The sequence below is a fragment of the Crocodylus siamensis genome, chromosome 2 (genome assembly GCF_052110815.1).
Source record: "Crocodylus siamensis isolate JL-2025a chromosome 2, ASM5211081v1, whole genome shotgun sequence".
NCBI lineage: Eukaryota > Metazoa > Chordata > Crocodylia > Crocodylidae > Crocodylus > Crocodylus siamensis.
This window is the reverse complement of record NC_143396.1, coordinates 172,177,659-172,297,548: the sequence shown is the minus strand read 5'-3', so window position 1 is coordinate 172,297,548 and position 119,890 is coordinate 172,177,659. Positions and strand designations below refer to the sequence as shown.

General features: G+C 43.9%; 5 protein-coding genes and 1 long non-coding RNA gene across 13 annotated transcripts; 3 read left to right on the top strand and 3 right to left on the bottom strand.

The window, feature by feature from the left end:
* Positions 1–3,895: 3,895 nt before the first annotated feature.
* LOC149871325 (uncharacterized) lies at positions 3,896–11,117 on the top strand. Its single transcript, XR_016440208.1, has 2 exons — positions 3,896–7,023; positions 10,889–11,117. It is a non-coding gene; the product is annotated as an uncharacterized LOC149871325 (long non-coding RNA).
* Positions 11,118–13,621: 2,504 nt separating this feature from the next.
* PSMD13 (proteasome 26S subunit, non-ATPase 13) lies at positions 13,622–27,103 on the bottom strand. Its single transcript, XM_090032323.1, has 13 exons — positions 26,931–27,103; positions 25,253–25,331; positions 23,979–24,013; positions 23,843–23,898; positions 23,408–23,451; positions 23,038–23,124; positions 21,876–22,047; positions 21,241–21,320; positions 21,028–21,153; positions 17,764–17,826; positions 16,517–16,597; positions 15,947–16,063; positions 13,622–14,416 (listed from the first exon to the last, which is right to left on the bottom strand). Exons 1-13 carry the CDS (start codon positions 27,023–27,025, stop codon positions 14,321–14,323), a joined length of 1,131 nt encoding a protein of 376 aa, XP_089888449.1. The 5' UTR covers positions 27,026–27,103; the 3' UTR covers positions 13,622–14,320.
* An 81-nt stretch (positions 27,104–27,184) lies between these two features.
* On the top strand, positions 27,185–36,093 carry SIRT3 (sirtuin 3). 5 transcript variants are annotated; one of them, XM_090032320.1, is made up of 9 exons: positions 28,466–29,017; positions 30,009–30,180; positions 31,470–31,667; positions 32,370–32,602; positions 32,743–32,843; positions 33,116–33,277; positions 33,870–34,079; positions 35,040–35,108; positions 35,898–36,093. In XM_090032320.1, exons 1-8 carry the CDS (start codon positions 28,942–28,944, stop codon positions 35,058–35,060), a joined length of 1,173 nt encoding a protein of 390 aa, XP_089888446.1. In that variant the 5' UTR covers positions 28,466–28,941; the 3' UTR covers positions 35,061–35,108; positions 35,898–36,093. The 5 variants fall into 5 exon arrangements, 4 of the variants coding, with proteins under 4 accessions (XP_089888447.1, XP_089888448.1, XP_089888445.1 ...); XM_090032321.1 differs by lacking the exon at positions 28,466–29,017 and adding an exon at positions 27,185–27,797 and having other exon boundaries at positions 35,040–36,093; XR_016440207.1 differs by having other exon boundaries at positions 27,890–29,017; positions 33,908–34,079; positions 35,040–36,093.
* Positions 36,094–36,248: 155 nt separating this feature from the next.
* On the bottom strand, positions 36,249–63,708 carry RIC8A (RIC8 guanine nucleotide exchange factor A). Of its 3 annotated transcripts, none has more exons than XM_090032316.1 (11): positions 63,399–63,708; positions 60,758–60,941; positions 52,644–52,691; positions 46,962–47,575; positions 46,158–46,259; positions 45,511–45,661; positions 44,503–44,598; positions 44,049–44,193; positions 43,196–43,340; positions 41,705–41,824; positions 36,249–40,088 (listed from the first exon to the last, which is right to left on the bottom strand). In XM_090032316.1, the coding sequence occupies exons 2-11, from the start codon at positions 60,839–60,841 to the stop codon at positions 39,968–39,970; spliced, it is 1,626 nt and encodes a 541-aa protein (XP_089888442.1). In that variant the 5' UTR covers positions 60,842–60,941; positions 63,399–63,708; the 3' UTR covers positions 36,249–39,967. The 3 variants fall into 3 exon arrangements, with proteins under 3 accessions (XP_089888442.1, XP_089888444.1, XP_089888443.1); XM_090032318.1 differs by having other exon boundaries at positions 46,158–46,252; positions 46,961–47,575; positions 63,399–63,707; XM_090032317.1 differs by having other exon boundaries at positions 63,548–63,690.
* Positions 63,709–66,733: 3,025 nt separating this feature from the next.
* Positions 66,734–73,530, top strand: BET1L (Bet1 golgi vesicular membrane trafficking protein like). Of its 2 annotated transcripts, XM_090032314.1 has the most exons (5): positions 66,734–66,793; positions 67,102–67,244; positions 67,760–67,851; positions 68,693–68,749; positions 71,217–73,530. In XM_090032314.1, the coding sequence occupies exons 3-5, from the start codon at positions 67,777–67,779 to the stop codon at positions 71,382–71,384; spliced, it is 300 nt and encodes a 99-aa protein (XP_089888440.1). In that variant the 5' UTR covers positions 66,734–66,793; positions 67,102–67,244; positions 67,760–67,776; the 3' UTR covers positions 71,385–73,530. The 2 variants fall into 2 exon arrangements, with proteins under 2 accessions (XP_089888440.1, XP_089888439.1); XM_090032313.1 differs by lacking the exon at positions 67,102–67,244.
* Positions 73,531–80,291: 6,761 nt separating this feature from the next.
* On the bottom strand, positions 80,292–92,671 carry CIMAP1A (ciliary microtubule associated protein 1A). The gene is made up of 6 exons (XM_090034607.1): positions 92,563–92,671; positions 89,147–89,344; positions 88,397–88,498; positions 85,430–85,551; positions 83,332–83,463; positions 80,292–80,381 (listed from the first exon to the last, which is right to left on the bottom strand). Exons 1-6 carry the CDS (start codon positions 92,669–92,671, stop codon positions 80,292–80,294), a joined length of 753 nt encoding a protein of 250 aa, XP_089890733.1.
* Between the last annotated feature and the right edge of the window lie 27,219 nt (positions 92,672–119,890).

The window sequence follows — 119,890 nt, the reverse complement described above, 5'->3', positions numbered from 1 at the left end:
AGATGTAACAGCTTAAACACGTTAGTAACAGAGACAGTAGTTAGCCATGCTAGTCTAGAATTAGGCGGATGGTAAGACAAGGTGGCACCTAATAGACTAACTCATTCAGAAAGGCATGAGCTTTCAGTGGCTACAGGCTACTTTGTCAGATGCTATAAATGGACTTGCAGAAAGCAGAGGTACTAAATAGAAAGAAATGAAGTCAGTTCTAACCTCCTACAATAACACACCATCCCATGACAAGGAAGTTGATGTCACCCACAGCCCTGAGCTTACCTTGGGCAGATCATTAATGACATTTACCCCCTCCTGTAAAATGATGACCACCTCTTGTGCTGTTGTGGGTAGCTAGATAAGCATTGACATAAATGTTTGTTCTTATGCTTTTGGGATATGGCAATAAAAAGTTAGATAGTAGATGGGTCTGTTGCTTCTTTCTGGCTGGGTGGTGATAATTAAAGGAACTGTAAGTGTACCTTAATTTTGCATTAAAAGGTTAATCATTAAGGGAATTGTAGCTGTCACTTAATTCTGTGTTTAAGCATGCAAAATAGGTCCCAAATGTAGGCAGGCTGTAGTCTTGTCTTTAAGAGCCAAATGGTCCCAATTTGTGGTAACATATGCAGATGCTGTAGGCAATTAAAATATTTATTATGTATCCTCAGCATTATTAGAGTTATTTTTCTTCCCTTGTCACAAGCAAAGCTGTGGTAACTTGACAATACAACTGGTCCTTTTTTATGTTGTTTACAGTAAAAACAAACTGGCCAAACTAACCAGCCAGATAGGATGGACCCAAAGAACCACACTTCTGGCTCACAGTAGAAGTCCATGAACCAACTCAGAAATCCAGAGCCACCTAAATCAAATAAATTCAGAATAATTCCCTCTGCTGGGGATTTACCATAGCCTGCTAATGTTGTCTTGCATTGAGTTTGCTGCTGCATGGCCTTCAGTTGCCAGCTTCTAAGAGGTGCACTGCCACCAATCAACCAAGATAAGGCAAGTCCAAGAATAACAGATCCCATCATGACCCTCAGTAAAACCTATTCTTAGTCAAGAATAAAAACAATTAGATTTTAACAAAAACACTACAGTTGATTTTGCACTTGATTACCAAATCTGGGGCTGCTGACTTCCAGGCAGATGTGGCCCAGAGGTGCAGCAAGGCAGTTTTGCGTCCTGGGGAGGAGCAACACTCAGGGCAGTACTAGCTGCTGTGGTGCTCTTGGTGGCAGTGGCTATTTTTGCACTCCTCCTCCCCCCCAGCATCTCCACAAAAGCAGTGCCTAGGGCTATTATCCAGGTCATACATGCACCCTTAATTAAGCTACTGGTGTAGCCCATTTTCTTTGCTGAATAGCTCCCATGAAGTCACAAACATGCCACCCACTTTTGCCATCTACAACTACATACAAGTTTAGTTTAGTACTGTTTGTGAACATGGGACAGAACAAAACTTTGGATGGCGCAGCCTGGGACACTCTTCAGGTATGGAAGTACCAATGCTTGAAACCCTTTCGAAAGAGGAACCTTTCAAGAGGGGACCAGTGGTTTGTATATTGTAATTATTACGTATGAAGAAGCAGAAATGAATCAAATGTTGCAAAACATGCTCCTATGTTAATATTCCTTCACTGAGGGTTCAAGTTGTAACAGTTGTGCTACATTTGAATTGTTCTCAGCTCCTTCACACATAACAATTAGAATATACCAGGTATTGTATTTCATAGACATTAGGGCTGGAAGGGACCTCGGGAGATCATCGAGTCCAGCCCCCCGCCCAAAGGGCAGGAAGTCAGCTGGGGTCATAGGATCCCAGCAAGATAAGCATCCAATTTACTCTTGAAGGCGTTCAATGTAGGTGCTTGAACCACCTCCGCTGGCAGACTGTTCCAGACCTTGGGGGCTCGGACAGGAAAGAAATTCTTCCTTATGTCCAGCCTGAAACGGTCTTGCAGGAGTTTGTGACCGTTCGACCTCGTCATCCCTTGGGGCGCTCTGGTGAACAAACGTTCCCCCAGATCCTGGTGGTCACCCCGATAAACTTCTAGGTGGCCATCAGATCACCCCTGAGCCTACGCCTTTCCAGGCTAAAGAGTCCCATGGCTCTCAGCCTGTCATCGTAAGATCTGTTTTCCTGACCTCTGATCATGCACATGGCTCGTCTCTGGACTCTCTCAAGCTTCTCCACATCCTTTTTGAATTGTGGAGCCCAAAACTGGACGCAGTACTCCAGCTGCAGCCTCACCAAGGCTGAGTACAAGGGGAGAATGACGTCCCAGGATTTGCTCGAGAAGCATCTATGGATGCACGCCAGCATTTTGGTCGCTTTACTAGCCGCAGCATTGCATTGCAGGCTCATGTTCATCTATGATTTATATTTGTGATACATTCCCTTTTTAAAAGGGCTCCAAGAGTTCCTGTATGGGACTCCTGGGCTCTCAGCAAATTAGACCTATTTGCAGATACAAACAAACTCTCCATTCTCCCACTTCACCTACAGAGGGAACCAAACAACTTCTGTTTCAACAAAACAATAGCCTAAAAGCTTACATCAAACTATTTACGTATTTGATCAAAAAGTCCTGTTTTGAGTGAAAAAATATTAAACAAAACAATTTCATTAAGAATCCAACAAAACATTTTGATCTTTCAAATAAATATTGTAAGTGAATGCTTTCATCTCATTTCAAATTGAAAGTTGCCTGGGCTTTGGTTTTCAAACAATTTTTTTTTTTTTTTTAAGAACAGCCCTATGAAATTAAATGGCAGCTGTTTAATATTGGATTGAGCATTTTTCATTAAAAAATTGAAAAGCTTGTCAAATTCAAATTGTTTTCACAAAAAAATCACCAGAACTGCACTTTGATAAAAAATACTAGATCCTAATAAAGACTGCAGGCAAGTTGGAGCAGGCTGAAGTTGGCTTTGGCTTCTCTACTGCTGCCTGGTTAAACAGGCTGAGCAAAGATCAGAAATTGAAGCTCAGGTCCTGTCTGAAATCCCACTGGTGAGGGGTTTCCAAGGGAGGTCACTGGACCCTAGGCAGGTGACAGAGGCCTAGCAGCACAGCTCTGTGCCCAAGGCAGCCTCTTAGTGCCCAGGGTTGTGCCAGCTCTTTCCATGTGAACTGTGCCACCACCGCAGCAATGGCTGCTTTTGCATTGCTTGCCCTTCCCCCTGCAACAAAGACGGCTCCTGGGGCTGCTGCCTCAGTTGTCCCCCGCTCAGTTATGTTACTGGCAGTTGGCAATGGCCTGCTTACACATTTTTCAAGAGTGCGACATGCAAGATTCCCAAAATATAAATGCAGGAAATGAGCATATAGAATCGCTCCCAGCAACCATTGCTATAAGCAGGGGTTATCCTGCTCCAGCTTACTGTGAGCATTCAGGAAAACCGAGGGAAACCTCCAGGCTAGTGGTTCTCAACCTTTTTAGAGTCGAGGCACCCCTCATAAAATGCCAGCCCTTAGTTTTCCCTCTCTTTTTACTACAAAAAAAAATAATAAAAAAATAGAGCAATTCTTCTGTTACAAAGAGCTCATAAAGCTCACAAATCAGAATATTTTTGACACTATGGATTCCTTTTTGAAACCTCTGGGTTTATCTTGTGCAACACCCTGGCCGAGAATCACTGCTTTAGGCTACTGACCCAAATGAACCCGCATCACTGATGGCCAACAGTAGGTGCCATCCACTATTGTCTTGGACAAAAGGAATAAGTAAATGACCTCAATTTGGTTCCTAGTGGACAGATGTCCACCATTACCTAGCACAGCTTGCCCTCATTGTCCCCCAGCCCCCACTTGGCAGTCTCTGGAGGATTCAGCAGGGCCAAAAACAGGATGATCCCCTCAGCCCAGCACACGGTCCAGACAGCTCACCTCAAGGCACATTAGCAGAGCAGTTTGGAGAGACACTTAGACTGCCATGGTCTCAGCCCTCTGCCATTTCTGCAAGGATCAGCCTTCTCCCAAACTGCCAGGCTCGTACTTGCAACATGGCAAAGCTCCCTATTTAAAAATGAGACAGCAAAAGGGACAGGAAATCCAGAGTAAGCTAGCAGGAGCATGCAGGGCAGCCCTGGACTTTGGATTTCTGACTAGTCATTGCTTATTCAACTCCAGTTCTGAAAGAGCCTGCCTCCGTACAAAGAGAGAGCGTGACTGGCAAGGTCAGGGCAGGGGGGAGGGACATTCAGCCCTGGAATGAGAGGAAGGGTGGAGCTGCAGCTCCCTTGGCACCAGCACAGAAAGCTGCAACAAGGAGTGCTGGCCTGCAGCAGGGCATGAAGAAAAGGAAGGGGGTTCCAGTTTCCAAAGCCCTGGCCATACTTGGAGCTGGTCGTTGCAACTGGGGTTTGGCAGAAATCTAAGCCTTCTTCACTGGCCACATGAATGGAAACTAAACCGGAGCCCAGCAGCTGTTGCTTGCTACTGTTAGAAATAGAATATTGTTAGAAATGCACAGCTTGCATCTTGCACCTGATAAGCAAGAAATACTGCCAAGGACTTTTTCTTTCCCAGCCTTGCTACAGCCTTCCTTATGCTAATTGCAGTTTCTCCCCCTTACCTGCCTTAAGTCTTTCTCATGCGGATTGCAGGAGCCAAAATTCAATTATCTGTGTCCTTGAAAGGGGCGGGGGGAAGTAAACTTTTGGTGACCTGTTGTAGTTTCTGACCATGCTTAATTAGCTGATGCATATTTACTTCTCCGCCCTGCATACTTAAGTAGTTAATTATACTATACATGCGATGTATGTAGTAATGTAACTTACATGTATGCTTGTATGAAACGGAAGTAAGCTGTAAGAGTTCCTGTTTCTGCACACGTGCCCAGGAGAGAGAAGATAAATTTCGCTTGCGAATACCAATACGGGGTCAGAGTAATCTGAGTACCTGACTCTGCTCTGACCTTTGTTTGCAAACAAATGCCACCTTTGTGCCGTTTAATGTATGTGTGTCTGTGATTTTTGCGGGCCTCCAGAGAAACGAACCGCTTTATGCATCACTACAGTGCACACTGTAGCATAGTACCATCTCAGAGATCATTGTGTCACTCTGTGAAGCTCCAACATGACTATCTTCCGGTTGTGCCATAAAAGGAAGAGAGGATTAGCCACTCCCTGACTGGCAGCTTCAACTGCTCCTGCTCTATGGTGCCTAGTAGCACCAGCAAGGGGAGAAGAATGGATTCATTAAGCTCTAAAGAGGTGCTGCAGGGGGACACCGATTCCCCTGGATCCACTCTCCCATCCCAAATGCACAGACTCAAACAAGTGCTTGATCAGCTTGTACCCACTGAAATGCTCACAGCAGTAATGTTTCAGACGCATCCCCGTGTGATGTGATTGTTCCACAGGGGTTTGTCTGCACGCCCTGCTGCCTGTAGGGACAAGTGACACAATTGCTACAGATTAATCCACCCCAGATTTTACTCCATAGTAAGGGCCTAACAGCCTATCAACTCTCCCACTGACTGCCCAAAGTTGGTGCGCCTAACCACTAGGGGTGCCTGTAAATACAGCCTGTTGGAGCCAACTCTATTAATCAAGTCTGCTGAAACATGCTAATTGGCATACTCCAGCAGCCTTTGCCTCATGTATTCAGCGCTCCCGTGCTTCAAAATGTCAGTGGGGGTGCTTTAACTAAAGCTCGTCAAGCGAGCTTTAGTTGAAGTGCCCTTGCTGCCATTTTGAAGCATGGGATGCTGAATACACAAGATGCTGCAGGTGCTTTAATTAGAGCAGCTCTCGAATCCACTCTAATTAAAGCACTCCCCCACCCCCATCCCCAGGACACATGTAAAGATGTCCTAGGAGATGGGGGAGCCAGTCTGCATTGAGGAAAGGACTACTCTGCGATTTGAAATAGGTATGCAAATCCAGTGTAATTTACACTCGAGTAGCTTTACCTTGGAGCAGAGTAATTTACACCAAAAAAGGCTGTGCCTCACGTCGTCCACACCAACCATTTCACCCATGGGCCTGTTTGATCAAGTCACATTTCTATGAGTTCTTCCCATCAGAAGCCTATACTAATATCTGGCTCTTCTCCAGCATCTTTCGTATGAGAATTTCAAGATACAGAATGGATTTTGGATAAGCTCTGCAACATCATTTCAAAACAGGCATTTTTATCCCCCTTTCACAAAGAGGGAAACTGTCTCAGAAAGTTTAAGTGATCCAGTCACATAAAGCACCCATGGAAGGAAGTAATAGAAATCAAATGCCTTGAGTTCTATTCTCCCCATTTTAATCATTCAACTATATTCCCTTCCCTCTGAAACCCCAGTTAGTTATCTAACACTCATATAAAAGGTTCACCCTATTTCTGTAGAGATAAAATAGCTCTCTGCTCTTTATGTGGTTACCTTTAAAAGGTCTGCTCTGCTGTACTTGAATCAGTTCCTTCTCATGGCCTTTACCCTGCCTTACAGCTGAAAGGGGACAGCAGATTTGCACTTTATAGACTAAGTGAACCAGAGATGCATGAACTTTTACAAGCAGCAGTTTACTTGAGCCTAACAGTGTTGCACAACTGACTGACACAGGAAAATCCAGAAGGAAGCAACTCTAGATGCTTTCAACCACAAGCCCCTGTGCACTGAGTTTAGGAAACCATAAGTAGCCCTTTGCTCTGATCACGGGTTGTAACCAAGCGATTTCCCCAGCCAATCAGAGCCAAGTAGTGCTAAATTAATTCAGCAGGCATAAGGCACTGAACTTGTTCATTGCTCTGACATCTGACACCAGAGCAAAAAACTTTCAGACCTTCAACCGCCATTGTAGGAGGAGCTTTTGACACAAACAGCTGCAACCTCACAGCTCTGAGTCTGGAACTAGAGCCACTCCCTGCAGAGGGTGCAGAGCCTGGGTTTGGAAGGGAGCAGAGGAGGAGGACTGACCATGTTGGGGTTTCAGCGTGCCTTCAGGTTGCTCCGTGCAACAACGAGGAATCAGATTGTTCCCAGAGGGACCTATAAGTCTCACCCACCAGAGGAAATACTCACTCCAGCTGTAAGTAACCTTTTGTTTTCGGGAAGAGTGGTGACCTGTGCTTGTCAATCAGGCAGTTTATAGTTTTAAGCTTAGACACCAGTTAGAAGTGTAGCTGGGGACATTCCTGGGTCATATTCCTGTCAAAAGGGGAGGCACACTCTGTGGGTGGCAGCAAAAAAATAGCGGTATTGATGGAAACAAAAAATGAAATATTGTAGGACAAAGTTTAAAAGCTGACACGTAAGAAACAGAAATTCAAGGAAGTGTTTCCTGGGCTGGGAAGCCCCGACTCCTTCTGTTTTTCAGTTACCTGAAATCAAATGCACTCCTCATTTGGGAGTGAAACTATAAAGAAAAAACAAAATATGTAAGTTGAATTTAAAGAAAGAAACAAGTTGCTTAAATACTGCAAATGTTTTCCTCAATAGTTCCAGCTTTCAGTGATTCCACCAACATCAAGAGGGGTGCACTGCTATTTGACAGAGGTTGGCCGATTTGACTCCAGAAAATTTTTTTTCATGTGTTTTTCTTTTTTCTGTTCAAAGTAAAACAACAGAAAAGGCCCTCTTTTTTTCCTGGCCCTGGCCCATTACCATTGAAGTTTGGAGGTGAACCTTAAAGCTGGGCTGGATCTAAAATAAGCCAAACCAAATCCGATTCCAAATCCACATCACACTGGGGAGAAAGAAACCTGGATCTGAACTGCGTGACTTGGGTTTCTCTCATATCTGTGAATTACAGATTAAGAACAGAGTGCCTGATTTTGAGAGTAAACACTCCTTCCCATAGAGGTAGCTGCCCACTCTGTGAATCGCTTTGCACAGTCAAGGTCACGGAGACCCCAAATAAAACCCCTGATGCTACAGTGAATTCTGTATGTGACACTGAAGCCTGCAGGGGCTCTGCATAGGTGCCTCCTTGAAGCTTGCTGCAGGATTACGATGCAAATATGCAAATGCATGACCAGAAACAAAATCTACTTTTCATACTGCTGAAGAGATTCTTGGCATTTACCGCGTTAAGACTAACCTGTAACACTAGTGAAGGCAGTCTCCATTGTCACTGCTATCTGTTACGTGTACCAGGAAACAGGATCAGTCATCTACAGCTCAATTTACTCTGCCTGCAGCACCATGCTCAGAGGAACAAAGTCACTTCTATCGCAATGTGCCAATCACAATAAAGATTTTATTTTTGTTTTTAAATGAGTATAGAGTGAAGACAGGGTCTCATCTGGAGTATGGCAGAGTAAGGGGGTCATACTGCAATTCTACAGCAAGTTCTAGCCCTGAGCCCAAGGTAGAGTGAATTAGGGCCTTTCGTAACTGGCTATATTGCTGTTACCTTTACTTAAAAGGCTTGTCAATTTAGTTTGAGTTATGAACAGATCCTTTCCAAACAGACTTTGATTCTAGTTAAGCCTCTGAAGTGTGACCTTCCTTATTGGCACAAGTATTTGCTACAAGAAAGGAATCTTTGGGCTGCTGTACTCCTGCTTTCCCAAGTATGCAGGATAAATTCAAGACAAAGAATGTCAAGCCTGGCAAGCCAAACTTAATTTATACTCAGTTCTTCATTCTTGACTCAGGAGTCTCAGTTGAAGTCAACAGAAGCTTTGCCAGAGCAAGGCCTAAGCAAAATATTTAAAAAAAGGTCTCAGACATCAGTCTGAGTTTTTGTACACCATTAATGCTTCTTGTTCTTGTGGCAGCACAGTTCTCATCAGACTGCAACTGTACCGAGAATAAATGCAAGCTGTAAATCATTTGTTACTACATAGAAATGTGTTCCAGACATTTCCAGTGCTTTCAGCACTGCAAGGTCACTTGAAAGTCAGCCTGACTGCACTGTGCCTTTCAGGAATGAGTTATTGCCAGGTCCTGAGATTTCTGGCTGAATCTTAAAAGCAGGTTGGATGGCAGGAGCAGGGATACCACTTTCACAACTCCGGAAGACTGGGAATATGTCTTCTGGCAAATAACATTTCCAAGGCACTAGAAACAATCTCCGCCCATGCAAGGTTGGTTTCTCAGCCTTGACTTTCTTTGCAGTCCACGAACAAACCAAGCTGGAAGCTAAAACAGCTCTCAGCTCCACTCTAGTTGGGAAAGATCCTATTGTTCAAAACAGCTGTTTAGGAACCACATTGTCCCAAAATAGATACCAACTAAAGTGAGATGATTTGCACAGTGCAAATATTGAGCAGCAACCTGCTGCACTCTTAAAAGTCTTGCAGCACCTTAGCTAAGAAGCACTGTTTTAGTTCTTCCTCCTTCCAGGGCAGAATGTTGCCTACACCTTGTTCTAGTATTGCATGCCCTGAATGTTGGCACTTTAATTTTGAGAAAGTATAACTCAATCTTTCTTCCAAATCAATCACTTACAGAGAGTCTGTCAGCACAAGATGTGCACCACACCACACTGACTAATCGACAAGCTTGAGGTTTCATTTAATTAATTTTTAAAAATAGAACATTAATACAACACACACCTATAGACAGACAGGCACAATTCTCTTGCAGTGTGGAAGGCCCTATTTGCAGAACTCTGCACGCACTTTTTATCGCCAGGGCCACATCTCCTAGAAAGGTTTGCCAGTGGCCATTGTAAAGTTACGTTATGGCTGGAGTGCCTCAAAACCAGGCCTTATTTTATGATGGTTAAGTAAGAAAAAACTTATTAAAAGCTTTTTGAAAAGGGAAGCTTGGTTAACACTCTTGTGTGTCAAAACTCCACAAAACGTTGGTAGGACTGAACCGTGACTAGATCATCTAGTCCGACCCCCTGCCACAGCAGGAAAGAGTACTTGGTTCAAACGACCCCAGCAAGGTGTTCATCTAACCTCCTCTTAAAGACCCCCAGGGTAGGAGCCTGCACCACTTTTCTTGGAAGTTCCAGACCCTAGCTGCCCTGACCGTGAAGTAGCGCCTCCTGATATCTAGCCTAAACCTACCCTCTGCCAGCTTGTGACCGTTATTCCTGGTCACTCCTGGTAGTGCTCAGGGGAACAGGGACTTCCCCAGTGCCTGCTGGTCCCGAATAGTTTGTAACAGGCCACTAGATCCCCCTCAGCCTTCTCTTGTGGAGGCTGAACAGGTTCAGGTCCTGTAGCCTCTCCTTGTAGGGCCTGCCCTGCTGCCCCCTGATCATACGAGTGGCCCTCCTCTGGACCCTCTCCATGCTGTCCACATCCCTCTTGAAGTGTGGCGCCCAGAACTGGACTCAGTACTTCAGTTGCAGCCTGACCAGTGCCGCATAGAGGGTGAGGATCACCTCCTTGGACCTGCTCGAGATGCATCTGTGAATGCGTGACAAGGTGCAGTCGGCCTTCCTGACTGCATCCCTACACTGCTGGCCCATGTTCATCTTGGAGTCAATGACGACTCCAAGATCCTTTTCCGCCTCTGACAAGAATGGAGTTCCGCAGCCTGTAGGTATGGTGCTGGTTGTTCCTCCCCCAGTGCATCACTTCACACTTGCTGGTGTTGAGTCCCACCCTGTTCTCATCTGCCCACCCCTGTAACCTGTCTAGGTCCGATTGCAGCCTATTCCTCCCTTCTAGCATGCCCACATCCCCCCACATCTTAGTGTCATCAGCAAATTTGAACAGGGTGCTTTTTACCCCCTCATCCAAGTCACTGATGAAGATGTTGAACAGTGCGGGCCCGAGGACTGAGCCCTGTGGAACCCCACTGCCCACATCCCTCCAGGTCGAAAATGACCCATCCACTACCAAGTGGGCCAACAGGAACCATTTACTTAAGCTAATTACAGGTTACACCCTAAATTCTGGTGGGAAAGTGTCACATCACTGTCCAGCTCCATTCCACAGGGAAGGCCACTGAAAACCCTGCTGACCCTCTGGTTTCTCCCCCTTTGCCAGGATCAAGCCATTGGATTGATTGTGATGTTCTCAGTCTTCCTGATTCCATCAGGCTGGGTTCTAGCACACATTCAGGACTACAGAGCCCACCAGAATGAGTGAAGGACAGGGAGAAGGAACCTTTTCCCAACCCAGAGCCAAAGGATGGGAATGAAGACAATTGAACAGATCCTTTCACAGGAAGCTGCTCCTTAAGTGTTTTATAATTAAAGCATTATGAAAAAAACCACACCATAGCCTGGACTTTTTTTTCCTGTAGAACTGGGGATTTGTTTGGGAAAGGAGTGACTTGTATAAAGCCCAGAAGAAAAGGCCTTGGTCCTGACTGGGAACCACTGATTACCACTACAGGGAGGACAGCAGCAGTATCGTCTTATTGAAGACAGTGATTAGGGTGCGTGTTTCATGTTCTTTAAGCAAGATGTTTCTGTCATCCCCACTATTTTACACATCTTGTACATTTGGAGCCTTCTAGAATGGTCTGAAAAGAGCTCATAAAATTAAGACCAATAGGACACGATTTATATTAGGCAGAACCTCACTAATTTGCTCCAGTGAAATGCCTCCTGTAGGAGGTAGGGAATCCTGATCAGGATACACAAAATTTCACACATTTCAAATTTGTACTAAGAGAGCTTTCATAAGGTCCCCTTAAGTTAAAATTTTCAGGCCAGCGAAGAGCATCAAACTGTGAACTACGGCCATTAAAACCTAAACGGCCAAGTAAAACAACCTGGCTTGATTGTGTTCTAGTTGCTCTTTAAATTTGCAATGACTCTGAAAGCAACCAAATAGAGGCTCTACCTCTTTTTCTTTTTTTTTCTTTTTTTTAAAAGAAGTCCTCTCTCCCTGCCTCAACTCTGAAATCTTTTTCTTTTCTGTCGCTTTTAACTCTATCCTGTATGAATAAAGAGCAGAGAGATGCAAATCTACCTTACCTTCCGCATGAATTAAGTCAAAGGTGGCCAAACTACAGCACAAGTGACAGAAGTGGCAAGGACAGCTTCAGTGTATGAAAACAGATCAGAGAAGGGACAGACACCACAGGTGCAGAAAACAGAGCTGCAGATTGGATTGGGCAAGGGGATCAGACTGGGCAAAAGGGTTAACCCCCCTGCTGAGTTAAGTCACCACAAGTAGCAGTAAGCAATCAGGGTTTCTTGGGCGTGAGAGCACTGTATACACCATGTTAACCTGGAAAAGGAAGCAAAGCATGAATTGGATAAATTCTCAAATTGCACGATAGCAGGAGAAAATGAATCTTACCACTTATAAACACCACAGGAACTTTTCACTTTCCAAAACAACAAAGAATTGAGACACTCCCACAAAAAAATTAAACACATTGGAGAATCAGGCAGAAAGAGGAAACATGCTAAAATGAAAAAAAAAAACTTTGTGAAGAAATTCACTGAAGTAATAATGGTGGCTGGAAAAAAACTAGTCACTGAATGATCAGTGATCATTTACTGTTTCACATGGGCAGTTCGAGTAGTCTAAAACAGCTATCAAGCCAGTCTTCTGTACATCTGATCTTCATTGCAACAAATGGTCAATTTTTTTTTTTTTGTAAAGTATATTTCTCTTATATTGCTAGCATTAGGCTTTCTCAGACCAATTAGCCTAGTGCATTGAACTAAGGGGGAAACACAAAACAAACACTTCAGCTCTAGTGAACCCTACAGGACTCCCTTTCTCATGAGAGTGTGGAGAGCAAAGACTTAGCCACCTTGAGGAATCTGACTGCAATGGCAGGAGCAGTCTTGGCAAATACAACATCCATGTACTCTTAAGGCAAGACGGCCAGTGTAAGTACTAGGGAGCAGCAGCGTCAAGATTTCAGAATGAGTCTGTGCCAAGACTAGGAACAACAGATGGCAAGAGACCACAGGGCATGGCGCATACTCAGTTCACAACGGCTGATAAAACTTTATCTGATCGTTTACTGTATTTTTAAGTAGATGTCACCTACCTGATGGGTTATAGTAGGGCCCCCGCATTCATAGAGTATCACCTATACAACAGTCACTGAAGAACTACTACAGTCAATCTATATATAAAACACCATCACCTTGCATCATCACAGAAGAAAGCAAGAAGCAGCCCTATCTTTGCTATTGAGCCTGCTTCCCTGCCGTTGGATCATTGCTCATTCTTCCAGTATTGAAGAGCACCTCCCTTTTTTGGGGAGGGGCTGGGTAAGTGCAAAACAGTTGTATTTTTTCACAAGAAGTGTTCAGGGCCCAGGTATAAAGGTCACCCTACTGCTGCACAAAAGGAATCCACCAGTCACTAGATGCACAAGCCTCCAGCGCTATGATGGGGATAACACAGCAAAATGATTTAATCAAACTGAACTGAAATGTTTTTAAACAGTAGTTGTTTAAAAGACAGGCTAAAAGCTGGATTAAGTGAGCTGTTCCATTATTCAGTGTTTGAATTCATCACCCTTCCTTCTGCAAGTTGGGTAGTAATTTACTGTGTGTAAAGGTTAAGACTGCTTCAGAGTGCAGCTCCCTGGCTTGGTAAGAGCTTGCCAACAAAGAGCCTTAAACACTGGTCTTGGCACTCTCACTGTTGTTTCTGTTTATTTTTAAGGCACACTGATCTATAGGCTACAGCTGTTCTGTGCAAGGCCATAGGTTTGCTTTAAGAAGTATTTTGCCCTCTTCCCACTTTACACAAGACAGATGGCTCACCCCATGAGTTAGCATAAAAAAGTGCAAGTGGAGCTACAGGAAGGGCAAGGTAGAGTTTATTCCAGCAATATTGCTGCACCACACTTCAGAATAAAGTGTTTGTAACAAGAACAACCCCCAAAAAGATATAAAAAACAAATCCACCAAGTTAACAATTTTATTCCTGGAAAACCCTTCAATGGAATGAGCAGCTCCCTCTGCTACCAACTGAGGGGGCATTACCAACTGAAGGGACAATAGGGAGATGGTGTCAGTAATGCTGTTGGAAGGATGGGCTTCCAGGGAAGTCATGCTCTACTGAAGCTAATCACCATGTCTGCAATGCCTGACAGTGGTATGTAGCACCTCCCTATAAAAATATTTATGTAGAGAAGTTTTCACCACCCCACTAGAGGGCTATGACAGCTACCCATTTAGCTTGTGCAGGAGGCAGTTAATGGCTACAAAAACCTGACAACAAAACCATTATGTAGCCCTTTTCCCCATTTGGTGACAGCAGGATGGGAGCTCCCATGGTCAGTTCTAAGTGTGTTAACATATAGGGAATTCCTGACTCCAAGCAAAGGGTTACGCAGCAAAGGCCACTTGCTCCTCTGTACAAGCATCAAAAAGTAGTTCTTTCCCTCCTCCCCAACCCTCCCCCCAACTTTTAATATAATTCAGTACAGAGTCAGTGGTCTGGGTGCTGCCACTTCAGCAGCAGAAGGTACTCCCTCAGGCAGTGCAAGGTCCTCTACGTTAAGATATCATGGGCTTGGTGCTCAACAAGCATCTCCATACTCCTCACATCTGTGCACCAGAACTCCAGACGGTCCTTCATCCCCTTGATCTGAAAAGCAAATCCAGAACAGGCTCAGGAATTCAGCAACCAGAAGTTTTCTACTATTTCCACTGTGTGTGTGTGTTGGGGGGGAGGGGGGTGCAAAAATGAAACAATTCCTAAATTGTGGCACTGTACCATTAAGACAGCAACATGCAGTTCAGCTTAAGTCAAAACAAGGTGAGCTTTATCCATGAGTCAGGGGTTTTACACCTTAAACATTTTTTGAAAAGCTCAAGAGTTCCCTTTAACTACAATCATTAGGGTGAAAAAGGATTCAGGGAAACAAAGAATGGCAGAGGGTGGTCTTCTAGTCTTGTGCTTCTCAGCCTTTTTAGGCTCAAGGCACCCCTCAGAAAAGGCTAGCGCTCCTAGCTTTCACTTTACTGTTGACTATGGAAAAAAATAAAATAATATGCCTTCTGTTGCAAAGAACTCAGACAGACCACAACAGGTCAAAATGCTTTTAACACTATAGATTCCTATTTGAAAACTCTGGTTTATCTTGTGCACAGTACAAATATTGAGCAGCAACCTGCTGCACTCTTAAAAGTCTTGCAGCACCTTAGCTAAGAAGCACTGTTTTAGTTCTTCCTCCTTCCAGGGCAGAATGTTGCCTACACCTTGTTCTAGTATTGTGTGCCCTGAATGTTGGCACTTTAATTTTGAGAAAGTATAACTCAATCTTTCTTCCAAATCAATCACTTACAGAGAGTCTGTCAGCACAAGATGTGCACCACACCACACTGACTAATCGACAAGCTTGAGGTTTCATTTAATTAATTTTTAAAAATAGAACATTAATACAACACACACCTATAGACAGACAGGCACAATTCTCTTGCGGTGTGGAAGGCCCTATTTGCAGAACTCTGCACGCACTTTTTATCGCCAGGGCCACATCTCCTAGAAAGGTTTGCCAGTGGCCATTGTAAAGTTACGTTATGGCTGGAGTGCCTCAAAACCAGGCCTTATTTTATGATGGTTAAGTAAGAAAAAACTTATTAAAAGCTTTTTGAAAAGGGAAACTTGGTTAACACTCTTGTGTGTCAAAACTCCACAAGACGTTGGTAGGACCAACGGGCATTTATACACATATATTTGTCTGCTGCAATGCATCATATCTCTGCTATATCAAAGCAGACTTGATTAAATCAAGTCTGCTGCGTATGTGGGCTGACGTACCCAGCACTGCATTACAAACATTTGTATACATGGCAAAATGCGCATCAGTGCTGAGACAGTGGCGGCAGTGCACATTTCAACTAAAACACACTGAAGATATTTTAGTTCAAAAGCGTGCTGCCGCCATTTTCTCAGTGCTGACATACATTTCACCTTCTATACAAATGCATGCACCGCAGCACTAGGTGCTTTTAAAAGCACCTGGTGTTGCAGTGTAGGCAGGTGTACAAATGCCCAATATGTACAAATTAGTCTTACTGATGTAGTAGCTAACACAAAAAAAAAAAAAAAATCTACTAATCTGAGGTAGAGAGAAGGAAAGTTACTAGTGATTTAGTATTCCGCAGTCCTCACCTGTTGTAAATCCAGCACTCGTGGCTGGACCCATGTCATGTGTACCCTCTTATCAACTTCATCAATACTGCCCTTAACTAATCCGACTGAGAGTGCCTTCATCACCAACAGTTCCACCTGGAGGTAGAAGAGAGAAAGGAAGTGAAGCACTCAAGAATGCACAACTTTTGAACTGAACCATGACTGTCATTAGGCTACAGATTAACTGAGTGGACCTATTGTGCTAGCTTAATCTCAGGTCACTCCTACCCACCATAGAGAATCACTTACCAAGTCAGTATTTTATACAGAGCAACCAGATTTAGAAAGATCTGCTCCACAGTAATGAAAACTATACATATTTTTACTATGGAATGCAAGGTGCCCCTGGAGCCACAAAGAAGAGTCAGCATTTATTCTTCCTCTACAACCCTGAGATACTGCATAGATGATGATCAGCTAACATACTGTATGGCAATTATGTAATCTTTTCAACATTTTGTTATACCAGTGTTTGTACAATGCTACCAGAATTGTAGATTCAGTTATGCTTTATCATTGGCTTCATTAAAAGACATTAACAAAACTCACCTCATTCACAGTGACTTTGGCACTTTTAGCTATCTCTTCAAAAGTGAGCTGTCTATGATTGGCTGGCCGTGTGAAAGTCATCTAAAGATAAAATAAATAAAATGCATACAGTTCTTAAGAGTCCCTCCCAAAGTGCATGAGTCTTCCTGGCATTATGCTTCAGAGATGCTGCCTCCACCCCTTTTCACTTTCTGACTTTCATGGGTAGTAGCATTTGAGAATTATTCTGCTTTTAGATGACTGGTTTATGAAAAACGCCCATTCACAGTACGAAACAACAGAATAGTAATCAGTTTCCCACGCCTAGCTTTCAAGCCTTCCAGCTTCCCAAGCACGAGAATTCTCCATGCATAACAGATTTTTACAACTACTACAACTGGGTAAGGGCCACATGACCAGATCACAAAGTTTGACAATGTTTTAAATGAACTCTGGGCACAGCTACATGTGTGCTTTAATGCACAGTAGACTATTTTACTGAGCATTAAAGCGTTACGGTTTTGTACATGACATCGTGCTAACTGGCAGTAAGAGCTGACTGTGCATTAAACGTCACTAAAAAAAAAAGTGTACAAATGTGCTACTGCGCATTAGCACAACCTAATGCACACTGATTTAATACCTCACATTGGATGTACCAAATTTAATGTGCATTAGAAAAGGTGCATAAATACAAGTGTAGATGTGCCCTCTTTCTATCAAAACTTAATCTTTTAAAGAAAAATTTAGACTGTGGGTTTCATAGGACTGCATATGGGCAGTAATGAAACTGGATCTTGTGCATAGGGAAAAGAATTCAGAGATGAACACCACAGGACTTTCTTGCACAGGGCAGGATTTTCATTCCTTATTCATTTGAGACTAAAATCAAGATGCTCTCAGGCTATTTAACACCATATTAGGACTTGCTTTAAGGGCCTGTACTTCAGATGAGTCCTGAAAGGACAACTATTTGAGGCCCTTGTCATCTCCTACTAGTATCCATTTGCATTTTTTTTCTGCCCACTAGCAGTACCTATCCTTTGACACCACCATGAGGTAAAACCCTGCATTGCCACAATTACCAGCAATATATCTCCAACCTATGACCTACCATATAAAATAGCAGGGTAATGAAAGCACTGTACACACTATTCCCTCTCACAACCAGTGTATTTGACACCAGACTGAAGTTGAGTAGTGCCTTCCACACTGCTTTATTTGGTACGCACTGGGTAGACCTTTCAGGATCTTGGCTATCAACTCACCTCCATGAGGCACAATAGCTGGATCTTCTGCAGGAGAAGTGTTTCATTTGCAGCCAAGTCTGGCTGTAAGATAACAAACAGTGTTAAGTGGATCTCTATAAAGGAAGTTCACTATTCCTCAATTTCCCTACCTTATTTATAAAAATAACTACTTTCTGTGCACAAGTAGGGAATCCCAGAGAAGACCAATACCCCACCCCCCCCAAAACTGGAAAGGATTGTGAACATATTGGAGGTTGTGAGTGTAATTCAGAAGGATCTCATCCAACTGGAAAGCTGGGCTACAGCCAACAGGATGGTGTTCAACACAGACAAATGCAAGGTGCTACACCTCAGAAGGAATAATCAAAAACACAAATACAAAATGAGAGACACTTGGCTGGATGGCAGCTCTATGGAAAAGGATTTGGGAGTCTTGGTACATTCAATGGGTCTGCACCATGATGTTGCCACACAAAAGGCCACTGTGGTTTTGAGCTACAGAAACTATTAGGTGCAAGACTCGGGAAGTGATAGTGCCTCTCTACTTGGCAATGGTTAGGCCTCATCTGGAGTCTTGTGTGCAGTTCTGTGCTCTACATTGTAAAAAGGCTGTAGAGAACTTAAGAGAGGGTCCAGAGGTGGGCAACAAAGGTGATCAAGGGCTTGGAGGGCAAGTCGTATGAGGACATGCTGAAGCTTCTAAGCATGCTGAGCATGGGGAAAGGGCACCTTAGGGGACATGATAGCAGACTTCAAATACTTGAAAGACAGCCATAAAGAGGGAAAGCACATTTTCTCTCTTGCTTCAGAAAGAAAAACATGGACCAATGGCTTGAAGTTGCACCAAAGTAAGTTTAGATTGGATATCCAGAAAAAACTTCTTTACGGTAGGAATAGTGAGGCAGTGGAATAGACTACCTAAGGAAGCTGCGGACTTTCCATCACTGGAGGTGTTCAGGAAGAGGCTGGACAACCACTAGTCAGGGATGATCTCAGTGTAGCTATGCCTATTTTCCACCATGGGTATCTCCCATGCTTCTGGGCTTTGCTTGGTGCTTCTGTCCCTCTTCCTCTCCCCATCCCTCACCTTTTTTTTTTGTTATATGTGTCAGGGTATATTTAAGTCTCCTCAGAGGTGCTGGGTGTTGGCTACAGCTAAGGCTGGGGAATTCAGCTGGGGTGTACTGACTGTCCCATTAGGAAAAGAGCCGGAGGTTCCTGGCTAGAGGGTCTTTGCCCCTTAGAGCTCAGGGTCAGACTGATCACTGTATCTGGTGTCAGGAAGGAATTTTAGTCCATGCCGCCAGACTGGTACAAACCGTGGGGTGTTTTTCCTTCCTCTTTAGTAGAGAGCATGGCCTGCTACCCAGGACCTCTTAAGTGTATACTGACAACATGTTATAGAAACAGGACACTGGCTACCATGGCTCCCCTGTTTTACCTGTGGCAGATTAGGGTGTTAGGTCTACGCGGTGTCAAGTTTGACAGGAGTCTTATGTAGAGTTTAGATTATGGTTGTATGAGATGGTTTGGATGGGATGATCCTGCCTCAGGCGGGGGGTTGGACTATATCAGGGGTCTGCAACCCCCAACACATGTGCTAACACATGGCATGCACACACACTAAGTTATTTGGCTCGGCACAGCACGGCTGACTCCGCCTCTGAGCAGAATGCTGTCACCAGCCACAAAGCCCGGGTTACTTGCAGCAGCCAGTAAAGACTGCAAGTCCTGCTGCAAGCAGCCTGGGTTCCATGGCAGGCAACAACAGCTTCCCCAGAACCAGGGCTGGCTGGGGTAGCCAGCCACAAGGCTGTATGAGGCTGTACTGGGGTCTGGAGCCCTGGCCCGGCTCGTTGCCAGCAGCTGCTGCACACGCATCTCGGGGCAGACAGTGAGGAAGGTGCCAGGAGTGCGCTGCCACAAGGATCACTGCCCCTGGCCCCTTCCCCACTGTTTGCCATGAGGCATGTGTTCAGCTGCTGCCAGCTACAAGCCAGGCCAGGACTCTGGACTCTAGTGCAGCCTCTTGTAGCTCCCTGCTGCAAGTAGCCTGGGCTCCATGGCAGTTAACAGGGGTCTGCCCAGAGTCTAGCCCTGCTTGCAGCAGACAGCTGCATCATGGTCCAGAGCCACAGCCCAGCTTGTTATTGGCAGCAGCTACACACGTCTCAGGAAGCATGGCAGGGAAGGGGCCAGGGTTGCACTGCCACAACAAGGACTAGGCGGGACCCTTGCAGGTCCCCCCCAGCATCTGCACCTGGAACGCCAACATGTTCCAAGTCAAAGTTGCAGGGTTTTTGGCAGTCAGCCCCAAAATGTTGCCAACCCCTGGATTAGATGACTTCTGGGGTCCCTTCCAGCTGATACTGCTTTGCTCCTGCGGCAAAAGGTCCTGTGCTTAAACTTGACACAGTCTGAACATTCCATATGTTACTAACAACAGAAAAGGGTACATTCCTCTGCACAATATGCAAAAGCATGGCCCTTAACCAAGGACTCACTGATTAACATTAGTGATCATTACTTTGTAAGTTATTCAGGAAGACAAGGAGGCACTATGTTCTACAGTGTCAGGGCCAAAGCATGAAGCAGTAGCCAGGTAAGTTAAATTGGCACAGTAAATCCCTAGTGGGCCTCATGAAGTTCTGCTGTTCTTTCCTTGGTTACAGGATGTTCCTCCTCACTTTTCCATTTTAGTTAACTAATCAATCCAACTATAAGGGGGAAATACACAATTTAAGAAAACATTACTATACTGTGACGGATTCCACATCCATGTGACTCAGGAAAATATGGTCCTGCAAGGCCTTTAACTGTTGTTTCCACCCCACCCCACCCCTTTTTTTTCCAGATGCAAAAAAAGAACTTTGCTATTACAAACCCTTATAACAGCCCCCTACTTCTAATAGTCTCAGTAACAGAAGTCAATCTTTTCATTATCATGCAGCAAATTGGACTTGCCGTATTATAGTGAACACTCTTTTAATGAATTTTGCTCCTGGTCCCATGAGGGTTCATTATAATGAGGGTATACTACATTTTATTCTCAAACAGATAGTGGTAGGCATGGACAGACAACCACTTAGTTCCCATTAAAAAGGGGGAATGTTTCAAAAGGGTAGCAGCTGGCACGTTCTAATTGTTATGGATGAACAAGCTGAGAAGGATTTAAAAATGCAGCAAACCCACTCCAACTTTAAAACTCTTTCATCCAGAATATTCACTCTCACCCTATATATCAAAGCACTATGGAACTGCAATGCTTCCCAACTTACTTACCTGCTGGCCCCATGCTGTCTTGAGAGCCTGAAATTTCTCTACGTTGCCACTGTTGAAGGCATAAAGTGTGTCAATCAGCCACTGCCTGTCAGTGTTCCTTAAAGATTCCAGAACAGGGTGCATAAGCTTAAAAAAGCAGACAAGAGAATGTTGATAGGATACAACCAATTCTTTCCATTCAAACAGCTCAGACAATCCAAAAAAGCAACTTACCAACTCGCCAAAGTTATAAACTCCTTCTCCCAGGAGCCCTGCCAGTCCCAAGGTAAAGGCTCTCTCCTGTTGCTCTGATACTACAAGGAAAATCTGGATGAAGCAAAACTGAATTCTGCACGTCATAGTGGGAAACAGCTGTATGTTATCATCACTCTTAGCTTACTGGTTATTACCACCACCTTAAGACTCTAACAAGACCCACTCAATGCAATTTTTAACCCAAGTGAAAGGAGATTCAAACAAATATCTGTACTTTCAGTATTTGAACTTTTCGGGGGGCGGCACTCATTACCTCACTCATTTATTAGCAACATATCTTCCCAAGCTAAAAATGATAGCATTCCTCTGAATTTATCTATACAAGAGACAGCAAACGTAAGTTTCTCCAACTTTTATATCTTCAACTGCTGCAGATGGACCCTACCTCTCAATACATCTTGGGTGCAGTAGCTAAGAGATTAATTCGTGGGCAGAATTTCATTCAGGGTCAATTAACCCCTCTGTATTATGGGCAAGTTCTGAGGAAGCCTAGATCTTTTCTGTCACTGCCTACAATTGGATCGAACTCATGGAGTGAACCAGAACTGAAGGAACATAGAAACCACTATTCCATGCATATGGCAAGCAGTTACCTGGAAGATCCTTAACATCGATACAGCCCAGAAACCGCAGTGCATCCTTATAATAAGAGGCATGGTTCCCAATTGTCTGGTAGTATTTGCTGGAGAGGTCATAGAAACGGCTGTGAACAGAAGTCACTCCAGGAAGATTGTTCAGCATCTCTTCAACTTCCTCTATGGTCTCCTAAAGAAGAGCAGAAAACCAGTTCATAACACATTATTTATCACACATTGTGTTCATGCAGTGGTGCCTCCCCACTCACTAACTCCTGATCAATAAAGCTATTAATCAATTATTTTTTTTTTTGGTGCAGAAATCCCATCCAAAGCAAAGCAGACGAGGCTGCAACCCAGAGCATCAGTAACAGCAATAGAAACAAACAGAATAATGCTCTACCACGGACTCTGACATTCACCAGTGTTTGTGAAGGCACTGTCACACTTCAAACTTTGTATTTCCACAAGATGCCAACTACACACAGCTGAACTACACCAAAAGGGTTTGATTGATGCCTCTGCTGGTTATGTTAGACAAATTAGATTTCCCCCCCCCCTTTTTTTTTTCACCCATCCCACTGAGTACCAGACAAATCAGATTGCTCTTTTTTTACCCATCCCACCGAGCACCAAGTAAGACCACTAGGCAATAAATCACATTTAACCCAACAAACCAAATAAAGAGATTCAATGTTTCTTAGCTTTTCACCAAACAATATTAATCCAACAGAATATATAAAGCCATCTTTAAGCTTCACTCTGAAACAACGAGCTCCATGACCGGAGAGACAGCCCAGCCATTTTACAAGCCCTTTGCAATGGCAAGCATAATGACTGGCTGTAAGTAAGGATGGAATCAACCACCTTCATAAGTTAAAGCATAGGCTGTCACCGTCTCAGCTATAAAAGCAATGGTGGCAGCAACAGACTGTGGGAACTATGATGATGCAGCCACAGCAACAGTAAGATCTAGTCATTCCTGTGGCAAATAGAACTAAAGTATTTTGCAGTTAATGGAATGGGATTACCAAAATGACCTGCTCTTATAACTATGGGAGCTTAAAAAGGAACCTAAATAGTCTCTTCTCGCTAAATTCAAGACTAGACAAACAAAAAGGAAGTGCCTAAACAGAAAGTGCTAACAGAGGTACTTCAAGCAATACATATGTAATCTCACCTTTGTAACCTGTAGATCCCCAATATTTAACTTCAGAGCCCCTATGGCTGTTTTACACAGAATCACAGCCTCATCACTGCTTTTCACCTGCAAACGCAACATACAAGTCAAAGAGCCGTAAGTGTTCAAGCCAAGCACGAAACGTATCAATTCTTAAAACCTAGCTGCTGCTACTGTATTTAGGCTTTGTTGCTCGCTCTATTCTCATATCTAAATCCATCATAGTTTGTTCACAGAAAACTGAGAATGCATCTTTTCCAATATGAGCAGATGTTAAGATTTCTGAATCCACAAATTTAATACGCAACACACATGTAAAGTGTGCATTTGCTGCAATATAAAAAGTAGAAAAATTTGAATTGACACACACCTTTTCTCGAGTCTTTTCCAGGAAGGTAAGGGCTGCATTGGGATCTGAAGTGGAGCAAGGAGGAAATCATACTAAGGATCTGAACAGCAGAATATCAGAATCTACTATTACATAAAGTTTACTTCAACAGTCCCACAGAACCAAGAGACAGATTCTCAGTGGCCAAAGTCACCACACTGCCAAAGGAGTTAACAAATTAGGGAATTTTAAAGCCAAGTTCCAGGCTGCTGTATGTTAAGCCCTCTCTTCCACATCACCTTGACCACAGTGGTAAATTTTGCCACTTGTTGAAAAAGCATAAACTCAAAGAACTCTGTCTTTCAGTATTATGCAAAACCAGAAGCTTCAGTTTCACAGTGAAGACTTAGCTGTAACCATAAACTACTTCAATTCCTAGTCCTTTAGGTCATTATGAGAAACAGTAAGGTTACTCACCTGTCATCTGCCTCACTACATGAAGAATGATCTCTACTAGGGACAAAGGGTTCACCCTGGAATAAACACCACATTGTCAGAAAAGGTAAAAATGAATATATTACCAATGAATTTATGGACAAGTAGTCAGTCTTACCTGTGCTCAAACTCACTGATGAAGTTCTCATAAAGCTAGAGGTATGGGAAAAAAATCAGAGTGCCAGTTAGTGACAATAGGCTATTTTATTCTAATTAACCCAGTAACTTGCCCCTCACTGAATATGAACTAGTATTTCTAAGAAATAGAATGCAAATTCCCAGGTAGACAGATCTGTCCATACTGACTCCAAACTAGATAAGCCAAATATTGCTCGATTTATACAAAGCAGCCACCAGGATCACCTTTCAAAAGCAGTGGAGAGTGATTCACCCATGAAAAGATTCATGACTGACCAGCTGCCATGAGACTAGCCTTCATCAGCAGGCATTTTAAGTAGGCCTGTTTACAACCTGTAGCCTGGTGCAGGGGCTGCTCAGGTGCATTTCTCTAAATGTTCACACAGTCAGTAGAAGCAATGCTCTTTAAAGCGTCTCTAGACAGCCTATGCTAAAGATTGAGTCAGTCCAAATGCTCAGGATTTCTTTGCTGTTTGCTTTTTGATTAACCTAATTAAATAAATGTAAAGTAAAATGGGGAAAAAAAGTACAAGCGTATCCAAATGTCTAGATTCAAGTATTACTTGTGTGTTGCATTCATAAAGTTGGCTACATACCTAGCTCAGAAAGAGAAAATTATAAAACTTTGATGTTAACAGCTTAGGAATTTTGAAGTGATCACCTTGGTTACACAAAAAAAATAAAGTTTTTCAAAACCACAGATGAACCAAATTAAAACCATGCTTCTTTCAAGACTATGTCAATTTTTCATATTAGAGTGTCGTAACATGGTAACTGCTTTTACATTTTTAAAAATCTGCTAAAGCTTTACATCTATTAAAATCTGACCACCACTGACTATTTAAGTGATTTCACAATCAGGGTGAGATCCTTTTAAGGGTGCCAAAGAACACTGGCTATGCAAACATCTACCTAGGGTTCATAAGATAAATCCAGAGTTTTCAAATAGGAATCCAGTGTCAAAAACATTTCGACTTGTGGTCGCTTTGGGCTCTTTGCAACAGCAGAATTGTTCTTTTTTTCTTTACTGAAAAAATGAGTGAAAACTAAGAGCTGGCATTTTCCAAGAGATGCCTGGCACCTAACAAGGTTGAGAACCACTGGTTTAATCTGGTACATTTAATATTTGTTGACATTTACACAATAATTATTCATGCCATTCCAAACAGAGGAGTGTACTTAGAAAGTACTGAAACACCTTCTCTATCATCACATCTGCAGCGACAACCATGTGACAAAAACCAGCCAACTCACCTTAATGAGTCCATCTCCTTGGGCAAAGCAGGGGTCCTGCACAAAGTCCAACACCTGCAGAGTCAGCTGATGCCAGAGTCTGAAAACAAAACAAAACAAAGAGTCATCCTCAGCAAATGAGAACAGTAAGAAAACATCTCGGACCTGACATCCACTGAAATGCCCTGCTTAATTATACAGCTCATTTCAATGAATCTATAAATGATGACCGGGTCATTTCTAACTTTAATCATAGAATCGTAAGAGAAGCAGGTCTGGAAAGTTCACTCCAGAGGTCCAACCCCCTTGCCTGAGGCATGGTCATCCCTACCCAAACCATAGCATAGAGACTACATAAGACTACCCTCAACCCTGACACAACACAGACCTAACACCCTAACTTGCCCAAACAGGTAAAGCAGGCGAACCATGGCCACCAACCTCCTGTTTCTATAAAAGGTTGCTAATATATGCCCAAGAAATCCCAGATGGAAGGCTACACCCCCGCTTACCAAAGAACACAAAAGCTCCCAGTCTCTAGCAGTATGAGCAGGGGGTACAATTTCTTCCTGACCCCGAATACAGGGGTCAGTCTGACTGTGAGCACAGGAGAAAGACCCTCCAGCCAGGAACCTCTGGCTTTATGTCCCAGCAGAAGCACTGGCGCGCGCTCCAGTCCAAATCCCCAGCTTTGGCTGCAGCCAACACCCAACGCTTTTGGGGAAGGCTTAAAAACACCCTGACACGTGTTGCTGAACTCAGACCAGCAGGTGAAAGAACAGTATCGCAGCCAGCTTGCAGGCTACTAGTTTTGTGTCCCACCCAGCCTCTTTTATGCTTGTTTGCTTTTGCTGGTAATCCCATAGCTGCTACACCAGCCTCTAGGCTGTCTCTAGGCTCCAAACAAAGGAAGACAGCCATCTCTAGCCTGGCTCAGAGAAGCCTCTGTTGCCTGTGACAGATGACATTATAGTTTTGTAGATGCTGGTGGCTAAAAGGGACCTTACAGATCATTGGGTCCAGCCCCCTGCACTTGGGCAGGAAAGATGGCTGGGGTCACATGACCCCAGCAAGATGGGTGTCAAGGTGCTTTTTGAAGATCGTCAGGGTGGGTGACTATACCACCCCCAGAGGCAGCCTGTGCCAAGCTCTCGACACTTGGTGTGTAAAGAACCTTTTCCTTATGTCAAATCGAGGGAAGCAAATCAGGTGAAGGCTCATGCAGGGGCCCAGGGAGCAGGTGCCACTGAGACTTGATCCCATGTTGCTCAATTCAGAGTCCAGAGCTCTAGGCCGGGTCTGTGGGCCTGGCTTGCAGCCCAGAGTTTCACCCTGAGCAGCTGGAAAGCCTGCACAGCTCAGCCGGGCACACCTGCTCTCCAGTCCAGGGAGACCAGGACCAGCATCAGAGACAGCCAAGGGCTGGGTATCACAGACCGAAGTTTGATTTTTTAAAAAGCCCACCCCCACACACGCGTTTGGCTGTATCCACATGCATGTGTGTGCACGTGTCCACGTGTCCACCTCCCGTCCCCGTCCCCCCGCGCTGCACGACTGAACGCTCCGCTCCAACGCCCCCCCTGGGGAGACCAGCGCTCGCCGGCCCCACAGTGCGCATGCGCGGGGCTCAATGCGGGGTGATTCAATTGGGGGGTACTGCCCCCCCCCGCGGCGTGCTACGTCCCCCCCCCGCGCTCACTTCTTGTTGTAGAGCTCCTCCAGGCGGTGCCACACGGCGGCCTGGCCGGGCCCCGAGCTCTGGCTCTGCTGCAAGAAGCCCGGCACGTCCTTCATGCTGGCGGCGGCGGCGGCCGGAGCCGGGGCGACGGGTTCGTGCGAGGAACCGGAAGCAGCGCTGCCGGAAATGCACACTCACTTCCGGCACGCTTTGCCTCACCCCGCTGCAGCCCAGCATCCCGTTCCGGCCTCCCCTGGCGCGCGGTGCATGATGGGTACCGTATGGCTTAGCATAGTGCCTCTCTCAAAGCCCTCCCCCCCCCGCCCGCGGTAGCTATGGCAACGGCCTGGGCCTAGCGCCGCAGGCGGGGGGGGGCTCACCTTCCTCCCTCCTCTCCCCCCCGCCCCCGGCGGTGCTGCGTGTCCCGTGAGCGGGCGCTTTGATACCGGGTCAAGGCTCTGGCACAAATCCAAAGCAGACCTTGAGAGGAGCGTATCGCTCAGGACAATACCGAGATGCTGAAAAGGGCAGGGGCATACAATCAGTAAAATCATATTTGGCAGCTTTTCACAGGGAGAAAACAATCAAATGCACAGCTTTGCAAGGGAGAAATAATGGTTCAACAATGGAATCACAGAGGTATAATGGAATACACGGGTAGTTTTGCAAGATGATAAAATGGATAGGCGCTAAAGCCAGGAAAGCTCTTGTTGCGCGGATACATGGGCTGACGGACTGCCTCGCTTCAGACCTAACCTGATGACAAATGGTAACACTGCTGCTTGGATGTGCAGAGCGGTGACTGTTTCTCCGGTAGGCAGGCATCATGTGACTAAAGCTGTCGTCCTTTTGATGAGATGACGCCAACATCCAGACAAGGCTTTTTGGGTAAATCCGTATTTTTTATTATACCAAAGTCCAGGGGACTCGTGGACACAAAAGACCCAGTGGCACATTTTGAGGGACCTGGTGATGTTCATCCCAATGTCCTGGCCATTTTCCAGTCCAGGGGATTACATTCTGTCCAAGATACGTTTTGTACAACAAACTTCGAATGTTCAGAAATCATGAGCCAGGACCCTCTGACAATTGCACATCAGCATGACATCATGAGTTATAAAAAAAAGCGGGGGGCAACATATTTGTGGTTCTTTTTAACAGATTTCTGGCTTTTGTGCCTCTAGGGTGTATTCAGATAGTTTCCTCCCCAACCAAGAGTGCAAAAAATCTACTTTTTATTTTTAAATGAAAACTGAGATTCTCCCCAATCACTTGTCTCCTGCAACCAGGGCTGCTCAAATACTGAGGGACTCACTACCAATCCCCTTTTTATTCTTTCCAATACCAAATCAAATAACCTTGTCTATAAATATCTATGGGCTACATAACTTCAGTTGGGCCAGTAGCCTACCTGCCCAACCCATAGGCCTGAAAGTTCAGATACTTCCCTATGTGCCAGTCCCAGGCTCAGAGCCCTGGGAGTTTAGATGCCCTGCAACATGCTTGATCTTAGCCAAATAAAAACCCCAATATTTAGAAGAGCTCTAAACTCCTCCCTCTGAAGTGGCAATGGAGGAAGTTTTTCTTCCCTCCCTGTCCTGAGCACTGCTGAACAGGTGAGATGTGCTCCCCACCCTTTCAGTGGCATAATAAACACTGCAACCCAGGTGCCTCTGAAGGAGAGCTGCTCTGATAACACTGTCTATGATGTGTCTAACATAGAAGCCTTTGTATTAGGGAAATTATGGTAAAGACCTTCTCAGCCATGCCTGGCTCTGATAGACTGTGAGCAAACAGACTAGACTGGTGCTTTGCCTTGTGCTCTGGATCCCCCTGCCCCAGCCGCGGGGCCAGTAGTAATAGTCAGTGCAAAGGACAGAGGTTGCTCCTTGCCATGCTCCTTGCAGCCAGAAGGGGATTCAGTTGCCAGAGCCTCTAAAGGGGAAAACAGAGAAGCAACCACAGGAACCTTCTTCGTTCTCATCCACATTGCACAAGTTATTGCTTTCTGCAACAAAGCGAGTGAAGGGGAATGAACCTGGGCATATGGTTCAGAGTCCTCGCTGCTGGCAATGTGCATCCTCCTGTGAGTCATCAGGGATTTGCAGGTAAACAACAGATTCAGGGGAGACTGAAAAATGCTGGAGTGAGTAGGTCAGCAGTTTTCGAGAAGGCTAAAGATCAGAATGAGGGAAATGGTCAGAGTTTGGGGGGCAGCAAGAATGAGTAGATTGGCAAAGTTCAGAAGTGACTGCAGGAGATTGGTGTTTTGAGCTTAGAGGCCGGAGGGAGAAGGTGGAGTTCAGATAGGACTCGGGGAGGGTGGCAAGTGAGACTGTGGAGCATGGAGGACTGTGGGGAATGCGGAGCGGAGAGTCGGTGGGTGTTAGATCAATGTCAGTGACGTGCTTTGCATGGGAGAGTGTTTTAACTTGGTAGCCCAGTGATTCTCAGGCAAGGTGCTTTGGTACTCTGGTGTGCCTTGAGATCCTTTCAAGGGTGCTTCAGGGTCCCACACAACACTAGCACTCTTAGGTGTGCAAGTATGGTCTGCAAGAGAAACCCCGAGGTTTCTAATAGAAATCCACAGTGTTAAAAATATTCTGACCTGTTGTGGTCTTTCTGAGTTCTTTGCAACATAAAAACTTCTATTACTGGTCTGTAGTAAAAAATCAAGTGAAAGCTAAAACCTGACCTTTTCTGAGAGGTGCTTTGACTCTAACGAGGGATTCCTTGAATCTAAAAAGATTGAGAACCACTGCTGTAACCATACCTAATTATCTGAAGGCTCTTGGCCTAAGACACGAGCTCCATGAGGGTTTCTAGTGGTCCATAAGTTACTAAGTGTGCATGGGATATGGTGCCTCAAGGAAAAAAAGTGTACAAAAAGTGCCCCAGGTGGGCTTTGTTCATCTGGAGGTGCCTTTTTTGGAACAATGTGTACAAAGTGAAGTTACACCTATATCTGTAATACTTAATCAGTGCACAGAGCTGACTGTGTTTTCTGTTTTTCTGGAGAGAGTCCATCTAATTGGGCCAAACCTCTCCAGTGAGTAAACTGTTGTCACCTGGCTCACACTGCTGTATCTTTTGTTTCAGCATGCAGGAGTCTCTGGATATGCACTCAGGGAGATCATCACAGTAGGGTGCTGTGCAGAAATGACCCTTTGCCTTCCTTGGGATTTGGCTTCACCCTCACAAATGGACATTCACAACAGAGGGGAGTTCTGGCATGGGCTGGAGAGAAGATGGCCAGTGCCTCCAGGGTGAGGTATGGCTGATCTCTCATTTCATACTGCTCACTGTTATTCTGCCACACGATCCTGACAGATTCCCCACAAACCAGGGTCCCATTATCTCAGGGGCTTATCCAGCTTTCTCAGTGTCACAGAAATACCCAGCCCCAGGGGGCAGGAGGTTGAGACTTGTCACCAAACATTTCAGATACCACAAAATACGTTACAGCACAGTGCTTGGAACAGGAAGCACTCATCATCTAAATACATGGGCTGCCAGGCTCGGTGAGGCATGGGACCTGCTACCTCAGGCATCTGGGGAGAATGTATGAAACAGAAAACAGGTTTTTGGAGAGAAATATTGACTACTGCCAGGGTCTGGACACTGGTTTTAGCAGCTCAGTGATCAAACAAACATGGGTTTGGCAATATAAAAATAGATCATGAAGGCAACATTCTGCAGTACTGTGGCCTGCTAACACTGCTATGAGTCATAAATCCCAGCAGCTTCCACTTGGCTCTGTTCTCATTCCTAGATTTTCTCTGGATCAGCAGTATCATCCTGCAAAAACAAATGCTACTTATATAATACGAAATTATAAATTCTTTCATTCTCTTCCACACATAAGGCTGAGTGCTAATGGTACTTGCCATGTGCACAATGTGACCCTCGCAAGAGACAGCCCTTGAGGGGAATCTAAAAGAGTCAAGGGTTTCCTTCAGGCCACAGTGGTAGTTCCTGCAGTTCCTAGACTAGACAACAGCTATACACATCACAGCAGTATGTAACACAGTCCAAGTGCTTCTTATGAGCTGTGACACAAAAATGGTTTCCAATCTGTGTCCAGCCAGAGGCTTTGTATGCTGATTTGGAGATTCAGAGCTTTTTTATTGCCTGTGCATTCTCTCTAATTCACCCAAATACCTGCACTGGGCATGTCTACACGTGCATTAATGCTCTGTAGGTACTGTGTATTAAAATTAAAGCCTGCAGTAACAGGTACTAACTGAACACACAGTAACTGGTGCTACTGTGCGGTAGCGTTGGCACACACCTTTTTAGTGACACTAATGTGCAGTAGACTAATTCTACATAGTGTGAGGCTTCACAACATTTCAGTGCCTTAAGGTCCTCAGGTAGAAGGGCGTGGATGTGCTCCTGAGAGCTTCGTACTAGCTAAAGCTAAGTTTTCTACCTTGGGTTACTCAAGAAAAGCACATGTCTGCAGTTTAGAAGATCAGCCTTAGCTTTCTCCAGAACTCTTGAGATTACAGTCCTCAGCCCTTTTGTGATCTGCTGTATTTCTTTCTCTGCCCATTGCAGGATCCCAGCAGTAAGATCTGGCTCCCTATCTGCTATGGCCAGAGGCTTCTCTGGAATTAGTGGAGGGGGAGATGACAGCAGGAAGCAGAAGCTCACCCTACAGAATGTGGCAGAATTAATTCAAAAGAAAGAGTGCAGCAGGGTGGTGGTGATGGCTGGAGCTGGGATCAGTACCCCCAGTGGCATCCCAGATTTCAGGTAACACCTTGTCCCTCTTGCACATGCTTATCTGGGCCATGCTAGAGATGGGATTTCTAATCTCCCAAACCCAGGTAATACCTGGAGCCTACCTCTCCACACCCCTCTGCTTCTCATTGCTTGTGCCAGCCTAGAATTAGATGCAGCATCTCCCAGCTACAGACAAAATCCCTGTATCTACTGCTTCTCTTTCCTCTCTGGCCAGCTTGGACAATGCCAGAGCAGAAATTAGCACATCTATCTACCTGGGCTCCTGTGCAGAACCTCAGGTCATTAGAGCTCTGCTCATTGCTTCATCCCTTGCTGTATCCTCCCTGGCTCTTCCAGAAATCAGTCTAATCTTGGCATAAACTAGTTGTTCCAGTGAGAACAGAGGCCACACTGCTATTTCAGGACCTTTGGCACACAGTGAACCAGCTAGGGCCCTCCCCACCATTCACAGACTCTTAACATGCCTCCATACCAGGAGATGGGAGAGCATGGCAGAAAGCCGGATATGCCAATTTAACATTACCCATTCCTTTATATATAATGGCAATTTGAGATTGCTTTTCTCGGCTTGATTAGCACAAAGCATCCAGGTAGGGCTCACAAAGCTGTCATGTCCCATGTTCTCAGGGTACATGTATTTCAGAAACCTCTGTGATAGGTTTGCCTTCCTGTGGCTTTTTGACTGCCAGGCCACATTTCTCTCCTCTACAGGTCTCCTGGGAGTGGCCTGTACAGTAACCTCCAGCAGTACAACATTCCCTACCCAGAAGCCATCTTTGAACTCAGTTATTTCTTCCACAATCCTAAACCCTTTTTCACTTTGGCCAAGGAGCTGTACCCTGGTAATTATAAGCCCAACTATGCCCATTACTTCCTGCGACTCCTGCATGACAAAGGCCTCCTTATGCGTCTGTATACCCAGAACATCGATGGGCTAGAGAGGGGTGAGTGTCCCCTTCCAAGGTCTCAGGCAGTGGAAAGAGGCAGGGGTGGCAAACGGCAATGGAACTGTTTGATGAGTGTAGGGGCTGCCAGTTCAGTTGCCTTTGGCTCAGTTGTTCTTATTTCCGTCTATGTGTTCCAGTTGCTGGGATCCCTCCCAATAGTCTGGTGGAAGCCCATGGCACCTTCGCCACTGCTACATGCACTGTCTGTCGTAGAACATATCCAGGTGAAGACTTTAGGGTAAGTGACAATGACTGGGGCATGTACACAGAGAGACATCAGAAGCAAAGTCAAAGGTATGAGATGTCACAAGCCAAGCATCACAGAGGCTATAAAGTTCTCAGGTCCAAAAGACAATTTTTCTGTTTCAGGAAGAACACAGTTAAGGAGGGAAAGCACTTGGGCTGAACTGCTGGTTCACTGTGATTAAATTGAAACCTATATATGAGAGCCAGTAGGGTCCTGAGCTGCCCCTTAAGGCACATTTGTGGTTTTGGGTGTTCTCATTTCAGGGGGAAGTGATGGCAGACAAGATCCCTCACTGCCCAGTCTGCACTGGACTCATAAAACCTGACATTGTGTTTTTTGGAGAGGAGCTCCCAAGCCGTTTCTTCCTGCATATGAGAGATTTCCCTATGGCAGACCTTCTCTTTGTTATTGGGACATCCCTTGAGGTGTGTGCCTAGAAGACATTGGGATCATTGGCATGTAGTAGTTCAGGGACTTGGAGATAGAGTGGGACACAATTCAGAGATTGAGAAAATGAAGCAATGAATTTTGAGGCCATAGTGGGTAAGGAGTGAGGTTTGTGGACCCTTGAAAAGCACAGATTATATAGAAACAGGTAGATGGAAATGGGAAACTCTGAGGAATGCTGAGTAAAGGGGGAGGGATGGGCTTCTTGGGTGAAAAAGATTAGTTTTGTGGATACTTGAAGAAGGAACACTAAATAACTGGGGAAGTGGGGCATCTACAAATTATCTACAATGTAGGGGATTACTGTTTGTGGGAAAATCCTGCACAGACAGAGTATCTAGCTTAAGACATGCAGCATACACATTGATATTAAATGGGGGAGGGGATGTGTTGCATGGCAAAGTTGGATTGAGAGGTGTGGGCCCTCCAGTGGGGTAAAGCCCCTTGAGGCCCTAAGGTTGTTTGCTAAATTGAATACACTCACAGTGGAGCATGAATTCTCCACCTGATCTCTTCTCCTGGGATAAAGATCTTTCTTTGTGCTCTTTTGGGGGTATGGAACTGATTTAGGTGGAGCCATTTGCTAGTCTTGCTGGTGCCATCCGCAGCTCTGTTCCCCGTGTACTGATCAATCGAGACCTGGTGGGACCATTCGCATTTCAGCAACAGTACAATGACATAGCCCAGCTGGGAGATGTGGTCAGTGGGGTGGAGAAGCTGGTGGAGTTGCTGGGCTGGAAGAAGGAGATGCAGGAATTAATTCAGAGGGAAACAAAAAAGGTATGAAGGGCTCACAGAGGCCATATTTGCCTCTTCCCTTTTATTCCTTGTGTCAAAGAAAGTATTCTGGGAGTGAAGAGGTGGTGGGAATTGTAATAACCAGATATTCACATAGCATTCACCTTCAGGGTTACAGTTCCTGTCCAAAAGGGGAGTCGTAAAAGTTACAGAATCAAAATATTGTAGTATTTAACAGCAAACGCAGTATTTATATCACATGATAAGGAAACAGCCATGTTGTTAAATATATCTTCATCATTTACAGAGGAAGAGGGTGTAAACCTAAGTCAGAGATCATTTTATTAGTGAGGACAGATACAGACCTAGGAGGTATAAAGAAAACAGAAAGAGATGGGGTTAGATAAATTTAAGACAGAACCCTCACAAGCAAGGCCCTGGTCCATGGGCTGTTTAAACCAATGGAAATGCTACCAGTTTCCCATGTCTGGAAAAATATACAGCTAGGGGTGCGGAGTGTAAAAGTTGTATAGATGCAGGAGGTACTGACTGACTGAGAAGTGTCAAGCTCAGTTCCCCATGCCAAGAAATAAACTGTTGACATTGGTATGACTAGTTCAGTAGAATCTTACAAATCTGCACAGAACACACACAGAGCAGTAAGTAGTCAGGAGTACCAGCAGTTGTCCAGTATGGCAGTCTTGAAATGCTAAGTAAATTTTAGCCATTTTGTTTATCTTTCGTCAGTTTATTGTCATGAGTATGTATAAGGGATTAAAAGTCACTTTTCAGGTATTTCTCTTTAACCTATTTTAGGGTTACATGAGAATTATTGTAACACACTGTTGAAAGCCATACAAATCTGGCTAATTGTGAAATATGTCCTCTTCCTCCTCACTGTGAGGTTTTGGGTGAGCGACTGTCACCAGCCAAGCTGATAAACACTGGACCGTATCTATCTGAGCCACCCTGACCAGCAATATATGTTCTTTCTATTTTTAGCTGGATGCCAAAGACAGTTAGGACGGTTGGCTGAACACAGTTGGAAAATGATCTTCACCTTGAAAAAGGGTAGGTTGTAATTCCCAGTGCAGACAGGGAGTGACAACAGAAGACAATTGTGCAAGATGCTGTCTATTTTTAAAGCATCAAATAATACCTATAACTAAGAACTTGGTCTGCAGAAATCTCTTTGGTACTGTCTGACTGCCTGTAAAACAATACAGTAAGGACCATTGCACAAGCTGCCTAGGAAGCAAAGATCAAACAGGGCATGGGCTGGTTGTGCCAAGAGATGACTTTCTTAGTAGGATATCTGAACGAGGCATGTAGCCACTGAACTCCATTACTTCTGCTCTTTCTTGTCCAGACCATAAATCTGGAGATGACTCTTCTGCCTTCAATTAATTTGTCCTTTGCTTCTGTCATTTAGTTTATACACTACTGATAGGCTTTATCATCCAGCTTTGTGAAGATCACTATTAGACTTAAGCCAGCTTTGTTTCCCTCCCACAACACACATGCCAGGTGTTCTGGACAAAATTTGCATGAGTGATACTTGATTTTGGGAGCACCAGTTCCTGGACTGGTACCCCAAAAGACCTCATGGAATTTCCAAAGGGTGCATGTTTGCAAAATCAGGTGTGTTGAAATGCCTCAAGTTGGGTACCTAGCAATAGACACTGCAAATCACTTTCAAATGGGTTAGTCAGTCTCCCTCCATTGCTGCTGGTGTAAGGTCTCAGCTCCAAAAGCCTCAGCTGGAACAGAGAGACATTTGGCTCCCTGAACCACCTATTTGAGAGGGTGCTATGAGGCTCAGATGGTTTTTTTAAATGATGATTTTTGGTTTTGTTGCAGATTTGTACCACAGGTTATTTGGGGGAAATTGCTGCTAATCGGGAAGTGAAAGGTGTTGACATGCCTAGAGATGGTTCCTCAAACAGCCCTGCCTGTTGAGCAGAGCTGGTTTAAGCTGCTGTTTCAATTTGAATGGAATGTTGTTTTATATTTCTACAGAATCATATTAATAAAAAGTGCTAATGTTTTTGCTGAAGTCAGTCCATTGCATTTCTATGTGTAGTTCACACATTTCCTAGTGTTAATTGTTTTCATCCCATTTCCCTAACTCTTTCCATCTGTTCTTTTGTTACCCATCTTTGCTCTTTTATCGATCTAATAGTGTTCCATCTTTTAACTGCTGGCTGGATTTCCTGCATGTTACAACTCAGAAGATACTTCCAACATGTGGAGCAAGACAGGCTTGCCTACCTGTTCCCCTTTCCCAGAGAAAAGAAATATTATGACATTACGGCAATTACCTCCTTTCTAAAAGTTCATGAGATATTTACTTGCAGATCACACAGATGGACGTAACAATAGAATCTCTTCCCCCTCCCCCCACTTGTGATAGTGCTATTATTGCAAGTGAGTCCAATCCTGACATGGGATTTGAAATATGGCTGGGAGAATGTGTCTCTAATTAGTCCACCTATTACAATACTACCTCAGTTGAAGTTAGGTCTACAGAATCACAGCAAAGATTAAATGCAAAACACTTCACACAAGGTTCAGGTTATGGTGGCCCACTGAATGCACAGAAGTCAAGGAATTTTGATGCAAGATTTCTATAGTTACTATAACATTTCTTCTTTGTATACTTGTAACGCTTTGTTTTATGCTCACCTTCATGCCTTACATATGGAGGAGCAGTATGGCTCAGTTAATGTGCTCTATGCGTGCTAGTTTTGAATTATCTTTTTTGATGGTAGAAGCTTTGAGCCCAGTCCTCAGCTAATGTAGATCAACCCAGCAGTACCATTGACGTCTTTGTCAATTTACATCTGCTGTGAATCTGGCTCTTCCTAGCCTAACAGTGACATAACTGAGTATTTATGACTGAACTTCCTGGCTTTTGTAAAAAAAATTAGAGAAGTAGTCTGATTGATCTCACATTCAGATGAACAGATTTGTTTGTCTGAATGTGTATTTCAAATACTTTGGAATGCTCCTGCATGCATATGAGACCATCAATTTAAATTTATTTGAATGTGCAGCTCAAATAAAAGCTGAAGTGTTTATTTTGTTTTGCAAAACATCAGATATTTAGCATGCTTGGAGATTTGCTGATTTGTATGTACATGGCTAAAATTTTACTATTTGACAACACATATCACTTCCAAATCATACATATCAAAGATGTCTTTGAAGACTTCGGCCCTGATTCGGCAAACACTCACGCTCATACTTAGAACAAGCAGGTAAACCCTACAGATATCAACGGATCACGCACCTGTTTCAAATTAAGCACATGCATTGGGGTTTGTTGGATTAAAGTCTAAATTGATTATAAGATGGAGTCTTAAGCATGAATGGCTGGAAGGATCTAATGACAAGGAAATAGTAACACGATAAATAGTAAAATGCACCATGTTTCATAATTAAAACAATGGGGCCAGGTGCCATTCCACCCATCAGGCATCTAAGTGCAATCCTACGCCACCCTGACATGAAAATCTCTTAGTGCATCTATTATTGTAACATGTCATCATCTGGCTTGAGCAGAGTGGAATAAGATTGCCCTTAAGCACCTTAAGTCTATTTGTGTGCCTAATAGGTAGAATAAAATGTGGTTTAATATTTCTGTGAAATAAGTGTTGCAAAGACCAGAAGTTTACACATACATGAAAACTTCCTATTATTATTTTGCTAGCTTCTGTCAAAGAAAAAAAAGCAGTTGGCTTAGAAATTCCAGAATTATTTATCCCAGTCCGTGTGTGTGGGGGGGGATAGGTGTCTATTTATAAAATTTAGTGGGTTAATTCCAAGTTATTCAATTTGTATCCCTTTGAGAACTTGGATTTTTTTTTAAAAAAAAATCTTCATCAATGAAGAACTTTGTAGAGAATACAAAACTATTATTTTCAAAAAAGGGGGAAAATTAGAAATCTCTGCCTTTTCCCCCTGCAGTAGAGATTGTCTTTAAAATGTAAGCTGCTTGCTAAACATTTTAAGCGGTCTCAGCCATTTTCTCAATAACACTCTGGCCACTAGGGTTTCCACCATTTCTTGACTTCCTGAACCTTCACCCTTGAACTACAAGCCACAAAGCCCAACTCTCCGTATCCAACCTCTCTATACAGAATAGAAACATCACTGCATTTCATCTTTTCATTCTTTTGGTGTGGGTCAGAGCCCCAACTACCTGCGCAACCATGTAAGCATTGAGATTTAGACAGTGGGAATAGACTAATTCTCAGAATAGCTATGACCTCTTCCCCAGAAAGGAGAAACTGGAACTGACATGACCACAGCATTGTGTTGTTTTCAGTATTAATTGCAAACATTTGAAAAATAGCCAAAAACCATTTTATGGTCCTACGAATCCCAGTACACATTATGAGGTACAATGGGCAGAGCTAAGATGATTTGGGGAAATGAGGTTCCTGAAGCTCTGATGCTTTATTTCAAATTACACCATTTAATTAAGTTTTTTTGTTCTTATTGTCATTTAAGGTCTAGTAATAGCTTCAGCTTTAAAGTATTATACCAAAACGAGTTATTTTGGAATAAACTTTAAACTTCTCAGGAACACTGACTGCCTTTTCATTTGCTTCAAGTTGCAACACTCAGATGACACATCAATGTACTCATTTGTGGGAAGGTTTTCTTTATTCTAGTGGAATTCTTCCATTTTTATTTATGCTAATAAGTTTCAAAATGTTTGGTACACAAGACAAACCAGAGGATTGTTTTCCTTTATGAGAACAGGGAAGTCTAAGCTTTAGTGATGGATGGACTTTGATGCCAGCCTGTGAGTTCAAAGAGCTATGGATAGGTGGAAGCTGAAGCAAATGGTTAAGCAGGCAACTAAGTGTGGGATGTGGTCTCCCACTCAGAAAGAGCCAAGGGAGAGGTTAATCCAGGAAACTACTAGTTGGTGGTAACGAGCACTACACAGTGCCATGGACTAAAAAATCAGAGCATTTCTGGCAAAGAGTCATCTGCAGATGTCAGCCCTGCAATCAGTGTAAGCGCTGAAAGCTTCAGACAAGATCTGTATTAATACAATATAAATGCTTTCACACCGAATGTTTACGTGTACCCTATCAGGAGGTCCAGTACACCCATCTAAATATCACATGTCCCCACCAGGGCATTTCATCAGACATCAGTCACTGGCACATGTTCTGTACCCACACACACACATTACATCCGTGTGCTTATGCTTCACACATGGCTCTATCTGTACATGCACAATGGCACTCACTCCACACGCATAGGGACACATCCTCACCAGGCACACACACCACTGTACAGCTCAGTCATACTCTGTGCTTGTGCATGCATGTTCACACACACACACACACACACACACACACACACACACACACACACACACACCCACCCACCCACCCCTTGTTTTCCCCCCGTTCCAACCTATGTTCTCAGACAGGCCTTTCCATGTTCACGATGCATGTGTCTTGCTTACATGCAAACAGTGCTCCCACTTGTCACCACACAGAGATGCACGCAAAGTCATATACCCAACACAAGTGTCAGTACAGACAATGCTTCACATGCTACTGAACCCTGTGGATGTGATAAGATATCTCCTCCCCTCCCAAAAATTCTCTTATAAAAAGTCCTAGTGGAAAATCCTAGGAGTGGGCTAGAGCATGATATCCTTATGGGCATAAAGGGAGAGAAACCAGGATGGAACCAAGCTGTGGGGAGCTTTTGGGGAAGGAGAGGTGGCTGCAGGATTAGGGAGGGGATAGTCATTTCCCTCCCAGGGCAGTGGGGAGGCAGCCACTATTCAGATCCCATGGGTTGTGTCCCTTGCCCGGTGCCAAATCGCCAAATGCAGCACCAGTTCTGGATGGTGAGTGGAGGGTCCACAGTCCTGGGGGGAGACGGATAGGTCCATATCAGTCTAGCCCCCGGTCAGAGTCAGATGATGACCTCTCCTCAGCCATCTCATGCACAACGTTCTCCAGAGGGGTAAGGTTGCCACTTGGACTAATCCCCATCGGCTGGATGACTTGCTGTCTGCAATTAAAAGGGGAAAACAGCAGAGCAATTTTGAAAAGTAGTTTTGATGAAGAATCACAATAATGCATTGGTCCTAGATCCACCCTTGTTACTAAGCATCTATGTCCATCCCCCAAGAGACCCATGAAGAGCTCCAGGAGGGCCTATAAAAGTATGTGTTGGAACCAGTGAGTTCTAAGCTGTCACAGCATCAGAGACCTATGGGATCTCTCAAGACCTACATGACAGCCAAGAAGAATGCTGTTTGACACCAATGAAACCGATGACCCCTGGAACAAGCTTGTTAAAAGAACAAAGGCTGGCCTGATTTTCAGAAATGCTGAGCACCCAAAACTCTTATAGAAACCTCTGAGCACTCAAGGCTTCCAGTTTCAAAGCTTTTAATGACAGCAGGAAAAAAACCCCACTGACCAAGCAATCTAATCCAAGGAAGGAACTGGCTTTGCTTCTAAAGAAACTTAGTAAAAACACAGCTCCTGAGGCACTGAACAGTGGTGGCCCTACAGTTCCAGCAGCACCAGGAACAGCCACTCTATGCTCCTGCTGCACTGGTCTGAGTGTAGAATACCTTAGAGGCCCTGGTACCATCCTAACCAGCCAGCTGCAGTGTAATGTTAGTGGCATCAGGCTGGGTCTCTTTCTCTTTAACACACAATGGAAAAACATGTGGCACCTTCATTAACTGATAATCTGCATCTGCCCTACTGCCTTTTTCCTTTGTCTTGGGGTCTTTTGAACTCACTAGGTAAATCCTGGATTCCTGTCTACAGGGCCCATGAATAATGGATCAGCTACTGCTAGAGAAGGCTCTCCTGCAGAGAAGGAAAATCAGTGGCACTGGCTGCCATTTGTCACTGAAATACTATTTCCTACCAGCAGCTACCCAAGGGCAGTGCTGCCAGCTGCTACAGAGCTTCCAAGCTGAACTCCAGTGAGGTGACTGTACTCAGATGCACTTGGTAATGGAGAACACATCTGTGAGGTGACCTGTGGTTCTGACACTACCTCAAAAGGTGCTTGATGAAGGCTCCTAAACTCGTTCTACAGAGGTAACTGTGCGCAGAAGGGGCAATGCATAGGGGGTACACATAGGTGCACATGCACCCCCTGTGCATGGCAGTGCACCCCCTGCAAAAAAGGCACTGTCAACATTGCTGCTTGCCACCCCGTTGGCAGCACTACCACTGGCATCTGTGGGCAGTCCATGATCACCCCTGGCTGCTGCTGACACTGCCAGCAGCACCTGCAGGTGGTCGCCAACTCATGGTCAGTGCTTGCTACCCTGCGCCCCCACCGCTGACAGTGCTGGGGGCACCTATGGGAGCTCCCCACTCACCGCCACCAAGCTCCTGCCACTTCCGGCACAGCCGTGCCCCCTCTAGCCACTGGGGGCATGCCCCATTCATGGTATATAGACTGGTTAATATGTCCATCTCCTATAGACCCTACCAACTATCCCTACGCTGAGCTGGCATTCTCCTCCTGAAGCCCTACAAGTAGGTATACAAGCATATGAGCTCTGATCTGGTATATCATCAGAAACCTACGGGTTCTCTCAAATCCCACTGCATCCTCATGCTATGGGAGCACACGCACACACACACTTCTATTACCTGGACAGCTTGTCAAACATGTTAACCAGCTTCATGGCTTCATATTCCTTCTGCTCCTCAGTCATCCCTTCCATGGGGTTGGGGAGTTTCTCTTCCACACGTCCTGTCACTGGGTTAATGCTGCCCATGTTCATGAATGGGAGAAGAGAGAGAGGAGACAAACAGGCTCATTAAAAAGTGGGTTTTGCCTATAACTATGTGAAGAGTTCAATGGCAGGGGGACACTCTCTCTTAGCTGCTGACTGCTAGTGGTATCACAGGAGTACAAGTGTAGTGCACCAGGGGCTCTACCCCTGCCCCCTTTGTGTCACACCCAACTCTCTCTACAAGCAACTCCCACATCTCTAGCCACTGGGGTTGGAATGTACCCTGCCCTACCCATTTCCATCCAAAGATTTCAATCCAAGGGGAGAAAATAAATTTAAAAAACTCACCACTGTGCTCCTCCCAATTTAAAGTTTTACAGAAAAAAAAAATCCATGAATATAGCCTAAAAAGGCACTGAATGGCACAGTGGAATGGACAGACCAATGGCCCAACCAAAGAAGACAAATTCTGTGTTGGTTCAGAGCTCAGCACAGACTGGGGCATACCATGACCTCAGTGAGGAAACATAGGAATGGGTTCTCATCAGCTGAGCACAGGGACACAGCAGCTGGAGGTGGAGGCATTGCACTGGAACTCTCATTCTACAAGAACTGCTCACACCACTTACTGAAGAGTGCCTTCCCCTTTGCCCAACCTTAGCTGTACACAGAAAGAGCCTATTTTGCTCTTGACAGCATATCCTGCTGCCAACAATAGATTTCATAGATGTTAGGGCTGGAAGGGACCTTGAAGATCATCAAGTCCAGTCCCCTGCCCCAGGGGCAGGAAGTCAGCTAGGGTCAAAGGATCCCAGCAAATTAAACATCCAAACATTTCTTGAATGAGTCCAAAGTAGGTGCCTGCACCACTTCTGGAGGGAGTCTATTCCAGGTCTTGGACAGTAAAGAAATTTTTCCTTATGTTCAGCCTAAAACAGTCTTGGAGGAGTTTATGACCATTGGTCCTTGTTATCCCTTGGGGTGCTCTGGTCAACAGACATTCCCCCAAATCCTGATGCACACCCCTTATGTACTTATAGGCAGCCACCAGGTCCCCCCAGAGCCTGTGCTTTTCTAGCCTGAAGAGTTTCATGGCTCTCAGCCTCTCTTCATAAGGCCTATTAATAGGACATATATGTTGGTCTACAGCCAGGGCACATGAGCAGCTCATCCAGAGGGTGAAGACTTTCAATCTGAAGGGTGGGGAGTGGCTGTGGAGCAGGAAATTGGTAACCACTGAATCAGGCAAGCAGTAAAATGGGGTTGGGGAGCAGAAAGTAGGCAACGTGTCTTGAGGGGTTTAGGGAGATAAATAGAAAGCAAGTGAGGAAATGTACAGAATAATGAACAGAGAAAGGGTATGGGGGACAGTATAGACTGGTAACAGAAAGAAAGGGTTCTGTACTTGGGCTTAGCCTCCTTGTATTCTTCTGTATCAGTGTCTTCATCCTCAGAATATTCTCCCTCTTCCCGGCCCCCTGCCATGAGGCCTCGTGCTGCCAGGAGCCCTGCTGCATTTCCATACCCTGTGTACTTCACAAACCGTGACACTGACAAGGGAAAGAGACAGAAAACTCAGGGCATTGCTCCACCCCACTACCAGCTACCCAGCCAGAGAAAAGACTCATAGGGTCAGGAGGCAAATGAGAGAACCCTATCAAACAAACTTGATGCAGCAGCCAACATGGATGTCCACAGGACATGCCTTCACATGGAAAAGTCAGGAGGAGAAACAAAGGCTATGGCACACATCCTGCTCCCAAGCTATGAAGCAATACATTCAACGCAAGGTCTTTATCCCCTCGAAAGTATCCCCAAAATGGCAACTGCTCTGGAATGGAAAGCAGAGGGAAAAGCAGAGACCAGTGTTATTACACAGCAACTATGCTGGGTCTTGAGGTATGGAGCACCTGCTGGCAACAGGTCTGAATGATACCCACTACCTGTGGGGCAAGGAGGACTCAACCCTTGGCAGCAGATCACCAAATCACTGGCACCACTCCTCCAGAAGCTGCATTCAAGAGATGGGAAAGCTAATCATCCTTCCCATGGTGCACTTCCCTCTGCCCTCCCATAGCCACCCACTGCCTGTTTGGCAGATTTGAAGACTAGCAAAGAATTTCCCTCAGCCAAAGAAAGCACAACGTGCTGTGAGCTCTACACAGCAGCTTCTACTGGAATTTGGATCCCATTTCCAGCTACTCTGGAATTGAGAACCCAGGAGATGCCACCCAGCCCCGAGGTGTCTCCTCACTCACCACTCTCCTTGCAGAGTACAAAGAGGAACTCTGCCGCACAGTGCTTTACATCAGTGTCAATGTGAGTCATCAGGCGCACAAGCTTGTTCCGCAGCAAGTTCCCCACCTCAGGGCGGTTCTTCACATCCCGGAGAGGAGGCAGCACCTGCAAACCACAGTGAGAGGGATCAAAACAGAACAGCCTGGGGTTTTCTGCAGCATCTTGCACTAAGGTGTCTGCATGGATTCTATCAACCAATTCACTGAATAAGCTTAGGGGAAAGCAGGAACTGTGCAGACAAACAGCAGAGATTACAGGCCTCACAGACTTGGAGGTCAGAACTTATTATATAATAAGAGAGGGGATATCCGTTTGTAGCCTGATGGTATTCATAGAAGATCCATAGCATCTCCTCTCACCTGAGAAGACTCAGAAATTAATGTAATTTGGATTCTACCTAAGCCAGCAGGATACCTTCGCTTTGAGGAACTTCCTTGTCTGGCGGTGGGCACGGGCACTCTCAGTCAGCAGGTTCAGCACAGGGGTCAGACTTTCCTTCAGTTTATGGCCCTAGGAAAAAGAGCACAAAACAAACAGTAAGTGTAGGTAGTTCAGTTCCTAATACAGGCAGATCGCAACAGTGTAGAGCCGAATAGAAGGAGTCATGGGTTAAGAAAGATTCCAGTACTCTGCAACAGCAGCTTCCCTGCTGTGAGGCATAATGCAGTCAAAATTGACAAAGCCCCTGGAGTGACTTTGGAGAATGAAAACACAGCCACCTTGATGAGTTTTATCTCTGGCTTCAGAAGACACTTAGACCAAGCTGCTGGAAAAGAAGTTCCATGATTCTGAAGAGGAATTTGACTGTTATTTCCCCCATTTAGGCTCAAAGCCTACAAAAACTTCAGCCCTCTCTATCTAAATGAGAGCAGTGACCAATTGACTCTAAGTTAGACACTACAAAGAAACAGGTCAACTATACCAGCAAACCTTGTATCCACAAAGTTGCCCAATTCACCAACTATTACCTAGTTATAGTTCTTCCTATTCCCTGATAACCAGCCTTGCACTCAACCACCAGTTAACCAACTACCAAGCAGTCAGTGGTTACCTCCCAATACAACTATTACATCTTTATCAACAAATAAATCATCTTACCATTCCACCAACCAGTCATCTTCTAGGCAATTAACCTTTTATCAAATTGCTAAGCTACCAAGCACTCCTCAGCTTCTGTTGGAAAAATATCTGCCTCTTCCATTAGAGGAATATCTTCAAACAACTCAGGAAAATTCCAAATCAGCCATTACTTTTGCTGATGCTTTTGTGGTTTCTACATGATGCAGTTTTTATTGTTTCTCTGTTTCATTTTGCCTTTTAAAGGAGAAAGCAGCATATTTATATGTGAGGTAGAGGATCATGTCTGCCATCCATCGAGTCCAGAAGACTTTCCCCTTTGGCTTTGAACAATCTCCCCCTTACCCTGTCAAGACGTCGTTCAAGGAAATCTAGCAGGATACTGACTGCATCCATGTTGACACCCATGTACTCAAGTGAGCCTGGCCGGACCTTAGGAGTTAGTAGGACATCCAAGCACTTCAGAGGCAAGTTGCCCAACAGGTTAACTGTGTGGCTGAGTGTAAAGAAAAAGAAGAAGCAGATGATCAGGGATTTGCATTAATGCATTTTTTTTAAACTGTGCAAAGAACAGGTTCATTTGTTAATTCCTGGGGAGCCTAAGAGTAAGCTCAAAAATTATCTTTTACTGGGACATCCATGTAGACTGTAGCTATGACCACACTAATAAGGGGAGGTACCCATCAAGGTCAAACATGACTTGATATTGGGAGGTTGCAGGCCTATTTCCAAGAAGAACTGTCTATATCCAATGCACAACAACTATTCAGGACAACAGGATAGAGTAATTTATTTAAGATCCAGACCGTGGACACCTTAATCAAGTTACTGAGCACTTACTCTGGCGAGCAGTCCCACTGACTTTAGTGGGACCACTTGTAGCCATGGCTAATGCTATCAAAATCCAACCCTTCATGTGTGCATGGCTGTTTCAGTTCTCAGCAAGAAAGATGCATAGGTTCAAGTCTCACACTTGAGACAATGCTCTTCACCTGTGAAACTCCTCTGTCCGATCTTCTCCATCAGCTGAAATCATCAGGCAGTGACGAAGGAGAGCACCCAGGTGTCTGTACAGAGCAGCATCTTCCTGGCCCCAAAACAGAAAATGACACACCTAATCATGAGAAGGAAATCTGTCTCTGCAGTCCTCAATATCACAAGGTTTGTGACTTTGTCTTTGCTGTTCTGGGACAGTCTTGCATTCCAGAACCCAGAGCAAGCCCCATCTTCATTAAATGGAGAAAGAGGAGCAATGCACTAATCATGGAAATGAACCCAGAGTTTTGCTACTGCTGCCTTAACCACTTGCTGATCCTGCTCCTACTCCATACCCTACCTTAATCTTCCTGAGTCCTCCATCACACTGTACAGCTGATACCAGGTTGGGGAGAAGCTACAGACATTCCTAAGTCAGCTGCCTGCATCTGCCATCATACTCTTTAGCTGATGCAGAAAGTGGAAAAGGCCATGTTTTACTATTTCTAAAAATGTTTTGAGTTCTCTGCTCTTCTCTAGCTCAAGGTTATAGCTCAAGTCATAGGAACATTTAAAAGACAATGAAGAGTTTCTAAATGTTCTGAAATCAAAAAGTTAACAATACATAGGACAGAGATACTAAAGATTTCAACGTGAAGGGCCCAGGGCACAGTTCTGTTGCTAGTTTAACAGGCAGGAGACTGCACCAACATTAGTGTGCAACAGAGAAAGAATGAAAACTGGGAGGTGGAAAAACCACAAATCAAACTGAATCACAGGCAGTATGAACAGCTTGAGAAATGACCACTAGGAAACTTACCTCATCCACCTCCCTCTTGCCGGAGTCAAATGTGATATTGAAGAGCACCTTGAGGATCTCCATAGCACGCTCTGTCTCCTGGCGAGGCAAGGGTGGAGGAAGGCTCCCCTCAGTAGCTACCTCATAAGGGTCCAACCACTTCACCCCTAGTGTCAACTCCAGGGTGTCTGTCATCAGGCTGATTCCCCTGAGCTCCTGGGCTAGCTGTTGCCGGATGTCTACTCTCAGGGCTGTCAGCAGGAACAGAAGACGCAGATCAAAGAACTTGACTTCATGGGGGAGTTTCTTCTCATTGTAGAGTTTAATGCGCTCAGTCAGGCCTACCACAAGTCGGGCCTCAGCTGTCAGCTCCTGTGCACGGCAGCTGCTGAAGACAATATTGCAGAGGCACTTGAGGGCCTCCAGGATGACATCCAGATCTGGGATCTCCCGAATGACCTCCTCCGAGTAGTCAATACCAGCATGTCTGGCCAGGGTCTTCAGGCCTTCCCTGGTAGTGAAGGGGTCAAGGCAGTGTTTGTCCCGGGAGAGGATGCGGATGCTTTCCAAACATGTGACTTGGCAAGCTGGCTGGAGCTCCCTCTCCAAGAACTTGATCAGCAGCTGTGCCAGTTTCTGTGGAGTGAAAAGGGAAACACGAAAATACAGCAAATGATGCTTAGAAGTGCTGGCATTTCAATTGCTCCCAAATGTTGGCATCACATAATGCACTGTGCTGAGCCAGAGATGGCCCTGCCACAAAGACTCAGATTCCAATGTGATTTTCCAAAGTTCAGGGTCATTTGGCACCACCTTTTGCAATTGGACCAATTTTGAGCAATGAAATATGGGAGGAGGTAATGGGTGCCTCAAAGTCATGGGGAAGAAGAATGTTCTAAAGATGCAGGAAATAGGCTGAACAATCTACGGGATGCATAATACAACAATAAGGGATGGGAGAAGGATCTAGCCTGGTAGAAAAGCAAATGGGACACTGTTGCAAAGATTAAAGACCTTAAGCATTTAGACACAGCAGAAATCACCACTTCATACCAACAACAGGAAGAGTCACTGACCCAGACTGATCAGGGGTGTACAATAACATATTTTCAGTGATAGCAATGTTACACCCACTGAAAAACGACTTCATTGTGGATTAATGACATCTTGCATAACTGTAAATAACTGAACATAAAAAAAATAATACATCACACAGCCCTGCAAAGTCATTTTCAATTACAGCCAAATCTGGTTAAGTCATCAGTCCAAGAAGACTTGTAATGATGACTAATTATCCACGAGTGACCAATTTTTCATTAATTAGTCAATCTTCAACTTTTTATGAGACATTTTTCAGGCTATATTAAGACACAATACAGAATGATTTTGACACCTGTAACTGAAGTAAAATGTATTTAAAGAAATTCGAAGGGCAGACTGTACACACTGGATTACTTAATGACAGTAATATTAGGCAAAACCATTAATCCTTGTAGACCTTGATGTACACTTGAGAGGTCACCAGGACCTTTGAGACATGCCTAGGCAGAAGAATGGAGGCTGCCCAGAACTTCCATCCTCTCTTTAGACCACTGAGACAGTATGCAAAGGCCAGACCAAGTCCAGACATTTGGTGCCTTGATGACTGCAGCTATATATGCATCCAGGAATCGAACATGGTTCTCTCAGATGACAGACAAGGATTCTATCACTCATGCACAATGGCAGGTACTCTATGAGAACAGATGTTGTTAATGTACAATTTCCTACTACAAAAATTTGGCACACTCACTATATAAGAATTACATGATTATGAAGGAGTAAAACAAATCTGCCAAAGATTATTTCTTTGTTCATTTACATGCATTTAATCAAAATAAAAAACAATTATGCAAAATGGCTGATTGTCTATGTTTTGTGGGCTATGAAAAGCTGGGGTGCATCTAATGCTTAGTAAACATCAGCTGGCTTGATGAGTGCTATGGAGGGCAGAGGTTGGTACCAAATTAATTATCAAGAACAAGTTCCATTTTGATTTAGTATGTATGTACATCTGGAAATTACTTTAACAGATAATAAGTTAGCCAAAGCATTTTGTGTACATATCAATGGGACTCCAGCAAGCATTCCATACACTGATTAATAAGAACATAGTGATGCATTATTCTCGTGTCTAATAAATTAGTTTTTACTATACATATGATGGCACTAACCATTGTTTTGTACATCCCATGCAAGTAATCATGCCATGGTAATATAAGACCTTTCTATAGGTCCCAGGCCTTAAGTCAGTGTTTAGAAGTGAGGGTGAAATGGCCATTTATCACAGCTATGTCTTTGGAGACAACAAAACATAAAATCAATGAGGTCTTGTAATTCCCAGGCCTTTCTAGGCATGATCCAAAGTGAACTAAATGAGGAGGATTCCTTGAAGACATAACTATTACAAACATTTTATAAAAGTTATATTGTAATACCCAAGCTCTGCAGTTAAACTCCTTCAGCCACCCAAGAAGGAGGATCTGTTGACATTACAGTACAATCCAGTTTCTTGAAGTACTGGAGTGATCAATAAGTTTTATGCAAGGCAAGGATTTTTGGGGAGTGATATCTTTTATTGGACCAACTATCACCCAAAGAAATTCTTGCCTCTCCCATAATTCCTGGCTACAGCATCACTTTAACATTACAATCATTTTTAATAATATAAAAAACACTTAGCATAAAAACACATGTAAGGGCACTATGTATAGCAAGCAGAAGCTCCACAAAGGCACAGTGGCTCACTCTACTAAAGTCTCTGTTGGATTCTAATCTCATTTTGACCTTTTGTAAGGGAGACAGGTGTGCTGACAGGCCTGCTTTGTCCCATCAAGTTTTTGTTTTTTTTCGAATGCTCTTTGCATTTAGGATTCTTTAGCCTTTACCGCTACAAAACCCAAGGCCATCTACCATATTTCTTACAGTATCCTTCTTGAAAATCTACTGGAGCACTTTTAAGTTAAACACACAGACTTTTCCAATGGCCAAGGGAGCATAATCATTTCTTACAAAAGGACATTTTTTCACTGCAGATGAAGACTTAAGTGTGGGTAGGTAGATGAAGGATATTTCCTAACTACATGGATGGTAGTCTTTGTGTTTTCTGTGGTTATCTTACCATGTTTCTGATACCGCAGGCTATTCACATCCAGCATAACTTCACTGAGTTCAGCAGAGTTAAAGGGGAGGTGAATTTGTTCTTGTGTGTTGGGTACAGGCAGTATAGGGTATGTCTGTTCTGAGGATGCTTGTGTGTAGCCATGTTTAAGTGCATGCACATAATAAGCCGTTGCCTATCTACAGGGCTGGTGATAGGAGTGTAGTTGTTCATTATGGGTTCAAACCCAGAGAAGGTGTTGCAGGCAATGAGACAGGGGCTTTCTACTCCAGTGTCCACAGTAGGAGACAGTATAAAACAGTGATTGCCTCAAATTATCAGGAATTGTAGAAAGCTCATCAAGTAGTGTTGAGAAGTAACAGAGCCTGCACCCTAGCAGAGATGAGATCATGTTAAACAGTATTCTGCCTCTAGACAAGGAATGGGCACCACTGACAAGACACTGAAGAACCACTCCAGACACCCTGTCACTGGCTGGATCTTATACATCCCTGATGGATGCCTGAAGAGTTTGTGTCTTTTTTGTACTTCAGCACCACTTGCATGTCTAGCCATACTGATAATGCCTCATTAAAGAGAAACAAAAGTCAGGCTGTTTCCATGCACGACCAGGTACTTGGTGAGCATGTCCATCTGCACACATCCATACATTATGTTTGCTTAGGTGGCAGGAATGTCTCCCTTTAGGTGAATGCATCTCTCTTGCAAAGTGAGGCAGGTATTATAGATGTGAAAGGATCAAAGTACCACTGATTATAGGGTTTACTGTAGCTCAGTGTAATTGGCTTAGCTTGGCCTCATCATGGATAGTTCATCATAATAAGAAGCCAAGAACAGGAACAAGAGAACTGTTAATTTAATTCCTTAGCAAGAGCCTTGCTGCTCACAAGCAGCTTAATATAAAACAGTAAGTTTTCTCATCCTTACCTTTTATATAGAGAGGGAAACTAAGGCACAGAAATTAAGGTTGAGGACTCTGAGCACCTCAGATGCCCACCCTGAGACACTAAGAGTCCTGACTTTCAGTTCTCTATTGCCTAAGAAAATGCAGGGACATGGCAGGTGTCTCAATGAGGCTCCCCAAATCAGTGCTGTTTCTGAAATTGTTGGTCCAAGTGACAGGCCTGAGTTCACACACAAAATCAGAGGCAGAGCACATAGCTCAGATCTCCCACGTCCCAGTCCAGTGCTTTAATCTGAAACTTGGTCTGGCTCACAAAGCAAAGCATTTTCTACCAGCTCATACTTTGCAGCAGTCCATGTCACAGATTCAGAATAATTTAACATGCACTGGGAGAATTCTCAAGTTCTTTTAAATGTTCTTCATGGGATGAGAGTTACCACATAACATATCCTGGGTACAAATCTCCACCACCACTGAACCCAAAGGAAACAGGTGCACTTTGTTACATGGTAACAGCCAGTTTTACTAAAAGGTCATATAATGACAGGTAAATTCCAGCAATCAGCACCCAGACCTACTTCCTAACCTAGTACTGCTCCACATGTGACCCAGTGGAAAATCATTATCTTTTTTCTTTGGCTAGGGACAGACATTCAAAAAGCCTGAGCCTGAATTGATTCAGTCTTTGCAGGTTAGTCTAACCTGGCTAGGCTGATCCAGTTTGTAACCATACAGACATCCCCTCTGGACTGAAGAAATGTGGGCATATGCAACAGGGGCTCAGGCTAGAAGCCGGGGGCACTACAGCAGCCCTCCCTTCCCTTCCTCAGTGCTAAACTGAGGGGGGGCGTGGCCAGGCTCTGGCAGGACACTCTGATTAGAGAGGGGTTCCCCCCGACCCAACCAGTGGGAGCCAGCACGGAGTTGAAAACAGAGCATTGAGTTACACAGCAGTGAGTTACACAGGGAATTGTTACCATTTATGTGCGCATCAAACAAAACAAAAGCCTCTCTCATTAGTTCAAGCTCTTCTTAAACAACTTTTTCCAAGGAAGGAATGGAGGAACATTACCAACTACCTGTTGATTAGCTCCCAAAAGCCCTAAGCTGTCCTGTCTGCCTTACACAAACACCTCTCAGCATTAGCTAGTATACCACATACTGGCTACAGTCCATGCTGTGGGACTGGGGAATCCCTGCTTGAGCAGGGAGTGGTGAGGGGAGATGGAGCAAAGGGAAGCCAGGCGTATGCTGCTGTGCCCGTCATCTCTGCCAGAGTTCCAGCAGAGAGCCCCACTCAGGGCTGCAAAACATCTGGGATGCTGGGGGACTCTGGTTTAAGTAAACCAGGAAGGGGTCTGGGACAGACATTGCATAAACTGGTTTGACTCAGATCAGTTAAGTCTGACACTACATTCAACCAGGTTTATCTCAAACTGGTTTCATCCATTTTCAAATTGGTTTATGTGCACTGAACATCTGTTCTGTTACAGGTTTAAACCAGTTTCTGATCACTTAAACCAATTTGTGTGTAATGTCTGTCCCTAGCCTTTGGGTTTTATCATCACCGGGCCTAACTACATGAGCTACTCTGCATTCAAGCACCCCTGAATGACCACAGAAAGAAATGAAGGACATACCTTCCTCTCCTCCTGCTCATGATCTTCAAATGTGAAGCACTGAGACTTCTGTGAAAGCAAAGCAGAAATGATCAGTCTCAAGAGGCAAGCAAACTGAGAAAAGAAACTTACTCTACAGTTTATAAGGAATGCTTCAAAGAAAGTAAATGGGCTCCCTTTACTCAGCCAGCTGCATGAAAGCTAGGGCATAGTCATTCAACAGAAAGGCAGTAGGTTTGGAAATGAATTAGAACTACAACAATTCCATCTCACAAAAGAAAAGGCAACCTGTGGAACTCCAAGATGCAGGAAAACAGTAAAGCAATGTGCAATAGACAGTTTTGAAACAGTCTATTTATGTGAGCTGATAAAACATAAGCAACTGAAGTCACTAAGAAACCAGGCAAAATGTTAATGGACAAAAATCAGGCCTCGGGTTGTAGGAGTGCTTATGAAGTTTTCTTAATGTGGTACAGAACAGTTGATTTTAGATGCACTATAGAGGCTTTCACTTCCCTCTAAAATATCAAAAGGGGAGATACTAAGGAGCACAAGATCATTGGCAAGGTTGGTTAACAGAGTATTTCAGGACAGTAGCTCCCTGGCTCTGGATGCATATTTGGTAGAAAATAATTCTGCTAGTACTGCAAATCAAATTTGTGGTACTGCAAAACCAATTTAGCTGGGGTTATCTAAGGTCAAAGATTTATTGTATAGGAATTCTATGATGGAGATCTTCACCCAACAAAACGAGATTAACAACAAAACGAGAGCAAGGATCACTTAACTGGTAATAGCATCTCTTATGGTTTCAATAAGGGCCGAATCTGGAGGCCACTGAAATCAAAGGAAAGACTACTACGTACTTGAATGCATATCCACCCCCCACATTTGTCTTACATTCTTGAGCACTACTTACACCCAGAGGGTGTCCCCCAAGCTTTGCGCTGCTTCATTCTTCCCAATCCCCTTCCTGCTCCAGGTCCCCTAAATTACCTCCATTCTGTGCAACTTCCTTCCTTTTAATTTTAGATGCAAGCCTTGTTATCTCCCATTTCTCTCTGTTCTAGCACAAGCTTCATTCTGGTCCTCATTCTCTTCTTCTGTCTAAGCTATTCAGCAATTTAAAAGTCGGAATCTTTGTCTTCATCAGCTCCTAGGGTTGCTCTAGTTTTCTATCATTAACAAGGTTGATTTCCCTCACTGCATGCTCTTTCTTTCTTTTAGGTCACTCCTCTGTAAATAAGACCTTTAAAAATAACTCGTATCCTCCACAGGCACTAAAGATCCCTGGGCAATCTTGATCTCTGGGTGATTCCATGGCTTAGCCTCATAACGTCTGCTGTATAATGAGTAAATCCCTGGGCTTGAGGCTCAGAGAAATCCACAAGCTCCTTGTTTTAATGGCTACCCTATAACACGGAATTCGTAGGCACAGAAGCCTCATTTTGTTGACCCTATAAGGCATAGATATGTCCACACATTACTGGACGTGATGCAGGAAACTCTGGTGAAATTCTACAGTCTGTGTTATAGAGGAAGTCAGGCTAGATCAGTGGTTCTCAACTTTTTTAGACTCAAGGCACCCCTCCATAACTTTTGTGAACTGAGCGGAACCCCATTTGAAAACCAAATGTATTTATTACATTACTACAGGGGCCAGGCAGTTGGTGGGGGGGAAGCAGTCAGGTAGGGAGAAGCCTAAACCTGTGCTTGTCTACTTATTTTACACATTGGGACACCCTCCAAAAAAATCCTGTGGCCCCCAGGATGCAACCAACACCCTGGTTGAGAATTAGTGGGCTAGATTATCAAAATAGTCACTTCTATACTTTAAAAAAAGGAATGAATATATGAAACAAGTAACAGCTTGTGGAAAGAAGAGACTTGTAGGGAGGGGAGAGCTCACATGAAAGCTTGTTGTCAGTTTTTCAGATGACTTCATTTTTTTCCAAAAGCTTATCACAATACTATTATAACCCCCATCACTGTAATATACCCATGTACTTTCCTGAACACAGAAACAATAATAAAAACTCTAACTTCTTTCCTGTAGGAAAAACAGCTTGATTTGTTTATAGGTGCTTGGTTAGTTTGCTTGTATGTGGGGGATGTGTTAAGTGTCTATTGCCTTGTCTAAACCAGTGAAATTTTATATCACAAGTAAATGGCTGAATTATCAACAGAAAGGGTTGTTTCTAGTCCTACTCCTGGTTTATTAATTCCTATGGCCTATATAAGCACTCAGAAATGCGAGTGATTATTTCTGTGAAAAAACAAGACAGTTCCTCATGGAGAGAGATGCCCCACTCTGGAGCTGAGTGGTGGCCAGCCAAGCCTTTAAAAGAATCTCATAGTCCAGAAAAGTTCTCTGGGGCACAGCTTTAGGTTGATCTTGAAGGAGAGAGGTATGTTCCTTTTGTCTTCTTTGCAGTAGTGGTAATACAAATTCCCTATATCAGGGTCAGCCTGTATTCAGATTAGTTTCTACCATGAATACTTGATTTTTGTTTCTGCTTTCAGCACTAGCTTGTACAGTTGTAGATCAAGGAGTTCTTAGTGTTTCTGTGGTTCTTTTTTGCCTCCTCATTAACCATGACTTTCTATGAGTAAGCAACCAGTTCAAGAGTTTTCTAAGTTGGCTACAAGGCATACCAGAAGATAGACAGTCTTCAGTTTTGTCCATTTTTTCTGTAAAAAGAGCAATCCTAAGGTAAAAAGCTGCCACATATGAAGGATCACATCCCCAAAGTGAGAAAGCAAGAAGGATATCCTACACTTAAAACAGAAGATTCCTTGCCAGGTGTGTGAAGCACTTGGCTTTTGATCTTAACAGTACTCTTGAGACAGATATCAATCATTTAGGATTTTATACACACTTTTGCATTTTCAGTATTCTAGTAATCAACCTTCATCCCTCTCCTTGGAGAGTGTTTCCATAATCAGCTCCACAGCTGACATTCTTATAGCTTTCTCCATCTGCTCTGGATCCCTTAATATAGCTGGTAAGGTATGCTTTTACATCATAAGCTTTCTTGAGCAGAAGAAAAGCTAACATCCTACACCTCACTTGCTTCTTCATTCAAAAGATTGACTCTAACTGCACCCTGGGATCTGCTTAGTCTTCAAACGTTGCACTTCTTGATTAACTGTTCTCTGCATGGATCTAGCTTGTTATTAAATCTGGCATGTTTGGCATCTTCCATCATTAAAGTCCTGACAGAATATACAGAGAAGGGACATTAGGTACCTTGCTGTCAAGTTCCCCATTGTTTCTTTTATCTACCTATTGTCTTTTATTGATTTGAAAACTTTTGTGATTTATTCAGCTTCTTCTTTTCAAAGCATTTTAATGCTCAGTTAACTCCTTCACTCTAACACTTCTGCAGGAGACCACATGCAGAAGCATTCTTAAGTACTACGTTTGCAACAAAACATCAGCATTTCATTGATGTACCAGGCCTGCAGTTTGTACAGTGTCACTGGGGGTGCATTTCACTCAGGTACAGTTGGCACTATCAAAGCAGTTCATTTCATTCTATGATCTTTCAACACTTCCTTGACTTACATTTTCTCCCTTGTGTATCTTTCCCTCCTTACCTTAGTTTACTTTGTACTTTCTTTGAGCAGAAATCACACAGTTTTCACTGTTAGCAGAGTAGCAGGCTCACAAAACTCTTCCAGTCCCTTTCCAAGTTTTTCTTCTCTTCCATTTGAGTCTTATCAGTTAAACCTGACTTTCCTTTCTCTTCCACATTTGTCTTTGTCTTCCAGCACAATCCATTTAACATTATTGACACAGCTAACTTGAATTATATGCATGGTTGCTTTAAGAGAAGCCTAGAAATGCAGGCCTGGAAGGGACTGTAAAAGATCATCTAATCCATCTGTTGGTATGAGACATGACCAAGTATATCTAGATCACCCCTAAAAGATATTTATCTAATCCATTCCTAAAAACCTCCAGTAAAAGGAATCCCCATAACTTGCCCAAAGAACCCTTTCCAGTGTTTCATCACTCAAGCAGATTTTTTTCCTAATATCCAACCTAAATCATCTTTGCTGCAAATTAAGCAAAAATTGATGCAGAAAATTGATCAATTTCTGCATAAGAGGGATGATGATCACCATCAGTTTTACAACAACCTTTTAAGTACCGGAACACCATTACCCTGTAAGTAATTTTTCCCTTTGATGTATTCCCATTTCCATGTCTCGAGTCAGATCTGCTATGGTACTCAAAGCAAAAATAAATAAATAAAAATCAAGAAATTCTGTTTTGTTCTTTCAAGTTCATGTATCCATAAAGTGCACAACAAGCCATTTGTCTGTGTTTATTTTTAAACCTTGTCAGGCTGGGACACAGGGATGGATCCTTAGTTGTGCTGAGAAAGGGGTTGACAGTGGTAGATTTCCATCTCATGCCCTGCCCCGGGAGACCACAGAGGACTGCTTTGGTGTGCAACACAAAGCTAGTACAGCATCAGAACTGCTCATGGAGCTGTTCCATCAGTCTAAAATTTCAGACAGACTTCCCTCTCCTCCCCAACGTTTGTTGGACCAGGATGGCTTAGATTTGTCCCTGCTGGTCAAAGACTCCACTCAAAGACTCCAAAAAGTACAAAACAGGTGAAGAAACAGCCAAGAATCTGGACACAACTTTCACTGGTCTGTAAAGGACCATGAGCTGGGGTGGGACGGCAGAGCAATAATGATATCTCACTACAGTTACCAAGGCACGAATTCAAGCCTTACTGAAGGCTGCCCTCAGTTGACCTAGCTGTAAATGGATACCTGGTTATTCAGGCTGGGGAGTCAAAGGCATCAGGACAGGATACTAGACACTCACTCCCTTGTTTGGCACTGACTATAGCAATGAGAATACCGTAGGGCTCAGAATGAGCCTTTCATTTATGAAAGGGCCACATAAAGTTACAGTGATGCATAAACAACAAGTAATATTATTAATTGAATATTATCTTTGGGTTTGCTCCTTTTGCTTGTGATATGAGCATGTATATAGATTTAATTTTCAAACTCTGGGCAAGTCATTTTAGCCAGCTACTGTTATGTGACACATTCCTAGATACAGCTCTTCAGCCAGCTAACTTATTTTTTAAAACTATAACAGAGTAGCCATGAAGTAGCTATTCATGATAATCCAGCTATGTTGTCCAACCTATCTGTGCCCAGTTATGGCCCAAATCTACATATTTTTCATACAGTTAGTACTCACTATCTACTCTTTCAGTCCAACCTGTCACTAATCTGTCTAGGGTCCTCCTAAGCATGATATCTGAGAGTATGTCAGTTATTCAACACATGTTCTTTAAACATAACTGATCAGCATACGTAAATACATTCGCACTGCATAGCAGCTTGCAGTGTATATTTACTACCTTATTTTGTGACACTGATCATTTTAATTGCACAGCTACAGTCAGGATGAACCAAATAACTCACTCACTTTCATAATGAGCTTTGGGTGGAAAGCATAAAAAGAAAAGTTTTCATCTTCTCTTTAGCACATTTTACATAGTCACTCAAATATAGAGACCCAAACTCCAAGGTCCTCAATTCAGATTTTGCTTAGCCATTTTTCAGAGACCTTCTGAAATCAGTGGCAGCATTATCTGAGTCAGGAATGACTGAAAACTGAGGAGGGATCACAGGATTCACCCCACTACTCACTGCAGTAGATAGATGATCAGAATAATAAGCCTGCATCCAAAGCATAACACTTCTAATCTGATCCTTTTTTTCAAAAGAATGAAACAATTTCCACACCTCAGGAAGAGGCATCTTCAAAAGGATGACCTAGAAATATGTATCTACTCCATTCACCAAACACTAAGGCACTTACTATCCTAGATTACTAACACAGGTGCAGGTTGCAGTAACACCTGCGCAGGTAACTGAAAACAAACCACAGTGCCAAACTGTGGCTGTACTACCTGTAAGTGTCCAAGGGGTAGAGGATGCAATGAGCCCTCCCTCAGTCCCCACCACTGTTGCCCTACTGCATCAGACCAATGATCCATTTACTCAGGTACCCTGCTTCCAACAGTGGTCCACTGCAGAAGCTCCCAAGGATGATGTATAATTGCCCATTTTATATTCATGCCCATGGTGGGGGTTTTCTTTCCAAGCCCAGGCAGTTAGTAGATTGATTTATGCTCCAAAGGATGAGGATTTCAAGTTTTCAATGTGGATTTCAATATTTTAGCCTACCTAATGAAATTCATTAATCATGCATGCAAATAAATGTCTAATCCTTTTTTAATTCTACTCAGCCACCTTGTCTCAATGCTATCTTATGGCAATGAGTTCCACTAGTTCATTATGCATTACTTCCTTCTAAAATGTTTCAAATGTGTTCTCCTTTAATTTCTTGGCTCACCAATTCATACATTTTAAGTCCAAACATAACTATTACAATAATTTACTCTCCCCTTCTGCATAAAAAAAAGCCATAAATTATTATCCTTTGCACTTCCTTTCATTGTTTTTGACCAATGCTACATTGCATCAAAGATTTTATTGAGCTGTTCATAAATACTGCATAGGGATTCCCCCTCCCCACCACCTGATGACAGTTCATTTAGAACATATTATCAAGGTCTAAATAGTTCGATTTGTTCTTTCCAATGTACATATTCTTGTACCAGACTACAATGAAATTTTTGGCTTCCATATTACTTTATTACCTAGCTTTAGGTCTGATCCTGTGCTCACTGAAGCCGATGATAGTCTTTCTACTGATTTCAAAGAGCTTTAGAGCATGCCTTTTGGTAGGTCCTTTAAGAAGTCCTGATGATCTTTGGCAGTCTTGACTTCCTCAAATAATTCTGTGTCATATACAAATTATGCCTTCTCCAGAAACTTTGAAAAATATGAAACTCCAACAGTGCTATTATGGATTTCTCGGGTATCTTAACATTAAGTTCCTTCCATGCTAAAAATGCCCAGTTGTTACCTGAAAATAATAGGTCTGGAGCATGTTTCTCGCCATCAATTGCTATGGTAAAGACCAATACAAAGAAACTGTTTCACTGTTCTGCAATATCTTATCCTCACTGATCATTCCATTTTCTCCCTGATACTCTAACAGGTTTCTTATGGTTGATATACCTACCAAGGTCTTGGTGGCTTTTTTTATATCTCTATCTGCTCTTCAAATTTCTTCTTTGTTCTCCTACTTTCTCCTTCATGTTTTGTCTGCCAGGGTTTCTGCTACTGCTGCTGTAAGTCATTCTTTAAGAGGATCTACTGTTTCTTAGGTAAGATTTCTACCCATGTAGAACTGCTTGATTGGAACAGATGTGGTACCCACATTTTTTTCCTGGTAAATGACACTTTTGCAACAATATTTGCAGCTTTCTCTGCTCATTTTCCACCTACTTAGGAGTGGTGCAGAATGAGTCATGTAGATCTGCAGGGCCAAATGTCTCTCTGGTGTAACTTCCTTGAAGCAAGTTTCGCTGCACTTGTACAGATTATCTATCTGGGCACAACTATACATGTTTTTGAAGGTGACGGTATACTCATGAAATATTTTGAACTGTTTTTAGCCCAGCAGTGAAAATCTCTCATTCCTAACAGGTTGCTCCTTTTGCATCCTATTTTAGATTTTTCTTATGATCACCTTTCAGAACATGCATATTTGGCAAATCCCCATGGGGTTTTTGCTCCTTAATTGAAAGCCATAACCACTCAACTTCATCCATTACTCGTCCTCAGGCCTTCAAACCTTCCTTCATTATTCAGCTCCCACATTGGCACTCAGTTTTCTAGCATGGGCCCTAGATGTGAAAATCCCCTACAGAGGCTTTGCTTCCAGTACACAAGGAAAGCAGGGAAGAGATGTTTACTAGATGCTCATTATCAAACCTTACTTGCAAGATCTGCTGGAAAGAAAAAGGAAAGATCAACCAGACAAGCAACACAGACAAATGCAAGTAGATGAGGCAGATAACACAGAAAGCTGAAAGTGTATACACCTCTGATTTAGTCTATAAAGTGCAAATCTACCCTGCCTTGTGCCTGACAGAGATCCCAGAACACAGATCCTCTTACCAACCTGCTTATAAATAGGGAAAGGTGACATCAAGCAGCAGCTTGCCACACTCACTCACCTCCTGATTGTAGATCTGCAGCACCTTGAGGACTGTGTCTTGCTCCCCGCTTTCCACAGTCACTACCATAGTCCTGAGCTCCATTGCTCCAGCAGCTTAGATATAGATCTGAGGCGAGACAGGGAGGGGCTTTGCTATGTTGCTGGATAATTACAGATGCAGGGGGACCCTGCCACTCAGACAGCTGGGGGGGAAGAAAAGAAAACCAAGTGCGATTGCTTACTCTGTTATACCTAAAAAGCAAAGCAGATGTACATCCCCAGTAAAATCAGCCACCCGCTTCCTCTTTCTCTCTCTCTCCCCCTCCCTTTAATCCTCTTCCTTCTCTCTTTGCCTTTCAGTGTTTAATATATGCCCTCCCACTAAATCACTTAGGAAACCTCCCTCACCCCCAGCCTGAGGATTAACACAGAACAGAACTACAGCTCCCTGAACTAGCCCTCCTCCTCCACCGACTGTCCTGATTTCTCATACTGCACAGAGGAACCCCCCCCCCCCAACCACACACACAGAAACATCCCTGGGGAGTAACATCGATAGACAAGCTCCATCCCGACTGGATTAAGGTGGAGCAGTTTTTTAAAGGTGGCATGAAAGAGTTCCTCAGCAGTTTCTTAAAAAAGAAATCCAGCCTGGTATATTTGGGGTCTGCAAAAGGCTATGTAATTAGGGAAGTTGGAGGACATGCTGAACAAACTACACAAGTGTGTGTCTTCATGATACAGGAGGAAATAGGTTTACACCATCCCAAAAGCCAAGTGATCTGTTGTAAACCACTAGACACACATTTATGTTTAAAGGCTAGGCATGAGTTTAAAGTGTCTATAAAGCACCACGTAGGCTTACAGTGCTGAAGCTGTGACTTTAAATAATAATAAGGGGTCACATCATAAATCACAGTATGATTCCACACATTTGTGAAAGCACAAAGGTTTAAGATTCTATAGCTATGTGACAAATTTTGCAATAGTACTGAAGACAGGTAGTGTAAAATGACACAAGGCCCCAATCCTAGACTCCAAAGGGAGCTGCTTACTACAGAATCAAACGTCTACATCTATCCCTACACTGCCACAGAAAGTCATGACTGCAACATGCACAGAAATACCCAGACTGGCTTTGATCTAGATAGCGTAGGTACTGACAGCAGCAATGTTGCCAGAGCAGAAGCGTCAGCTTGGTCCATATAAACCCACCCAGAGACTTGGGTAATCAGTGGTTGACACATGTGCCAGTAACTTCACTGCTCTCATTCTCTAGGCTAGCTAGATTAAAACCAACTCAAATGTGTCTACATAGTCACAATGCACAATGTAGACACCACAAAGCAGTGGTTCTCAAACTTTTTTTTTCGCAGACCACTTGAAAATTGCTGAGGGTCTCAGTGGACCACTTGATCTCCGTTGTCAGAAAAAATAAATCAAGTGAAGGGCAAAATACAGATATTTTTGATTGTTCTGCAACCCTTTCTGTGGACCACCTGAATGGAGCTCGCAGACCAGTGGTGGTCCACGGACCAGTTTGAGAACCTCTGCCATATGGTTTGTGCCATGACTACAAAGTTACCGCAGCTAAAGTCAGTGTGTCAGTTTAATGCACACTGAGCATGTCTACACATTCATTAATGCACTTTTCCTGCTGCGCATTAAATTTAGTACCTCAAATTTGAGATCCTAAATAAATGTGCATTAGGCTACCCTAATGTGCAGTAGTGAAAGTGCATGCTTTTTTAGTGATGTTTAAAGCACACTAGCCTATTTTTACTTTGCATTCGCATATTAGCATGGTTTTTATGAGACGTTTTAATTCACAGTAAAATAGGCTACTGTTCATTAAAGTGCACCTGTAGATGCGCCCACTCTGACATCTCATTGCTCCACATAGAATTATTTGGGAAGAAAAACAGGAACACAATGCCCACATATGCACACAATGAACTAAGAGATTTCATAGTGGCATAGACATTAAAGATGGAACAGACAGCTCCTTCCTTTAGGACCAGCACAGGATTTATCCCTAACACAGTCCTCTCCAGCATGTTGCTCAGTCCAGTGTCACATAACAATGCAGGAGATGGACTATAATAACCACTGACCTCAATCTTTGCAATTTTTATTCTGCTTGTTTAAGCTCCCCCCCTCCTCCTCTTTATTGCCATTCTTTCCTCAGGGTTCAAACCCCTAAGAAAACAGAACTATTTGGTACCTTTAGTCCCCTAAGAAAACAGGAGGAGGCTTAGTTTCCTGCTCCTCCTTTTGACCAGCATCCTACTGAGATTCACTCATGTGCTTAGCTTTACATCTGGGAGCAATCCCATTGAGAGGAACTGAAAATACTCCTGGTAGCAAAGCTCCTCTGAGGAAGCCTTTGTGGGATCACAGCATTAGTGAATGATTATATAGATGTGGCTTTCTATTTTCCTGTGAAGCAAGTACTTGATGATCGCTCGAAAAAAGGGACAAAATGGAGACGATTTCAGGCAAGCAAGGACCCTGCAGAGAGAATCTACATGGAAGTGTGGCAAAGGCTGCAACAAACTGCTGTATTTTAAGGCCACCTCTGCTGGGATTTTAAGGGGCCAAGTGGACAGAGATGTGTAGCTGCCATGAGTCATCCAAGGGAGAAAAGACAAGCGAGTTACCTTCTCTTTAGCTGTGCTGGCTCAGGTTTCCTGCTTCATTTCCTGGACGCTGCTGCTGCCCCTACCCTCCCCAGCTCTCAGCCAGAGGAGGCAGGGAGCGGTGGCTGGAAGCTGGGGGGAGACCCAGGCAAAGGGAAGAGCTGCCTTACCTGGAGGCTTGGGGTTGTGGGACGGGGCAGAGATCACCCACCAGCCTGCCAGCCATGCAAGTGATCAGGAGCCTTGTCAGGGGTTTAGGCTGTTCCCCGCCCCGCACTATGAGCAAGAGGAATACAAAAAAACATGAGCACTCTGCAAAATGCAAGGGGCGGATCCTCCTGCCTGCCAGGGGAGGGCTGGTCTCAGTAGTGGCAGATGACAGGACAAGGAGCAATGTGCTCAAGTTGCAGCAAGGGAAGTTTAGGTTTGATATTAGGAAAACTTTCTCCCGAGGAGGGTAGTAAAACACTGGGACGGGTCACCCAGAGGGGTGGCGGAATCTCCATCCTTGGAGGTTTTTAAAACCCAGCTGGACAAAGGCTTGCTGGGATGATGTAGTTGGGGCTGGTCCTGGTCTGAGCAGGGGGTTGGACTAGATCAGTATTTCTCAACCCATGGATCACAAGAATATATGAAAGGGGTGCAAACCAACTTGGAAAATGGATCAAGAAACTTTAAAAATGAATTCTCCTTGATAGGAAAAACACATGGGAAACCAGGGTTTTTCCCTTGCAGGCTAGCAGAGCTCCAGCCTGCCAGGGGCTGCTTGGGGCCTCCATTGCCTCACACGCTGAGGGGCTAGGGCCTGGGGGCAGCGGGTCGGGAGTGAGTCCAGACCGGCCATCGACATTTACAAATGGGTCCTGGTACAGAAAAAAGTTGAGAACCACTGAACTAAATGACCTCTTGAGGTCTTTTCCAACCCTCATTTTCTAGGAATCCCTACAACAGTGGTTCTCAACCTTGTTTCAGACTCCAGACACCCTCATGAGACTCAAGGCAGCCCTTGGAAAATGACAGCTCTTCATTTTCACTCATGTTTCCGCTAAAGAAAAAAAGAATCAAGCTATTCTGCTGCTGCAAAGAATGCAGCAAGGCCACAGGCCTGAGGTAGGGTCCTAGGATACCCAGAAGCTTGGATGTTTACATCCATGCTTTTCAACCAAGGTGCCATGGCACCCGGGGATGCCTTGAGATCCTTTCAGGGGTGCCACACAATGTTGTCCCTGTTGAGCGTGCTAATGGGATTCACAAAATAAACCCAGAGATGTCAGGAAAGGAATCCATGGTGTTAAAAGCATTCAGACCTGGAATGGCCTGTGTGAGTTCTTTGCAACAGAATTGCTCTATTTTTTTTCAGTAGTCTAAATATGAGTGAAAAATAAGAGCTGGTCTTTCCTGATGGGCTGCCTCCAGCCTGTAAGAACATAAGAATTGCCATTGACTGTGTCGGACTATAGGTCCACCTTGGCCGTGGATCCTTTGTCACACAGAGGCTCTGGCCAGGGGGACCATTCACATCTCCAGGCAGTTTCACTGGGCAGTGTCCACTAGCTCCCTGGGCACTGTCCAGTGTACTCTGCTCAGTGTCCCCCACTTGTCCCCCATTTTGAACCTCTGACCTCACTCTGTTTTATCTTTTGTTGTCCCCTGAAATCAATTGACATATACCCAATAGCCCCCTCTAATAACAGAGGGCATAGGCCACAGAATGGGGTGGGCCACCCAGGCCACGGCCCGACAAACTTGTAGCACATTAATTTATGTAACCCACAAATGTGTAATTGCCATTCTGGCTAAAACCTCACAGCTATTTTTTTAACTGCATGGCTAGCTAAATTAACGTGCTAAATGCTGGTCAGGCTATGGCCCGGGTGCCCCACCCCGTTCCACTGCTTATGGGGCTGGGGTGGGGGGTAACTATTGCTTTGTGGTAATCAAGTCCACGTTAACCCTATGTGTCAAATTGGCCTGTGTCACAGTGACAGAAAGTGGATGCTGAAAGGGAGAGTAAATGAGACAAGATTAGGGTTGGTTTTTATTTATGTTCTTGCATCACTTGCAGCCTTTAGCATTTAAGGTCCAGGAACTTTGAAGTCAGAGGCTAAACCCCTAACTCCTGTACTCAATAGCTACTGATGCCCTTTTCCCCCAAGAATTTGTCCAGTCCAATAATCCCAATGCCACTCCCTATGGAGACTGCCTTCAGACTAAAAAGGTTGAGAAGCACTAGTCTATCCCAACCACACACAGAAGGTCTGATAAAAGAATCACCCACAAGAACTCCCGACTGTCACAGCAGGCATGCCGGCTCTTGCCGCTACGTATTCCTCTTTGAAGTCACTGGGTCTATCCTGTGCATCACATGTGAATATTTGCAAGCCTAGCCTGGTGTGGCACCCTTAAAAAGGATCTTGGGTGCCATGGCCCCCTGCCTGAGAGTCACTGCTATAGAGGGGAGAAAAAAGGAAGTCAAACAGCGCTGGACAGGCATGCCCTTTGCCTTTGGCAGTGCTGGAGGGATGCTGCAGCCCTGATGTCCCAGGAAACCTGCCAGAGAGGTGAGGGGCTTTTATGAGTGGCATCTTAGGAAATGAGGGCTGGAAGTGACTTCAGGAGGTCATCTAGTCCAACCCCTGCTCAAAGCAGGACCATCCCCCCACTAGGTCATCACACCCAAGGCTTTTAGCCAGGTCCTAAAAACGTTCAAGGATGGAGAGGCCACCACCTCTCTGGGTGACCTGTTTTTTTAAAGAAATGTTTCATGTTCCCCGCCAAATTGAGTCCAAATCCCTGCGTCAGCCAAGAACCACAGCGGCCCTACAACTGGCAAACATCCTCCGTCCCCACCGGGGCTGCAGATCTTTCCCAAATCCTCTAGCAGGTGTCCTAGGGGCAGGCCCAAGCCCCGAGGCTCGGAGGCCCCCGAGTTTCGCCCGCCCGCCCTCAGCCGCGTGGCCGCAGGAGCGAGCTAGGGAGGGGCTGCCGTTTCCATCAAGCGGGCTTTAAGCCCCAACACCTGGACGGGCAGCCGAGGAGCTGTTATCCCCGGGAGCGCTTGAGGAAAACTGCCTTCATGGCCGCAGATACACAGTGTTTCCCTGCCAGGGGACCCCCTTTGCTGTGCTACCTTCCTAGCGTGAGGTGGTTTTATTTTCCTCACTAACTTCTTAATCTTCCCTTGCTATAACTGGAGACCCCGACTCCTGCCGCTCGGGCGGACAGAGGGGGCCAGCCCCACGGGCGAGTCTCCGGCCTCTGTACCCCCGGCTCTCGGCATGCAGCGTGGAGCCAGGAGCCCGGTGCGGGGCGGAGCAAGGAGACGCGGTGGCTCCGCCCACAGCAGCCGGGGCCCGGCGGGGCGGGGCGAGGTCGGCCACGGAGACAGGCCGCGGCCATGGCGGAGTGGGGGCGCGGTGAGCGCGGCCGGGGGAGCCCACCCCGGATCCCTGCTGGGGGCTCGCGCGGTTGCATGGGGGGGTCCCTGGGGCTGCCCGAGAGTGGGGAGGACATGGTTGGGGGAGGTTTTGTTTTGCCGGTCCCGGCCCGGGTTGGGGGAGGGGGGGATGCTGTGTGTCCGCCTTCCCACCGCGCTCACCTGCCTGGCCAGGGGTTGCTTGGGCTGCTTGCAGGTCAGAGGCTGGCACTAGGTGTGTTTCACGCCTGCCAGTGCTGCCTAGGTGCTAGGAGTACATCTCTTTTTTTGTATCTCTTGGTGGGGCAGGTATTAGGCAGGAGACGTTTCAACCGGCCCCTTTGATAACTGGCTCGGTAAGAGCTCCAGGCGCCCTGCCACCCCACTCGTCCTGCAGTGACCCCCGTGGCTTGGGGCATACGTTTGCAGTGGGTCGGCAGCTGCCAATGCAGGTATCTTGTTAGGTCCCTTTCGGCACACTAGCTGACCTGTCTTGTACACGTTGTAGATCCTCGTGTGTCAAAGAACAAATATATGCGTGTTTGTATGTGGATACGCAGATGCACACACCTGTGTGTGTATATGTGCGTGTATGTGTGTGTGTCTGCATATCTAGGTATAGATGGGGGGTGTATATGCACACACACATAATATATCTATAAATAATTGAGTCCAAGTTCTCTCAAGATTTGCACCTGTGTAGCTAAGGCAGGCTCAGGGTTTGCATGTATGTTGGGTGTCTGATGAATTTGTCTCGGATACATATCATACATTTAGGGTGACATTTGAGGGATAAGGGAAACAGGTTCTTAAAATGGTACTCAGAATCACCTAACCTTCCTTCTCTCCTAACTAACAACAAAGTGGTGGCGGCGCTGCAAACAGAAATCCCAGTTCTTTCACCAGCTGTGATGAGTTGACATGATGTTTGTGTCATAACTGATAAGACTCCTCCTCTCTCTTTCAGGCCAGGGTCAGAACGGTATGGATGATATGTTAGATGTTGAGAACAAGCGTATGGCGGACAATCTTGCCACCAAAGTCACCAGGCTGAAATCGGTTAGTTACTAACTCAATGTGGTCCATTTTCCTTGCTGTGTTCACTGTGAGAGAGGAGATGGTTTACACACAGGTGATTTCTTTATTCCATGGTTTGAGAAGATCCAGGATATGATGCAGCCTGTGGTGGGTTGCATAGTTAACTTGTTCTAATGAAGTAGCCTGGGAAATTTTACCAATTTTCTTGTCACCAAAATTGTCTGGTATTAGTGGCAGCTAGAGAAGGAATTTGTTATAAAAAGTAAACAGCAGGGAGGCCAAAGCAGGTAAACATGTCAGGCCAGGCATGCCTTCTGTGGAAGAAAGTAGTTATAAAACCAGGTTAAAAATATTAATAAAAAACATGCAGATACTTTCTGTTTTCCTTCAGGAGGGAGTTGCGATGATATTTATGGTCATGATAGTCATGGTGTATCCATGGCTATTAAAGGAGTATTCATAGTAATAATTTGCTTCCACTAATGTCAAAATCCTCAATTAGCATATGGCTCCAACGCACAGACAGCATCATTAGCAAAAAACCAGAATCTGTGTTCTGTTACTGCTTCATGATTGGCATGGTCATTTCATGTACAGCAGCTTCCAACTAGTTGTAGACCTTTATTTCCAATGCTGCAAAGCTCAGGAATTTATATAATCTTAAAATATAGGGAGAATCTCCCTCCTCCCCTGTCTTCTTTTTTTCATTGCACAGAGCAAACATGGCAGTGTGTAATGTGTAGGAGGCAGTGGAAGTGATGGCCTGTTTGTGTGGCTGGATTTTCACCAGCTTCAGATATATTAGGAGTTGATCTGTTAATTTGGAGACAGTAACACTTGCATCCTTTTGTGTTTTGATTAGCTGGCACTGGATATTGACAAAGATGCTGAAGATCAAAATCACTATCTGGATGGCATGGTAAGACACTGGTGAGATGTCTAACTTGTGAATGGTTTTGTGCTGACTTCAAAGGGTTTGCCCTATAGTTCAGAAGGAAAGGTGATCAAACTCTGGCAGTTGGGTTTAACAACCCAGCACATATCAGGTAACATGAAAACATTGTTTGGGGTTTTAAGTACATAGGCCAACAGACACTTAAAAGCTCCCAATATTATGTTGGGCAAATACAGCCAGCATTTAATAACAGTTGACACTGATAGGGAATAGTATAGTTCAGTAATGCAGATAGAAATTACTTACTAGGATTACAAACTGGCTCCTATGAAGATAATATAAGCCTGTCTGCCTTTGTCACTCCTGTTTGGGAGTTTTGGAAGTGTTTATAAATCTTTTGGGGGTACTTCTACAGTCTCTGAAATGCACTGGATTTATAGAATTGATATTATAACACTACAGACCCTGATTCCAAGTACTCTGTTCCTTTTTCTTCTCATTTTTAATTACCACGGGTATTTAAAAAATGGTGATTTTTGAGACAAAACCTGGCATGTTTTATAAACTCTTTATTGCTGATTGAGACTCCAGGAACTTGGGGAATGGCTTGTGCAGCCAATACGTGTGTTTGTGGCTAGAAAATCCCCTAGCTTCACACAAGCAGATTTTTTTGTCTCAAGATTTCTTCCGTTGTTTAATATTATGATTTTCATTCATATAATACAATTTAATTTCAAAGCATTTTATTACTTAAAGTAATAAGCAAACTATTTGGCCACAAGACCAGATCTGTAGCTTAAAATGTGCCCACCAAGAATTTCTTGACTAAGAATAACTTCATGATTGAATTATTAAAGGAAGGGATTCCAATGCCAATGTTTGAGGTTGGGATTGATGTGGTCAAGCTGTTTCTGTGAGTTGGGAAGTGGTTGCCTGCACGTTGGAATCTGGGTAGCTAGAGCATGTAACCCCTATAGAAGATAACCACAATATTGAAAGCAAGGCAAAATGAACCTATTCAGGCTTCAGCAGAGCTGGCATTCAGACAGTGATGTCGTGGACAGTGTGTGGAAGGTCTAATGTATACTTGTTTGCACTGGAAATGGAGGAGAGTGGAAGGTTAGGGTGAAGGAAGAGACCATGATTATGGCAGAAAAGTTAAATGAGAGGTCTTAAATCAAGACAGTATGCCCATTTTTTTTATTTCCTTCCCTTCAACAGATGGACTTCAGATAAATGTCTTGCAGTAAACCTGAGTTTAAGCTAGAAACTGTGAAATTAATATTGTCTCTTACCCTTTCTGACTTCCTTAAAGTTCTGCAATGATGTATTCATCTGACTGTTCTTTAAAAAATACAGCAAATGATAAAGGTAGAAATCAGATAATTAAGCGAGGGGAAGAAAAGAGCACAGCCAACAGGAGGGTTCTTGATGCAGAAGTAAGACCATTATCAAAGGTGCAAAGCTACTGGGTAAATAGGAGGAACTATGAAGATGCCTGCATAACTGGGGAGGTGGTATAGGAGGAAAAATTTGATACAAGCTTTTCATTGAAATCAAAATTGAGGAGGGGGGGACCAGCTGTCATCAGAAAGGAAAGGGTTATTGACAATTGGAAGAAAGTAAATTCCTTGTTTGTAGCCATTTTTAAACTGCATATTTCAGATATAGTTCTGGGAGAGGTTTGAGAAAGTAGCCTTCTTTTCAAGCACTTTAAGAAAGGGGCAGGTTGGAGGTCATCAGAAACTAATTGGAGTGAACAGCAGCCATTTTAAAAAAAAAGATTTTGGTTAGGGAAATGTGATTTGTGACTATGGTGGTGCTGTGAGAAGATAGGAAAGGAAAGAAGATCGGGAAGAATTTGTATAGCAGGGTATTTTAGTGCCTTGACGCAACATTGAGCAACATTATTACCTACTCTGCAAACAACACTACAGGAAGGAATTTCATTTTTTCTAATCTCAAAGGCTTGTTTACACATGCTATCTGTGACTGATTCCATGTGGGGTCACTCTTATTCTGGACTAAGGCTGCACATGGAATTAATCAGTGATAACTGGCTTTGACAGGCAGAGCAGTTACATGCAGCACTAACACGTGTTTTTGAGGTATGGTGTATGATGTGATTTAGGGGGGGAAGGGAAAATAAAGTTTTTCTGGGGGGCACGACATTATTTTGGTTAGGGTGCAATTAAAACCTTTAAACTTACATTAACATAGGGTGGGGGTTACACTCTGGGTAGTGTGTTACATTTACAATCCTGCCCTTCAGACATCCTTAACATGATGCTTTTCACTGGATTTTGAGAGTAGCCAAACCTGTTTTGTCAAAAACTGAATTCTTGTATTTTGTTTTTTCTCTTAATCTAGACTTAGAATTTCTGTTACTGTCTGTTCTCATGGCAGCTAATGACTGAAATAAGGAGTGCATTCCAGGTGAACTCTATGACTTGTGTTATAACTTTTCCATTTCACCTTTTCTGCCCCTCAGGACTCAGATTTCATGAGTGTGACCGGCCTGCTGACTGGGACCGGGAAGCGTTTTTCCAGCATGACGCGATCAGGGAGGGATAATCGCAAACTACTCTGTTATGTTTCTGTTGGACTGATTGTCATCTTCTTCATCCTCTACTATCTGGTGTCGAAAGCACGGACTTGAGTGAGGTCCTTGTAGTGGAATTTTTATGGAATGGAAAGCTGTGACAATGTTAGACTTATTCAAAGTCACCCTCAGTTTATCCTGCTGAGAGATTTCTGGAGGATCAGATAACAAGTTGGAGTCCAAAGAAGCTGTTGTTGTGGGTGGTCTTGGACATCTGGGTCATATAATTTCTTAAAATAAGGTGAACGATTCATTCTAACCTTTTTAAAATTTATGTATGACACAATTTGATCTTGTTGATAGTCAGCTGTCATCTATTCTCTTGCTATCTATATCCTTCAGCCCTCTTCTATTGATTTGTCCATGGCCTCAGTGTTAACTTCACTGTCTTCCCATGCTGTTAATATGAAGGTTTGTGATCAAAGTAAATCCATAACCATAACATGGGCAATTGGCCTGTGCTCGGTTCACTTATAAAAGCAGAGCATATTACAAAGCTGAATGTGAGCGTGGGAAGCAGATGCTCCTCGATTTTAAGCGAAATCTTTTTTCTGACTCATATTTTGGTATGGGGATGCCAGTGGTATTTCTGTGGGTTAAAATAGTTTTGTATAGTGCTTTGAAGTTCCAAATTGCATGCAGGGTAGGCTTGGAGCTAAATAACTTCTTGTTACATTGAACTACTGATGGACTTGGGGATAGAGTGAGATGTTACTAGGATAAGAGTTTGGTTCTACTGATTATTTTTGTAGTAGATGGGGAGAGACCCTACAGGAGAGCGCTGGCTGCTGTTAGTATTTTCTTTGTATCATAAGTATGTGTGAGCGATTATAGGTACACATGGCTTTCCCATTGCAACCATTAAAGACCTGAAACAGTTGAAAACCTAGGGAGCAGGGAAATATTAATTTGCAGTGTCTAAAAGATAATTTGAAGTTGCTTTAGGCCTTGTTGTATGCCTTTGACAGTTGGTACTAGCATCCTCATAAATTAGCACTTTGGTATGTGGAGGAAGACATTTCTTATGCAAACTTAGAGTTTAGGTAACAGGGTAAAACCTGGCCCCATCTTTTTTTAATAGGAAAAGGAAGTGCAAAGGATTTGACCAAAAGCGTGGTTTTAAAAACAGAAAGTCGCTTCAAGTACTCAACTTGGTTTCTTCTCTGTAGCCAGTCTGGTAGATACTTAGCATACCACTTGTGTATCTTTCTGGAATAAATATATGGAAAAGTATTGTCTGTTTAAAGCAGTCACTGTCTAGAGTGTTCAGGACTTTGAGACGCAACGCATGTGTAAAGCCCTCATTTTACTATAAACCTGCAGTATTCTGTACATTAGAAAGCTGTGCAAATAAAGAATGTCTCGGCCACTCCATCCTGCAGTGTACCATATGCTAGTTAAGAGTGTTCCTTGAAAAACACCATTCTTCTCCCCTTTCATGCAATGAACTTGCCATTACTTCACCCCTCATTCTGTTCCAGGCCTGTTCTCTCATATCTGAATTATTTATAACTTCCTTCAGTTCCATTAAATCATGTATAACTGGTAAAAATACTGCTATAGTAGAGTTTGGGTCTTTTTAAAAAAATAGAATAAAAAAACAAGCCCTTATTGTACAAAGCAGCTCTGCCATAAATGTTTTATAGTGTGTATTTTGTCTGAAATTGTTTCCCTGTAAGGATTCTTAGCTCGTTTTATGCCAACCAAATTGCTGGACCAAAAAACTATTCCTCTATGTACTCAGTCTTTCTGTATCCTGGCCAATTTATATTCTCCAGTTCCTAGGTACATTTTTCAGCCTTGACAAGTGATGTGCAGTACATCTGAGGAGTTTTTTTCTGACCCAAGAACCCTGACAAAACTGGATATAAATCTGAAATAATAAATCAATCTCCTCCTCCTCACCTTGAATCTTGATCTCATAATGAGCTAGCTAACCTGCTTCAACTTATCTTGTTCCAGAATATTGAGACAGAAGGTGCAGTGGGTTTGTGTGGAAAAGGAGGCTGTGGTGACCCAATTCTGTTTCGCATTGTTTTCTGTGGCAAGACTTGGCAGTACTGAGCTCATTTTACATTCTGAAGGGTAAATTGCTTGGCTTCATTCTGTAAAGTAAATCCCTCCTGATGAAAGGATTCCAGATCACTTCAGCAGTGATCTGCTTATTTTGCTTTTTGTGCTGAAAATAAAGTTGTACTGTTTTAAGAGACTCTGTATCGGTATTTTTCTTTCAGAATTTCTTACAAAATCAAAAACCAGTTTCTAAACATTTTGTACCCGATTTATACTGAGGTTCTACAGGGTCTGATACCTTGGAATTCATTTGATGCAATATCACCTCCAGCAACCAATACACAAACTGTGGGCAAAAATCAACTGCTTCAGGCCAGAAAATGATAAGCAGGGATCTGGGTTTTCCATTCACTGTGGAAAAACACAGGTTTTTCTCCTCTTAAAGGGTGGGGGAACATGGAAACGGGGTTTCCTCTTGCAGGCTGGCAGAGTTCCAGCCTGCTGGGGGCTGGGGGGAGTGGGAGGAGGGCAATCAGGCAGGAGGTGGCATGTGCATTTGCACACAAGCACGTGGCAGCCAGACAGAATGGAGGTCAGTTCCCACAGCTTCCTCCTAGGTAAGTCTGGTGTTGGGGCAGGGGGAATTGAGGCTCCCATAGCGAAGGAGGGAGGGAATTAGGCAGCTAGAGTGGTGCATGGGGCTTGGGACCCAGGGCCAAGATAGGGCTGTGTGGCTGCAGTTGGGGTGCAGGATGGAGCCACAGGTGGCTCATCTGGGGGCGGTGGGGAGCCCTGTAGTGCCATGGCAAGATGTTCCCTGCTGACCCAGTAGTATTGGAGGTGGCAATGTGGAGTTGTGCCCCTGCTGATGCCAGGTGAGCAGGGAGCACCTCGCCGTGGCAGTGTAGGGGTCCCAGTGGCAGCACTGAGCCTCCCTGCCCCTCTCTGCCCTACTGCACAGGGTCTCGCCCACCATGGCAGCCTGTGGGGGAAAGGTAGCAGGGCAGGGAGCCCTAAGTCTGCAGTAGGCAGCTCACATTTCTTCCCCCGCTCCATAGCCCTGGCAGCTGGGGACCCCATCTGGGGGGATGGGGCTGCAGGCTGTGAGAGGGGCATTGGCAGGGGAGTGAGGGCTGTGGGTGGGGAGTGAGGGGCATCTGCAGGGCCAAAGGCCTGTGTGTCATGAGTGAAGGGTACCAGCAGAGCTGAAGGGCTGTGGCTTAAGAGTGAGAGATGATGGCATGGTCAGAACACTCGCATGCCAGGGCTGCTCAGTGCCACAAAGCAGCGGTGAGGGACAGCCACAATGACCTCCATCCCAGTGAGCTAAGGGGACAGGGTGAACTCTGATATTCCATGACATAAACCCAAAGTTAAACACTAAAATATATAGGTATTTGGAATTTATTATACTGATTGGGGCACTGGTAGGCCTCCAAATTGCTTTAAAATTAAAAATGCAGATTTGGAATTTTTTTTAATAAGATAATTTGCAAATTTTTTAAATTAGAATTCGTGGGTGTTTTGTTAAACAAAAAAACAGGATCCCTGGTGATAAGATATAGCTTGGCAGGTTCTGCATATGATAAGAGGACACCAAGAGGAAGAACAGTTGTCCTCTATGGCCTTCTGAAAGATCATTTTGCTTATCCAGCACCTTCTTGTTCAGAAGTCATTAAAGGAGGTGGTCAGGAACATGTAACAAAATGTTATTGCTTCTCTCTCACTTTCAATTCCAATTCATGAGTTCTCCTACTATGTGTTGTTTTTTATTTACGAATGAAGGGGCAGGATGCTGAAAGACCAGCAAAATCATTCCAAATAACCACAACCATTTCCTATTGCTAAAAGAAAAGAAAATTAAACAATGGCTATTTCGGGTATGACTTGTCTCTGTGCCTTTTGTGGAAAGCTTTTTAACAAGAAATTGTACTTTGAGAATGGGTTTTTCTCTTGAATGGAACAAATCTATCTTATACCCCAGATAAAGAACAAGCCCTGTCTCAGGGCAACTGAAAGTTTATAGACAGATAAAGAATACCATTAAAAGGTCATTCCTTTATATCTGCTTTCCTTTTTATCTTCTCTCCCTTTTATCTGCCAGCCTGATGCTGCAAGCCCAAAGGCCTGAGGCCTTCTTCCCTGGTGGGACATGAATGGTCTCACCTGCCCCAAAACTAAAAACACATTTTGGCCATACCGACTCACCTGTCCTCACATACTTCCCCAGGGCTCCCCTGGAAGCCTATCTTAGAATATTGGGGCTTGGCGTGGCATGCCAAAAACCCAAGGGTTTTGGATCCCCATAATATACATGGGAAAAGGGGTGTTGTCTTAACCAAGCCTCATTAAATTGGAAGCATTTAAGTCTGCTACTCAAAAGATCTTCAAGTAGTTTTCTTGACAAATAAATTAATTAGTGTTTAATTGTAATGTTTCTTTCTGTTGACAAGGTTTCACTTATGTCTCCAGGAATACATCATCTGAACCATCTGGCATATAACAGGCGAAACTGTTGGTTTCTTAAATTATAATTCCACTCCAGCTTTGGCATTGCAGAGTTTCTCACTGATGTCTGTTGAAAACTTGGTGCAGTTATAGCTATCCAGTTATGAGGAGTGCTTCTCAGGACTGTCATGCCTGCTTTTAGTACTGTTCTCAAAGTGTTTGCTTTCAGAGATGAACAAGACAAGCTATAATAAGTGCTGTAAAGTGGTGGGAGAGGAGCAAAGTATGGTGTCTTGCTTGATTCAAACACATTTTTATTTTCCCCCTCTTATTATTTCATGGAAGAAGGAAAATGTCTTTCAGGCCATTGTGGATAAAATATGACTCTTGTGCCTTTCATTGGGTTGGCATCTTTGAGGTTCAGGCTAGGCAGCGTCTTGAGTTCATTGTTAAGCTAAGGGTCAACTCTAAGTTTAAGGCCTTCCTGGAGCTGATTGAGTCTTGATTTGGTCAAGCTGGGCCTGACTGCCCTATTGCCTGCAGATGGCTAAACATTAAGGTACAAGCCCAGTCCCCCAGAAAGTTGTTGGTTCTTGACTCTTCACAAACCTGGAGCTGTGCCTGGCTTGTAGCATCATCTCTCCGCTCCTGTCCCCTGTTCTTGCCCTTGCTTCCTGCTTCAAGTCTTGGGCCCACATCCCTCCTAGCTCCAGTTCTGATTCCTATTCTCACTTTGGCTCCATTTCCTCCTTGGCACTGTGCAAGCCCCCAGTCTTGTCTCCAGCCTAGTTCCCTAGTCAGGCTTTCTGCCCTCACCCTTACCTTGGACCTCCTGGTTCTGGCTTCCAGCACAGTACTGGTCTGAGGTTTCTGGCTCTGAATTCTCATCTTGATGCTTCATGGCCCTGCTCTCCCACTTAGTGACCAGGATATTAACCATTAGGTCAGACCTACACCCTGATTCATAACACTCATGAATGTGTAATCTGTTAATGTATATACAATGGGTTTGTAAACTCACCCCCCTCCCCACTGATGACAAGAACTTTTTAGAGCATCCCTAAAGCTAACTTTAGCTTAAACTTGTTCTGTTTATTATTCAATGCTCCCTCTCCCTCCTTAAGTTCCGCTAAGACTCAAGAGAAGTCAAAGTCGTGCTTCAAAAGGGTCCAGGCACCATTCTTTGCCTGTATAAATCTTCCTATTTTGAAATTAGTTTATTTAAAGTCAAACAGTCATCTAAGAAAAGTCTTTTCTCTTGTTCTCAGGTATCTCAGGGGTGGTGCCATCCTGAATGTGATAAGGACAGGTATATCTATGCCATGTCCCTGGCCTATCCAGAAAGGAGTGTCCTTGCTCACACAGACTAAACCCAGAAATGTGGTAATAAAGCCACCCCAAAGACATCCCATGTGGCTGGTCTTAAGCACACTAGACAGAGGTCTGTTGGGCAGCCATAGGGGATGACCCTAGAAATGCAGCAGTGAAGCTGCTCCATGTTTTGTTGTATGTGAGTAAAAGGTGAAACGATTTGGGGAGCATCCCTTCCTGGATACAGCCAGCACAGTGTAGGCGTATTTGAAGTTGCTTGGACACTGTCCAGTGACTAATTCTATGAATATTTTAAACATGTCCAGCTTCTTAAAGCAGCAAGTATTTATAGCATCAAATGACCTTTCTAGGAAAGTACTATTCACATAAGAAGGCCCCATTAGGGAATTAGGGATATGAGCAGGGGCAGGCAATTATTTCAGGTGGAGGGCCACTTACTGAGTTTTGGCAGGCCGTCAAGGGCCGCATGACAGGCAGCCGGGGCAAGTAACTATTAATTTTCTAAATTTTTGGGGGGCCCTGTGGGCCAGATAGAATGGCCTGGCAGGCCGCATCCGACCCACAAGCCACATTTTGCCCATCCCTGGATGTGAGGCTTACTCTGAGGTCCAAAATATAGTAAAACCTGTGTTAACTGGCATTTTAGTAACTGTCATTTTTATTAATCAGGCATGGGGCAGAGGGAGCTTGCACGTGGCCGCTGCCGCCACCCACCACCCTGCACTGCTGCGTTTGGCCAAAAACCCCTGCCTCTGATAACCGGAATTTTTATATAACCAGCACACTGTGTTCCCCAGTCATGCCAGTTAACACAGCTTTTACTGTATATGCAAAGAAGCTTCCTTCATGATATCAATGTCCCCTGAAACATTTAAAGAATTGCATGATATTTTGCCTTCAATGACAAGTGCTCATTTAGCTGTTGAAAAAGCCTGCTATAAAATATTTTCCACCCACCAATGTTTTTCTTTAAACTTCAAGGATGAATACTTTGGAGTCTTCATAAAAATCACTTTAATATAAGAATTTTGTAGAACATCTAATCTGATGCATTTTCTTCCCTTTGGAAAGGGAGAAGGTGACACACAGCTTTTTTTCTTGATAATGTATTTTAGATTCTGACAAAAACTTGCTTTGAGGGAACTCTATACCAGGCTTCAACTTCATGCAAGGATGTGCTTTCATTTTCTTGATGAGACAGTCTTACTGGACTTCTGCTCCTCTGACAAATATCCTCATATTTAAAACTTATAGCGCGTACAGCTTTTAATGAAAAAGACCCATTAAATATTCTATACAAAGCATAAACCTCCATAATTAATGCTTGAATACATCTTTCAAAATATAGCAGAAAAGAAATGCCATAAATATTTTCAGACAGAAAGGAAATTGTAAGTGCTCTTTGAGTATATACACACTTTTTAGTAATAAATATGTTTGTGTTCCTCTTGACATGTGAGATCTGTTCCTGACTGAGAGAAATCAGGGACAGAGGGGTTGCTTTCATTTTTTTATTACATACTACTTAACAAAATAAGCAAGCAAAAACCCAAGCAGGTATTGGTCTCCAAGAACTGACAAATATAAAAACTATGTATTTTCTTAATTCAGTAAAGATGCAGGCAATTTCGTAATATCCTAGTTATAGCAATAAAGTATAATTCATTAATAACTATCTTTGCATCAATTTGAAATTCTATCCCCCATACAGACTAGTTAAGGATCCAGAACTGCTGACATCCAACTGCTACCCTCCCTATCATTGCCTTCTCATTAATTTTGTCTTGAAAGAATACATTAAAAAAAAAATAACAGAACAGTAGTTGGGAAAGTTATTCGAGTTTCCAGCTTGGTTAAGCAGAGCCAACAGCTCCTCCACAAGAAATGCATTAAGTCTTTGCATGTTTTTGTGACATGTAATCACTGCCCAGTTATTAAAGGAAGGTGCAAAGTTGCACTCTTTCTGAGGGAAGCTCAGGGAAGAATGGTGTCTTAGAAGGCAGAACTTTTCCCCATTATTCAGAAGGAACTTGTCCATTTTTACAGTACATTACTAGAAGTAACTTCCTTTCCCAGCTGTATCCATCCTGTGCAAAATAGCAGCATGAAACGGCTTGGTTGTGTCTAATCCTTCACTTCCTATGTGCTCCACTAGGAACATGCAAAGGAAGTAGCTCCTGTGCTTTCTGAATATGATTTCTGGTTGTGGTTGGTCTGTATGTGGACATTGTATGTCCTTGGCTAGTGAATGCACATGGTGGTGGTGAGAGGGAGAACAGTGCTTCTTCTGCGCAAAGAAAACAGCCCAGGCACAAAGCACAAAGCTTCCTTTTATTTCACACATTCAAACAGAAACCCAGTGTTTTTTGTTAGGGATTTCTGCATTTGCCAGCAGCTCTAATAATGTAATATTTTGCAGAGGCATGAAAACCAGAAGCTATTAACTAGTCCATTTATTTTCTCCTACTATCCAAGCTAAATGAAGAACATGTGAATTGAGGAAGACTGATGAAAAGTCTATGTAAAGCTTTGCCTTAATATAACTGTAGTGTACTTGAGAATTTGTTTTAATACTTCAGGCTGTGTCTATTTAAACCTTAGCATATAGCTCCATCTATAGGCAAATCGGTGGTCAATAACTTCAAAGTGTTAAATTCAGATTCACTTCCTGGTTTATTTTTTTTAAATCCTAATACTGTGATTAAACACACACACACACACACACACACACACGGATCAATGGCATGAAGCTAGGGCCATCACAGGACTAAACTCACCTGTCTTATTAGTAGGAAATGGAATGAGATTTTTACACAGGCAATTTTGTGAAAGTCCAGAATCTGAAGAATAGCTGGACCCAGGTGCTGTGGAGTGGTAGTACTGTACTGATGAAGGCAGCACGAACCACACAGATGCCAATGATCTTAGCTTCAGTATGCTTTCTTCATTGTGGAGACTGGGGACATGGAAGATTCTTTTACAGCAGGGAGCAAATTATACTACTACACATGATAATTTTCTGAATACGGATGCACATCTTTTGTTACAAGCTGGAGAAATGGCTGCTTCTAAAGTTAAGAGGAGCTATATAAAATCTGGCAGCTTTCAAACATAAAGCAACATGATATGGGAAAATAAATTTAGTTCTTGTAAGACAGCTTTGCAAGAAGGTCAATAGATTTCCATAATTAAAGGCACTGTGTACTCAGAATGCCGGATTCCAAAGGTGATCCCAGAAGACATGGATTTCTTCAGTGTTACCTGGAAGAAGAAAAGTAAATCAAATTAATTGGAGTATTCTTCATTAATTACCCTCACTTCTTGCTAGTTGCCATACCCTGTACTCTCTGTAGTCAAGTACCAGGTCTGAAGAATCCCTGCTACTTACTGCACCTCATGCTCACTATATATCGGTAAAAAAGCTATCAGTAAAAAAGAAGTTTGGAGCTGTAAGTATAAGTGGGGGCAGAGAAGACAGGAACAATGAAGTACAGCAGCTGCTCTGCAATTTGGATGAAAAGTTCTACCTACATTTCTTAGTTAGATGGCATGACTTCATAGATTTCATAGATTTCATAGACATTAGGGCTGGAAGGGACCTCGGGAGATCATCGAGTCCAGCCCCCCGCCCAAAGGGCAGGAAGTCAGCTGGGGTCATAGGATCCCAGCAAGATAAGCATCCAATTTACTCTTGAAGGTGACCTGGTGCTGTTTAACCTTTGAGGCTGGCACTCTGAAAAAATAAAGTAACAACACTGCTCCTGTATGCACCGGTACTTGCATTGGTTATATGACGGAATATAAAAGTATTTATCTAGATGATGGTGATCCTTCACGTGAAATTTGCATACATAATTTCACCTTTGTATCCTATGTAGCATAGTGTATTCCTTGCTGCTTTCATTTAACTCTACCTACTAAGCTGGTAATTTATGATACAGCCTGTTCAACGAGTTATAAAATATCTTTCAGAGACTACAATAGTACATTTAATTTGATTTCTTACAGTATCTTCATAGCCTAGAGGTAAATATCATACTATGAAACAGTGGCTACATATTCACCATACATTACAGTAGTTGCAGGAAAAAGTTTTGTGCCACTTTTATAGATGTCCCTTTGAGCTATTTACACCTAAGTCTGCTACTATATGTAGAAGCAAACCTTATTTGTTTTAAAAAAATATCAGTACACTGAAGATAATTGCACTTTTTTGATACTGCTCATACAATAAGACTGTAAGTACATTTTAATTGCGGCTTTTCCTTTAAACTTCGTGGTTCTCAGATGCACAGATACAACCTATGTGTTTGCATAGGTGTTTTCTCTTAGGTTCAGATATTAAAGTATGATAGAAATCTCCCTTATGTCTATGTTGTTGGAATAAGAGATGGTGTTGGAAAGGATATATATGCACATGTATACTTAATAAAGGAACTTTCTCTTATGGGTGTCTTTCTGTGCAATTCATCTGTTTTAATCCCTTATTCGTGCATGGAGTTTGCTTAGCTTTCAAATATGGCTTCTCCTGCACCAGTCCTGTGTAATACTAACAGTAGTACTTCCAAGATCACAGTCCCATCTGCCAATTCTTCCTTTAAATCGTGAATCTATACATTGAAGATATAGTCGTTGCTTACTGGAATCTGATTTTTTTTTTTAAATATATATACCAGAGGCCAGTGGAAAAAGCCATGACTCATAATGGCTGAAATTAAAGACTTAATGCAAGTAAAGTAAATCCGGCTGCCAGGACTGTTAATAGTGCTATGCAAGGCTCTGGCCAGAGCTTCGGATCCAGAGAAGCTCCAGGGTCCGAGCAGCACATCCGGTTCAAGCGCTGCCGCATCCGTCTTCCCCCCACCTCAGAGCCACCTCCAGGATCTGGCCATAGGGTATAATGGAGACACAGTAAAATACTTATACCTTTCTTGTTTTTTGTCCCATTTGGATGAAATGTTGAGGGGTGGTAGACACGGCAGAGAGGATGAAGCCTGCCAAGTTTCAAGAAGATCAGTGCAGGGGTTTGGGGGCAACAGCATCCCAAATTCTTGAAAGCAAAACTCCTGTCACGTCTATGTATTACACCACAGGGGAGTCAAAACTACAGGGGCAGTAGCACTTACTGACGCCACAAAGCCTGCCAAGTTTCAAGAAGATCAGTGCAGGGGTTTGGGGGGAACTGCACCTCAAGCTGTGGACAAGCAAAACAGGTGCCATGGGTGCTGTGGGACTGACTGTGTCTGTCTGGGGTGGGGGGGGGAGGGGAGACACTGCTGCAGGCCTGGCTGCTAAGCTGCTGTGTTACCAGTTGCCAGTTGATCAATCATGATTCACTCGGGGACCAGGGACTCAGGGACCAGCTCAATACACAGGACCTGGCTACTACACAGCGACTTAACAAGCATCAATCAGCACCTACAAAACCAGGCTAAGGAGAGGAAAGACTCAATACAGATGATCAACTGCCCCAAGACCCACACAGTCTTGGCACCAGTTTTGCCTGTCAGCAGCCAGGAGTGCAGGACCCCAGACCCCCCCTGCACCGATCTCCTCAACAGCTGGCAGGTGTCACAGCAGGGGCCACCATCCATGTAGCTGTCACCCCGCTGCGCCTGAACACACGCAGGGTCACCCATGGCACGAGTTTTGCTTGTCCACAGCTTGAGGTGCAGTTCCCTCCAAATTCCTGCACTGATATCCTTGAAATGTGGCAGGCTTTGTGGCCTCAGGAAGAGCTACCAGCCCTGCAATTTTCACCCCCCTGTGCTGTAACACACAGCCCTGACATGAGTTTGGCTTTCAAGAATTTGGGGTACAGTTCCTCCCAAACAACTGCATTGATCTTCTTGAAACTTGGCAGGCTTCATGCTCTCAGCAGAGGCTTCCATCTCAGCAAGTTTAATCTAAATTGGACAAAAAACAAAGGTATAGATATTTCATTGATTCCCCATTATACCCTATAGCTGGATCTCTGAGGCAGCTCAGAAGCTTCAGCGGGATCAAGGCGGAAACCTGGTCCAGAGCTCCAGATCAGATCGCGGCCACCCAAAGCCGGATCGGATCGCTGTCAACTTACACAGGCCTAATTGTTAGTCCTGTAAATTTAGCTACTACCCCTAGTTCACAAAAACTATTGAAGAAGATGCTGAGACAATAAAGGCCAGCTGCTGAAAGGAGGAAAAGGGAAACAAGGGCTTTTTTGTCTTACCTTGTAGGCTGCAGGTCCAGGATGCAAAGTTCTATCTCCTGGAGGCCTGCTTGATGAACTCATACTGTACTCAGGTGCTCTGTGTTTGTATGCATCGAGCTTTGGCCTGTTATATGCAGCAGGACCTGGTGTCTGTAAAAGAGTCAATGAAATCTTTCAGATGAAAACATCAACATTGAGGATCCCCAGCCTCCCGTCAGAGTTGCATCAAGCTTGATAGGAAAATGTTATCATAGCATGTAAGCAAAGTTAACAATTTGAAGAGCCTGAAGAGCAAGTTTTTTCTTTTTATAGTTTGCATCTCCTTCAGAAGTTTCCATTAAATGTTTTGAAATCTGTTCCCAGCTGTTAGGGTAGCTTGTTATGTTTAATGCTTTGAAGTTGTACCTGCTTATAGTATTGTTTATGTTTTAGCCTTAGTGAATCATTGCTTAAGTTTTGTCCTTATTAACTTTTTGGTTTTTATTATTAGCTGGCTTTGAGTTGTTTTTGTAGAGCTTATAGGTGCTCATTATTATATCTTTTCTTTTTTTACCACTGTGAGAAGTTCTTTTAACATAACATAGCAATGGCCTTGTTACTAGCTTCAATTAACTGAACTTGGCACTAACCAGCTGAATCAGAGGGATGAAAGAATTGGATATATTAATGAAAAGTGATAAGGAAGACCAATGGACAATGCCCAAAGTAAGACATCGGAAAAAGGCCAAATTTAAGAGATGTGCCTGTAATGGATCTGTTACACAAAGGAATATGCTGACGGGATAAAAGATGGATAATATGCTGACTACAAAGAGACCAATCCAAAAGCAGAGAGTCATCAAAGAAGTGAAGTTGAAGAAAAGCATAAAAGCGGGGAGCAAAAAAGTTCATCACCATACGTCAGAAATCCAGCCTTCAACACCTGCCTTGACCCTCCCAGCCCACGATGTGCCCTTTGCTTCCAGGAACTGAGTGGCCATCTTCTCTGCCTGAGCAAAGTAACATCTGGGATTGGGTGAGATTATTGTATTAATGTTTTTTTTTTTCTCTCTGAATATAGAAACTGCTGAGATAATACTTGTTGTACTAATAAAGTCAGACTTTGATTTCAGGACACCGAGTTGTCCAAGACTCATTTTAAGATGTTGAGTTGTCTGTATTTTGATTTTAGGACACCGAGTTGTCTAAGCTTGTGAACTTCTTCCCTATTGATCAGGACAAAATCCAAGATAGGTGATCCCTTAGCTGTATCCTGCACCTTATGGAACTGAAAGTTGCCCTTCACCAAGTTATGAACCAACTTCACACTGAAGTCCAATTGAACTCTCACCAGTACCATCCCATTCCCATTTCCATACCATTCCTTCCCAGTACCAGAAATTATCAGACGCTTGGAAAGTATGATTTCTGAGGAAAGACGGAGAGAATTGGGATTATTTAGTCTGCAGAAGAGAAGACTGAGGAGAGATTTGATAACAGTCTTTATATACCTGAGGGGTGATTTAAAAAGAGGGTACAGGTAGACTATGTATTGTGACTGCAGGGAACAGGACAAGGAGTAGCATTCTTAAATTGCAGCAGAAGAAATGTAGATTGTATATTAGAAAGAGCTTGCTCATGGTGAGGGTGGTTGAGCATTGGAACAGACTACTTCAGGAGTTTGTGGAATTTCTACTCTCAGAAGTTTTCAGAAACAGGTTAGACAAACATTTGATTTGGGTTATTTAGACAGGGGTCATCCTGCCTTGAACAGGGGGTTAGCATAGATGATCTTTTGAGTTTCCTTCCATCCCTACTTTTCTATAATTTTATGATTAGGGTTGATAGAAAGACTAGGTCTAATTTGAAGACTTTGGGAGTCTCATTGATTTTGATGGTATTTGAGTCATGTCCTTTGGATAGGTAGATGCTGCAAGTATACAGAAGTGCCCTGTCTTGATGATGGCACAGTAAGTAGGACTCTGGATACCACTGTCCATGTGCAAGCTGAGTGCCTGGATCTGCTTGCATTTGTATATTAAGAAAGGACCCAGCAATATTTGGAGCCCTTCAGTTTTGGAGAGGGCCTCTGGTTACTGATAAGAATACTTGGAAAGGAGGTGGAAAGGCAGCCTACCTTATGGCGATCCTCATAAAAATAACCTATGTTACTTTTCCATTTCATAGAATAGCAAGGACTAGCTGTTTTGTCCACTGTGTTGGGGCCCAGCACTTTAGGGATTGTATATCTGGCAGGACCTGGCAGGAGAGAACAATAACAATTATTATAATCAGCATGATTGTTCAAGGATTAGATAGCACATCTAGACAGGGAAGAAATTTTCAAACTGAGGCTGGGGAGAAAACAATTCCAACTATGTTGGGGCACCAATTTGTAATACTGTAGTAGCCTCATGGGACTATCATATAATCTGTTTTTTAGCCTTTGTGGACAGGACCTATCTTCATTTTTCTGAGGCTGTGGGATGCTTCACTTAGCATGTTTTACAGCAGCAAAATGGACTTTCTTGGCTGACTGCTTTGTCCTTTGCATCAGTATTCTGATCCTGCCTTATCCGATGCCACAAGCACAGATGAGTTGTCTTGGCCTTCAAGGCCTGTAGTAGCCTATCCTTATGCTAATTGCCATGTCTTAAATTATCAACATGTTTGATAATCCCCCTGCTCTGCTCATGCACTTAAAAAGTAAGCTATTGGGGAACAGCATTGTCATCACATCCTGCGTTTGTCTAGGCCAAGTTACAAGAAGTCCCTACTCTATGATGGGCTGGGGGCACTATCACAATATAGTTTTTCTTTCTTATTTTTGTTATTTCAGAAGAGATACTTGCCGTGTTAAACAATACACACAGAAAGGAGCATTTTTCAAAGTATTGTGTATTTGTCACAGGACTCCCATTGACTTCTCCATATTTTCCCACATCACCTGCTCTTCTGTGCTTTCAGCCATTTTTGGTAGTCTTGGGAGTCTGAGCGCCACATATTCTGAGTATGAGCAGAGCAATTTCTTGCCTGGCTCTCAGGCTCTGGGGCCAGGAGACCAGAAGCTGAGAGCACAGAAGAACATTAGCTGTCTATTCCAGTTCCAGCCCCTTGCTCCCAGGGGGGGTGGGGAGTGGAGTCGCAGAGCCAAGCAACCCTCTGTTGCACCCAGCTGACTGAAGAGCAGGCTCTTGGATGTTTGCAGTGTTTTTTTAAGTGGTCTAGTGAGAGGACAGCGTTGGGGGCTTCACATCTACCTGAAGTGCTCTGAAGGAGAATTTGGAGCAGTTCACATGCATCTCTTTCCATGACCAGTGTGCTTGTTTTATTTATTTATTTATTTATGGTTTTGTTTTCCCTGTTTTCAGCCTGCACTGGATTTATCATTTATATATGCATGAACTTAGCAAACATCAAACACAAACATTGTTTCCCCATTCTGGACTGTGCAAATGTTAACTAAAGTTTTGCAGGATTTTCTTCTGAACTAGTGTGCATTTGCCACCATTCACCTAGGTACTCAGTGGTTTGGTTTAACACTGACTGCTCAGATGGCCCCATGGTTTGTCAGGGTCTGCAATCAAAGCTACTAGGGCTGTGCGAAACAGCACCGTTTCGACTTCCATTTCACCGTTTTGACAGAACAGTGTTTTGTTTCAATTTTTATTTAATTTCATTTTGAAAGCACTGTTCCATTTTGTTTCATTGAAACTGTGTCATCATTTCAACGCTATTTTGACAGTTCATCCATAGGCTATAACGGGGAAGCACAACACTGCCTATAACTTTGCCATTTTTTGTCAGTTTTATATTAAAGCAGCAGGGATGGTAGCCCCTTCTGAGGGCATAAAGCCTTCCAATTTTGAAGGAGGTAAGTGCAAGGGTTTCTGGGAAACTGCACCTCAAATCTTGACAGCAAAACTTGTGTCACTTGTAAGTGTGGAGGCACAGAGGGGTGAAAACTGCAGGTATGGTAGCCTCTGCTGAGGGCAATAAGCCTGCCAGCTTTCAAGGAGATAGGCACAGGGGTTTCTGAGAAACTGCACCTCAAGCAGCTGGCAAGAAAAATTCATGACTTGTATGACCGCATGTGTATGTTAAGGGGCCTCTACACGACATGGTAGTGTGCCCCAATGAGGTCTCCTTCTCCCCTACAGCCTCAGCCCGGTCCACTGCTTAGATGACAACAGGTATAAAATAACTTAGTGAACACTCGCACAGTAGTACCAGCAGTATCTCAGGCAGCCAAACTGTGACAGAGCCCTTCTTCCCTCTCCTGCAGGAGCTTCTTTCCTAGCGTGTGTTAAGGTGTGCCCTCACTGTGTTCTGCCCCCTCCCTTGCCTTACTTTCTATTTCCCTGCAAGCAAACCCAGCTTCAGCTTCAAAACTCAAAACGTTGTGAAACTTCTGAAATGTTTCGACTACCCTCGTTTAGTTTCACAGGTGTTTCGAAGCCTTTCATTTCATTTTGATTTTTCTGTTTCAAGCTCAAAGTGAGTTGAAATAGCATCAAAATGAAACAGCCAGCGAAATTTCACACAGCTCGAAAAGCTACTCTTTGGTGTCAGAACCCAGTCTATTCTGGAGGAGTAAAGTCACTTTTCTTTGTAATGAAGGCTTCCGCCGCCATCTAGAAGCCAGGAGAAGGCAGAAGGTGTAGGACTGTCTATACGTACCAACTGCTGTAGTCCCTTAAGCAGCTGTGTTTCCCCAGGACTTGCTTTGCATCCTGGTGGCTGCCATATTGGAACAGCATGGCAGTGAACATGTTCCTATGACACCTGCTGTCAGCCAGCAGAAGTTCTGGTGGGCGAAGCAGCCAAGTATAAAATAAGACCTGCATGTCAGGGCTAAAAGGAAAAGGGATTTGCATATTCTTTTCAAATGCACCTAAGTAAATGAAGTTGTTTCACATTTTAGTCTGTTAATCTTGATGACAATCCCACTTAGCTCTGGGTATAACACTGGATCCTTCTGAAGCTTTTATCTTGTTTCAGAATACTTTCCTCTGGAATCAGACTCGGGGCTGTCTGCGCTCAGGCCAGGTTTCAATAACAGGAATCCTACATCAGATTTATTTATTAGTTAATGGATTTTTACCTGGAGTGCTGTCTACTCTGAAGCTTTTAGATCTAAAGGAAATGGAGTGAATAGGAGCACATCGATAGACATGTTTTCTTGACTTCTCTGGTGAGTAATCACCTAGACAAGAGTAGAACAAAGCAACAGTAATGATGGCTTGCCTTTAAAAGCATGCAAAGCAAATGATTTGGTCTTTCGGTTCAGCATACAAAATTTCAGAGCTTCCATCTGACCCATCACACTGTGTTGCTTTTTCCCACACATCCTGTCCTCATGGTCTGGTATTGCCATTTCTCCTACCTCCTACAGCAGGGGTGGGCAAAATGTGACCTGCAGACCAGATGTGGCCCACCAGGCCATTTTATCCAGCCCACAGGGCCTCTAAAAATTTAGAAAATTAAGATTTATCTGCCCCTGGCTGCCTGTCATGAGGCCTTCGATAGCTTGCCAAAACTCAGTAAGCGGCCCTCCACCCAAAATAATTGCCCTCCCCTGTCCTACAGCAAGTGCCTACCACCAACTCCCCCCTCATTCTAGTTCTGCATTCTAGCCTGTCTGTCCACATGCCATTCCTTCTGTATCTCTGCCCCATGGTCCTATGTGGCTGCTTCTCCTACATTTCATCCCCCAGCATTAGAGCTGTTTCTGTTTGAGGATATGCATACTTTATTCTAAAAAGATGTTCTAAAGTTTCCAATCAGTTAAGAGAGGGAGATTACGGACATGCTATCCTCACTTTGGACAGCCTGCTAGAGATGTGCTACTCACTTGGTCCAGGGGTGATCTCTGTTTTCACTATGGGACGTCCAGATATGGTATAAGCTGGGGCAACTTCCTTCCCCCTTCTGGTCAATGAGGCCACATAGTAGCGAGGACCTGGAGAGCAGCTTTCTTTGCAACGTGGCCTTGTCCCACTAATACTATAAGCAGGGGCTTTCTTTTTGGTTGGATTGTGCTTCATGTAACCTAGGAAGAAAGACTACATTTTCTATGTGTTGACCAAGTCACATTTTAAATTCCCTTTGTATTACAGTGCTAAAGTCATTTGAGTCTTTGGCCTCATGAAGTTCCTTTTCAGGACATTGTGTTTCCTTTTGTTTTGTAGGACATATATTCAGTATATCATACATTTTTTCAGATTCTGTGTATCTCAGATTTTTCACCCAGCAATCGGTGTCTACTACAGACTGCTAAACCAGGAGGAGGAGCTGGATCTGGAATTTTTCAGAGAACTGGTGGCAGCTGCACATTCAAAGGACATAGTTGTTATGAGTGCTCTCAGTTACCCTGACATCTGCTGGGAGGGGTGCTTGGCCAGATCTGACTGGTCCTGTAGGTTTTTGACCTGGGTGGAAGAACTTTTTTTAGTACAGAAGGTGAAAGGGTTGACCATGGGGAAGGCTTTGTTGGATTTTGTTCTAGTCAAAGGGGACAACCTGGTGGGAGATCTGAGGATGGGAGATAGTGATCATGAGATGATAGAATTCATTATCCATCATAGGGCAGGGAACTCAGTCAGTAAGGCAGAGGTGCTTGAATTCAGGAAGGCTGACTTCAATGAGCTTAGGAAAATAGTGGGAGAGACCCTATTGGAAATGTGGGGGCCTTGCAGAATAGGATGGGACAGCTGATAACAGACAGTTAGGAAAAAGCTGAACTCATTAAAGAATACTTTGCATCAGTGTGCCTGCATACAAATGGTGGTCGCCCGCCTGAATGAATGCAGGGAGCAGGGGGTGGAAGGGAAGGTGGTGCTGATTGCCAACCAATAGTCAGTGTCAAACTGTGGAGAGAGCACTTAGAGTGACTGAATGTCTTCAAGTTGGCAGCACTGGAAGTATTACACCTGAGAGTGCTGAGGGAATTGGCTGGAATCATTGTGGGCTCATTGATGAAGGTATTTGAAGACTCATGGTACTTGGGAGAGGTCCCAGGAGACTGGAAAAGGGCCATTGTGGTGCCAGTCTTTAAGAAGGGAAGGAAGGAGGATCCGGGAAATGATAAGCTGATCTGTTTGACCTTAATACTGGGTAAAACTTTGGAAAAAATTATCAAGAAGTTCATTTGTAAGACATTGGCAGAAGGCATGATGCTGAAGGATAGCCAACATGGTTTTGTTGCAGGTAGGTCATGTCTGACCAACCTAGTCTCCTTCTATGATCAAGTAACAAACTGTTTAGATGTGGGAGACGTGGTTGATGTCATGTACTGAAATTTTAAAAAGGCCTTCAATATGGTCTCCCATGACACTCCTATAAAAAAACCTGAGGGATTGTGGGAGTCCATGGTCAGGTGGGTTGGGACCTGGCTAAGGGGTTGAACTCAGACAGCGTTATTGGACGGGTCTGTATCATCTTGGCAGGAGGTGGCCAGTGGTGTCCTGCAGGGTTCAGTTCTTGGCCCTGTGCTGTTCAACATCTTTATCAATGATTTAGATGAGGATGTGGAAAGCATGCTGGCCAAGTTTGCAGGTGATAGTAAGTTATGGGGGAAAGTGGTCACACTAGGGGATAGGATGCAGATCCAAGCAGACCTGGGCAAGCTGGAAAGGTGGGCAGAGCAGAACCGGATGAAGTTCAATAAGGATGGATGCAGAGTGTGTCATCTGGGGAGAAGTAACCAATGACATGAATATAGATTAGGAGGAGATGCCCTGGCCAGCATGATGGCTGAAAGGGACATAGGGGTTATGGTTAATCACATGATGAACATGAGCCACCAGTGTGACACTGCAGTCAACAGAGCTAATAGCATACTGGGAAGCATTAGCCAATGAGTCGTGAGCAGGGCTAAGGAAGTGATACTTCCTCTCTATTCAGCACTGGTGATACCCCAGCTGGGTACCACACTTCAAAAAAAGATGTGGAGAAGATGTATAGAAGGGCCACAAGAATGATTAAGGATTGTCCTGGAGGACAGACATTATGAGGAAAGACTCATATGCATCTGGGACTGTTTAGCTTGGGTAAGAGAAGACTGAGGGGGGACTTGGTGGCCATCTATACCTATGTAAGGGATTAATATCAGAACCTGGGAGAAAAACTGTTCACTTGGGTGCCCCAGGGGAGGTTAAAGAGCAATGACCATAAACTGTTAGACGATGGTTTAAGGTTGGATGTAAGGAAGAACTTCTTTATGGTAAGGGTGACCAGAATCTGGAGTAGTGGTGGTGCAGTCTTCAACCTTGGAAATCTTCAAGAGGAGACTGGATAGACACCTTGCTGGGACCATTTGATCTTAGCAGCATTCCTGCCCAGAGCAGAGGGGCTTAGACTCAATGATTTTAAAGGTCCCTTCCAGTTCTTAATTTCTATAATTCTATCCAGCCTCTTCTTAAACACCCCCAGGGTAGTAGCCTGCTCCGCTTCCCTTGGAAGTTGGTTCCAGCTCCTAGCCACCCGGACTGTGAAGTAGTTCTTGCGGATGTCTAATCTAAACCTACTCCCCAATAACTTGTGTCCATTATTCCTTGTTATGCCAGGGGGCGCCAGGGGAAACAGTGTCTCCCCCAAACCCTTCTGGTCCCCCCTAATGAGTTTATAGACAGTCACCAGGTCCCATAGACAGTCACCAGGAAAAAGGTATTAAAAGCCAATTGTAATTTACACAAGCATGAGGCAGAACAAGAGAAGAGCCAATATTAGCTGCCTTTTGCAAACAACCATCTTTAAGTTCTTGGTGTCACAGACAGACAGCTTTCCTTGCCTCGAATTCTCTGAGGAGCAAGTCACGGATGGTGGAAAATGCAGCTAATCCTAAAAGTAATATTCTTTATGAATTTCCCAAAAATTAACATTTTGCAATCCCTGCTCTGTGGAAATTTGTGTGTAATTCAGCCTTGTGCTTTTGTCATGAAAATTTACCATCTCAGCAACAAAATCTATGTGTCATAGAGAAAATTAGAAGAATGACTGATATTAAAACACTATTTGAAGTAGTATTATGTAGATGTGTACTAAGTAGAGTCACTCAGTTCTCTCTGCTAAGTTATAAAAAAAAATACTAATATTCAGCTGCTATGTGGGAAAAGTTATACTAATTGTCACACCAAAGGCAGTGGAGTTATTTAAGTAAAATACACAAGAGTGTACACAAAATGAATAATCTGAACTGATCTAAACTTTGTTTAATTTATTACTATGAACCAGGTTTCCTAGAGTTCTGTATCTGTATGTGATTTTTACCTGTTGTTCCCTGTATTGAGTACTTGGGTCCTGGACCAGTATACTGGGCTACTATTGGTATCCTTGGCCGATGTGGTCTCCAGGTTCCCACCCAAACTCTGTCACCCATAGTGGGAGCTGGTTACAAAGCCTAAAGAGAAAGTAGAAGTGTTAATAATATTCTTTGAAAGAAGAAGAGTTCTTTTTCTTTTGAGAGTTTCAAAAAAAACATTCTCAACCTGGCCCTGAAACTGTACTACACCCAAAGGCTAGTTGTGGGCATAATGGATCTATGTTGAAGGAACCATGTTTTGTACCTCCCCTAAGGTCGCTGCTGCCAGCAGCATGGTATTACTGAGGTAATACACAGCTGTTTGAGATTTTCCTTGGATATCAGTCTAGCTCCATTTCCCATAAGGTGAATACTCAGTAATGGGGACAGGACAGCTGAATCTTGCTATTGAAGTCCCTCTTGAAGTGATAGAGAGGGCATTTCCCAGTATCCAGAACAAGGACTCCTTTGATATTTCAAAGGGATCTGTTTCTTTGCCCAGTCATATCATTCACTGTAAAGCAGACCCCAGGTTTACCTGCTCTCTGTCACTGGTCATTGTATTGTGCACCCCAGCAGTCTTCTACACTTCTGTCCACACCATACTGCATGGAGGCATACAATACTCACTGGCTGTACTTGACCTATGACAAATTCTAAAGATCAAGCAATGTAGATGCCTAAAAGCGTAGCTGGACACGTATCGAGTGACACTCTAAAATAGCTCTCTTGTCTCATTTCCAGGATTTGCCATGCATGAAGTTGTAGTGAGCGGACCACTAGTTTTTCAGCTGGAAGTGAGTGCAGTTAGCTTCTCTTGGCTACTACATTTACAGAAGAAGGAGTTGGTTTTTCTCCTCCCTCACCACATGGATGAAATTCCAACTTCAAAATCCTTGGGTCTTCTTGATGAGGTATAGGAAAAGGCACATCCTAAGTTTTAGTTTATAGCACTGAACATTAAAAAAAACCCTCATTTTTCTTTGACTTTGTGAGTGATACAAATCTACTGTGGCAGTAGTTTTCAAACTTCCAAAAATGAAAGAACTCTTTTGCATCACTTCTTCTGCCATAGAACCCCTACCCCTGGCTCTGGGGACCGTATAACCTGACATGGAGCCAAGCGACCTGACCTGGCAGTGGTGATACACTGTCTCCTGGTCTGCTCTGCCATTACCCCCAATCTCTTTATGGGATCCCTGATGACTTCTCCCAGAATCCCAGTGTTCCACAAAACACAGTTTGAAACCCCCTGGGCTACAGAAATAAGGATCCAATCCATTCTGTATTCTTCTGATTTCAGTGAGACTCCTGTGTACAGACTGATTTAAGGATAAGCCTCTGAACAAGTAAGTCCATACGATATTTTACACTCCCTTTTCAGACTATACTGCATTAAAGTACACCGGGGCAATCTGTACTACAGAAGGATTTTCAATGCACAGGAAGAACAAAGCTGTACTCTTCCTCTCTCTGCCTCTCCACAAAATTCCACCAAATTGTACAATAGAAATATATCATGTAAACCCTAATCATGTAAGTCAGAATTACTTGTGGGAGTAAAGTTTTGCTGGATTTTAGCTTTATCTCTTCTCATCACTCCTCTATGTGAAGGCTAGACAAATTATAAAGGAAGTGGATGGAGGGAAATGCCAGAAGAAGAAAAAGCCTACTTTTAGTCAGCTGAAATAGTTCTTCCCTCAATTAGCTCAAAAAACTAAAAGGGGTTAGGGCTTAACACAATAGGCCAGTCTCCAAACTTGTCAAGCTACCTTGGGTGAATCTGATATCTTTTGTTAGATGAGAAAAGATCTCAGATTCACCCAAAGAACCTTGTCTGCCTATGTCCTTAGACCAACATAGCTACAACCTACACCCCTCAAACTATCATATCATGTATATACTGTGCACTCATTTTATAAAAAAGAAAATCATATTGTTGCAATATGAAGGACTCACTAGAGAGCTCTGGAGTTCCACAGGAGAATACAGCTGTTTCTTTTTGAAGACAACGCAACCATGAATTTACTGTGTAGGTTGCCCAGTTGCAATCTTCCTGCTAAAACTAGGATATGCAAAGAAACTAGATAACATTCTGCCTATACCTTGGAAAGACCTACTGCATGGTCATGTTATACCACAAATTAATATCTGCTTAATAAGTGGGCTTGTAGATGTGCGGTATCATGTATCACATTGCAAATGGCCATTTAGCAGTTTTAATTTCTTTATCTAAAGATAATTGGTTTTAGGGACTTGATGTTTGTTTCTTCAGAGTACCCAGTTATCACATCTCTAGACAGTTCTAGAAGCTCTTTGAAGACATTTTCAACACCGATATGCTACATCAGGATGCAAATTTTGAGATAAGCAAGTTTGGTGCTTGAAGATGTGAGACCAGTAGCACTCTGCCTATATCCTAATAGTTTCCTTACTACAAACCTTTTTATGGATTTATTGCTTCTCTAGCATCAAGGAAACACAGTTGCTCCTAGATATTCCTAAGTACATTTAAAATCATGTTGCAACTGCAGTTCATGTAGCTCCACAAAAATGCTCATAAATGTTAATTTCAGAATTTCTTGTGGTCAGTAGACAGAGTAGAACTGTGTTCTAAAGGCCTTGTTACACCCTGAACTTAGATCTACTCAAATGTTGATAAGTGTTAGTGCTAGCTCAAGTTTGGAGCAGACACACCTTAAACATAACAGCCTTCTCTGACTGCCCCCACCCTGCACAGCTGTGCCTTGCCACTGAGACCTAGTGAGCAGGGGCAAGACCAGGAGCTGTAACTGTGAGTTGACACTAAAGGGCCCATGGCCAGGACAGATTTCTATCCCTGCTCTAGGTGATGGTGTGTGAGACATGGGTTTTGGGGGGAGTGGGTAAGAACATGAAGCTAGGAGGTGGAGAGTTAATGGGATGGAGTGGGTAATAAAATGGGAGGTAGAAAACAGATCTTACGATGACAGGCTGAGAGCCATGGGACTCTTTAGCCTGGAAAAGCGCAGGCTCAGGGGTGATGTGATGGCCACCTATAGGTTTATCAGGGGTGACCACCAGGATCTGGGGGAACGTTTGTTCACCAGAGCGCCCCAAGGGATGACGAGGTCGAACGGTCACAAACTCCTGCAAGACCGTTTCAGGCTGGACATAAGGAAGAATTTCTTTCCTGTCCGAGCCCCCAAGGTCTGGAACAGTCTGCCAGCGGAGGTGGTTCAAGCACCTACATTGAACACCTTCAAGAGTAAATTGGATGCTTATCTTGCTGGGATCCTATGACCCCAGCTGACTTCCTGCCCTTTGGGCAGGGGGCTGGACTCGATGATCTCCCGAGGTCCCTTCCAGCCCTAATGTCTATGAAATCTATGAAATCTATGAAAAGAAGTCAGGGTTGGGGAAGCATGGTGAAATGAAAGAAGGCAGCCTCTGAAGGATAAAATAAAAAGAAGTAAAAAACCCCCAGGAATTTAAGAAGAAATTTCCCCCTAAAACCCACTCCTAGACCTATCTGTGCCCTGCAACCTGGCTAGGTAGTATGTGTTCTGCAGGCTGCTTGCCAGGGTTGTACCCCTGCAAGTGGAAAGGTCATATCACCAGAGGCTGAATGGGGAGTTGGCTTAGTGTTAGCACCACCATCTAGGGCAGTAGAGTTCAAGAAAATTTGTCCACACAGAAAAGGAGGGTGGGGAGGAGACACCGCATCCTGAGATGCTGAAGGACTGCAGCTTGGGCAGTTCATTTGTGGGGAGTGGCCACACATTAATGGAACATGAGCTAGGTAACATGGATCAGAGACATGGGTGACTGGTGCCTCCTGAGTCTGGGGGGCACAGATTGCTGAGGGCGGGTCCTCCAGCTGCCGATCACTGAACCAGCAGTGAAGCCCGAAGTGCACTTCCGCTGGCACTTATGGTTTTGCAGCTGGCATTTCCAGGGGGTGCAGGGCTGATCTCAGGGGGTACACATGCACCTGCATGCACCCCCTATGTGTCACCAATGATTAGAGATAAATCTGCCCTGGAGTGGTGTAACTTTAAGCTGCCTAAAATGTGCTTGGAACTAGTTTCAGGTGTTAATGTGTGGATAATCCAGGGGTTAAGAGCTCCAGGAACCACCTAAAATGAACATGTAACGAGGCCCAAAGGCTCCTTCTCAAGGTTTGTGTCCTAAGTAAATAGTATGCTGAATCTCCAAAATGAATTTGTGAGGGAATTAGCAGAATTGTTTCTGGAATTTGGTCGGGGTATGTTTGAACTGTGCTTTCCTTTATATAATACCTGGCAAATTCCAACAATCTTTGTGTAAGTTGTTCGTGGAGCTGTGGTTCATGGAGCTGACAGAATACTTGCACTTTTTACATGATTGTGTACCTTCCCTAATAATACGAGATTGCTGTCAGTCTTTACTAAAAATCATATATATATCAATGTGCTATTTTAAGAAAAAAGTTTAAAGTATACCAGCCCAGAAATATTGAACCATTTACGCCCTCCAGAGAAAATTATTTGTTAGTATGTTCCCCTTAACTTCAGTTCGCAGTGAGGTCCAAATTTGGATTCAACCCTGATCCTATAGACACACCTGGAAGTTATGCTGCTAAATTCACTCAGAACCAGTATAACAAATTAGTGAACCTAAACCAGGAAAGAAAAGGCAAAACTGGAAAATTCCCAACTAGGTGAACAGGAAATAATTTACCTCTTTTGTCTTTTGAAGTTCAAGTATATACAGATAGTCCTGGCTTCTCTTCTGTTCTCTTTTTATTATGGCGGTGGGGCGGTGGGGTGGAAACTGGGAAGAGAAGGCAGGATACTGGCAGGGCAGGCTGAGGTTTCTCCCTCCCTGCAGATTGTGGGAAGAACTTTCATGAAGTGGTCATAGAAAACTCACAATTACCTTGCACGGCAGCACCCAGCGTTCTAGAACACTACCCAGCACCGGGATTCAAGTGCTGGTATCAAGATTTCATCAAGCATTCCTGTAGCTTCAGTGTCTTGGCTCTACTTGTGAAAGAATCAACTCCTAGGCAGCAAGACCCTCAGATTGGCACAAGGACCTTGAGTCCTGAGGGCAGTCCAGTTGAATAGCTGCTGATCAGTCTTTCTGCTAGCATCTGTCTCTAGTTATTGCTGGCTCATGTTTTCACATGACAGTAGTTAGGCAACAGAGTCAAATTCAAAGCATTTGCATATGTGTATATATTGAGTTCTGCATTTGATGCTCCAAAAGAAGGCCATTGCATTTTGGAGCTTAAAAGGAAGATTTTTTTGAAAGCAACTTGTTCCCATTTTCAAAAGTAACTTAGGCAGAGGGACCACATTTTCAAAAGGTTCTGGACTCCTACACATACACAGAGCCCGGTGGAATTTTCAGCAGCACTTAATCAGGTTCAGTGCCTACCCCATCAATTTCAGTGAGCTAGTCCCTTTTGAACATGGGGTTTAAGCTCCTAAGCAACTTGAGTATTACCCTTTATTGACCTCGCTTTGACATTTTTCAGAAAGAGCCCAAATAACACAAAGCAGCCAGATTTTCTCCTCCCATAGGATTGCAAAGTTCCATCTGGCCTGCACACCTCTGCTTCTGGGTGATACCATGCAGCAATACCCTAGCAAGGGAGGGGTGAGCAGGGCGACTACCCCAGGCACCAAAACGAAGGGGCACCAACAGCACTGCCCAGCTGGGGCAGGGCATGGGATGGAGCCATGAGAGACTCATTGGGCCGGCACAGGGATGGGGGAAGGGCAGCTCCTACTGTTGTGTGCACTCCCAGGCAAGCATGGGGGGCAGTGTGCCCCTCGGATCTGTGCGTGGGGTGAGCTGCTGCTGTGGGCTTTGCCCCAGGCACCAAACTTCATTGCTATGGTGCTGCCATGCAGGGTTGGACAGCAAAGGGTACAGCATAAGCCGGCTCCCCTGCCTGCTTTTGGCTAATCAGAGAACATTATGAGGCAGGACAGTGAGTATATGCCTTAGCCCTTCCTGGTCTGGCTATTCAGACAGCTACATGGGGGTTGTTTACCTGATGGCAGTAGAGGTGACACCTGGCTGAGAACCACTGCGGTAAGTCAAGACAGCACAACAGTGGTTCTCAACTGGGGGACAGCCAAATGCGTAAAAGTTGGGGGTGGGTGACTCTCATATGGTTGAGGTAGACTGGTCCAGGGGAAAGGTGTGATACGTTTATAGCCTGTCTCAAGGAACTGACTTCCTATTAGGCTTTTTAAAAAAGCCGTATTTTGAAAACCTGATTTCCTTTATTTGAAGTGCAAGTTTCAGGTGCAAATGAATGTGGATAAGCTTGGTCCCACCAATTATTTATAGCTGCAATTATTCTCAACTAGAGATGCTAAAAAACTGATTTGAAAAAGTAAAAATAATGCTAATGAGTAACTTTTAAATCATACTTTTCATTCATTCATCTATCCTAGTAGTTTTTCAAAGAATGGTCACATACTATTATCTTCATATTCAGATGGGTAAACTGAGATGCAGAAGTGAAGTGACTTACCCACAGTTTGTCAACAGGTCAGTGTTAGAGCTAGGAATAAAAGATGACTCACTTGAATCCTAGTCCAGTGTTGTATTTGTGGTGACCAAGAGGCCTAAATTCTAGGTGCAAGTCAGCAAAGAAGCAGAAAGGGAAGTCCACGAAAGAGTAGGCCAAGAATTGGATCCAAACTCTGCAATTTTTACTTTCCTTTTTGGAAATACTTGGTCATATTGTACTCTGTATAGAAATAAACTCCATCTGAGATGGCATGGATTAAACTAATAATATAAGTGAGATCTAAATGCTCCCTGGGCAAAAAAAATGTTGCATATATTTACATCAATGGCATAGTGGTGTGGAAAGAAGACAATAGTGGAAAAAAGTTGTTTGTCCAGAGAAAAATAAATGATGAAGCTGAATTAACTTCTTATTTGAAGAAATAACTTCATCAGAGTTGGTAGAGTTCTACCAGCTTTACACAAGTGTATAGATCAATGGTTCTCAACCTTTTTTGGACTTTAAAGCACCTCTCATAGGACTTGAATCACCCTTCCATGACTTTCCTGAATTGAGTGACATTCAGTTTCAAAAAGTAATTTCTATATTGTAGTGTTCACTTCTTGCAGAGGCTGGGAAGTGGACATGAGGGATTAGCTGGGTAGGGACAAACCTAAGCCTGCGCTTGACTGTTTATCTCCTCACATTTTGTGGCATCCTTCAAAGGATCTGGTGGCAACCCCAGGGTGCCACAGTCCCCTGGTTGAGAATCACTGGTATCAGCACCATACCTTGACTTCTGGCAGCCCCAGATGAACTTTTAGTATTGGGCCCCGCTTCACCAGAGATAATGATAATAATAATTGGACAACAGAAAAAAAATTACCATTTTTGGGCCCCCTTTCTGTCCAGGCCCCAGCCGGACTCTTGATTCACTCATGCCTATGTCTAGCAGTGGTGGCACTGGGAGTGGAGTAGCAGTGAAATTTAGGGTGGATGCAGCATCCTCCCAGCACTGCCAGCACCCACTCCAAGCCCAACCCCTGCTGAGAAGAGCCACATAGAGCCCATCCCACCCCACGCAGATCTGGGGAGCACCCCCCCCCACCCTCCTGGGGTGCAAGCAGTAGCAGGAGCCCCCTCCCTCTCCATGACCCACAGCTCTGGCCCCCCTGCCTCCACCCCACCTGGACAGCCCCTGTCCCTACCCTCTCCCTCACTATGGGGGGTGGTGCTAATCTATGCTACGCTACCGTGCTTTAATTAGAGTAGTTACATTCTAATTAAAGCCTCCTAACTCCCCTCAGGTGATATATGGCTTTGTCTCTCTCCTGCCTGATGTGTTACCGAAGCATGTCATCACAGTGAAGGTCAGTACTACCACTCTCTGGTGTTATGTTCTCCCCTGCCACACCTTTCGTGTTTTTCTTTAAGGTTGGGAGCTGGTTATATTGGCCAGTAGGTCTGGGTGTGCTCCTCAGATGATTTTTTTCATGAGCCTCCACCTTCCCTTACACCCCACCCTTCTCACATCCAGCAGATTATGTGTCTGGGTCTTTGAGTTATTGCCCAGGTTTGTGCCATTAAATGTAAATTCATCTCTTCTATAGGAAGTTTACTGAGTATTTGTATAGCTGCTCTGGCTAGGCTACATGATGTGCTGTATGGACTTCTCCTTGTGTGTCCCTCTACTAGGCTTACCTCTAGGAGAAGTCTTTCCACCAGCGATTCACTGCCAGTCCATGGCTTCCCTAGTCCTCAATAGGTTCATTGCTTAAACAGATAGTTTTCTTGGTCAGACGTTCCTATTTAATTTGTTTGAAGTCTGCCAATCAATCAATTTAAATAGATTCCATTAAGGACCCCTTAAACTAATCCTTTGGCATTTCCAGGGTCAATTAACTTAAATCCATTTGGAGTGAGCCCAAGAGTGAACTCAACTGAAATCACTTCACTCAGGATCTAGAGCCACTCAATTCAGTGGGATCCCTGAGTCCATACACTTAAATCAGTAGGCTGGGATCAATTTATTAAGAGTCAGTATGCTTAAAACAATTCAGTAAGAGGCCATATACATGAATCAGTTCATTGAGGGTCCCTACACTTGATGTGATTCACTGGAAATTCCTGGGGTAAATCAACTTAAATCAATCCTATGTGTCCTGCTGGTAGCATTACCCCTTGTCCAGGGGGGAAGGGGAGGGATGAAGTAGCTCACCGGTTTCTCTCACCGTGCAGTAGAGAAATCGCACTCTCTTGGCATCAGCAGTGCAGGGGAGTGTCTTTCCCTTTTTCACTGGCAATAGCATGTAGTCCACTCTGTGCCCATACACCCATGTGCCACAGATCCTCGGGGCTTCCATCTTTACCCAGATGGACCTGCCTGGCTTCCTGTAGCTGAGGGTACTTCGTGTGGTCAGTGGTCCTCTGACCACCTATGCCAGCTGCCTCATGCTGCCTTGCACTCTTCTCCTGGGACAGTGTGAACCTGTGCCCCACCCTCTCTGGATGCTGCTGTCTCTCCCTAGCTTCCCCTCTCCAGGACCAGAAGTACCTGTCTGTGCTTTTTTGCTACTAATCCAGAACGAGCACTCACTGCAGAAATGTGGCGAGACTCTCCTTGCTCCCACTAGGCTCCTTCTCTCACTCGTGGTAAGTATGGAGGGATTGCAGGTCTCAGGGCTTTCCCCCTGCCCTACGCTTCTCCTCTCACACCCACTCCTGGAACACATGGAAAAACTGCCTCAGGTGTTCTTCCAAATGTATCCTTTGTCTAGCCCAATGAAAAGACTTATGTCAAAATGCACAATGTGCTTCTGATTATAGAGAAGAAATATGTTTGTCCCTGTTCACTTATCCACCTCAGAAACTTTATCTAAGTCATATCTGTCCTCAAAATCAAAACTCTTTTAGGAATCTAAGGGAAGCCTATTCACCTTTACCGATGTGGAAAGAACTAAATTGCTTTTGTGGGGAGTAGGGTCACGTGTGTTTTTAATAATCTAAACAAATACTTAACTACTTTTACAGAACCTGGCAAACAGATGGATATTTACCAACATTTTTGAGATCTTTAGCTTCCAGGACCAAAAAAGCTATTGATGTTAACTTGCTGCTATCAGGCAGAAGGCAGGGAAGAGTAGGACCTTTATAGATTAGCTAATTCAGAGAAGCATATGCTATGCATCTGTGGGCACATCTACACATATATTAATGCAATAACACCATAATTACCTTTAATAACAAGTACTAACTTAAGCAAATATTGGCACTGCTGCTTAGTAACACCGGTGCACAATGCTTTTGTGATGCTAATGCACAATAGACTAATTCTACTGCTCATTATTGCGTTAGCACAGCTTTTACCATGACATGCTAATGTGCAGTAGAATTAGTCTATTGCACTTTTAGCCTCTTGTATAGATGCTCCCAGTATTAGTTTATAAGATGCTACTTTGCCCTGACTTCAGATTAATACAGCTAATGCACTCTCGCTGCAGCTCTAAGTAACGATGTGTGCCACATACTGAATGTGCTACATGCCTGTAGATAGCTGTCATCATCTGTTACTGGGCAAACCTCTTGCTTAAAGCAGTAGTTTGTTAGTGAGGGTAACAGGGGGCAAATTCCTCAATGTCAGCATTCAAGTATCTTGAACTGTTTTAAGACTGCAAGAGAAACAAATCCCTAGATTTTCCAGGTGTGTTGATTCTCAAGAATGAGGGTACGAACTGTGTTGTGGGTGTCCAGACCTGTTATATCTCACTGGTGTCATGTCACATTTGTTCAGTTTTCACATGAAAAGAAAAAAACCCTTTTCTCAACACTGTTCCAGAAGCCCACTCCTTCTCTCCTTCATTTTTACCTCTTTCCTTGCTTTTTCTTCCCACTTCCCAGACCCCCTCCATCACAAGGACATCCAAAATTCAGTCTCGTCAGTTCTCCACTTACTCACTATTGACCACTCACATTGAGCCCCAACACATTCACATGCCCTCTCATTCAAACTTGTTCATCTATTTCTCTATTCTAAGCCACCCAGTCATTTATACCCCCCTCCCCACAAGTACTTGTCTTCCATTCTCCCTTACTGATTTACGTTCTAAGCCATTTCTAGTTGTCTTTCTGTGCCTATAGGTTTCATTTCAGTAGTACTTTTTGCTTCCAGGTAAATTGTTGTTAGACTCTGAGGGCTGTATGGTGCCAATGCTGAGTAATCTCTTAATTAGCTTCAACACACAGGATATCACACACAGTGGAGTATCCTTGCCATAACTGCCACTATATCTCTTCCAGTATCCTATGCAAATATATCTGAAGAACAAATATGAAAATTGCTGTATTGCAAGGACTCTGTCAGCAGCTGTCTGTTGTCATGGCTGACACTATAGAAAAGGTAGCCCTACCACTTCAGAATAAGCACACATGGGTCTCCTGTGTACACACTTTCTATGGTTAATGACTGTGGGTGTGATCCAAAAGCCAAATGAAATAAGTAGAGCACTTCCCATTGAATTTAATGGACTTTGGATTAGATCCTATCACAACTTCTATATTTGTCTCATCTTATCTGATCACAACTTCTATATTTAACAAGTATTGATGTGAAAATGTTGCAACAATCTTCCACATTTTTTCCACAAACCACTAATAATTACTTCACCAAGCTACAGTATTTTTCAGGAATGAATTATTTCCTTTACAGTTAAAAGGGAAGTGAATGAGGAACTAAATGTATTTATTAAATCCAGGTAATCACCGTCTTTCCTGCCTGGTGCAGCGGGCTGGACCTGATTATCTTCCGCGGTCCCTTCCAGCCTTACAAAGAGTCTATGAATAAAAATTGTTTGGAAACATCATCTGTGGTTTCTACAGAACATAGTTGTCTTTGAAGAAACTGTACTTAGAATGTAGGAAGAAGGCAGCGTTTGCTTTCAGCAACATGCAAGCAACTATTCTAGGTTCCTCAAATTTCTGGAACATTGTTGGTTCAGTGGCCGGATACTGGCAACTGGCAGCCAGCATTTTGTGTTATCAGAGCTGAATTCCAAGGAAAGACTTTGTCACTTAGGCTTCTGACCGAATCATTTTCTGAAACAGAAAGTAATAGCAGTAAATGCGAGTTCAGAAAATCTCAAAAAGGGAATGCAAGACAAAACACCATTCAGATAGCACTTCGGAGATTCAGCAGATTAACAGCATCTTTGGATATAAAAACATTTCAGCTGACTCATTTGATGGGCCATAATTTTGTCATGGGAACTTTTTGAAGGAAGCATGTAGAAAGCAAGGGTAAAATGACTAAACATATGGAGAGTCAAGAAATCAAGCGTTATTAAGCTACAGTAGGCTATTATCACCAATAGAATTACTGTTGTTTTCACCAGAGTTGTAACTAGTAAGTTTTGAGAGTGCCAGTCTTACCTGCCCTAGGGGACTCAAAGTCCCCAGCAGCTACTGCCATGATGTGGCTTGCCTGCCCCCTCCCCAGTCACTGCTGCTGCACCACAGATTCCTCATCCTAAGTATGCTACTAGTTTTCACATATGGAAATAAAAGACCTCTGCTTTCTGACTTCTGTTCCTAGCTCTCATCATAACATGACCTCCAGAAAGTCACCTGGCCCCTTTAAGCCTCATTTACAAAGACTTGAAAAAACACTTTTATAAAAAAGTAAGTGTCTTACAACTGACATGGGTAACTGGCAAACTCCAGATCTCCATTGGAAAATGCTCACTTTGAAGTCAGTAGAAATTTAGTTGGAGTAAGGTCTGACTGCTACTGCTTAAGAGGGCTTAAAGATTTGGTCCAATACTTACATCCTTGGAGACGGATGCTTGAATGAAGACTGTCATTTGCCTATAACTACTTTGCTATTTCTCTAGTATACTGGGGTGTGTCTACTACACAAGATGCTTTACCGTGTAGTAGAGCTAATTACTGTGCAGCAAGCATCCACGTCTACATGTGCAGGTGCTTACTGTGTAGTAATTGGCTTTAATTGTGAGTAAATTTGGTACTTGGGAAATAAGGATCTCCCAGCCTGAGTACTACAACTGAAGACACATTTCCTGGTATGGAGGCTAGCACCCAGGAGGATCTTAGAGCTCCTCCTAATTGCTGCAAGGAGCCATTGTAGGTCTGCAGAGAGCAGGAGCTGTCTGCTGCTAGGAGCTGCAAATCTGCTCCCACGTCCCTGCACGTGTGGTCATGTGCCTGGGAGAATTTACTCGTGAGTAGTTTACTTGAGAAACTGCTCCCAGATTATTTGCACCTGTAGATATGCCGTGGTAGCACCCACAGTGAGAAGAATATAGACACCAAACTGTATTTATTAAAACAGAGAAATAACAGGGATTCAGCATCACCAAAATTTCTTTATGTTTTGAGTAAATACAGTGTTGTTCATGTGGAGCAAAGTCATTTGTCTTTTGTACACAGCTCCTTATCTAATGAGATCTAAAATATTCTCATGGCAAATGAATTAATTAATATAATCAAATTACATACAAGTGAAGCAAGGTTGCAGCCATTCTACTAACAGCTATATGACTACTTCATGTTCACATTTTCCTTATTAAATGAATTACAAAAAAAAAATCTTGGGATTTATCATTTAAAACATAAGACCTGGACTTCAGGAGTGTAGGTTGTAGCTGTGTTGGTCTAAGGACATAGGCAGACCAAGGTTCTTTGGGTAAGACCTTGAATACCTAGAATTCACTTTCATCAAGACAAAAAACAACTCTCTCACAGTGATCTAAAACATATAAATGTGATCAAGTAATAAATCTTCATAGAGTTTTTAGGCTGTCAAACTTCTATGAATCCACTCACTTCTGTATGGTGCCAACCAAAAAAAAAAAAAAAAGTAGTACAGTACCAACTAATAGAAGAATCAAATAATGGAGTAAGTTGAAAAAACATAGGCAAAGTTTTTTATTATAAGCCATCTATTAAAAAGACGCATGGTTCTACCATCATTTAATATATGAAGCTGAAACACTGGCACTTTACCTCCAATTGTCTTGCAATAATCTATTTGTATGCTGTACCCATAAAAGTTGAAAAATGTGAATGGACAAAACATTTGGCACTTGCCTACAACTCTCCATAAGGTATGTGCACATACATATATTGTGTGTTCACTTGTAACCCCCGACAAAGGCATATGTGACAGTGGTTGGAATCTTGCCTGTAATTGTCTACAATAAAGTGCTCAGTTAAATACAGTATTTGGCTTGCTTTTATAACTGCACCTGCATCAACCAGGTCCTATTGCCTTTTGGAAGCAAATATCTTCATAATAAATCTTCAAACTTGAAAAATCTCTTCTTTTTGGTTTGATATATAACCCAATTGCTTACCAGGCAGTTTTGGTGTTTGCTTTTTCTTGATAAATAACTTGCAAATATGATTACTGAAGGGGTGAAGCATGCTACTGCAATTTTTAAAAGAGAAATAATTCCTCCTTTGGAAAAATGACAAGCATCTTTTCTTCCAGTGCCACATTCAGTTTTGTGCCCCTGTCTCTTTTTGGTGATATTCACTGGGATCGTTCATGTAAATGCAGCACAGTAAGGTAAAATAGCTACCAAAATTATACTGTCCAATTATATATCATAGTCTTTTTTGTGTGTTAACAGTATAAATGACTTCACATATAATTATCTCAAAGCATTTATAAACATTGATTGATTAAGCTGCACAAATTATCTATACCATAAATATTTTCATCTCTGTTTTAACAGATGGAGAAGCTGAAGAGAAGGTGTGCGTCACTTGTCCAAGTGCACCCAGTGCATCAATTGCAGAACTGGAAATAAAACCTAGGAATCTTTATCCCATCTTCTAGAGTTCTCAGCAGTTTCAAAAATAGGGGTCATGATCCTAAATGATATCATGGCAATTTAAATGTGGTGTTATTAGCCCAAGGGGATTTCAGTTATTTCTGTTAGTATTTGGGGCCACAAGCTTGACAGAGCAGGGTGGGCCATGCAAGTGGCACTGTCACAGGAAATGGTTTAGGTTTTCCCACTGCATGATATATTAGCTAAATGATGTTTGAAATAGTATAGTCAGAAACTCACTGTTTTGACTGATGCAAGCCTATCCTGGCAAGAAAACATAAGAAGAGTGAATTACCAGCAGCTTGACAAGAGCCTTTGTATGTTCCTGAGAGAGACTCTCAATGCATTTCTTCAGTGCAGCTAAAGCAGCTTTAGTCACATCATCAATTTTGTACTGGGAAATTGGCCCAGCATGAAGTTGTTCAAGTGTGCCTTCAAGAAGTGTATTTAGAAAACCGGGGAGAATCTCACGAGCAGAAACTGTGCCTGGAGCACAAAAGAGAAAACAAAGTTTAACCCGGGAGCCAACAGCCCAGTTACCATTCTCATTATTGGTTTGATGCAGATTCCCCACAAGCATCAAACCCCCTTGCTGTTCTCCTGTATTCCCCCTCCCCACCCCCCAAAGAATAAACTGGGTACAATTTACACCATCTCAGCTTCAGTGTTTTTCAGCTTTCATGAAGATGCAAGGCTGCTCTCAGTTATACCAGAGACAATGGTGTTGCCTTAAATGAGACTCAAAGTTCCTTAGATCAGGGTTGTCCAACTTCTGAGTAACCAGGGGCTGTAGGCTGCCCACCAGGCCATGCTGCACATCAGCCTCTGCACTGTGTAGTGGGCACATCCCACCACTGCACTGTGCTGGCACCCCTGCACCCTTATGCACCACACACACCATGTTCACCCACCACAGCACCATGGTTGCTGCCCCCTCCAACCACCACTTGACTGTGCCGACACCACTGCATTACAAGACAGGATCCCTGGGTACCTCCAGGCCATGGGCATTGGAGGAGGGATGGGATCCCAAAATCCTTGGGCAGTAGCAACAGCTGGAGTGACAGGAACAGTGGCTTCTAGTTCAAGAGCCCTGGGGGCTGCAGGTTAACCCCTTGGGGGCTGGATGCTGTCCACAGGCTGCTAGTTGGACACCCATGCCTTAGATATACTGACACTCACTCAACAACACCCGAGAGGGAGTTTACATTGATGTAGCTTTCCTCACTGAGTCACAAAAGTGTGAGGGTGAAAGCAAGCCATCTACTATACCATTAGTAGTGTAACTAAGGTAGGGCAACCACATGGCTGGGGTGGGGGGGGTGAAAACATAACATCAACTGCTACAGTTGTGTGTTCATGCTAGTGACACTGACAGCCCGAAGTTGCTGCTGCCCCTGTGCATGACCACTGCTGAGGGGGCCCAGTTGCTCTGCTATGCTTCTGTATACCATACACCCTCTCTCTCATCAGCTTCTTCCTTTCCCTTATTTATGCTTGCCCTTTGACCCTGCAGCTTGCATGCTACCCAAACTCTAATTCAGACTCAATTAAACAAATTTAGAGGTAATGTTAGTTACAGAATGGGAAGTAGAGCGAGTCTAATTAATTTTCAGGGAGGCAAAGCAAGTCACAAGTTGAGACTGCAGAGCAACTGGAAGGCTAACTCGCTTGGTTAGCTTTGAAAATCTCTGGAATGGGAGAAGACTCAAGCTGGCATTGTGCACATTTTCAGCTAGTGAGGATACACTGACATTTAGCTCCAGAACATTTAGATGAAAGTTCAAATGAGCATGTGAAAAATGTCTATCAGCTATTTTCTCATTAATCTAATAAGCATCTGATACAGGTAAACACAGTTTGATGCTTATGAGGTCTAGAATTTAAAGGTTTAATAAAAATGTGCCTCGAGGTAAGGGCAGTTAGTGGAGGGGAGTCGCACAAAAATCTCACCAAGCTAAGTGAGCGGGCAAAAAAACTGGCAGATGAACTTCAATGTCAAGAAGAGCAAGGCTATTCACCTGGGGAAAAATATTCTCAACTACACACACACAACGTTGGGTTTTGAACTAGCGGTTATGTTTCAGGAAAGAGACCTTGGAGTCATTGTAATGTAGATAGTTTTCTAAAAACATCAGATCTGATTGCAGCAGAGGTCAAAAAAGCCAATAAAATGTTGGGTATCTTAAGAATGGAACCGAAAACATAATGGAGAATATCATCAAACCCTTGTACAAATTCATGGTGTGCCCACATCCCAAATACTGTATGCAGTTCTGGTCCCCACATCTCAAAAAGGATGTAGTAGAATTAAAAATGCACAACCAAAATTGTCAGGGACATGGAGCAAGTGCCATCCCAGCAGAGACTAAGAAGACTAGGACTGTTCAATTGGGAAAGGAGATAGCTGAGAGGCAGTATGACAGAGGGTAAAATCATGAAGGGTGTGGACCAAGTGAACAGGGAACTAGTTCACAAAGTCCCAGAATGCTAGACCTAAGGGACGCTAGAAAGTACCTGTTTACCCAATGCTTAGCTAACTTTTGCAATTCATTGTCACAGGAGGTGGTAAAGACAGATAACATAGCTGGGTTAAAAAATTCATGGATGATAGATCAGTTAATGGATATTGAACAGAACGGTCAGAGATATTTCCTCTGGCATCTCTAATACAATATTGATGGCATGTGAGGGAGGGTATTAAACAGGGGATAGACCACTTTAGATATATCCAGTTCACTGTTCTCTCTTTCTCTAGCATCCACCCCCACTGCTGTTGGAGACAGAATACTGGGCCAGATGGACCATTGGTCTGATCCAGAATGGCACTTTTAATGTTCTTATGTTGAGGAAGAATATTTTTGAAGGAAGTGCAAACTGTGCAATTGTACTGAACCAGTGAGGGTACCCCAAAGCATTAAAGTTATACTTCAAGTACATTGCACTTGTCAAAAGCTAGATTATTCCAAACTTATAGAAGGTTGCTGCAGCTAAAGTAGAAAAAGCTGCTTTTGGAGTTGCCATGAGGCACAACCTGTAGCTGATTTGTGCCCTGCAGCCATTTATGGAAAATTCTCTTTTCCATAATTGTTTGGAAAAGAGAATTTGAACTTTTGCCTGGGTTCTTAAAACATATACCCCACCACTGCTCATAATATTAGTAAAACTTACCAAAGCAGCAGCAAAATGCCAGAGTGACGAGCAGAACAACAGCCGTCAGCTTCATGGTAGAGTTGGCTATTTTGTGTTGAGTCTAAAAGTTCAAAATCCAATTCATTCAGTTTGGAGCTCTGCTTCATCCCCACTTATATCTGAGGCAGCCAGATCTGTTCCTCCTCCAAGGTTATGTGACAGGTCACACGGGCTTATTAAAATTGAACCCAAGCCACATCTGTCAATGGAGTGGATGGACGCAAAATGTAAATTCCCTCTCCCCATTCACCTGCTGATTACAATGGGAATGGAACAGCAGAGCATTATGTCTCTCTTTCTTTGTGTCATAATTCATGCTGACACCATTCCCTGGGATGCACAGAAACTTAGTGCAGCTAGCGACATGCCTGCGTACTTGTGAGGTAAATGCACAGAGATGCAAAGAATTGGGCCCAAGCCTACAGTTTTTTATACTGAAAAACTGCTAATTTTTTGCATGATTTATCCCTGTTGCTGTCTTGTCTCCTTGCTGGATGTTTTTCCCCTCATCCCTCAGCCTAGGACTTGAAGGTCCTCAATCAACATAATTAGTGACTTCAAAGCACAGCAAAAGGAAGGGAAAACTGAAATCGGCAAGGGAACTCTTAAGATGAGTGTGCATCCTCATTTTGCACAAAATGTTTCTGTAGCTCTGATTCTGACCGGCCAGCTTTCTGTTTTATAAGATTTCCCCCGCCCCCCCCCCCCCCCCTACTATTCCTCTCCCACTTGCAACCTCCATTCTGATTCAGAGGCTGTATTCCTAACTCCCATGCTCAGGTGCTACTTTTCTTGTTCTCCCGGTATTTATAAAAACATTTTTTTTTCCAATTCTCATGTGTTTAATTTGTGTATGTTTTGGGTTAGATGCACTTGTGTCTGATATGAACAGGAAGAGGGTTCTTATTTTGTGTCTTCCAAACGCTAGGTTGAGATGGCTCTTCTTCACAAGAAAAGAAGGATTAAGCCTGTCGTTAGGACTAATACGCAAAACTTATTCTGATTTGTCACCTGGTTTTCAGGAATACCAGTGTAGGTCCTTATTGGATAATGTCTCTGTCTCAAGTAGAAGGTTTTCTGGTTTCGCATTGGTAAATTTTACTAATGTGAAAGGAATTAGGCTTTCATCTCTCTATAATTTTCTCACTAGTCTGTTGTTTTCCTAGTATCCTTTGTGGCTCTGAACAACTGTTGAAAATGTACCATTTTCTTTTTGAGTCCTTTCTGAAATCCATTTTGTCCCAGGAAACAATCCTAGCTGTGTGCTGCGTTGGCTGTCTGTGCAGTATAATGACGTCCTGCTTATTTGCGTATGTCTTCATATCTTTTGTGGTTAGAGCAAGGGTGCAATTTGAAACGAGGTTGTTAGTGATTCTGCCTGCTCCCTGCTTCCTCTCCCTCACTCACTTCCAGTAAAGCTATTATGCTTTGTTGTCACTACAGATCTGTAGTGGCCAGATTATGCCGACTGATTTCCTGCCAAAATATACTGCAGGTCAGGCTAAATTTGTGCTTACATATGTGAGGGAAGCGTTCTGCCAACTGCAAATCCTTTAAACCATCCGAGAAATCTAAACACCGTGGTGCTTGTTTTGCCAGGACTGCTGCTGCTTTCATGTCAAGTTATCCATTCTCATTCAGGTGCTACCTTCAGGTTTTTAAAGGAGGTATCTGTGAAAAAAAACGCACTGTTTCCTTCAAATAGTCGCTCTTTTAAACACATTTTGATTCTCGTAGAAGAGTTCATTTGGCTGATTCCAGTGGTAGGTGCTCTCTCACCCTGGACATACAGATCATGCAGGCTTTCTCTATGGAGCTGTGCTTAGGCATGGGCTGAGCACTTCAGATGCATGAAGTCTAGGAGCAGCCCAGCTTGAGGAGAAAGCTTGAGCTGAACTTTAACTTATTGTTAAAGTTCGTGTTAATAAAGCCCAGCCATGAGCAGGAAATAAATTTTGTTGCTATACAGCATGTGAATTTTCAAGGTCGGTTAGGAAAGGCACCTATTCACAAACCTGCTCACTGACATTCAGGCTTTGACTTTGATATATTTTTTTGATTAAAGTAAATACCAAGGAGCACTGTTTCCTGAGTTACCTCATGTGAAAGAGCGAGCCTGACAAAATTCAGCATCTTCCTTTCCTTGTCATTCTGCCAGTCATGCTAGTGATAGGAATTTTCTTTCTAAATGTGTATTAATGTGAATACATTTTCCTTTGATATCACATCTGTCATACTGCAGTCTTGTTACCATCAGGACTCTGACCCTAGCAGCATATAGTCAAGTTTAAATACCAAGGGCTGACAAGAGATACACAGTGCTCTTGGGTCAGAGGTGAGATATCTTTTACTAAACCAAAATAGTTGGTCAAATAGATATTGCCTCTGACCCAAGAGCTTTGTGTACATCTTTCTCAGGCCAACACAGCTACAAAATAGGTACAGAGTGCTTGTGAGACCAAGAGCAGTGAAAACTCAGGGGATGAAGGCTCCTCTTTCATTTGCTTGCCTACCCCAGCAGGAGGAAGTTTCTACTGAAGTGAGAACATGCCTTTCTTTCCTCATGTTTCTTTACCCAGAAGCAGCTGCTTTTCTTTTTTGCTCCAATTATACTGGTGGATTTTGTATGGCTAGAAGGGGTGATGAGGACACCACCGTGGGGCATCTTAAGGGTGCACTGAGGCTTAAACTACAGTGGTACCCAAACAGCACATGGTGTTTTGAGCTCTGCCAGGGCTTGTGACATAGGCAGGGTGAGGCAGAAAGGGTCAAAGCCTGAGAGAGGCAGAAACCAAGGGCTGGAAAGGCAATAGAGCTGATCTGAGGCTGGGAGGGCTAAGGGCCAGACCCAAGGTGCAAAACCAGGGCTAGGGGGCCCAAAGCCCAAGAAAGACAGAAACCAAGTCAAGGGGCTCAAAGCCTGAGAGGTGTCTTGACTCTGGTTCCTTCCCCAGAGCCCAAGGGGGGCTAGATAGGGGCTGGAGCCCAGGAGCATAGGCCTGGAGCACTGGGCCTAGGTTAAGAAACCCAGCTAGAAAAAAGGGGCAGAAGCTGCAACAGCCCCAACAAGGGCATGGAGGCCTGACATTGTCTTGGCGCAAGGTGACCCACCAAAGTGATAACTGATAACACCCAAGAAGCACGGCTAGGAATATAGGAGTGGAAGGAGGCTACAAATAGCCCTTAAGGCAACTGGTGTCTGAGAGAACAGAAAGCGCCAGGCGGGTACCACATCATGCCGGAGAGACAGGACAGGGACCAGCTGGGTCCGGGAGGGACCCACCCACTGAAACATAGACAAGGGCTTGCTCTGGGACCCTGGTGCACAGGGCAGCACGTGGACCCGAGCCTTGGGAGCCAGGGAGCAGTGGAGCCACCCAGCATGAGGATGGCCGGCCAGAGCCTGAAGGGTCTGGCCTGTGCTAAAAGATCCCTCGGTGCTGAAGCAAGGGCATGGGGAAATAGTAGTGCTGCAGCGTGAGACCCAGAAGCCAGCAGTGGTGGTGCAGCAGCTGAGAGGAGCCGAGCCCTCTGTGCCCAGAGTGGGGAAGAACCCAGCAGCATGGGAGAGGCACTTCAGCAGAGGAGACCCCATTGAGTTGCACTCTGACCACCGCCACCTGAGGAAATGTGTGCCATTGGGCCCTTGGGTCCCCCAGGGGAAAGACATTAGGGGTGGGCAACCCCAGAGCAGGAGCTAGGTGAGCAGCCCCCCTGCCTAATCAAGGCCCTAAGGGGAGGGGCCCCTGGTGCTTCCTGGACACCCCCCAAAAGGACCCCATTGGAAGGAGGACTCTCTCTTGCCATGGGTCAGGGACTATATTAAGAAATAGATGTTATTAAGATTGTTCATGTTTGCCCCTTATATTTTGTAATTGAAAATGTTGTATTGTGATGTTGTAAATAGTGTTATTTAGGGTTTGACCTTGGTTATTGGTTAGTGTTCACTGTGTAAATATATGTACATGATATTTAAATTTTGCTTTTGTATAATATAACTCAATTAATCGTATACCGTTAAGAACTTTGGGCTTGGGCTAACTCTATGAAGGAAAGAGGGATCCACTCAAAGTTCTGCCATCCTTCTCACAGCACCCCCTCCTGCCTACCCATCCCATCCAACTGAGAATAGGGCACACCCTTGGGTGTACCTGGGTTACGTGTTGCTTTGTGAAATTCTTGCAGTGTAAATAGGACCCCCAGCCTCTCTGTGCATACCCTCACAGTGCACTATATACATTAGGGATATGTACACTACTCAAACTGTGATTTCACAGATTGTGCAGAAATCACAGAATTGGGTGATCTCTGCAAAATCTGTGGAAAACAAGAAGAAAAATTTACTAAAATAAAATGCTGGCTCCCCAGTGGGAGCCAGCAGTCCTCCAGGCCACACAGCCTAGTGCAAAGGGTGCTGCTGGCACCAAGGTGAGCAGGCAAGATGGCTGCCACCCCTTACCTCTGATTGGCAAAGAAGGCTGCTGATCAGCCCTCCCAGGGGTGAGGGCCAGGGCCACTGGGGCCCTTTGGTCAATCAGAGGTTTGGGGAGACCCCACTATGATAAGCCTGTGAAAATAGTAGCCAGCCCTGTGATCTGCCTGGGAAATCAGCTGGCCATTACCTTGAGTTGGGTAGACTCTTAATGATAGCACAACCAAAAAGTAAATGGTGAATGTTCACATGGTTTTAGTGAAGATAGGTATATATCTATGTCAATGGGCACATTCCTAATGCAAAACCCCACACCTTTTCCACTAACTGTGTATGGTCCTTCCAGAATTGTTTATTCACATGAACCAGCTTTCTGGCTCATTCCAGCCTTTCATGATACTTGAATATTGAGAAGATTACCAATTGATTATAATTGCTTTGTTGGTATCTACATGATGCGTAGTGGCAGTAGGTCCAGAATGAGGGGGAAGGCAATAGTGTTCTTAAGGAAGAGAATAAGAACTGTGGAGAGCTAAATTCAGTTACTCCATAATCCTGAATAAGTTACTAGCACTTAACTTTGGTGTTTCAGTCCAAGTTTTAAACAATGCGTTTGTGGGGGGAAAATACTTTTGTTTTCATACCTTTTTGTCTGTTAGTGGTTCTCAACTTGTTCAAGAAAAATCAAGGCACCCTGCCCTAACTTTTCTGAATTTAGCAATACTCTGCTGATGCAGGCAGAAAGGTCCCCCTCCTTTTCCCAGGGCAAGAGTGACATGGCCTTTCCCTCACCTTTGTCTCAATGTATGAAGCCCAGGTGGTGCCCCTTGCTTTCTGGGAAACAGAGGGGCAGAGGTGGCACTTACTGCATCTTTTCTGGGTGGTATAGCATGCATCAGGCCCCAGGTATGGTCATGATGCTCCCAGTAGCCATGCAGCACCTGTCCCATTGTGGCTGTATGTGTACCCTTCCCTTTTTTCTCTTCTGCCACACATTGATATATTTGGTTAATTTGTAGAGAGGGGGGCTGCCTGATAGTTCCCAAATGAGCCTTCGTCTGTCTGCTGGCCAGCAGGCCCCTCCCACCCAGATCCTACTAATCTCAGTCTTGCCCATCAAGCACTAGGTGATCCTTCTTGGTCCATCCATGTCCCTGGGCACTAATAGCCTTCTTAAGGGTTAATTTTATGGCCTCCAGCCTCCCCTGTAGCCATGTCCATGCCTCACAAGTGTTAACAGTTAGCTGTTTTAGGGTCATCTCACCCCATGAAATTAAGCTCTCACACCCCAGTTGGGACTTGCACTTTCCCAGCTTCTGTCCTCTTTCTGTTGCTGGGCCTCCTCCAGCCTAGGCCCACCACACTAGACCTGGCTTTTGGGCTTGAGGCTTAACAGTTGCCAATATCTCTGGGCCCCTAGGTCTTACATCCCTCACTTTGGGTTCCTCACCCTGGCCCCATCTCTGTCCCTCCTGGGCTGTTAGGCCCCAAGCCATGGTCTCAGCCCTTCTGGGCTTCTCTGAATCTTGTGCTTTGCCTCTTACAGGTTCAAGCCTCATGTGCCCCAAGACCTCCTCTACAGCACCAAACCCAGTCCACCAGTCAGACTCAAACTAAAGCCAAACCCCACCTGGCCACAACTGAACTCATAGCCCACTGGCTCTATATCAGCCCCTACTCATCTGGATCATAGTTCCCTACCAGCCATCAACCTTTATATAACAGCATTGGCATAGCAGGATCACAATCACTCACCCAGAAGCTAGCCTCTCCCTCAGTAAATTTCTCTCCTAGGTAGCCTCCAGAACCAGACTGAGTGCCCTGGATCAGGCCCTAGGCTTTTATGTTCCTAAGCCTTGCCCCTTTCTGGCCATGTGACTGTCCTGGACTGGCTATAGGTGTGTTCCCTTTACCTTGCTGGGCAGCTCATTGGTGAACCATCAGATGATGAAAAAGCCTTCTCTTTTTCAGCTTGAAGAGTCCTAGGTCCCTCACTCTTTCCTCATATGGCTTGCCATGCAAGTCTCTGATCATATGGGTAGCCCTTTTCTGGACTCTCTCAAGCTTTACCATGTCCTTGTTAAGGTGCAGAGCCCAGAACTGGATGCAGTACTCCAGCTGCGGTCTCACCAATGCCAAGAAGAGCCAAGTAGAGCAGGAGAATCACTTCTTTGCAATGGTTTTGCTGGAGATGCATCAATTGATGCATGTCAGCGTATTGTTGGCCCTGCTGGCTACAGGATCACACTGCTGGCTCATGTTCCTACCCCCAGGTCTTTGGTGGCAAGTGATGGGGGATCTTCAATCCTGCTGCCTGATGAGAGGCAGCAGTTGCACAAGCATCCATGTCACGAGTTTTGCCTGTCAGGGGTGCAGGGCCCTGTACCGATCTCCTCAACAGCTGGCAGGCTTCATGGCCGCAGCAGGGCCTAGCAGCAAGACCTGCAGTAGTTTCTCCTCCCTTCCTCCCTCTCTCCCTCCCCCCAGCCCCTGCCCCATGCCCCATGCCCCGAGACAGACACAGTTGCACAAGCACCCATGACACGAGTTTTGCCTGTCAGCAGCTAGAGGTGCAGGACCCCGGAACCCTTGCACAGCTGGCAGGCTTCGTGGCCTCAGCAGGGGCTAGCAGGCCTGCAGTTTTGACCCCGCTGTGGCTTAACACATACACATGACACAAGTTTGATTCTCAAGACCTTGAGGTGCAGTTTCTCTGAACCCCCTGCACCTATCTACTTGAAACTTGGCACACTTCATGCCCTCAGAAGGGGATACCATTTCTGCAAATTTCATTCACCTCTGACCAGAAATGACAAAGTTATAGGCTGTTTCAACCTTCCCCATTATAGCCTATGGGCGAAACATCAAAACAGCATTGAAACAGCGAAACGTTTTGACTTGCCTCATTTTGTTTCGAGGCTGTTGCGACCATATCTGTTCCATTTTGATTTTGCTGTTTCAACCTCAAAATAAGTTGAAACAGTGTCGAAACAAACCTGGTGGTGAAATTTCTCACAGCCTGCTAGACCAATCAAGAACAGGAGTCAGGCAATTAACAGTTGTGATATGATGATCAACCTTTTCCTCCCTGTTTGTTTTGACTCTAATCGTCCAACTATCAAAGAAAAATGCTTTGAAACTATACAATTAAACAGTATAAGAACTAGGCAAATCTGCCATCAAGGTACGTGCAGTCCAAGAATCCATCCTGCCACACAGCCAGCAAATAAAGGATCCATGCTTTGAGGCTGTACAACAACTGTTTCCTACCTGCACTGGGTAAAGATCTCTGTGGAGTTAAGATAACATTAAGGACTGATAGGTTGTTTTTTATTGGGAAAGAGACTTTTTCTGTTATTTAATTTTGTAGCTTGTTGGAAGTTATTAAAACTGGCCTTTCTGCTATTCATTAAGTGAGTGTTGTGTCAGTTCTCAGAGCACTAGGTTTAAAAACCCACTTTCTAGGTGCAACATTACCCATGTGGCTCAAGAATATAAATATACAGCTCTCAGGGTGCTGTAGGTTTCAAATGAAGTTAAGTACAGCTCCATGCTACTGCACAGTCACAGGTAACAAAAGACCCATCTTCAGCCACTTTTTCTTTCACTGATGCATTTTCTGTGTTGCCAGTGTGTGAATTTTCCATGTGAGAAGGTTCCTTGAACCAGACAATAATTGTGAGCTTCAGGAGTATGTCTGTTCTGGATTCTGGGATTTGGCTGTAACAAGGGGGTAGCTTTCCCAATGCATTATGGTTGCAGGGACAGGCAAGTCTCCTGTTAATTCCCATTGCACTGAGAGTATTGGATGATGTGAAGATGCTTCTCTTTCCCTTACCTTCTGGTGCAAGTGAAGTTGTCTTTTTCTGACACCTAACACATTTCTTCCTGATGGTGGATGGGGAACCTTGTTCCAAGACTTGATGCTATTGATTGAATGTTACTCTTCCAGAGAAAATCAAGACCAATTGCTTCATTTCTGCTGCTGTTACGAGGACATGATTACATCTGCACCCTAGAACCAGGGGTCAGTGCGTTAGCTAAATGTTGTTGCTGCTGTGTCTAGCTCAGCCTGTGTGCAAGGAACACAAGTACCTGGTACTGAACATTAAAACCCTAGGGAAAGTGATATTGCAGAACAGAGGATCTAGATTTGACTTGGCCCAAAACAAATGTAGCAACCCCTCTTTGTTATTTACTCCAGCATGTACCATGAATTACTCAATTGAATTTCTCTCATCTTACGCAGGCGTCACAGAACATTTGGCTCCAAGGTTCTATTCTTGCTGTTTTTCCTAGGTCACGTTAGCCTTTCTGTGCTCTCTGTAGGCCTGGCAGGCAGCACCGTTACCACTGAAAAAGTTACCCCCAGCAAAATAGTATATCTTTGCCTTCAATTCAAAGACATAGTAATCCAGTGTGTGCAGGCTGTAAATCTCCTCTTGCTTGCAAGCAAGATCACTCCATCCAGGTTAATAAAGCATCTGATTTGCGCTGAGGAAATTAGGTGAAAATCAGGCCAGCTGCCTATTATTTATTTTTAATGGCAGCTTTCCAAGAAGTTCTAGTCAGAGCCTATTGTGAGAGGCTCCAATCACAGACCAATTTCTTCTTGTTCTTGTTTTATTCTCTACTTGTTTTGGGAAGTTTACTATTGTCACCTTGCTACGAGAGGGAGGCCTTGAACAGCTCTGTGTGGGTGGGAACCAGACTTGAATATCAGTTCCAGGTGCAGGTTCATCTCTAATTTCTGGAACAGAAACTATTTAAGAACCAAGAGCAAGGAGTTGGAGTAGAATTGACAAAAAGTGATGTGGGAATAGCAGTAATGAGCTGGCCTGCTTCCTACTTAAAACTAGTAGTATAGGTAGGGTAGGAAGAGTGGGATACCAGCGCCAGGCGCCAATTATTTAGAGTTACCACAATCACTCCTGACCCTGGAAATCTTTGCCATGGCATGTGCAACCTTGAGCAGCATCTGCCTGGCCATGAGAACAAGGCAGAGCAGTGCTACACTCAGCGGTGTATCTATGGGGCAGAGAGTGAGCAAAATGTTGTTCTGTCCAACCCCCAGGAAGTCTTTGCTACACCAGGTACAGCCCTGCACCCAGTTACATATTTGAGGGATGATGGGGTGCAAAGTAGCAGCTGCAGCAGCAGCCTTTATTCTGTAGAGAGCATCAGCAGGTAAGACTTCATTCTCCCCCTCCTTTCCTAGTGACTTCCCCTGCTCTACTGTGGTCGACATACCCCATACCTCCTCTCCAACCATGCCCTGGGTGCTGAAAGAGCTTGTTACACCTCTGCTTCAAAGTGTATTTTAAAAAATG

Bases quoted from the DNA above. Each gene is read 5' to 3' on its own strand.
- RIC8A (XM_090032316.1), bottom strand. From the start codon at position 60,841: ATGGAGCTCAGGACTATGGTAGTGACTGTGGAAAGCGGGGAGCAAGAC. The intron at 52,692-60,757 runs GTGAGTGAGTGT...TTGCTTTCACAG, and splicing joins TGCAGATCTACAATCAGGAG to AAGTCTCAGTGCTTCACATT. The intron at 46,260-46,961 runs GGTAAGTTTCCT...TTTTCTGTTTTG, and splicing joins GGCAAGAGGGAGGTGGATGA to GGGCCAGGAAGATGCTGCTC.
- BET1L (XM_090032313.1), top strand. The intron at 67,852-68,692 runs GTTAGTTACTAA...TGTTTTGATTAG, and splicing joins AAGTCACCAGGCTGAAATCG to CTGGCACTGGATATTGACAA. The intron at 68,750-71,216 runs GTAAGACACTGG...TCTGCCCCTCAG, and splicing joins ATCACTATCTGGATGGCATG to GACTCAGATTTCATGAGTGT.
- CIMAP1A (XM_090034607.1), bottom strand. From the start codon at position 92,671: ATGGGTGACAGAGTTTGGGTGGGAACCTGGAGACCACATCGGCCAAGG. The intron at 88,499-89,146 runs GTGAGTAGCACA...ACTCTTGTCTAG, and splicing joins AGAGATCACCCCTGGACCAA to GTGATTACTCACCAGAGAAG. The intron at 85,552-88,396 runs GTAAAAATCCAT...CTCTCCTGCCAG, and splicing joins CAGAGTAGACAGCACTCCAG to GTCCTGCCAGATATACAATC.
- SIRT3 (XM_090032319.1), top strand. From the start codon at position 28,942: ATGAACCTGGGCATATGGTTCAGAGTCCTCGCTGCTGGCAATGTGCAT. The intron at 33,278-33,869 runs GTGTGTGCCTAG...GAACTGATTTAG, and splicing joins TTATTGGGACATCCCTTGAG to GTGGAGCCATTTGCTAGTCT. The intron at 34,080-35,039 runs GTATGAAGGGCT...TTCTATTTTTAG, and splicing joins TTCAGAGGGAAACAAAAAAG to CTGGATGCCAAAGACAGTTA.
- PSMD13 (XM_090032323.1), bottom strand. From the start codon at position 27,025: ATGAAGGACGTGCCGGGCTTCTTGCAGCAGAGCCAGAGCTCGGGGCCC. The intron at 23,125-23,407 runs GTGTGTGTCAAT...TTGCGTTTGCAG, and splicing joins TGGAAAAGACTCGAGAAAAG to GTGAAAAGCAGTGATGAGGC. The intron at 14,417-15,946 runs GTGAGGACTGCG...TTTGCTTTTCAG, and splicing joins GAGTGCTGGATTTACAACAG to ATCAAGGGGATGAAGGACCG.